At 38.4% G+C, this 144179-nt stretch overlaps 6 protein-coding genes across 8 annotated transcripts; 3 read left to right on the forward strand and 3 right to left on the reverse strand.

Moving 5' to 3' along the window:
• Positions 1–5889: 5889 nt before the first annotated feature.
• Positions 5890–17282, forward strand: LOC139717529 (transcription initiation factor TFIID subunit 13-like). Its single transcript, XM_071629032.1, has 4 exons — positions 5890–5975; positions 14392–14491; positions 16778–16875; positions 17089–17282. Exons 1-4 carry the CDS (start codon positions 5937–5939, stop codon positions 17251–17253), a joined length of 402 nt encoding a protein of 133 aa, XP_071485133.1. The 5' UTR covers positions 5890–5936; the 3' UTR covers positions 17254–17282.
• A 432-nt stretch (positions 17283–17714) lies between these two features.
• LOC139717530 (ribonuclease P protein subunit p21-like) lies at positions 17715–19380 on the forward strand. Its single transcript, XM_071629034.1, has one exon. The coding sequence runs from the start codon at positions 17728–17730 to the stop codon at positions 18115–18117; it is 390 nt and encodes a 129-aa protein (XP_071485135.1). The 5' UTR covers positions 17715–17727; the 3' UTR covers positions 18118–19380.
• Positions 19381–26083: 6703 nt separating this feature from the next.
• LOC139717531 (uncharacterized protein C6orf118-like) lies at positions 26084–34532 on the reverse strand. The gene is made up of 7 exons (XM_071629035.1): positions 34281–34532; positions 32927–33466; positions 31401–31532; positions 30709–30896; positions 28733–29045; positions 26809–26870; positions 26084–26294 (listed from the first exon to the last, which is right to left on the reverse strand). Exons 1-7 carry the CDS (start codon positions 34530–34532, stop codon positions 26237–26239), a joined length of 1545 nt encoding a protein of 514 aa, XP_071485136.1. The 3' UTR covers positions 26084–26236.
• Positions 34533–43574: 9042 nt separating this feature from the next.
• Positions 43575–61019, forward strand: LOC139717532 (uncharacterized). The gene is made up of 9 exons (XM_071629036.1): positions 43575–43745; positions 48096–48344; positions 49342–49373; positions 50009–50116; positions 50981–51100; positions 53715–54591; positions 59274–59497; positions 60003–60074; positions 60864–61019. Exons 1-9 carry the CDS (start codon positions 43709–43711, stop codon positions 60993–60995), a joined length of 1851 nt encoding a protein of 616 aa, XP_071485137.1. The 5' UTR covers positions 43575–43708; the 3' UTR covers positions 60996–61019.
• A 12370-nt stretch (positions 61020–73389) lies between these two features.
• On the reverse strand, positions 73390–95982 carry LOC139717533 (NADPH oxidase 1-like). Of its 3 annotated transcripts, none has more exons than XM_071629039.1 (14): positions 95863–95982; positions 88371–88466; positions 86000–86119; positions 85166–85387; positions 82734–82852; positions 81384–81464; positions 80292–80406; positions 78405–78497; positions 77633–77767; positions 76796–76914; positions 76129–76248; positions 75294–75486; positions 74555–74679; positions 73390–73516 (listed from the first exon to the last, which is right to left on the reverse strand). In XM_071629039.1, exons 1-14 carry the CDS (start codon positions 95899–95901, stop codon positions 73390–73392), a joined length of 1704 nt encoding a protein of 567 aa, XP_071485140.1. In that variant the 5' UTR covers positions 95902–95982. The 3 variants fall into 3 exon arrangements, with proteins under 3 accessions (XP_071485140.1, XP_071485139.1, XP_071485138.1); XM_071629038.1 differs by lacking the exon at positions 95863–95982 and adding an exon at positions 90474–90658; XM_071629037.1 differs by lacking the exon at positions 95863–95982 and having other exon boundaries at positions 88371–88730.
• A 22673-nt stretch (positions 95983–118655) lies between these two features.
• Positions 118656–122200, reverse strand: LOC139717534 (uncharacterized). The gene is made up of 2 exons (XM_071629040.1): positions 122030–122200; positions 118656–121284 (listed from the first exon to the last, which is right to left on the reverse strand). Exon 2 carries the CDS (start codon positions 121270–121272, stop codon positions 120361–120363), a length of 912 nt encoding a protein of 303 aa, XP_071485141.1. The 5' UTR covers positions 121273–121284; positions 122030–122200; the 3' UTR covers positions 118656–120360.
• Between the last annotated feature and the right edge of the window lie 21979 nt (positions 122201–144179).

The following is a 144179-nucleotide window of genomic DNA, read 5'->3' on the forward strand; positions in this document are numbered from 1 at the left end:
GGAAACAAGTGACAATCATATCATGAGGTGGTAACTTGCTTCCTTTTGCCAAAGTATTTCAGATTTTTAGCAAACATGAAAAATCTGGCAAAAGGAAACAAGTATGACAATCACATCATGAGAATGTTACTTGCTTCCTTTTGCCAATTTTTTTTTTCATGCAATGTTGTGCACTTGCTTCCTTTTACCACCCGAATATCGCAGAAATGGGCCAAAATTGTAACTTTTGGATTTTTCAGTTAAATAGAGCATGCCTCATATATGCCAAATCAATAAAAACGTCAATATCCATAAAAATATCACTTGCTTCATTTTGCCAAAGTAGGGCAGTATGCTCCATATTATTCATGACCATCGTTGTTATCATCATACCGTACTATACTCACACAAGGTCAAAGGGAACCCAGCAGAATATAGAATCGATACAATACACTTTTTTTTCCGAAGAGCACACATGATATTCCACTTCATCACAGGTAAAAATTAGGACGATCAGGACGTGGGACCCGTTACTACCTAGTTTCTTGAGATCCTATACGACACTCTCCCCTTGATGGGCATACTTCAGGATAGAATGATTGGCGTGTCAAGGTCACTCAGACCTGGCCAGACAAAGAATGGGTCATTTAAAACATCTTGTCTGGGATTAGAGCTCTTAATATAAAATAGAATAGAGCCAAACAAAAAACAAAACAAAACAAAACAGTGTCGGCTGACCGAGTACTTGACAAGACTCCTCACGCGACATATAGTGCAAGTTCGTTGCTCTTTTGTATCAAGGCCGGTGTTTGTTTGTTTGTTTGTTTAATTGCAATTTAACATCATGGCAGAAATGAATTATATTTCTGGCGAGCAGACTGGCTGGGTGAAAGTTTTTTTTTTTTGTTTTTTTTAATGAACTTACACGAGAAGATTATGATAATCTTGAGTTTGAAATAATTTTTCAACTAACAACTCTCTAAAAAAAATTGAGTGAAAATATTCACTCTTAAAAGAGTGAATAAAAAAAGAGTGAATTTCAAGTGAAATTGGAGTGAATTTTGAGTGAAAATGAGCATTTTCACTCAAAATTCCCTCCAATTTCACTCGAAATTCACTCTTTTTTGTATTCACTCTTTTTAGAGTGAAAATTTTCACTCGATTTTTTTTTAGAGAGAACGAAGTCTTGTTTCAAGAATGCACAACCGCATGGAAATTGATATTGAGATGAATTGTTGTTAGTACCATCATTTCACAATTTTCCCATCAGTAGAAAATGATAAAACTTGGGGGATTTTGTCAATACTCCAGCATCAACACCCTTCCCAATTCTCAAAGTTTCTAAGGAATAATAAATATATTGCTTCAAAAGGTACAGCTTTTTTCTTTTCATTTTGAATATAGTGAAGGTATATGTGTGTTGATCCGTCAGTGTGTCAGTGGGAGAGTGCATATTACTTGGTGTGTGCAACTATATTATGCTCTTATCCAATTAACATTTTATTTACTAGATTGTATTAAATTCTACTAAAATACTTCACTTCGCGAAAGATGTGTAAAAAAACTTTCCAACACCATAGGCTCTATACTGGCGTTTTTCACTTTCAGACCAATTCTGTTGAAGACTCTCATACAATTCCCTTGACAAGATGCTGTTGATCTGGTTGTAATTGCTGTTCTTGCTGCTGCTGCTGCTGCTATTGTTTTTATTGTTGTTCTTGTTGCTGTTCTTGTTGTTGTTGCTGCTGCTGCTGTTGTTGTTGTTGTTGTTTAAGCCGCTCACTTATAATTGCCTTGTATGGAGGTGATCCCACTAATCAGGGCGCCGCAGTATACCCCCATTCAAAATGAGTCTGCGCTGGTTCCTGTAAGCAATATGACGTAAATGTAGACTACACTAAACCCTTCGCTCTGTAGTAAGGAGATTAAACATCGGACTTTGAGGAAGTCACTCTGACAAAACTTTTGGCTCGCAAAATGTAACTCATCTCATATTGACAATTAACTGATAATGCTCAATCCATAGGAATGGTGAAATTTAGTAACGATTTTTGTATCAAGTCTATCTGTTTATGTTCGAAAATTGTTGTGGATGAAGAATATCCTGCCTTAAGTCACATTTTGCTTTCCCGCAATCCTATATAATCTTTAATTCTTAAATTCTTTATTCTTGATTTATTCAATATTGATTAAGTTGATTGATAGGGTTTGACTAGGGATAATGTGATCATGAGGTTGATGAGAAGGTATGGATTTTTTTGTGTAGATTATGATAGTTATCTTCTTCTTTTTTTGAAAGCATGTAGGCAAAACACAAAATTGTGATTACGATAATGACTGGATTTGAGGTGGAGGTTGTACCGAAGGTTTTGAATTAGTGTTGCTGATAATGTTTATTTGTTTTAAGATTAATAAAATATGTTGAAAAGTTGGAGGAGATTGAATTTGATCAGAGTAAGAGTATTTGTTTATATCATATTTCATTATCCGGTGAATACAGATGAATAATTTGCAGGATTTTGTATATTGTGCCCCCAAGACACGGAAATAAATCACCCATATTATTTTTTTTCTGTATTAATAGTTAAAGATAAAGATATAAAGATATATATTGATAGCTTGATTGTTTGAAAACTGATGTTATGTCTCTATTATGTCTTATATGTCATTTGAATGCTGTTAATGCAATTGTATGTTGTATATTTTTTGTTTTGTAAAAATCATGGGAACAAAACAAGCATCCAGGATATCAACAATACCAGACTGAAATGAAATGAATGAAATCAAATCAAATTTCAGTCTTTTACTCCGCCATACTCCCTCCCCCACCTCACTGCTTCCATCTCGCTTTCTCTCTCTCCCTCTCCCTCTCTCTCTCCCTCTCTCATGCACACACACATACATACACAATATGCATGATATGACGCACAACACACAATACATGCCGGTATATATACCTTGTATGGGTATAGTCAACGCTTTAAAACCATCATAAAAAAAAAAAAAAAAAAATCTGTGGGATATTTCGTATCACCACACGAATCCCATACAACAAACCACTCACAGGTGAGACGCGAAGTTAGCAGTCGCTATTTATAGTCAAAACTTGAGAGATTTATTCTTTTTTTTTTTGAAAAGGTATTGCATTAAAAGTCATGCACGGTACATTTTTAGTGCATCTACTCGGCGATATATACATGGATTTTAAAGAAAAACAAGATCGTTTCACTTTAAAAACAAAATGTATTAATATGCCAAATAATTTCACATTATTTCTTATCTAAGGTTATACAAATTGATTTTTGATATACACATTTTTTTCTCTATGTGTAAATAAGTTTTATACTTCAGCGTAAATATGTTTCATCATAATTATTACTGTGTAAATAAGTTTCAAACTGGATTAAGTGTAACTATGTGTGATAGTGTAAAAGTGTTTTTAAAAAATCTACATAAAAGTGTAAATATGTTTCATGTTAATATGTTGAAATTGCGTTCTCCAATACCCTAAAGGGGTGACAGAGAATAAATTACTACAGTACTGTCATTACTGTCAAATACGCGCAGCGTGAACTCCCAAGTTCATTGACCCTATCCAAAAAAAAAAAAAAGTCTTCAAAATTCACAACGATTCCGGGATCACTACAAAATTTGAATCCATGGGTGTATGCAAGGGGGGGTCGGAAGGGTCGTACGACCCCCCCCCCCCCCCCCCCCCCAAATTTTCAAAAGGTCCACTTTTTGTAAAAGACATTTTTGTTTTTCAAGGGCTTTTTACCCTATCTATATACAACAGGAAAAAAAAGTGACCAGGTGGTATTCCAGCAAATTGTCAAAAACCTCGTAAATTCCGTAACTTAGTTTTAATCTGCCATACCTTATATCTAAGGCTTAGGCCTAAGCCGCACTGCCATGTTTACCGATTTTCCTGTCTCCCATCAGCAACTCATCGAATTGGTTGACTAGACTACACACTTACAGCTGGCCTACTATTACACGCACCTTACCCTATGACAACCGCCGCGTCCTGACAGCCGGGCGGCACAGCAACGCGCGGTTGCTTGCGCTCACCTGCTCCTTACTTGCTTCTAGTTATAGGACACTGCAATTCAAAGAGGTTCTAGAATCCTTTCTTGCTACAGAGGCAAAGTTAGGCAGGATTGACTATCTCTGAAAATATTGTCAACTCTGGAATACTAGTATTGAATGGTCCGCAAAACTTTTTACTATATACTCAAGAAGGTGTAGCTAGTCAGCAACTTTTTAAAGGCCTAAATGCAGTTGTCAACTTACCGATTCACAAACTTGTAAGTGACCAACACAGGTTTTATCACCAATTTTAACATAAATGGGGTTTTTAAGTATGCCTAAAAAGTCACTTTTGTATGCACCAAATGGCCCCATTTTAAGATATAGAATTCAAAAACTCCCTACCGTGGGAGGGGGGACACCCCCCTCCCACACCCTCCCCCCGCTCGGCCGCTCCGCTCCCTCGGCCTAGGTCGCATCGCTCCCTCGGCCTAGGTCGCATCGCTCCCTCGCGAAGATAAAGGTCCAAAAATCGTGATTACGACCCCCCCAGAAAAAATCCTGGATACACCCCTGGAATCATCTGTCCTTGTGATTGTGTCATTATCAAGTTTGCCTGCAAATTTCATTTATATGCTTTAACTACTTTTTGAGTTATCAAAAACAGATTTGAACCAATGCCGATGATCGCTTCACCTTGTGGGAGGTACGTCTAAGGAAGCAGACCTCCGCCGAGCCGCTCGTTTACAGTGAATTCCACGTCAATAATCTTGTTCTCCACGCAAATGCATTTGCGTGGAGAGCAAGATTGGCGTGGAACGACACATTATGATCTCATGAGATCATAATGTGTCGCTCCATAATGCTGAAGTCGCCCAATTCTGTTACGTCATCAGCTTCCATCTACGCGGCGCGCTTCATCGCCCTTACAGAAGCTAGAGCACGCATGTTAGTGGGTATAATGCAAACCTAAAAAATGCGCAGCGTAAGCTTTTACATTTATTGGCTCTTTCCTGCCAAAATATCGAAAAACCTTCATAAACTTCGGATCTCTACCAAAGATCATAATAATGTTTATTGTGCCATTCTCAACCTTTTCTGTACATCCAAATCCGTTAACAACTTTTGGGGGTATTTTGCACCTAGACAGAGAAACAAATAAACGAACAAAAGTCGATGAAATCAAAATGAAACGAACAAAACAACAACAACAACAACAACACCCTACCAAAAACACCTGCCACAAAACACAACAAAACACTTAGTTTGTAGGCAATACCCGCGCTTGTAATTGGTAGCTCAGGCACCACTTGACAGGGCTGAGGGGGCCCGTTGCATAAAAATTACAGTTATGGTGACTTTGCCATCCAGTGAGGCCCGTTGCATAAAAGTTACAATTATGGTAACTTTGCATCCGATAGTAACTACCATGGCAACAATAATCAACAGCCAATCACAATCAAGAATTCCATGGAAGTTACCATTGGATGGCAAAGTTACCATAATAGCAACTTTTATGCAACGGACCCCAGTGGTAACTTCCATGAAATTCTTGATTTTTATTGGCTGTTGAGTATTGTTACCATGGTAGTTACCATTGGATGGTAAAGTTACCATAATTGTAATTTTTATGCATCGGGCCCCTCAGGAACGCATTGCCAAGGAAGGCAACAATACTTTACCAGTAAATAACTTCATCATTCATCGTACGCAGAGCGGGTTGCCCTCTGGGGACCGTTTCATGAAACTTTTTGTCAGTGATTTACACCGACAACTGTTTAAAGCTACTGAAATCCTTGCGTCTGATTGGCTGATAACAAATTTGTCGGTGAAAACCTCCGACGAACTCGTTGATGAAACGCCACCCTGATCGTACAATTGTACCACCCTCAACGTTCGTGGCAAAAACTTCTACACATACCGTAGAAATGGCAGAATACTCCGGATCTGCAGCCACAGCAACGGAGGTAAATGTGTCTCTTGACAGTTAAAGATCACTGTTTATACTTATTGCTTAATGTACAATTGCAAGCTAACTGAAATGTTATGGGATTATCGATGTACCACAGTAACGTTCACATGCAAACAGTCTTGAGGCCTAACAAGTATTGTAGTAGGTAAGCAACACTGTAGTCCCATAAGTTGTCTTTGATGTGGCATTTGCCTTGAGAGTTAAAACTCTGCCTGTATAATGAGGTGCGGGCACCTCGTCAGGGGCCCGAATACCGTCACCCCACTTAAAATTGTTTTGAGCGCACTAAACAAAAATGTATGCCCGGGACTGTGTCCTGTACGCTTGAAACTTGGCAGGGCTACCACTATCGAGCAAATTGTGGTGAAAACCGAACAGTTTTTCGCGAAAATCTGAAATTTTCATACTCATAGGGCTATAGGAATACGTCACTACGTGTTATAAGTCACCTGCACGCATCTTTTACGTGTATGTCTATGGGAACATCACTGTCACCCGCACACGTCTTTTACGTGCTAAGTCTATGGGAGAGCGGGTGACGAGTTGCAGGCCCCTTCCTTAACTTTTTCGCATCGTTCGCGTTCGACGACGATAGCTTCAAATTTTCAATATCAATCAGTGAACTTGTGATTCCATTGGAATTTTCAGCATTTTTCCTGTATGTGAGTTGGATTTCAAAGAATTTCAGTGGCGAAATGTGATTCAAATATGGGCAAACATTAACTATGACGAGGTGCGGGTCACTCAAGTATACTACATGTAACTCTGTCGCGGGGCGCTGTAACATGGTACGTATTGGGGACGCTGCTGCGGTTATGCCTGTACCTGCTGTGGCTGTGCTGTGGGTGTCTGGTTGTTACGCGTTAGACCTCTATAAGTTAGTGAGGTGCCCGCACCTCGCCAGGGGCCCGAATACCACCACCCTGCACACTTAGAACAAAAAAAAAAATATGTCCGGGACTGTGTTCAGTAAAGTTTAAATTCATCCCTGAAATATAAACATATAGACCTAACGTTAGTTTAAATGATAGAAGTTAGAACTTGGCAGCGTTACCACAAACAAGCAAACTATGATGAGAAACGAGCAGTTTTTTGCGAAAATTTGAAATCTAAATATTACATCTAGAAATATGTGTAGATCTGTAATAATAAATATCATCAGGCACGGTCACCTGCACGCATCTGTTATGCGCTTGTCTATGGGAGCATCCATCACAGTCACCCCCACCACACGTCTATTAGTATTACATGCTTTGTCTATTTCTGTATGGGAGTGCAGATGCATGAGATGGCAGCTGCAGGCCCCTTCCTTAATTTAGCTCACAATTATTCTATTCAGCATCGTTCATGTTGAAGGATGGTAGCTGCAAATTTCTGGTATCGTTAGAAGTTAGAATTAAAATATGTTGTGTCTTTTTGAGGTTTGTACAGTATATACCAAAATAAACTTTGCGTTAAATTTACGTGTAACGCAAGCGCCGATCGGTACTGCGTTAATCTTTCTGCGTTACAAAATTAACGATCACCGTGCGTGAATGATCGTTACAGATCGTTACAGATCGTTACTGTGCGTTACAGATCGTTACTGTGCGTTAATTTTTAGATCTTGCGTTAGCGGACTTGTCATGTGGACTGGCAAGAAATCTCGGAAATTGCGAGACTCGGAGATGCCTCGGTTAAGTAACTGTCGTTCGTAATATTTACTACGGACAATTTCCTGCCGGCGGAAGGCATTTAAATAGCGATATCAAATACCGAAAAGATTTTGTAGTTGAGCAGAACTCCCCTGGCCCTGGCAATGTCGTATTGTCATGGTCGTCAAATTTGTCCTCATGGGCGCAGTCAATGGAATCGGGCAAGCAAAAATTTCGAAGCCACATTTTTCCCCACAGCCAACATATTCCATCGAACATTGAACCCATGAAATCACGCATACGCAAGCCTAAAACTAACGCCGACTGTCTAACGTTAGCGATGTCACGATTTCAACAACGGTCAGACACTTACTCAATTCAGGAAGGTGCAAAAGTCCATTTATATTCCAATACACAACGTGTGTCTCGCCGAATAACTGGTGGTAGTGTGTGGTGACAACGCCGAGTATTTCGGCAGTAAAAGTAGCTGCAGCAGAAGAAAATGTCTACCACTTTCTGCTCGCATTATTACACTGCCAGCAGGTGAGTCAAGTGGTGACTTGATAGGCACGCTTCACATGAAAGTTTACCCAGAAACATGAAAAATCCCACGATGCCAAGGTGCCAGAGTGGGGAATGGGGAGGGGTGGAGAGAGAGAGATACCAATCAACAGAAGAAACCGCGCGTACTGGCGCATTCTCGGAGGTCATGAACAGTCTGGGGTCTTGGAGATGAACAGAGAAGGAATGTTTAATTAAAGATAGCTCAAGTCGAAGACCCAGGATTACAAACGTTGATTCTTTTTTTTTTTCTCCTTTCATTTATCATGCCTTCACGTTTAGAAATGGTTGCACTCCTTAAAAAAAAAAAAAAAAAAAAAAAAAACTCTCCTGCGATTTTTAAAACGTCAAACTTACCATGAAAGTGTTACTACGTGTAATACAATAGTTAATACTATACCTATTGCTTTAATCATACAATGTATCTGTATAACACAACATTAGTTGACTACCAATGACAATAAAAGATACTTGTATTTGTTTTGTGCGGAGATTTTTTTGTCTTTATCCTGACTAGTTCCTATGAAATTTCTAATGTTTTTACGGCAGCATCAACAGCCTAAAATAAATTACTGAGAGATTTATAGATTATGAAATTTTTGGCAACCATCCATTTGAACGTCAGGCATGAAAAGCTCCTGATATTCAGCAAAAACAACTCAACAGATCAGAGACAAAGTTCCTTCAAATTTTTGAGAAGTAGCACGCAGATTTGCTGGGCGTGGCGAGGGTCCATGCTTTGAGATCGTCACAATCGTGTTGTCACCAGGGAGGTGGAGTGTCTCTCTTCCACCTCCCTGTTGTCACGGAGTATCGGGAAGTTCTCACAAACTCCAGGATCACCCCTCCCTGCCAACTCCATGTTGCTCCCAGGGAGGCGGGAAGAGTCTCTTCCCACCTCCCTGTTGCTCCCCAACGTGCATTGTGAATGCGTGGCGTTTCTTGTCACCGTCAGTACCCGAGGCTGCTTTGTATTTGTCTTGGAATATTGATTCTTCTTGTCATAACATGAGTGTAGTAATCGTTTTGCATGGCTATGTAAAAAATTGTGATACAACGTGTACTCAACTCGTCTTTGTGATTTTTTTTTCTTCAGTCCAAAAGGAAGACAAAATAGTATCATGACGTTTGCAATTGTTCGAAAGGTCTGCTTTTGATAACTCACAGACTACTCAGTAATCACCCTTGTTTTCCCGCTCCCAGGCCCTCCAATTTTATTGAGCAATCCACACGCGCGCGCAAATTCCTTTGCCATGTGGTTTTGCCAGCCAGCTGTCGGAATGTGCTTTGAAGTTACATTTCAGCCTGGCCTGGCTGGCATGAATGGGTGTCGAGTTTCAATCAATACCTACCGTTGTTTTATTCTTGTATTTGAACATGTCGTTTCACCTGACAACACACGGAGATCGGGAAGGTGTAGGGCCAGGGAAGAGGTTTTTGTTGTGTGTTGCAACCTAATCCGGGCAATTAACCCCAGAGGGTAATACCCCCCCCCCCCCCCCCTCCCCCGCTAAATACTGGTTAATGGTAAGGTTAGAGTAAAGATTAGGGTTAGGTTTAGGGTGAGGAGTTTGGGTTATGGTTAGGATTAGGGCCAGGGGAAGGGTCCGGGGTAATTGCCCAGGAAGAAAAGAGGGACGCGCTTTTGTTCTTGGTCAAATCGATTTCCTAGGTGATGCTGTGGAGCTAGAAAGGAACAAAAAAAGCAATTATGATGTCTGGCGTACTTCCGGGACGTCTTATTTTTCTTGCACTCTGAAATTTCCTAATGTTTGGCGTTATCAATGTCGTTAATTGTTATATAGTTACCCTCTTTCGCATTATAAACTTAAAGTCCATAGAACATTCATACGCATTAAGATCACACTCGAAAAGCTATACTGGTGTATAGTTTGAACACAGCAAAATGAAATAACGAATATCCCGCAGATTTACCAAAATTATGCGTCATGTGGGTCCATTCATTTTCTTTTCTTTTTTTTTTCATTTGTCTTCTTGTCGATGTGGGGGGTATAGATTCAAGATATACTTTTCCTTTTCCCCTTTCGGCCCGGTGCGATTACTCCTGGTGCTGACATTCTTTCTGCTCGTCTTCCGATTATACTGTTGTTGTAAATACATGTAAATGCGCATGGAGCCCCAGCTGTATCGCAAAAAAAAAAAAAAAAAAAAAAAAAAGTCTATCTAAAGTTGACCTTCAAGTACATGTACTTAAGTAAAATCTGAATCAATTAGCCATGGTACGGGTTTGCGGTTTCAATCCCCTCGAAGCCCGATATTTGCCTTTAAGCAAGACACTTTATCCACAAAAGGCCAGGGCTCCACACTAACTTTTATTTCGGTGGCCCGATCGTGCCACCAAAATGATTGATTTTTATTCTTTGGTGGCCCGAAAAGAAAAACAAACAAGCAAAACTATTGGTCCTACTAAACATAGAAAAATAAATATCAAGTATTACTGAAGTGATACAGGTACCCACGTCTAAAATAAGGAGAAAATTTAATCATCTTATACCGTTATTCTGAGTTCTAAGATTTCGCAAATAGGCTTATAGATTATTATAAAAGTTGATGCCTATTAAATTGGTCAAAATTTACGTTTGAAATGAGAAAGTGGGAGCATTTGCAGACATTGTAAACATCTGACATTTGTTTTAGCATCGTAAAGAGCCAAAAAAATTACCGTTATTTATTTCTGGTGGAAATTCAAGCAATCATTCAACATTTACAAGTATTTTAACACCTTCCGGAATGTAAAACCAAGCAACCGACATTCATTCTATCATCTTACGGACCTGAATATCATCCTTATTCATTTCCGAACGTGAAAGCAAACATCCGCTCTTTATTTTATCATCTAACTGAGCCGATTGATACCGTTTATAATTTCCAAATGTACAAGCAACAATCTGTTACTTATTTTAGCATCGTACGGAGCAGAATATTACCGTTATTCATCTCCAAATTCAAAAGCAAACACCCGACATTTACTTTATGATCGAAGGAGCCGAATGTTACTCGTACTGCTGTCCACTTCCAAAAGTGAAATGAATCATCTGACATATTTCAGCATCGTACGGAGCCGAATGTTATACTGTTTTTCACATTCAAACGTCATCCGACATTACATTTACCATCAAACGCAACTGAATGTTATTGTTATTCATTTCGAAATGTTAAATTTATAGCAAATGTCTGATATTTATTTTAGCATCTTAATTATGGAGCAGAATGTTACTGCTTGTCACTTCCGAACGTTCAAGCAATCATCTGACATTTATTTTGGCATCTTCCGAAGCCGAATGTTATTGAGCACTATTTACTTTCGAACGTAAAAGCGAACATTCGGCATTTCATCGTCGTACGGAGCTGAATATCACTGTTATTCATTTCCGAACGTCAAAGGGATCATTCGACATATATTTTAGTATCTTCCGGAGCTGAATGTTATTGCCATTTACTTTTGAACGTAAAAGCGAAGATCCAGCAATTATTTCATCATCGTACCGAGTTGAATACTATTGTTATTCATTTCCGAACGCCAAAGCAAACATTCAACATTTATTTTAGCATCTTCCGGAGCTGATTGTTATTGCTATTTACTTTCGAACATAAAAGTAAACATCAGACATTTATTTATCATCGGACGGAGTTGAATACTATTGTTATTCATTTCCGAACGTCAAAGCAAACATTAACTTCACCATCAAACGCATTTAAATGTTACTGTTATTCATTTCGAAATTTAAAAGCAAACATCCGACAGTTACTTAGCATCGTATGGAGCAAAATATTACTGTTATTCACTTCCGAACGTAAAAACAATCATCTGACATTTATTTCAGCATCTTCTGGAGCCGAATGTTATTGCTATTCACTTTCGAAAGTAAATGCAAACATCCAACATTTATCTCGTCGTTGTACGAAGTTTATTATCATTGTTATTCATTTCCGAACGCCAAAGGGATAATTCGACATTTACTTTAGCATATTCCAGAGCTAAATATTATTATTATTTACTTTCGAACGTAAAAGTAAACTTCCGGCATTTATTTTATCATCGTATACGGAGTTGAAATTCATTATCATTTATATCCGACCGTCAAAGCAAACATTCGACATTTATTTCAGCATCTTCCGGAGCCGTATTTTATCCCTATTCATTTCCGAACGCAAAATCAAATATCTGACATTAATTTCAGCACCGTACGGAGCTGAATCTTACCATTATTCATTTCCAAAAGTATGAGCAAACATCCGACATTTATTTTTGTATAATACGGAGTCGAATATTACCGTTATTCATTTCCAAAATTAAGAGCAAACATCTGACATTTAATCTAGCAGCTTTACAGGCCTCGAAATAGGATTTTGGAGGGGCAAGGCCATTTAGAAAAGGGCACTTTTTCCAAGAGGCCAGGGCACTTAAGTCAGTCAGAGGGGCACCAAGGCCACATTGGAAAGGGCATGTTTGGTGTTTATGAAAAAAGAAAGAAGAAAAACAAACCGAGAAAAACACACACACACACACACACACACACAAAGTGCAACACACAACAAAAACCTCTTCCCTACAGCTGTAACACATTCCCGATCTCCGCGTTTCTATCAGGTGAAACAATATTTTTTAAAACAGGAATAAAACAACAGTAGGTATTGATTGAAACTCGACACCCTTTCAGGCCAGCCAGGCCAGGCTGCCATGAAACTTCAAAGCACATTCCGACAGCTGGCTGGCAAAACCACAAGGCAAAGGAATTTGCGTGCGCGTGTAGATTGCTATGATTAGTCTGTGACAGACAGTTCATGACCTCCAAGAATGCGCCAGTACGCGCGGTTTCTTCTGTTGATTGGTCTCTCTCTCTCTCTCTCTCCACCCCTGCCCTCCCCATTCCCCAGTCTGGCACCCCTTGGCATCGTGGGATTTTTCTTTTTTCTTGGTGAACTTGGAGTTCACTCTACTCTATCTGAATATGCGCTGCTATGCCTAGCTAGTACAGTACATACTCGCGGCCGCTGCGCTGCGGAGGCAGTCGGGACGGTAAAAGCCGGTCGGGCGTACATGTACGTACACGTCGTCTCGTATCTCGGAAAGATACTTTGAGTTTGAATCAGATACATCGGGACGCGAGTGAACTGAAGGTATGATATTTGAGATCAGGAAAGTTGTTCAAGCTTATTAAAGAGACTTTGAGAAAGGGCATATCATACGTCATAAATAATAACTTTCATTCTAAAAGGGCACCACGGTCCCAAGAAAAAGGGCACATTTTTTTTTTTGGCCGTAACTTTGATTAAAAAACAAAAGGCATTGCGGCCAACGAGAGGGGCACCGACGGCCATGGCCGTCGGTGGCCGTCGGTTAATTCGAGGCCTGAGCTTACGAAGCCGATAGTTACCGCTGTTCATTTTCAAAACTGAAGGCAAACATCCGGCTTTTTTTGGTGGCCCGGCGTGCGTTTTTGGTGACGCCGGTCGCAAATAAACCATTCGCGAAATCGTGATTCGATTCGCGAAAAGACTCCGCTAAATCGCTACACTCGGCAGGGGCTACGTCGTCCTTTCATCAGGTCTCGTTACAAAACCAAAATCTCGTGCGAGTTCTTGCGTTACCTATCGTTAATTTTAACGAAACATCGTTAATTTGCGTGAGGGATCGTTACTCATCGTTACTCATCGTTACTCATCGTTACTACAAACGTTAATTTTCCCGATCGTTACTTTGCGTTACTAACGATTCAGGTGAAACCGCTTGCGTTAATGAAACGTTAATGTTGATTAACGCAAAGTTTCTTTTGGTATATATTGTAAGTACAATAGATCCCCAAAATCTATTTTGAATGGAAAATTGTAACAAAAAAAAAGGAGGGGGGTGGGATGAATGAGATGAGAAAGTAGCTGTGAGCCTGTGCTACGTGACATAACATTACGTAACATTGATGCGATGTTGTGGAGGGATTCTACCTGGATACAAAAGCTCCAGATTTTGATTTACAAGTGTTGGTAGCTTTGGCACCATTTCAGAGGTGCCCATATGCTTTATATTTTTTCAGTACTATGATGTATATGTGTACATATGCATCTAGACAGTTCCTGTTTTGTCAATTCATTGTTCAGTGTAGTATTGGTGGTATTAAGTTATGAATTTTAAGTTTACTCACACTATGGTACCTTATCTATTTCGTGACGTCATCATTATGTCTCCCATGGAAACAGGATTCTGAAGAACCACAAGACTTTGACCCCTCGGAGGCGGATCAGGATGTACATGTGACTGAGAGTACTGACAAGAAGAAAAGGCTCTTCACCAAAGAGTGTGAGTCAGATATCTGATGTGTTTCTTCTTTGGCAGAATGCATTCATATTTAGGAATTGTGAGATGACCTGTGATCAAAATACTCTCATTTAAATCAATTATTTCTTGAAACTGAATGGAAACCCACTCTAAGTATCAATCACAATGAGTTCTCCATAAATGTATCTCTTCTTCCGCCCCCCATAGAAAAACAAACCGAAACAAAACAGCAATGTGCAAATTAACATTTCAGCTAGGTGTGAAGTACAGTTTAGAAATTTTCACTTAAAACAATCAAACTCAAAGGCAAATAACATGCGATTGAAATGCAAACAATGTGGCAATGTCTCAGCTTTTAGTAGTTAGTTGGCGTTCAATTAATTTTCCCACAGATGTGGCTTTAATGATAGTCACACACCCTTATCTGGATGAAACAATGCAATAATCTTGTTGATACATTGTGAAATATTAGGGATGAAAAGAATCAGTAAATCTTTTTTTTTCTTTTTTCTTTTTCATGGAGAGTTCCAGGACACCCTTGTGGAGCTATGAACAAAGTAACCTTAAAGGGATTGTATAGTTTTGGTTGAGACCTAATTTCAGGTTTCTAACATTTTTGTCCCTGCCGAACGAGTTCGAGCAGGGGACTATGAAACGGGCTCCGTACGTGTGTGTGTCTGTGCGTCCGTCCGTGCGTCCGTCCGTGCGTCCGTCCGTGTGTGCGTCCGTGTGATCAAAATGTTCAATTTGCTACTTCTCTGTCATTTATGAGCCAATTTTGATTCTGTTTGCTTTATATGATAGCACTACATGGGAGCTTTAAAACTTCTACACAGAATTTCAGTTGTGACCTTTGACCTTGACCTTTGACCTATATTGTACATTTTGCAACAAAATGCTACTCCTTCGCCATTTCTAACCCGATTTCGATTCCGTTTGCTTTATGTGATGGCACTAGGTGAGGGCTTCAAAACTTCTACACAGAATTTTGACCTTTGACTTCTTTGACCTTTGACCTTGATTTTTGACCTATATTGTACATTTTGCTACAAAATGCTACTCCTTCGCCATTTCTAACCCGATTTCGATTCTGTTTGCTTTATATGATGGCACTAGTTGAGGGCTTCAAAACTTCTACACAGAATTTCGACCTTAGACTTCTTTGACCTTTGACCTTGATTTTTGACCTATATTGTACATTTTGCTACAAAATGCTACTCCTTCGCCATTTCTAACCCGATTTCGATTCCGTTTGCTTTATGTGATAGCACTAGGTGAGGGCTTCAAAACTTTTTCACAGAATTTTTACCTTTGTCTTCTTCGACCTTTGACCTTGATTTTTGACCTATATTGTACATTTTGCTACAAAATGCTACTCCTTCGCCATTTCTAACCCGATTTCGATTCCGTTTGCTTTATATGATGGCACTAGTTGAGGGCTTCAAAACTTCTACACAGAATTTTGACCTTAGACTTCTTTGACCTTTGACCTTGATTTTTGACCTATATTGTACATTTTGCTACAAAATGCTACTCCTTCGCCATTTCTAACCCGATTTCGATTCCGTTTGCTTTATGTGATAGCACTAGGTGAGGGCTTCAAAACTTTTTCACAGAATTTTTACCTTTGTCTTCTTCGACCTTTGACCTTGATTTTTGACCTATATTGTACATTGGCTACAAAATGCTACTCCTTCGCCATTTCTAACCCAATTTCGATTCCATTTGCTTTATGTGATGGCACTAGGTGAGGGCTTCAAAACTTCTACACAGAATTTTGACCTTTGACTTCTTTGACCTTTGACCTTGATTTTTTACCTATATTGCACATTTTGCTACAAAATGCTACTTCCGGCGGGGACATATATTACGCACCGCGTAATTTCTACTTTTCCTTGTTTGGTGAGAAAATGAGAAACCTCTTATGAAATATGACAGAGCATTTAATTCCACGAGGAACTCAACATTTATTTGATGAAAATTGGTTTTGAAATGGCTGAGATATCCAAAACAGAGCGATTCTAATAAAGTGTGGGACCCATCTTTATTACGATCGCTTTGTTTTACTTTATTTTTGGATGTTTCAGTCATTCCAAACCCGATTTTCATCAAATCAAGTTTGAATTCCTCTTAAAATGGTATGCTCTGTACTATTTCATAAGTGTTTTCTTGGTATCTCACAAAAAGTTAGAAGCCTAATTCTCATCTCCACCAACACTGTACCATCCCTTTAAGGATGCAGCAATCAGCATCTATATGAAAAAGACTATTTTACATTAAATGTCTCTTTCTTCCTTCCCTTGACAGTAAGGTGTATGATGTATGGCTTCGGAGACGACCAGAATCCATATGCTGAAACAGTTGACTTACTGGAGGATCTGGTGCTGGAGTTTATCACTGAAATGGTAAGTGCAGAAAAAACAGCTTCTTGGTAATTAATTCGAATAGTTGGAAGGAGAGAGAATCTACTGTGCTAATGTTGTTATTGTCTAGAATGACAAAAGAAAAATAAGACTGTTTGATAGACTGCATGTACTTTATATTAACAGGTTTGACAGTAAGCTGGTTTATAGCTGTAACTCTCTCCTGAATATCTCCGTTTCCCTCCTTCTCCACAGACCTTGAAGGCAACGGAGGTTGGCAGACAGGGCAGGGTTCAAGTTGAGGATATCATCTTCCTGATCAGGAAGGACCCCCGAAAGTACTCCCGCATCAAGCAGCTCCTCCTCATGAATGAGGAGTTGAAGAAGGCAAGGAAAGCCTTTGACGAAGCCAACTACTAGCCCCCCAGGAGTGGGAGCAGGAGCCCTCTCTTGACTGGTAGGCAGGGTTCCTTGACCGGTGGGGACATTTGGCAGGAACCTGTGATTCTGACGACAAAGAGGAGTGGAGAGACAACAAACGGACATAATCCCTGTTTGGACCTTTTTCCAAATGATAAACTCACTATTCACTCTCAAGTTTGCAACACGTGTTAAGTTTTGTGGAATTCTGAAATAAGTTTTGGATGTTCATTTTATGTGAAAGAGCTTCAAGTTATTCTGGTCTTCATGAGCAAGGACTCTGAAATTGCTGCACTGGTCGCTATCATTGTACAAGGTTGATGGAAGTTTTGGAGCACAATTTAATTTGTGTGTTTGGAGAGGAAAGAAAACAGTTTACTGAAGGGTAGAGCACTCATCTGACTCAAGGAGTTGGGGCTCAACTGAAAGTGCTGCATTGGTGATTGTTAACCTTTCGACCTCCAAACGATCACCATGGGAGTTGGGAGGAAAGGAAAAACCCTCAGTGAAGGGCACCAGAGAATGAACTATCTGTACCAGGCCGCACACTGCGTGCTGACACAGAACCCCGAGAACTCGCAACTGGCGCGGTTCTACATTGAAACCATGAGGAGGGTGTCCGCCAAACTCGTCATGCGCCTGCAGCCAGACATCAAGCGTACCGTGTGCAAAAAGTGCAGCGCCCTCCTAGTACCAGGTGTCACGGCCACGGTGAGGGTCAGAGGTCGCAGGCAGAGGCATGTGGTCGTACGCTGCCTGGATTGTGGAACGATCAAGCGGTTCAATTCCAATGACAAGCATGTGTTATGGGTAGAGAAACCCGAGGCTGCTGTCCAAGAAGGGAAACAAAGCACTTCGTCATAGTGTTTACCCTTAGGCTGCGTTCACATAGAAGTATACTATTCGGGTATTCGGGCTCGTTTTTCGAGGGCACGCGAATAGCTTGAATCGAACAATAGGATTTCCTCACACCGGTTCACATAAGAGGGCACTATTCGAAAGTACCGAATACCTGCGAAAAGTATAGCAATGTGGGAATCGAGCTTGTTCGATTTTCTTGCAGCGTATACCGTCTCTCGTTTATGAAATAATGACAATTTTGGTCTGAATTTGCCCGTTAGCAAAAATAAGCATGTAGACTGACATTCTGATGCAGTTTAGAAATTGTTAATAAGATTTGCTGCGATGTAGGAGGAAGAAATCCTCACTACATGGGATGGTGAGTTGACGGTGCGGGTGATGGTGTATTTGGTGCTCGAATAGCAAATAGCGAATAGCGAATACCGAATACATCTATGTGAACGCAGCCTTAGAGCATTGTTTTTAGGTGCTGTATAATTTTCTAGGAAACATTTGTAGGAATTTGAATGTACTACAGTTGTAGTTTATATCTAGAGTTGTTTTCAGAGAGCAATACAATTTGATTCCAAGTTGTAGTTTATGTCAAGTATTTTGCCATCATTGCCTCGTTTTTGTTTTGTACATCACTGTGTTAATTTTTTTGTTCCAAAAGGTGCTAAATCCACAAAATCCAAAGAAATTTTCACTCTCTAGAAATCAGTGTAGACACATAGATTTTTCTGAGGCGCATTTTCTTTATTCCATCTTGGGACAAAAAGATATTGCATGAAAATACTTAAAAGCAAGTGAAATTAAAATCCACGAGTGTTTTTTTTTCCCCTCACACTACCATCAAAGTGGATTTAGCACCTTTGGGAAAAGAACTCTTCAATTGAATACCATAGTTTTATACAGAGCCAATGTTGGCAGTACTTGATCATTTGGATTGTGCCAGACTAGTACCAGTGTGTATAAATATCGGATAAACCCGATGTACTGTCTTTGCAGGAAGGTGGTCCCTGGTCTTAGGAGCCAACGCTTGTGATTTTTCAACTTTTGACATCTGTAGGATCTCTATCCATTTCTATTCATTTGTCAGAGACAGTTTGTTGTGGTTTTTTGTTTTGTTTTGTGTTTTTCTCTTGAGGTGACTGTCCAATCAGCTAGTAATAATTGTCCCTTACGTGAAATGACCAGGGAATTACACGCATGTGCTTATCTACTTGTTACATCAATTTATCATACCCTAACTAGGACGGGCTATTATATTAGGTAGATAATAGAGCCGGGGGGGGGGGGGGGGCTATCGCAACGAAAATTGGCAGACACACTGCCTATGATGTAATCTAAAGTACCACGAAGTTAGATTTTAAAAAAATTATCATTTATGCTAAATTATGCTAATTTGTGCATCATGATGCATGAAATCAGACAATTTGGTATAAATCACTAAATAAAGCTTAAAATGGGCACATTTTTTGTGTAAATATTCTTTTTAGTGTCTTGAGCAAATATAAGGACAAAAAATTGTGCCATCAGAAAAAAATTCTTAAGTATTTTATTGTTTTTTGAATTTCTCATGTATTTCTTTGTTTTTCGACTTTGTGTTTTCCATTGTTTTTTCGGTGAAACTTGTCTGCGACATTGTTCCAAACAAGAAAATATGTTATTAATTGATTTCAATCAATAAAACCCCAAAATAATCATGCTTTTATGAAATTTGCATGTAAGCACAGTTTGCATTGAAATTGTACACAAATTCACGTTTAAGAGCAATTTTTGATCTGATATGCACGTACATATTTATGCGCAACTTCTGAACCGCGCGCCCGGGCATCGCAAATTTTGTGTCAAAAGATGCGGGAGACTTGAAAGAAAAAAGTCATGAAACGTCGCGGCGATAGCTTTTCGCGTTAGCGATATATCGCGCGGAACCTGGGGGGGGGCCTTGGAGCCCCCCCCCCCCCCCCCCCCCCCCCGGTTTCTCTGTTACACAGTGGAACAGTCAGGTTGGATATATAACAAGAAACCTAATATAATGAGGCAATCCTGCCGAGCTCATTTCTTTTAGATTCTTGGGTTTTATCCCTGATATACATGTAACAGTATACCCAAAGGATGAAAAAAAATGTAATTGGTCCTAAACTGGATGTTGTCATAACGTTCCAGTGTACACTGTATCACATTATCAGTTGTAAGTGTATATTTATAGGCAAGAGTCTCTTCTGACTGACAATTCAATGTAATGGCATTTCTTGAAGTCATATGACTACGCAAAAGCGTGTGCAGTTTCCCACCAAAATTGGAAAGGTACTAAGTGAATTATTTTGCTGTTACTTCTGCAATGAACCGCCACTACTGTACATAATAAACTCTGCATGGAGTAAATACCATGGAAGCGTAGCCATAAATGATCATTCTTAAAGGAAAGTTATGCAATTACATTGTTTCATATGCTTTTGCAAGAAAGTGATACAACCTTGTATTGGTTACAACCATAATTTCTACAATGTGAATTAGGCATGGTGATAATGTTATTGCCTCACAATTTTTTTGTTGTTGTCATCATTGTGCACATAAAAGAAAGTGTACATACAAGTATCATGTTTAACTTTGTAGTAAGATCTTTGCATCAACATTTATAAGCCATTGTAAATCATACATTTAACATAATATGATGGAAAGAGTACATATGTAATCTTTTCTTTTGTATGTCATCTTAAAAAGGGGAATGTAGCAATTATTTGTCTGCAGGTTAATGGAAGACATGTGGTTCAATGACACCATCACATCATTTTATTTGCATATTTGCAATGTATGTAATATCAACAGTATCAGTTTAGTGAAAATGCATGGAACTTCCAATTTCTTCTTAAACCGCTTTGTCTTTCGTGTCGAATTTCAATGAATGCCAAGCTTTCTGTTCAGTTGTACTCTACAAAACTGTAGTAACTCATCGAAATTTCTATGTGTTCAACCATTTAAAATGTTTGACGCTTTTGTGCTTTTTCGAACCATTTCATGGGATGCTGTTACAATGACAACAGATTGTCATTGTCACTGTCTTTAATGCACCTTAACTGGCTTGTGTCTCAAGCAAAGTTGCCATTAGTCATAATCATTTTGTACGCACTTGACATTTTGTCAAGGAATATGAGTTTTTAAGGGTTTGAAATTGTATGTATGTACGTATGTATGTGCATACATACTGGGTTCAAATTGGGCCCATGATATGATATTGCAGCGAAGGTCACTTGGCGTCAAATGTGTAATGTTGTCAATGGGTGTCACAGCATTGTCGCCCGCTCTGCACTTTCTTGATGTCGTTCAAATAAAAACGGTGTGATGTTATTTTCTGGTTATTTCTCCTTTTGAACATTGTGTCCGTTTTATGTGTAGAGTGCTTAAAGGAAAGTTTAAGAGTTGATATCCATAAGAGTACCATTCATCTGTTAACCTATTGCATACTGGAAATGGGTAAGCCCTGTACAAATTCTATGGAGATCTCAGAGTCTTGTAGGGAACAAGTTAAACCAACCAACATTTTGGTGCAGGGTGAATTTTGGGGAGTGATTGAGAACCCTGTGTGGTGTTTCTGAATGACTTGGTGGGTTACAAATTACTGTAAAGTGGAAATTTTCGCAGTGTAGAAATTTTTGTGCATTTCGCGCAACCATAAACTCGCACAAAAATAAAAGCACGCAAATAATTTTGCATGCCTAATGTCCCAGTAGCTTATGTCCTGATTCTGCAGAATTAAAAACAGGCTAAATTCATCTTACCTGGCTGAGTGCAAAAATAACTTGCACAAAAATATCCACTTTAATAGTACATCCATTCATTATGTTCTTGTCTTGACCTTAAATATGACCTGCATCAATGACATTATATGAAGTTTAGAGGGTACACACCGAGTAATGTCTGCAATTGAAGATCAATCAAACACATATTGGCAATGATATGATATTACAAGTTCACACATCATTATTTGTTCTGTAGCATGTACATAATAATAATAATTGTCCCATGAAGTAAATTTCCAATTGTACTTGCAATCATTGGGAATGTTTTTCAATACAACCCCTGCATTGCGCCCCCCCCAAAAAAAAAAATACATATACATGTACTGTGAAAGTGGATATTTTTGTGTGACTAATTTTTCGCGCACGGCCGGTTAAGAATAGTTTTGCATGTTTGTAATTCTGTGGAATCAAGACATCAACTACTGGAACATACAGCAAGCAAAGATATTTGCATGTTTTTATTTTCGCGATAGTTTCTCCTTGAGTGAAATGCGCAAAAGTTTCAACACAGCAAAAATTTCCACTTCTACAGTATTCCATCGTCAATAAGAAAGAAAAAAAAAAAGCATTTTGTTCTCTTTTTTTTTTGCTCAGGGCAAATGGAAGGTGAGCGCACACACTACAAACAAAGAGTTGCTAATTTGTGCTTGATTGATCACTACAGTGCACTCCCGTTACAACGAACATGGTTATATTTCATTATAACGAAGTAAAACTTCTGGTCCCAAGATTATCGCCATTAAAGTCTATGGTACAAAATTCACTTATAACAAACACGGTTATAGCGAAATTTTCGTTATAACGAAGTCTTTTCCGAGCACCACTGACAAAGAAAAACAAAAGAAATATGCTCCGTTATAACGAAATGCGAATCTCTTTCGAAAATAAGTAGCAGAACAAGGTATTTACAGCGTTTCTGCATGGGCGAACTCGTCACATCACTGTGTGTTCGCTTGGTGTGTCACGCACAGTTTCCAAGGGGAACTTCCGTTATTGTAATACAATAATCTGAAATTGATTAACTATTTGTTTCATTGTTCACATAGCTTTCCAGTGTATGACGAGTATTCAACAAACAGAATATCATATATGCGTGGCTTCCTTGTTTTTGTTATATATTGCATTTGTTCGATTATAACGAAATTTCGTTATAATGAAAGAAAACTGCCGGTCCCGAGCATTTCGTTATAACGGGAGTGCACTGTACTTCATCAGTTTTCATCAGAATTTGCACATCTGAATTACTTCCTCTCATTTCTCGGCTTCTACTCATACAAACTAATCTTCAACGTTGACTTCCCCAGCATGTGTTTTGCCGAATCAGGGACACAAAAACAAAACAATATGTGTGCAAGGAATGCATGATACATCAAGCATATCAGATTTTGATTGCAGTAGTGACTGCACTACAGACAGGGAGATGTAATGCATGATACATCAGCCATATCAGATTTTGATTGCAGTAGTGACTGTACTACAGACAGGGAGATGTTTGTAAGGCGTGCATGATACATCGACCATGTAAGATTTTGATTGCAGCAGTGACTGCATGTACTACAGACAGGGAGATGTATTTAAAGGAATGCATGATACATCAATCATCTCAGATTTTGATTGCAGTATATATAGTGACTGTACTACAGACAGGGAGATGTATTTAAGGAATGCATGATACATCAACGATATCAGATTTTGATTGCAGTAGTGACTGTACTACAGACAGGGAGATGTTTGTAAGGCGTGCATGATACATCGACCATGTAAGATTTTGATTGCAGTAGTGACTGTACTACAGACAGGGAGATGTATTTAAGGAATGCATGATACATCAACCATATCAGATTTTGATTGCAGTAGTGACTGTACTACAGACAGGGAGATGTATTTAAGGAATGCATGATACATCAACCATATCAGATTTTGATTGCAGCAGTGACTGCATGTACAACGTACTACAGACAGGGAGATGAAGATGACAGGCACACTGTGGTGGATAAAGATAAAGGCTGCTTTTATTGATATACACAGAATAAACAGGGCTTTATACAACATGTACACTGTACAATAATCGTCTGTTCTCTTGTTTAATTGGCCTCTTTTATTCAGAAAGCACATTTTCTGAATTGTTACTTTTGTATGCCACTGCCTTTTTAGTACTGATGTACCAAGAGATAAGCTAAGATTGCAAAGGAAAAATAACCAAAAGAAAAATTATAAGGTAATATCTGTGGCAAATATTCTGTTAATTTTTCAGCTGATGTGTTGGCCCACAATGAATATTTCCACACTGGAAGTGTGACAGGTACTCATCTGTATTTAGTTTGTATTTTGGCAGTGCATTTATAATACTGATACAGTACATATGAGAATTCTTGTAGTTAGAAGGTCCTAACTGGCCACATTGTTACCTAATCTTCTTGGTCAAAATAACTGACTTGCCACAAATTTATGGGAAAAGATTAATACAGTAATACGTGTATGTAATTTGACCAAAATTGGCATGGTTGAATTTTTGTTTTGTTTTTTCCTCAGTTTACAGCCTAATTAGCAAATTCAGGCCGCCCGGTTATACATGTACCAAAGTCGTTGCGACTGGCACTTTTCTTTCGTTGTAAAAAAAAAATTCTGTCATATCCAAAGAAATAAAGTGTATAAATATGGTTATACAAATAATTTAGGGACCTGAAGTTTTCGCTTTATTGTAACAAATTTTTGTTATAACAGTATTTGTTATAACAGGAGTGCACTGAAGCCATTTTTCACCTGTGTTTATCTTGCACTATTCATACTAAAATAATAAAAGCCAATATAAACATGTAAAAAATAAGGTGTATGGCATTTATGTACAAGTTACATGTCACATGAAGTTGGAGTGCACTGGACGGTAATTATGCTGTGGTGGAAGCAAACCTGACAGCAAAGAATACAGTATGGTGATACAAAGCTGAATCTGACTCTGAATCTGACGATATGGATTTAAATCCTTCAGGCAAAGGTCTTGAATCAACTTATTACTTTTAAACACACTGACACTGAAGACTGCGCATAAATTTACCAGAATGGGAAAATACAGCATTCTCGTCCAAGTCCTATCCAACAGGACATGAAAAAATATTTTTACTTTCCTGAATTGTAATTTAAACAATAAATAGAACATAAAAAACATGTTTATATCCATCAAGGATAAACTTTTTCTTCAACTTAGCAAATGTTTTGACTTGTACGAGGTGGACTTGCAATCTTGACAAGCTGCAACTGATGTAACAAAGGTGAAGTTATGTCATCCTAGATAACTACTGTATACGCTATATATTTCGTGGGGGTTTTATTTTCGCGAATTTCGCGAGTCGGGAGCTATTCGCGAAATTAACAACACGCGAAAATATTACCTTCCAAAATGAATTCCTTGCCTTGATGATACGAACATTTCAGTACTAGAATACCATGTCACGGCTTACCGAACAGACCATACTGGCTAAGCTTGTTTATGCACGTCCACGTCTACTATACAAATACTGTAGAGAGCCAATCCATTATCGCAAGGGGACCACTCGTCAGAAATCTAGCGCGATGGACTTAACCGCTTCAAAAATGTTGAATTCTAACTTACTAGTTCGCAGAGTTTGGCAAGTCTTTTTCATGCAGTGTATAACTAGTATCATTCTTATATGCTAGTAAGTTGAAAATTCACACTTTCTTTACCACTTCATATTTTCTCTGGTCCCCCAATCGCGAATTTAACCACTCGCGAAAATGTGTGACAGCAGCAATTCGCGAAAATTTATGTACGCGAAAATTATAGCGTATACAGTATACAGTGATACCTCACTTGCTACACACAAGCTGGGGGTAAAGCTGTGTGGTTTCTCCACAGACCTGCAGGCATGGTTTCTACACGGGATAACCATCAGCAACAGCTCGCACAGAAATGAATACTGCATATCTTTGGTGTGCTCTTGGTACAGCATGGTTAGATTTGTGTAAAGAAGATGTGGGTTCTTCTCAGTACCCCACCGGTACCCTGAGGGTTAGTAGTGTGAACAACGTCACTGCCTCAGAATTGTACTGAGGAAAGAGAATAGGAAAATGATGGAGCAAATATTAGATGCTTCACTGGGGTTAGCACATGCATTTCTTCTTGCATCTGTGACTTCATATCTCACTAAATATATCTCAAGACGCAACAATCTTCAGTGCAAGCAAACTGTACTATCCACAGCCTTCCTCCTATCACATCCTCCAGCTTCTGACGTCTTCTTGTATCCGTAGCCAACTCTTGGATGCAGGCGATACCCACTTTGGGATTGTGATGGCCATGCCAGCCTGAGGCAATGCACACTTTAATCCATGCCAGGGAAAGACACAGCACTCAGGGTGTTGATGCTTTTCCAAATGGCTCTGTCATGCACAGGAGAACATAGAGAGAAAGAAATCTTATACATTCTCCATAGACTTGCCGGGTATACCCGGTATCAGACATTCTAAAAACAAATTTCATTGCTAGTCGAAGTCCCTTTTATGGTGTTTAGATATCGGACATTTGATTAACGGAACTGGCTCAATTCTGCTTAAATTGGCTGGTTATTGAAGTCAGTCTAATTACTCGACAGAGATAAGTTGACATATTAACTAATTATAAATCAACAACATAGAGCAGTGGGCACCAAGGTTCATTTACAACAAACAAGGCTACTCTTGAATTCAGATCTTGTGATAGGTGGAGAGTGCACCACAGATAAGTATTGTGTGAGAATTCACAAATGACTTCTAACTCTACACAGTCATGTACTGCATTTTAAAAATTACTGAGACATGTGTCATGCACATATGTGAAGAACATACCCATATGGACGAATTGCCAACTTCATACACATGGAAGAGAGTAGTTTAAAGAAATTGTCCCCAGTCTTACCTGATGTCGGTCTCTGGTGCATCATATTTCTCCAGAAGCTTGTCGACGTCTGCTTCTAAGCCCTGTTCAACAACGCACAAAACAAACATACACAATGATAATGATGATGTATGGTACCATGATTACCCCTTAAAATAGCAATGGACTGTTAATTCATGTTCTACACATTCCTGCATAATAGGGTGTTAGTTTGATTGACTTGACACAGCTGTTGCACAGATCTTTTTTTTTTCTTTTTCCACTGAGCAGTGCCTAGGGGGATTCATTTTTGTGCTAATAAGCACATATCAGAAGATTATAACATCAAGTTTGTTTGAAAGTCTGAATCCTCTCACACATTGCCTGATGCAACTCATGAGAATTCAAAGTGCACGACAACATGATGGTCATTCAAATTTATGAAGTTCTTCCGTCGAGATGTTTTCATTGCAACTGATTGACAAATTGCCCTACATCGACGTAAATAAGCACTGAATTGATCAGTGTTTTAGTAGTAGCCATGATAAAAAATCATGGGCGTACATACTCGAGCAGGATTCGAACCCACGACCTCCTGATCACCGGACAGGCGTCATCTCCACTAGACCACCGAGCTTTCGCCCGACAGCAAGTGTTGGTTCTAATCCTTATAGCATGCAGCGGGTACTGCTTTGTTATTCAAATTTATGAAGTTCTTCCGTCGAGATGTTTTCATTGCAACTGATTGACAAATTGCCCTACAACTTCATAAATTTGAATAACAAAGCAGTACCCGCTGCATGCTATAAGGATTAGAACCAACACTTGCTGTCGGGCGAAAGCTCGGTGGTCTAGTGGAGATGACGCCTGTCCGGTGATCAGGAGGTCGTAGGTTCGAATCCTGCTCGAGTATGTACGCCCATGATTTTTTATCATGGCTACTACTAAAACACTGATCAATTCAGTGCTTATTTACGTCGATGTAGGGCAATTTGTCAATCAGTTGCAACATGATGGTCATCTACAGTCACCACAAAGTTTTGCAAGTTTGGTGAGCAGAGCCTATGAGTACAACACTGGCACAAATCTCAACTCTGCAGTGTACAAATAGCTGGTGTCCAAAAATAGTGTACATCTCCTTGCTTTGATATAAGAGCCATCAAACTTCAGTTGAGACACATTCACTTGCTGCTTTGATCACTTTTAACAATGGCAATTTTTTTTTTTTTTTTGCCCCAAATCGACTACCTCAGAATTATCCTTATCATTGTCTCCCCTTCCCCTCTTTTTTTTCTTCTTTTTTTTTTTTTTTTTTTGGGGGGGGGGGGGGGGGTACAACAGTATCAGCAACATAACTTGGCCAGTCAAGCCACAGCTATGTGAACTGGAACATAAAGGATTCATCCTTTATGAAAGCACCTAAAGGTTTCTTACAACCTCAACTTCTACTCACTGGATGAGGCAGTGAACTTTATATTTTTGCATTATTTTCCAGTAATTTTGAGTCCATACTGAGAGTGTCATTTGAGGAGATTAACTTACAAAGTAGGATGACATACGGATAATACTGCTAACTAGCCAAGGAAAGAAACAGATTTTCACACACCATATCACTCACAAGAAAAAAAAAACAAAAACAACACACACATGTATGGGTAGCCATGTTGCTTTTAAGTTCAATGATTTACAAAAGGGGTTGCAGTTTTTAGAATGAAGGATTTTTTTTTTTTTTTGAAAGTGTAGACAAAGAAGTAATTTTCTTTTTCTTTTGTTGTTCTTCTTCATGAATAAGATCATATTTTTGATCTGCATTATCATGAACACGCTGAGAAAAAGAAAAGAAATAGACTGGGATTTGTAATTCAGGATGCGGTTGGTTATACGGGGCTGAAGGGTTAAAAAGACCTTCTAGTCCACAAATGGAGGAACTGGAGGGCTGTCTGCCTACTGGTCTACTGATACCCACCTGTATGGTCTTCTCCAGGTATTCGTTAGTAGAGAGCAGTTTCAGGACCTCTGCCTCCGTGTCCCTCAAGCAGCCCTCCATGTGCTCACAGATGGACTTTGGTACATGGTGGGCGTGGAGCTCCTCTGTCAGCTCCTCGATGGTCCGCTGCAGGTCCAGGATCTTGTTGTGCAGTTCCAGGACCTGATCGCCATGGCCCAGAACCAGCTCTTCCTCCTTGGCCTTGCGCTGTGTCGGGACCGGGTCAGGAATCTCCACCTGGGGAGGGAGAGCAGCCACTGCTACCTGCTCCTTGCGTAGCCGCTCTCTCAACCTTTAAGAGGCAAGAGGATGAAGGACAGATTCAAGGCTAAACCTTTTCTGTGCAGGAGCCTTTTGACAGTATGTACACCACTATGTGGTTTTTTCTGTGCCAATTGACACCCAAAGCACTTAAAGGGTTATAGAAAGCCACCATTACTTCTTGTATCAAACAAAAGGTACTCTCTTTAATTGTATCCCCTGAACAGAGTTCGGACGATACTATGGATTTGACCTTGTTGCGCCGTGTCCGCTGCATCCGCCGCAGAGATTTTCTTATGAGCACTCTACTGGCTGCAGTTCTTCTTCGATCATCTTCAAATTTGGCATGAAGGTGTATTATGGTGAGACGAAGAAGCCTATTGCTTTTGGTGATGGTGCCCTCACTTGTTTCGTCTTTATACATGAAAAGGTAAATGTAACAGGGTCTGCTTGTGTGTGCGACGCTGGCCTTGTTTCTTGACCGATTTTTTTCAAATTTGGTATGTAATTGTATCATAGTCAAATCTATACACCTATACCTATTGATAATGCTGCCCTCATATCACTGTTCCACCTTTTACAGGGTCAAAGGTCACCCATATCATGTCAAAATTTGCAAAAATACATGCTTATTTAGGCAATAACTTGATTGTTACTGGATTTTACTCAGACTTGCTAAAGAGGTGTATGGGTGGTCATTCTACATGAAGGACACAACAGTTGGTGGTGACGGTGTCCTCAGTGTTCCGACTTGGAGGCCTGTCATGTTTCTTGTATATGCTGTATAAGCCACATTTCTTGTCGGATTTTATTAAAACTTGCTATGGAGGTTTATGGGGAGTTATTCTAGGTAACAAAAGTTTTCATTGTCAGCGCTCTCATTGTTCAAACTTTTATACAAGTAGGATGACATGTCATATTCCTTGTATGTGCTACATGTATATATACAAGCCTCATGTGTCGTCAGATTTTATTGTATCCTGCGACAGTTGCCATATTATACAACATTCTGGCCTAAAAAGTAATCCAGATGAGGAATGAGAGACGGGTTCAGGGGATACATGTGCTCCATTGCGAGTGCTCTAGTTTGAGATGGTTCAGTCTACAGAAGAACATGTATACAAATTATCACATGCACGCACACTCTATCATGGTATACAACGTAAAACATGCCATAGTACATGTGCATGTTCACATTTCTACACAATCATGCATCCAATGACATATTTACATCCACTGCATTCTTTGCAAACACTTTGAACTGCTGAATCATGCTTTACAGTTTTAAAGAATGCCAAAGGATTTTTTTTTTTAACCTGGTTATGGCTTACTACAGGTTTAAAGCAATTGAGTATAAAATTATTATTAGATGGACGGCAGATAGCATAAGAATGACAAAATGAATTGCCAATTGTGAAGGAATAAATCAAGTGATTGAATATAATGTATGTATGTGATTTACAAAAAAAAAAAAAAAAATAGAAAGTCATGGTTTATACCCGATGAATGCAATAAAAGATGAAGTTCAAATCTGCTACGTACAGGAATCAATACTGATATAAGAAATGAAACAGAAAGTGAACTTATATTCTACTCCTATAGGGGTTTCTAAAACATAGAAATATGAATTTGAACCAATGTGGACAAAGTGTGTTCCACATCTTCACTTCCGAAACAAAATAACGAAGGTTCACCTGTCATTTTCTTCGAGGACGTTCTTGGTGTCTTGCTCCATTCTCTTGACCACGTCTTGACCAATGGCCAGCTCACCCGGCAGCACCACGCCACTTGCGGTCAGCCCCCTGACCTGCTGGCTCAGCACTTCACTCTGTCTGTGTGGCTGGGAGTCCAGCAGTGACCCCATGTACAGGTCAAACTCATTCTTTGCAGAGGAATGGGGATGAGACAAGAAAATAATTCTTTCGCTCGACACAAAGATAAAATATTCATTAAGAGGTATTTACAGGATAAATGTTGTTGATCGAACCACTATTGTTACTGCTGGTCTTTAGGATCAATAAATTTTCTCAGGGAAAGAGACTGTCAAGAAAACTGAATGCTGATACTCCTGGTATTGATAATAAGAAAATGAAAAGTAAACAGCAAACTAATGTCACAATGCTAAGTAATTAACTCAGTTTAGAGCAAATTGTGTTTCCTGCGTCTTCATGGCATCATTGTATTTATGGCACTTCTTCTACTACCTGCCGTATTGCAGAATAGCAATCTACAGAAGGTATACACTCTGAGCATCTTCATTGTGTATATTCTACACAAAACGACATTAATCTTGTTTATGTTTTGTTATGCTTGGGTTGTGTTATGTACAATACAACTCACTGACTTCAGAGGCATAAAAGAGAATTCCAACACATGCGGAACTTACCTTGATCTTTTTAAGAATAGTTGAGAAGGTCGGCGTCTCTTCGATGAGCTCGTCCCAAATGTCACTGTAGATCTGTAACCTGTGGAAGTTTGGTGCACTGAATCTGGTCTCCACACTCAGGTCTTGTAGTTTCTGTTGCAAAATCAGAAAGATTTTCAAGCATTTTCAAGCTACAAGCTTCAGTATAGCACTGTCAATCCAATGATTCTTTTCTTTCACCAACATACATGAGAAATCATTATTAATTCATTTTCCATCTCCCACAATTATACAATTTGTTTACAGAAGATAGTTGATGTGCATATATCACCATTACAAAATACAATCATACAGCAAGCAGCCACAAATAGCCTAGACCATATGATTACCATCTCATAGGGCAAATACTGTATACGCTATATTTCGCGGGGGTTTTATTTTCGCGAATTTCGCGAGTCGGGAGCTATTCGCGAAATTAACAACACGCGAAAATATTACCTTCCAAAATGAATCCCTTGCCTTGATGATACCAACATTTCAGTACTAGAATACCATGTCACGGCTTACCGAACAGACCATACTGGCTAAGCTTGTTTACGCACGTCCACGTCTACTTACGAATACTGAAGAGAGCCAATCCATTATCGCAAGGGGACCACTCGTCAGAAATCTAGCGCGATGGACTTTACCACTTCAAAATTGTTGAATTCTAACTTACTAGTTCGCAGAGTTTGGCAAGTCTTTTTCATGCAGTGTCATTCTTATGCTAGTAAGTTGAAAGTTCACACTTTCTTTGCCACTTCATATTTTCTCTGGTCCCCCAATCGCGAATTTAACCACTCGCGAAAATGTGTGACATCGGTAATTCGCGAAAATTTATGTACGCGAAAATTATAGCGTATACAGTATATTGACAATAATTTCACAATGTGTGAAAAATACACAATCTTACAAGTGCAACACACTCATGTCCCTGTTACAGCATTTTAATTGCTTTGTGTTAGTTGCACTTGCCTAATTCTGCTTCAGTTTTGTTGGAACAATTGGTCTATAAACAGAGTTCATAGTACTACAGAAGGCTGAAAATTCAATCATTACACTTTCAGTTGCTACACGACATGTAAACTCACAGAAATGTGTTGATGGTTTTTACAAAACATAACAATGATATAACCTTTCATTCATCATCATCACACTCTTAAAGTTTGATGAATTACATATTCATGCAGTTTTGAGGGTCATGAGAAGAACAATTGATAATTCTGAATCAACTTTAAATTCAATTTCCACAGGATTTTCTCTAAATCAGTGACACGCTTTTCAGAAGTAATCTCTGCACTGAATATGATAAGGTATGGATGACTCTATAGCATGAACAGGAAAAAAAAATCAGAGAAAAAAAAAACAAATTACGAAGACAAGTGATCCAATCACAACGTGTATCTCCATCTGTCTAATCAAGGAAGGAAAAAAAATCAGAAGTTTGCTCAACTCTTTTTCACCGACATCTCTGCTTTTGACACAACATCCCCTGGTGGTGATCTCACCTCATAGAGCTTTCGTTCTAAATGCTCCACGGCTTTCCGTCCAGTGAGCACTCCCTTCTCGTACATCTCGTCCCTCCGGAGCACGTGCCTCTGAAAGTCCAGGAATCGATTGAACTGATCCCGCTTGGTGATGCCCGCCAGGTGGCTCTGAACAAAGAGCTGCTTGTTTAAGTCTCCGCTGATGGAGCTCCTGTCCACCCGACCCTCAAATGGAGGAAGCCGGTGCGGGGGCGACTGCGTCCGTGCCAATCCCCGTGTCGTCTTCTGACGGGACACGGGAAGCATGAGTTCTGGCAGCGATAGCTCCTCCACGAGCACGCCGTCGTCTATGTACGATTTCGGAGAGTCCAGCCTTGAGGTGGTCTTTGGGGAAACATTCCTCGGAGGGAAAGGTGCACCCACCCGGTTCTGGCTGCTCCCGAGGCCAGCGGCCTTCCTTCCATGTGGGTCTGGCCCCAGTTCAGGGGTGGGGTGGGGCATGCTGCCTGCTGTTCCTGTGCTGAAGTGATACAGGGCCTGAACCATTTCCTCTTCCTTTTTCTATTCAAATAATAAAATAAAAAAAACACAGACAGAAGAAGTGCAGAGATAATTGCATTGAAAAAGGAAAATAAATCCACCAAGGAACAAGGAATAAAAACAAGTATGTTATGTATGCTCGTCCAAGAGATAAAGGTAATGTAGTCATTTTGTATATTCAGTATTCATCAAGACTTTAAGTCACTATACTGAAGTATTTTGAAAACCAGACGGGGCACAACTGCTACATTGTTACTCTTCTTTCATCAAGTCTCAGGTGACCCATCTGGTTGCCTGCATATATTTAAATGTTCTTTTTGAGATACAAATGCTTACTGCTTAAATCATGAATGCATACAGTGCTATCTCAATACCTCCTGCAAATTTCCATGACCACTGTTTTGTAGCTAAAATGCTTCAGAATTGCAAAACTGCACCAGTATTCTTTTGATATAAAAGAATAGAGCAAGATTAAAATGGAAATATCAGTGATATAATATAATCGTCATACTCCAAGTGCCATGTCAGACAAAGCCTCTCTAATAATAAAATCTGAAATACGCTGAATGCATAGTCAATAGCTGACTGAGGGCGTGCAATAAACATCTAAAGTACTGAACAAGCTTTGCTCTGCACAGAAATACATGTACATGTATGCAAACTTCAGTAACTTTGGCACCTGAAAAAACAAAAAATCCTCTAAGCAGTCTCAAGACAGCCAAGTGTGATTATTTTAATGACAAGAACTTGGATGGCACATAATGAAAGGCTCTGAGCAATCTTTATCACCATTCAAGAGTAAGAATTGATGTTCTCTTATAGAATGCTTTCTTACATGAGGTTGTCTTGGTGATGGAATCTTGGTGGGCTCATGCATGAGAGGAACTTCCTTCCCTGAGCTCTCCCACGGTTTGTGGGTGGCCAACTCAGGAGGTTTCATAAGCCGATTGTGGTTCAAGTGCCCCTTGGTGCGGAGGAGAATGTCGTGTTTGTGCTCCTCCGAAAGCCCGTTGATGATACTCCGCAGAGGCCTCGAAGACAAGCCCCGGGGGATGGGCACCTCCCCCTGGGCTCTCTCTTCCGCCATGGGTTCAGGGAATGTTGCAGTGGACACTAAACCATTGGTAGTGATTCCTAATATCTCTGCCTTTTGATTAATGAATAATGGCTGAGAAGTCTGTCTCCTGCTTCTTTCTACTACCCAAGAATGAGCATCACAATTCCTGCAAGGAAGATAACAGTAAGTTAATGGAATAGTTATAATGCATACATACATGAAATTCAAGTACAGTTGAACCTCTATTATCCGGCCTCCCTTTATCCGGATCTCTCTATTATACGGACGCAATCTCGCCGTGATTTTTTTTAAATAATTACGGGAGGAAAGGGGGATTCTCAACTCCATGAGAACTCCTACACAAACACACATGAATTACATATTACTTCCGACATGATTAACATACATTACATCAAATTTCCCTCCAAATTGCTTACCTTCCGACATTTTAACATCCCCAAACATCCCCAAGTGTAACAATGAAAAGGTTGCAGTACTATGGTACTACAATGGGCTACATCAGTACATGTGTATGTATATATGTACATGTATAAAGCATTGAGTTTCCCGTATCCGGCCAAATCCCTTATCCGGATGAGCCCCGGTCCCGACTTGTCCGGATACGAGAGGTTCAACTGTACTGAATCACAATACTGCATCAATCTCAGCAGTGCCCGCATCAAATTTTGCTCCCACAAAAAAAAAAGTTCAACATTCATCACTAATGAAATTTCTGCATCAAAAAGTCTCAATATGAAACTGCTGAAAAAAAAATCAACAGTATCTTTGATTGGCTGCCGGGCATAGCCCATGTGATACACATCCTTGCCTGTCATTGCACTGCCAAGTTGATCGCCGACTGCGGCTAGACACGGAGCGAATGTTTTGCCTCACACCGTACTCTGGCTTCCCGCTATGATCAGCTGGGAGCCAACGCCTATTAAACTGTAGTCGTTCTATGCACTGTGTACGATGCCCAATACTATCTCAGGGCAGCAATTCATCTGCAGGAATGTATTGATCGCTTTTGGCCACACTGTCAGCCAAAATGGTTCCTTGTGTGACTCAGGGCTGAAGACTGCTCGTCAAGCAGAAAAAGGTTTGAAGATTTTTTTGAATATTAGTCTCTAAAAAGAGGGGATATGCTCAGCGTAACTCCATGCAACATAAAATCAAAGTCAGATGAAAGATGTTCTATAGAATCCCTCATCAAAAATTTCACAATGCCTGAAAAGAACCAGGAAATCAACTTTCATCAACCCAATTTTCCAAAGCCACAGACCCTTTAAACACGAGGTCCAGGTCCCTAAATATTGTATTATTAATGTTGTTTATTTTCTTACTTCTTTCATACATGCATATGCAGAATTAAACATTAGACCTGGCTACTTTACTGTGTCCTGGGTCTGGCCTGAGCCTAAACCCAGGCACTCCTTCACACAGTTAAATATACTATTGGGCTGGACTCAGTTGGGCTGGACGCAGTTAGCCTGAACCTGGCGGTGAGTCGGCTCATCGCTCAGTCGGTAGCGCGTCTGCCTTACGATCCCAAGGACCCAGGTTTGAACCCGAGTCTCAACTGAGCAATGTTGTGTGTAAACATACCGTCCCCTGGCCCACTAGCAAGATGCCAAACACTCTGTCCCTTGGATAGGGCATAAAAAAAAAAATGGAGGTCCCGTGTACAGTGTATTGTCAGTCTCATTAAGCCAGATGGAACTACCACAGAAACAGATGCGGAGAAAGCTCAGGTATTGCAAGACTTTTTCATAAGTGTTTTCACCCATGAAGACATGCAGAAAATGCCGGAACCTCTAGAAATTAACTATGAATCAGCACTGACAAACTTTGACATCTCACCAACAGATGTTTTTGAGCTGCTAAAGAAACTGAAGCCAAACAAGTCTCAAGGACCAGATGGACTACATCCACGTTTACTGCAGAAGTTAGCAGGCGTCCTTGATGTACCACTTGCGCTCCTGTTCAAGATGAGTCTAGAAAAGGGTGAATTGCCTCTTGATTGGAAGTCAGCTAGAAATGTTACCCCAATCTTCAAAAAGGGGAACAAACAGGAGAGCAAGAACTATAGACCAGTGAGCCTAACATGCGTTGTATGCAAGATTTTTGAGTGCATGGTGAGAAAACAAATAATGGAACATCTGTTAACAAATGAGATGCTGTCTGTACATCAACATGGATTTATTGCTGGTCGTTCCTGCACCACTTAGTTGTTGGAAGTACTTAATGACTGGACACATGTACTGGAAGATGGAGGTAATATTGATGCCATTTATATGGACTTTATGAAAGCATTTGACTCTGTACCGCATCTCCGACTACTGCAGAAAGTTGAATCCTTTGGTATCCATGAACAGGCCCTGCGGTGGATCAGAGCATTCCTAGTTGGAAGAAGACAACGAGTAGTAGTAAATGGTCAGCAGTCGGAATGGTCATCAGTACACAGTGGGATTCCACAGGGAAGCGTACTCGGGCCACTGTTGTTCCTGATGTATATTAATGACCTTCCCAATACTATTGAGTCTGGAATCAAGCTTTTTGCAGACGACACTAAACTTTATGCTCGAAGTGACACCTTGGAAGATTCTCAGAAATTGCAACTTGATTTGAATAAGATGCAGAAATAGGCAGAGGAATGGCAGCTTAGATTCCATCCCGACAAGTGCACGGTGTTGAAGATAGGCAGGTCACCCTCAAGTCATGAATATTGCATGAAAAGTGGCAGTGAAACAGTAACCCTGAAAGAATCGGAAGTGGAAAGAGACCTCGGAGTGCTTGTAGATTCTAAGCTCTCCTTCAAAGATCACATCTCCCAGGCTGTGTCCAACAACGGCGTAGCCAGGATTTCATCTTAGGGGGGGCGGTTAGTCTGCGAGGGAGCGAAGCGACCGAGCCCGAGCGAGCGGAGCGAGCGAGGGGGGGATGGTGTGGGAGGGGGGTGTCCCCCCTCCCACGGTAAGAACTTTTTGCATTTTGATGTTGTAAATGGTGCAATTTGATGCATGTTTTTGCGCGTTTTATCGACATGAAACAGTCCCACTTGTTTAAGGTAGCAGTTTATTTTGATGTCGATTATTATTGAACAATTTGCCTGTAAAATTGTATAATTTAAATACACTTCTTGTATCAATTCTTTTCACTGAATCATGAACGCGGCTGAACCCGAGCGAGCGGAGCGAGCGAGGGGGAGGGGAGGGTGTGGGAGGGGGGTGTCCCCCCTCCCACGGTGAGAACTTTTTGCATTTTGATGTTGCAAATAGTGCAATTTGATGCTTGTTTTTGCGCGTTTTATCGACGTGAAACAGTCCCACTTGTTTAAGGTAGCAGTATATTTTAGTGTAGATTATTATTGACCAATTTGCCTATAAAATGGTATCATTTAAATACGCTTCTAGTATCAATTCTTTTCACTGAATATCATGAACGCGACTGAACGCGAGCGAACGGAGCGAGCGAAGGGGGAGGGGAGGGTGTGGGAGGGGGTGTCCCCCCTCCCACGGTAAGAACTTTTTGCATTTTGATGTTGTAAATGGTTCAATTTGATGCATGTTTTTGCATGTTTTAACGAGTTGAAACAGTCCCACTTGTTTAAGGTTGCAGTATATCTTGATGTAGATTATCATTGAACAATTTGCCTGTAATATGGCATGATTTAAATACACTTCTTGTATTAATTTTTTCATGAATATCATGAACGCGACTGAACCCGAGCGAGCGGAGCGAGCGAGGGGGAGGGGAGGGTGTAGGAGGGGGGTGTCCCCCCTCCCACGGTAAGAACTTTTTGCATTTTGATGTTGTAAATGGTGCAATTTGATGCATGTTTTTGCGCGTTTTATCGACGTGAAACAGTCCCACTTGTTTAAGGTAGCAGTTTATTTTGATGTCGATCATTATTGAACAATTTGCCTGTAAAATTGTATAATTTAAATACACTTCTTGTATCAATTCTTTTCACTGAATCATGAACGCGGCTGAACCCGAGCTAGCGGAGCGAGCGAGGGGGAGGGGAGGGTGTGGGAGGGGGGTGTCCCCCCTCCCACGGTGAGAACTTTTTGCATTTTGATGTTGCAAATAGTGCAATTTGATGCTTGTTTTTGCGCGTTTTATCGACGTGAAACAGTCCCACTTGTTTAAGGTAGCAGTATATTTTAGTGTAGATTATTATTGACCAATTTGCCTATAAAATGGTATCATTTAAATACACTTCTAGTATCAATTCTTTTCACTGAATATCATGAACGCGACTGAACGCGAGCGAACGGAGCGAACGAAGGGGGAGGGGAGGGTGTGGGAGGGGGGTGTCCCCCCTCCCACGGTGAGAACTTTTTGCATTTTGATGTTGCAAATAGTGCAATTTGATGCTTGTTTTTGCGCGTTTTATCGACGTGAAACAGTCCCACTTGTTTAAGGTAGCAGTATATTTTAGTGTAGATTATTATTGAACAATTTGCCTATAAAATGGTATCATTCAAATACACTTCTAGTATCAATTCTTTTCACTGAATATCATGAACGCGACTGAACGCGAGCGAACGGAGCGAACGAAGGGGGAGGGGAGGGTGTGGGAGGGGGGTGTCCCCCCTCCCACGGTAAGAACTTTTTGCATTTTGATGTTGTAAATGGTTCAATTTGATGCATGTTTTTGCATGTTTTAACGAGTTGAAACAGTCCCACTTGTTTAAGGTTGCCGTATATCTTGATGTAGATTATCATTGAACAATTTGCCTGTAATATGGCATGATTTAGATACACTTCTTGTATTAATTTTTTCACTGAATATCATGAACGCGACTGAACCCGAGCGAACGGAGCGAGCGCGGGGGAGGGTGTGGGAGGGGGGTGTCCCCCTTCCCACGGTAAGAACTTTTTGCATTTTGATGTTGCAAATGGTGCAGTTTGATGCATGTTTTTGCGCGTTTTATCGACGTGAAACAGTCCCACTTGTTTAAGGTAGCAGTATATTTTGGTGTAGATTATTATTGAACAATTTGCCTATAAAATGGTATTCTTTAAATACACTTCTAGTATTAATTCTTTTCACTGAATATCATGAACGCGACTGAACCCGAGCGAGCGGAGCGAGCGAAGGGGGAGGGGAGGGTGTGGGAGGGGGTGTCCCCCCTCCCACGGTAAGAACTTTTTGCATTTTGATGTTGCAAATGGTGCAATTTGATGCATGTTTTTGCGTGTTTTAACGAGTTGAAACAGTCCCACTTGTTTAAGGTTGCAGTATATCTTGATGTAGATTATCATTGAACAATTAGCCTGTAATATGGAATGATTTAAATACACTTCTTGTATTAATTTTTTTCTCTGAATATCATGAACGCGACTGAACCCGAACGAGCGGAGCGAGCGAGGGGGGAGGGGAAGGTGTGGGAGAACTTTTTGCATTTTGATGTTGCAAATGGTGCAATTTGATGCATGTTTTTGCGTGTTTTAACGAGTTGAAACAGTCCCACTTGTTGAAGGTTGCAGTATATTTTAGTGTAGATTATTATTGAACAATATGCCTATAAAATGGTATCATTTAAATAATCTTCTTGTATTAATTCTTACACTGAATATCATGAACGCTGTCTGTTCAGCAATCAAACAGAAAAAACATGCACACGAGGGTGTAGATGATAGGGGCATATCCCCTCCCACACGAACGTGACTTTGCGTTTTCAGACCTGAAATTCAGCGATCTGGTGCAAATTTTTGGTGCAATACTTTGTCATCGAAGTGTTAAAATCACGGAATTTAGCTCTTATTCCGAATGTGCACCATCTGTGTGTATGTATAAAGTCTAGTGAGGTAGAGCTTAGGGGAAGGGGGATTTCCCCTCCCGCTCGCGGAGCTTTTGCGTTTTTAGAATTGAAATAAAGCGATCTGGGTATAGCCACAGTCTACTTCTATGCATGGCGGAAGGGGGGGGGGGGGTGGAGGGGCGGGCGAGCAGGGAGAAGGCGTGGGCGAGTGTTATCTCCACCCTTCCCTTCCGATGGAGCTTTTGCCTTTTTGAGGTTGAAATTGAGATATCTCGTATACGCATATTTGATGGAATCAACATTTGGGAAATCACAAAAAAAAAAAACCAACTGATGGGGAGGGGGAGGGGGGACTGAGGGAGGAAAGGGTCGATTAAAAGGGGAAACTCCCCTTATACATGAGGGAACCTTAAGTTTTCGGAATATAAGTGATAAGTCTTGTGCACTCAGAATTATTCATAATTTTTGTGCAAATCTAAAAAGTGTACTAAGCTAGGGAAAGAGGCACAGAGGGGGAGGGTTTGGGAGGGGGTTTCCCCCTCCCAAGCACGAGAGATTTTGCATATTTTGAATTGAAATTCAACGATCTGGTGCACAATTTGAGTGAAATATTCAAAAAAATATCTTATTTGATGAAAGGTTGCAAAGGAGACCCGCTTCATGTGCATGCATACAGTATACACGCATTTTTTTTCCGCCTCCCAAATCCCCGGTCCAAATCTTAGGGGGGGCGACCGCCCCCATCGCCCCCCCCTGGCTACGCCAGTGGTGTCCAAGTCCAACAAACTACTAGGGGTAATACGAAGAGCTTTCACAAACATTGATGAGGACACCTTCAAACTTCTGTACAGAGGACTTGTGAGGCCCGTCTTAGAGTATGGACAAGCAGCATGGTCACCGTACAGGATTGGTGAACAGAGGAGACTTGAAAATGTCCAGCGTAGGGCCACAAAGATGGTACCAAGCTTGAAGGACATACCCTACAAAAGCCGGCTAAGACGCCTCAAATTACCAACGCTTATCCATCGCAGAAGGAGAGGTGATATGATTGATGTCTACAAATATGTCCATGGCTTATATAACACTGACACTGACACTGACCTGCTACATCTCAATAATGAAGACAGAACACGTGGTCACACTCTGAAGCTGAAGAAGACATTCGCTCACCTTGATGTTAGAAAGTTCTTCTTCTCAAATAGAGTGGTGGAATCATGGAATAAGCTACCAGAAGATGTAGTCAGTGCCCCATCTGTGAACTCCTTCAAAAACAGACTAGACAACTACTGGAAAGAATTGCCATCTGTTTATGACCCTGAAGGATACTAACAGATGTCCTGAATCCTCCCTCTCCACACACACACCTTGCCATAGAACCACTCGTAATTGAAAGATTGATTCAAATGACTACCAATCGATCGATGAACAGGCCCGGACCTACTAGCATCGATGGATTAAAGTAAAGTAAAGTAAGTAAAGTAAGTATGTTGCATACAAGAGAGTCACAGCTCATGCACGTAAAAGATCCCACTTCATTCATTCATTGCAAAAAGCAGGGTGTTTAACCCGGTGAAGTGGTCAGTCCCATCTCACATCCAACTGGACCCCATGGAAGACCAGCTTAGCATAGAACTCTAGCTGAATATATAGAGTCTATATCATGGGCTATCCAGGGCCAGGTCCAGCCATCTTCTCAAATGGAAATAAACAAACAAACAAACAAACACTATCTAATTTGTTAGTTTGTACTTAACCAGCTAACTCAGCTCAGCTCAGGCAAAAAATAACCATAACCGCGGATAGGCCTACCAACGTTCACCTCCGTCAGAATAAATTATTTTAGTAGTTATACTAGAGTAAAATATCCCGTTTGCGGCAGTTTAAGCATTGTTAAGGGTTTTTCCAACTTGTAAACAAATCAGGCAAATTATTTTCAACCATTTCATATATCATAGACAAGATTATTCATTAACGCAATTGTTTTCATGAAAGAAATTTACCATTGACCAACGCAGTTTTCATGATTTACCATGGCAAAACCCGGCACAATTTCCGCCGATAAGGGCGATATGCGACGTAGTATTTCTGCTTGCGGCACGATGTACAATCCCTATGCAATACGCGCGTGCTCCGCGATCTTTAGCTGAACGCCTTCACATGTCTCGCGAACATTGCGTAAGCGCCAATTCCCATTGCGAAAGCACGTGAAAATAGCGTGCGCACATGCATTGGCCGCAAACAAGATCGCAATTCTGGCGGTGTTGTTGATGTCTTTCTCGTGTTTTTCTCATTTTTTTTCGATGGTAACATCCACTTTCCGAAAAAAATGGCGGCCCACATTGGCTCGCGAAAATTCTATTTTACGTGAGGATATGTTTTCAAAATCCATGAACATCGAGAAAACGACAAAAAATCCAGTTTCTTGGACCATTGTTTCTTAACTGTTATGTTAAGAAGTACCGAAAATTTCATTTTGGATGCGATATGTTGTCATTTAGGTGAGAAAATTTCACTTTCATCAGAAATCGTGCCCATTTTATCGGTTGGTTTTTGTTGATTGCTAGTGTGTTAGTATATGTGTAGTGTGCATGTAACAGTGCAATGCTGTGTTTAGCTGTATATTACCGTTGTATGTTGTACCTGCCGCGAACGGCTGCACGGCCGCTTACTGACGCAGTTACTCTATAGCACTTGACTTGTAAGTTTACTGTAGCACTGGCTTCTGAACAAAAATAACCTCTAACGTTAACGTTAGCAAAGTAAATAGAGTCTATATCTATATCATTTAGATATATGGCATCTAGATTCTAGATCTAGATAATTTAGATTCTAGACTGAGTGAAGAGAGTATTGAAACTCTCTCTATCATGGCAGACACCACAACACTACACTATAGAATAAGTCTAGACAGCAAATATAAACACGTGTGGGACTAATAGAAAACCCCTTGGTCTTTCCTCAGTTGTTTTGTCTCAAGTTAGCACACACACACCGGTTTCGAAATTGATAAAGAGTTTCCTAACCACAAAGAAAATTGGATGTATCATTTAGGGTAGATTTTTCACGAAATATAACCTCACTACTTACCAAATCAGACGATCACTGAAAGATTGCTAAGTAAATACGCGATACGTGCAGAGTTTAGTGTTTACAGGGCATAGAGGGTAGTAGCGAAGTTGCCATGCAAGTAATCGTAATGCATCAACAGCTGGCGCTCTTTCACGCAAGTTTGACAAAAACTGGCGCATAGTTATTCTATATGTGCATGTGGCTTCGCATGAATTTTGCACGCGAACGAACGCGAACGGTAACGTGTATTGCTCCGAACGAAGATAGTGTCATGGTGTGGAGCTTTATCTCTGCTAAGCAAGGCTTGTAAAACAGTACAAAAAACATCATCAAGAATCTAAATTGATACCGGAGGAACGCTGTGAAATGTCTGCTGCTGATAGATCAGTCCGGTCTGTCTTCGGTGAGCTCAAAGAAAGGGCTGGTCGCCTGGTTGCTGTGTTTAATTTACACTGTACTTCTAAATTGAAATGATTTCGTTGTCACTGACACAAGTTTGATGAGGAACCATGCAGTACGCAAATTAAATAAGCGTGCCATTGTCATGGAGTTCATGTATGGAGCCACTGAAATCATATTCATAAAATAAATGTTAACGTTACAGGGCCTTATAATATACCTACAGCCTGTAGTTAAACTTACCTGGTTGTGGGCATTATACAGAACTTATTTGCCCCTCTGCTGCTCCAACATCTGGATGCCGTGACTATTAAAAACTTTTGTTTTCTGTGCTGTGCGGTCTAATGAGAACATGGGCATAAAAATTGTTGTTCGGGGTTGTGTTTGTCCTTTTTTGACTTCCATGCTTTCTCCAAGTTGGATTTGAAAGAGTTGAGTAATGTGCTGTTTACTACATAATCCGGGAGATTATTCCATTCCGTGATAATGCACTGTAAGAAGACATTTGATCGCTTTTGGAGTTTTGCATCAGTTCTTCCTCACCTTGTATACTTAAATCATACATTGTCTTATGCTGTCTTATGCTGAAAGATTAGAGAAATTGAAACTGCCTACTCTTGCCTACAGAAGACTCAGAGGTGACATAATCCAAGTCTTCAAAATCATGAATGGCTTCGCTGACACCAACAGTTCTAAGCTCCTCAAGACAAAGGAAGAGAAAGTTTCCCTTCGGGGCCATAATTCAAAGATCCAGAAACAGCATGCACGTCTGAACATCAGGAAAAATAATTTTACTCACAGGGTAGTAACTCATTGGAACATGCTGCCAATTTCAGCCGTAGAAGCAACTACAGTCAACAGATTCAAGTCAGAAATAGATGCCTTCCTATCCAAGAAGTACAATAAGTTCTCATACTCAGACGAATAATTACATGGATTAGTAGCATTCATTACTGCAATATAGACGAAGCATCAGGTTGACATACAGTGGAAACTTGTTGAAAGTGGGAGGGCATTACAAGACTTCTGTCTTTCCAGAAGCCCGACAAGACAGGTGAATACAGGTGAATACATGTATGTCCTCTAGCCTGTTGTCAGTTCTCAAGTTCAACTTAGTCTAATGTCTTCCAGCCCATTCATAATCTTGAACGTTTGAATAAGATCTGCTCTGTGTCTGCAGTAACTCAATGAAGGTGATTTCAGTTCTGCTAGTCTCTCCGGATATGTGAGATTCCTGAGTTTATTGTAGATATTGACTTGGTTGCTCGTCTTTGGACTTTCTCTATCTTCTGTGTATCCCTTTTCAAGCAAGGGTGCCATATATGATCTGGGAGCAGTACTCAAGTGATGGGCGTACTACAGATTTGTAGAGTTGAGTGAATGATCGTTGATCTAGTGAAGAAAATAATCGTTTGATGATTCCCATCTTATGATTTGAACTTGCTGTGCTGTTGTCTACATGAGTTGAGAATTTCAGCTAGTTGTCAAACCTGACACCTAAATCCTTCTCAGTGGTAGAAGATGAGATGAAGGGACCTTGAGATGTAAGACTGTCATGTCGAAGCATAGGTTATTCCTCCCATAATGAACCACATTGCATTAGTCTGTATTGAAAGGTACTAGGTGTTTCAAAAAACATTTCCCACATTTGATTCTTAATAATTCAAAAAATATGTATCAGATAACACTGTCATTGATATGAGTGATAGCTGAATAGTGTGCAATTTGGTTGAAGGTGGTTTAGATATGAAAGCATAAATCAATTTCATGAAATCCATGATTAATTTCACAGTTAGGTTCCAGACTTTGCTCTATTTTCAACCCTCTGTACAAAATTTCACTTTACACAGGGGTCAATGGGTGTGTATGGGAGTGTGTGGTTCACACCCTGACAATGGTCCTGAACAATGGCCAGGGTTTGAATGCTTCATTATTTATTCATGAGAAATTCCACTATCACAACTAGTCTTTATTCAGCCTCTGGCAGTATCTGTGTAAAGTCAAACGCCTGTCGATACTGTCGTTGAGTCGCGAAATTACAATGAATACCTTCTGTTCTATCGTAAACGTGGTGACAGGAAGCAAAGAAAATCAATTAGAGTATATATACACTTGTGTATATGGAGCCTTAAATAAATCTACTGTGAAACAAATCGCCCCAATGATAAATGCTGCTGAACTCTTTACCAAAAATGATCTCTTTTTATCGAAAAAGCGAAAAATTTGTCAGACTATCTAATTACTAGACAGTTGTATTAAAATGAGGAACTGAAGATCATTTATGCTTATTTATATCCCAAATTTAGTAATATGTGAAGCAAAGTTTGAAAATGAGTGCCAGCTCGAATGAAATGCGGTGTTTGCAACCACTTTACCGTGCATGAATTCAGACTAGCAGCGCCCAGGGCAATCCACATGAATTATTGATTAAGCATTCATGTGCCAGGGAGCGCGAGACTGACGTCTAGTCAACAGCTGGTTCAGGCATGTCCATTGTTCAGGGCCATTGTCAGCACACACTCACATACACATCATTGGTTCCTGTGAGAAGTTCAATTTTTGTACAGAGGGTTAAAATTTGACCAAAATCTGAAACCTTACTTCAAAATCAATCTTAGATTTAATGTAACTGTTTTATGCTTTCACGTCCAAATTACCTTCAACCAAATTGTACACTATCCAGCTATTACTCATATCAATGACAGTTTCATTGGATGAATAGTTTTTGAACTATTAATGATCAAAAGTGGGAAATGTTTTTTGAAACACCTAGTAGCTTCCATGTGTCTGCCCATTTGTTCAGGTTTTCAAGATCTCTTTGCAGGGCTGTGTGGTCACTGCTGTTGTTTACTACAGAGTAGAGTTTGGTGTCGTCGGCAAAGAGTTCAATGAGTAGATTCACCTACTTTTTAGACGTAGGTCCAAGCATGCCAAGTAAGCATTGGTATTAAAGGCAGGATTGGATAGTGTACACTTGGTGTGCATTCACGTCCATACTATGTAATACACAAATGGAGATCAGTGGAATACAAATGTACAATATTTTGTATGTCCTCTCCAGTTTATGTCGTCCATCAAAGGCACAGCGTACTTTGAGTAATACTCTGGAACCAACTGTCGATGGTTTACTGATTGTGTGGACATTTTACCTCTTTCTGCCTCTGTCGAGATTGTTCAACATGCATCTTTGTAGATAGAAAGATCTGTCTGTCCGGAAGAGTCTTTTATTTTATTTTATTTTTTACGTTATTGCTCTCTTGATGTTATAGCTCTCCTCCAGAGACAGACGGAAGGTTGTACTATACATCGCTGTAGGGAAGCTCTAAAATCACTGTCTCTATGATAATTGGGTGAGGTACAGTGTACCTCACCCTTCTCGATTGCATCTAATTCACAGCCCTAGATTGGCAAATTTAAACCTGTATAGCAAAATCTACATTTCAAGAAAACATTGCACTCACCAGATTAATGAATTATCCAACATTTTGGTAGAATTTTCGTGACAAAAAGATGCAACTACATGTATCAGCCCGTCGGTACAGTTGCAACAGCTCTTCAACATATGAATCTGTTAGCCAATCACATGCAAGGTAGATTTACGTGTTTTATTAAAACACGTACCTCGCATGTGATTGGCTAACGGACTAAAAATGACGACTTACAGCTAGTGAACTGCAATGTTGAGATATGGATGTAATACAAATTTCTGCGATCTAACCTAGTTCCTATGAGTATTTCGGTTGCACAATGGGAGAAAGTTACCCCAAATAACGCTGCATAATGTGTCATGTCATGTTAAACTTGTTTAAATGTAAAAAAGCTGTATGAAATTGGATATATCGTAGTGGTTGATCTGTGCGCGACTGCTGGCAGAGCATCCCTACAAGAGCCAGTGTGATAGCCTGCGGTCTGTATACACTGTACATGTACAAGTTGTAGGTATTAGGAGGGGATCTGTGAAGCCAGAAGCAGTCTGGAAAATACCCCCAATGACCAGATACAGACTGATCTTTCGTTCAAGCTTCTTTGTCTTTCTTGTGCACATTTTCATCCCATGAAAATTTACCGGGTAGGCATTTTTTAGGGAGGAGTTGGTTGGTCCATGTACATAGGCCTATACTTCAATTCTTGTAATGCAGGCCAGAAGTGTCTTGTCTTGAGTATCCCAGTGGTTCAATTGACTCCTTGATGTTTGCACTGGCCATGCACATGTGATGTCTTTTCATCGCAGTGAAAGAAACAATACAAAACAAGAACTGCAACAGTTTATGAAATTTTATGTCATCTTTGAATAATACCTAATAGAAGAAAAAAAAAACTGTTTCTCTAATCATCCTTCTTTTATATACTGCAGTGGGGAATATTCCCTATGAGATTACAGAGGAAAAGCTGAAGGACATCTTCTCAGAGGTGGGCCCCGTGATTAGCTTCCGTCTGGTGTACGACCGCGACTCGGGTAAGCCGAAGGGCTATGGCTTCTGTGAGTACCAGGACCAGGAGACGGCCCTCTCGGCCATGCGCAACCTGAACGGGTACGAGCTGAGCGGGAGATCCCTGCGAGTGGACAACGCCACCAGCGAGAAGAACAGGGAGGAACTGAAGAGTGAGTGTGTCGTAGGTTGTGGACAGATGATTGAGAGAGAAAATCAGGTGACCTGATACAGTAGGAGTATCAGGTGATCCGAGAGCAGTATCAGGTGTCAAGGGTGCAAGACTGCTATCAAAACTCCCAAATTGATGGCTTGGTTTATGTAATACAAATGTATGATCCTAACTCATCAGTTATGATCATGACAGGTCAAGCATTTATTGGTCATTACTCTTTCTCTGTAATCTATCATTGGCATTTATACGCTGTACTCTGAAAAATCCATTTTGCAAAATTGTACATTGTGTATTGCAGCTTGTTACCCACTTGTTACTTGTAGACCAAGACAACAACAAAATGAATAAATACATGTAAGTAATAATAATAATAATAAGTTTATTGTCTTAACATTTTAAAAAAAGGAAGATAAGGTTGTTTTGTTTTTTTTTTCTATTTCCAAAATAACAGTTTTGCCCTGAAGACGACAAACCCTAACCAAGTCGTTTTTAAAGGACAGTACTGTACGAATTGTATGTACATCGTAGACAGTGCATGTGCGAGTTTCAGCAGCTAAAAATAGCAAAAATCAAACAACATGATGTCTTTTTATCATTTTTAAAGAAAAGTATATTTCTTTTATACAACAGCAAAGAACAATGCAGGTGAGGGCTAGAAACTTCTTTTTTTTATTATTATTACTTGGCCTTACCATGTCCTTTATGTCACAATTTTTTTTAAATAGTGCGTCATGATTTGTCTCAATGTCTATGCTTGCACAAGTGGAAATTGAAGACTTTTCCAAAGTGTATTTGGTATGATTCACATTTGCGGCCTGATGCCTTTGTTTACAGTTTTAAGCCAGAGAATATAATGTAGGATAATGTTCAAAACAGGACTTCACTGTCAAACTGTCGCAACACAAGAGTTGAGAACCATCTAGATAAATGCACTTCCATTTATAGAGGCTTGTTGAATTTTTGACCAACGTGTTCTCTCCCATTTCTCGCTACAGCCGCTCTGCAGCAAAGCCAGCCACCACCTGAAGTAAGTAATCGTTCTTGAAAAGCAAGGGGTTGCAGATTCCTTTGAATTGATATGTACCCTACAAATCATATTGCAAATGGGCTACTCCAGTTTTTGCAAGTGCTACAACTTTAAACAAGTCCCCTGTTTGGGTGTCGGTTTTGGCGTCAGAACAAGCTGTATCCTTCCCAGGGTGGTCCAGTACCCACAATCATCCTACCATTTTTATTTTGTGACTTGGAAACGTTAGTCTTGATATTGTAAACTAATATCAAGCACACATCAAAAGTACAAAGTGTTTCGGAGCTGGTATTGAGGACCCCACTCAAGGACCTGTGAAGGTATTGGGTTTTAGGTACTCTGTAGTGCTTGCCTAACCATACTTTTCAAGATTTAAATGCAGTGAATGAGCTGGAGATAATCCAAAGACAGATATCTTTCTTGGAAAAGAGAACTTTTAGAAGTTTGTCATTCTACAGTATTCAGCTCATGTGCAAGTTTCTTTTTCAAGCATGTCATTGCTTTATGACATTGCACCAATAGAATGTTGAATGCATGTTGGGATGTAATGCAAAAATCTGTGATAAAATTGATCATGAGGATGCGGACCTCAAAATTGACATTGCTCTCCCCTGCTGAACCCCGATTTTATGTAGTCTCCGTACGGTGAGCCAGTACCACCCCAGGAAGCCCCCGAAGCCATCTCCCGGGCCGTGGCGAGTCTGCCGCCCGAACAGATGTATGAGGTCATGAAGCAGATGAAGGTAGGTCGTGTGCTATGTTCACGTGACAGGTCGCTTTGGAGAAATGTTACGCAGAGATTTCATGCTCATTTCTGCCTTGAAGAACTGCTTGGCAAAAAAACAACAACATCAAGACATGAAAGACAGAGTCTCAATATAAACTAGATGCATTTCTCTAGGATGGTTACTTTTGCGAATCAAAACTGTCAGTGAGGTGGTAAGAGACTAAGAGAAAAAGATTGATAATTTTTTGTTGTTGTTGCAAATCTGGATGTAAAAAAAAAAAGGAGTTTGACAAAGTGTTTTAATGTCGGTTGTTAGCATGTCAGACGAGCGTTATAGAAGCGTAACTGCTAGAACCTTCATTGGAGATTTGCAAATGGACCTCAGTTAAACCAGCAGAAAAGAAGAACAGTGAATTATGTTATTTGTTTGCAGTAAAAGTTTTATGTTTTAACTTTGATGTAATTGATGATCAGAAAACGCAGAATGAAAGTGTCTTGGAAATTGGAATCAGAATAAAAATTCAGCAGAACTATCACACTTTGTTAAAAGTCAACTAAAAGTCCTCGTATCCCCAAGTACATGCTCTCTTAGAAAATATAGCCATTCATCCAATTAAATCTAGTTCAAGGAAAGTGAACACTCAACACATTATAACATGTCATTTTGATATTTTGCCGATTAGATGAAACTGTCATCACACATTGTCAAGAGGTACTGTAGACCTATTAGGAGAATTATACATTATGGCGGAGGCATACCAGTCACCATAGCAACATTTCTAGTTTGACATGTTATGGTAATTGATGCTCAAAATATGATGTTGATTGTTTGGCCACTTTGCTTGCATGCTTGAACAATCGACCTCTGTTGCTGTTGCAGATTGTCATTCAGAACAACCCAGTTGAGGCCCGCAACATGTTGCTGCAGAACCCACAACTCGCCTACGCCTTGCTGCAAGCACAGGTTGTCATGCGGATTGTGGATCCCAGCGTGGCAATGGTGAGTGGAGAGTGCTGCTCCTTGACTGAAAGTCATGAGTGGTACAGTCAACCTTGCCTAAGTTGAATCTAATAGGACTGAAGAAATAGCTTCGACTTAAAGGACAAGTCCACCTTCATATACATAAGGATTGAGAGAATGCAGCAATATTAGTAGAACTCATCAGTGAAAGTTTGAGGAAAATTGGACAATCCGTTCAAAAGTTACGAATATTTTAAGTATCTGCGCAGTCACTGCTGGAAGTGAAGACTACTACAGTGTATGATGTCACATGCGTACAACTATATAAGGAAAATAAAAAGAGAATTTCACAAAACTTTACTTTTTGAATAAAGTGCACATTTCTTCGACTTGCTACTGACTACATGTTAAGGGTAATATTATTCCCCCTCCTTCAAGAGAAATTTTGACTTATGAGGGATTAAAATCGATACAATATAAAGAGATGGGGACTTGAATAGACCTTCAACTTGGGCGATAGTTGGACCTATACGAGGTCAACTTAAGCAAGGTTGACTGTACATGACTGTATGGAGTGTTGGGTGCAGATAATGAAGTAATGTCTGTGGATTCAGTTTTAAGTTACTATAGCAATAAAGTACACCATAGGCTCTGCAGTCATTGGCTAACGTGTGACTGCAGCTTGTGTGGTGAGCAAGGACATGATGAAAGTGTTGTTACTTAACCCTAACTAGGCCGGGCTATTTAGGTAGTTGATAGAGCCGGGGGGGGGGGGGGGGGGGCCCTCCCAGGCCCCCCCTCCAGATCTCAGCCGTCGACCGCGCGATCGCGACGAAAATTGGCACAAACATTGCCTATGATGTAATCTAAAATACCATAAAGTTAATTTTTCAAAAATCATCATTTACGCTAAATTATGCTAATTTATGCATGATGATGCATAAAATCAGACTATTTGGTATAAATCACAAAAATAAGCTCAAAACAGACACATTTTTTGTGTAAATATTCTTTTTAGTGTCCTTAGCAGATGTGATAAAAAAAAATTGTGATATCAGAAAAAATTCTTAAGTATTTTATTGTTTTTTTGAATTTCTTATGTATTTCTCTGTTTTTTCGACTTTATGTTTTTCATTGTTTTTTCGATGAAATTTGTCCGCGACATCGCTCCGAACAAGAAAATATGTTATTCATTGATTTTAATCAATAAAACAGCCAAATAATCATGCTTTTATGAAATTTGCCAGTAAGCACAGTTTGCATTGAAATTGTACACGAATTAACGTTTTTGAGCAATTTTTGGTCTGACATGCATGTACATATTTATGCGTAACTTCGGAACCACGCGCCCGGGCGTCGCAAATTTGGTGTCAAAAGATGCGGGAGACTCGAAAGAAAAAAGTCATGAAACGTCGCGGCGATAGCTTTTTGCGATTGCGATACATCGCGCGGAACGTCGAGGGGGGGGGGGCCTCAGAGGCCCCCCCCCCCCCCCCCCCCCCGGCCTAGTTAGGGTTAAAGAAGAAAAATGACCAATCAAACAGTCTTTCCTCAAGTGAGAAAAGGATGTACTGTATACATGTTGAATTACGGAGCAAGGCTAGGAAAATCTAAGTAGTCAAATGATACATGGGCACATACCATTATGCATGTGATAGCATTTTAAAGTCGTTGAAAATGATGTCATGGAAAACAATTATTTTCAGCCTAATTTTTGCAAAGAAGTTTATATGCTGCTGTCAGAGTAGAGATAGTCTTTGCTCATTCTGAGGACAGCAAATATTGCTGAGGATTAATTATGTTTTTTTCATTCAGAACATGCCTGCTTACTGTAGTGTATGTTCCTTAATGTGTATATGTGACCATGCACCTCAAAACAAACAAAAAATCGCCAGACATGAATTTTTAGTTAAGACCATATTCTGAAAGAGCAGACTTTAAGCTTTAAAATGATGTATAACTCAAATCACATGGACTCTCCTAACCTATCTAAATATTGGAAAGAAAGCGCAAACTCAGGAAAAGAATGAACTGAGAAAAGAGGCTCTGAAGTACAGTGTCTATTCAAGCACTTAATCTTTACCAAACCGTGCTGGCTGTGCGATGAATGGGACAAAAAAACAGGAAGTAAACCACCAAAGTTACAACAATGAAGGAATTATCAGATTAAACTGAAATTAAGCATGCCTCATTAACACCTTCTGCCCATAACTAATGCCAACTTTCAAAGCAGTAACATTATCTCTTAAAAAGTTATTTGAGTTGAAAGTGAAGAGTGTGGACAAGGTTTTTCAGAAATGAAAAAGGGATTCTAAAGACACACCTAATCAAACTATTCTACCAAAAATGTTCGAGATAAACTGCTGAAAAAAACACTTTCCTGCCCGTTTTATGATACCAAATTTTAGCATAATGTAAAAGAAGACCCGCTCTTTCAGAAAATATGAAAAAGTCAAGTTCGGCTAGGTTGACCCATTTCATTTATTTTCAGTCCTCATGCAAAATCAGTGTGTGCGGCTTTATGTTCGTTTTGAGGTGCAAGGTCACATATAATGTTGAAATTCACATTGCATTTCTGAGCTGTGAGGGTTCTCTGCACTTTAAGTTCAATATTACATAATTCTATTGATGGATCCCTTTTTGTTCTCTCCAGACTCTCCTTCACAGGCAGACGGAGGCTCCACAGACTCTGGTACCTCCCGAGAGCATGAACAAGGGTCCTGGACCTCATCAGGGACCCGGGCCAGGTCCCCAGAATAACCAGCCCATGATGGGAGGGAACCAAGGAATGAGCATGGGTATGGGAGGTCCAAGGCCTGATCACCAGATGGGACCAGGCGGGCCCAGACCAGAGCACCAGATGGGTCCAGGGGGCCCTGGGGGAATGAACACCAGAGGAAGGAACCCAAATATGGGACCTGGAATGAATCAGGGTCCCATGAACCAAGGGCCAATGAATCAGGGTCCCATGAACCAAGGGCCCATGAATCAGGGTCCCATGAACCAAGGGCCCATGAATCAGGGTCCTATGAGTCAGGGGCCCATGAATCAGGGACCAATGGGTCCAAGAGGGATGGGACCACAGGATATGGGGCATGGAGGAATGGGGCCACAAGATATGAACATGCACGGTGGGATGCCCCGTGGAATGGGCCCCCAGGGTGGGATGGGTCCCCAGAGTGGGATGGGTCCCCAGAGTGGGATGGGTCCCCAGGGTGGGATGGGTCCCCAAGGTGGGATGGGTCCCCAGGGTGGGATGGGCCCCCAGGGTGGGATGGTCCAAGGACCAGGGGACATGGGCCGTGGCATGAACCAAGGCATGGGGATGAACCGGGGCATGACTCCACAGGGAGGCATGGGCCCGGGACCAATGAACCAGGGCGTTGGCATGAACTCCCCAGACATCAACCAGGGCATGGGACCAGGACCAGGCCGGCAGGTTAGGATGCATGGTGGCATGGACCAGGGGCGAATGAATATGGGCCCTGGAGGGGGAAGCAGCAGCAGTGGGCCTGGAATGATGAATCAAGGTAAATATGCCACAATCCCCAGTGTACCGGACATAAAAAGAGCTCTTCGAGATTAATTGGTTTATTTTGCCATATATGATGCTGTTCTACAATCACTTCATGAGACTGCAATTTTTCTTTAAAGAAATAAATCTTTCTTTGTTTTATCTGCAATTAAGCTGTGATTGTTGATTTGTCATAGGAATATTACATGTATGTGACAGACAAACAACTTCTTTTTTTTGCCTTCACCCAGATAGGATGGAAATACAGTCAACCTCGCCTAAGTCGACCTCGCATAAGTCGAAAACTCGGCCAAGTCGAAGCTCCAGAAAAGTCCTTATTTTCTCTTTACTTATTTCTTGAAAATAATCTTGCACAAGTCGAAGTTTTACAAGTCGAATTTCGCCTAAGTCAAAGATAATTTGGAGTCCAGATTTGTGTAAATACATGTAATTTTCATCGCACAAGTCGAAGTTTTTTTTTTCCCGTAGTCATTCAAACATGGAAGTGAAGCATTCTTTCATTCTTCGATAAATAAACGAAGGAAAAAAACACTACTTTTGTAATAAAATACTCCCAAGGGTCGAATACAAGTTAACCCTGATATCCCTTGTATCCTTGATGTCCAGCTGAGAAGAACATAAATCACATGTACTAGGGTAGAGGCGAGCCATGTGCGGGCAGCGCAGCAGGGTTTGGGGAGAAAAAGGAAGAAGAAAAGGTCCTCACAATCCGGTACAAGCCACCAATCTCTGTTTGCAAGCGTCTTTGGGACAACAAAAACCGCTTCCGACAATACAAACAGTATGTGAGTTTGACTGCAAGTTATTGTCTACGAATTTGATTGCAACTGTTGAAGAATTTTGAAATTCCCTAGTAGGTGTCTATTCGCCACGCTCGCAAACATCTGCAACTCAGTGAGACTTTGCGGAGCACGCGAACAATTTGCGAAGGACGCAAAGGGCAAAATCAAACATTCGGAAGTTTTTATCCGAATGTGTTTCGAAGATGAAGCAAAAAACAAAACAAAACAAAAACACGCATTCTTGCGCAGTTTATGCCAAGTTCCCATGATGTAGGCTTATGTGTAAATGTCGCGTGTATACTTTTGCTAAAATACAGCCAGTTATGTAAACGAAAAACATGCAACGGAAATGCAAACACGCAAATTTTTCATTATTCATTGGAGAATTTTTTCAAGGAGATTGATAACTGTCTTGAGTTTAGGATTTTCTCTTTCCTGTATTTTAACCTTTCTTTCCCTTTCATTTCTCTGTTGCGTATGTGTGTGCAGACCGTGAGTGCTACCCCACAATTCACACGCATCTTTTTTTCCCCCCTAGGTTCCCCCACACATTATCTTAAGTTTCAAACATAATTTCCACGTGCATTGGGAGTTATCTAAAGTGTATTTTGGGACTTTTTTTATTTAAATAAATAATGCGTTTTCAAACAGGCATATACAGTGTATATACAGGGCTCGACACTAACGGTGGCCCGGGGCCACCAAAATTTCAGAAATGAAGATTTTGGTGGCCCGCGAAAAAAGTTGGATGTTTGCCATTACTTTTGGAAATGAACAGCGGTAACAATCAGCTCCGTAAGATGCTAAAATAAATGTCAGATGTTTGCTTTTAATTTTGGAAATGAATAACGGTAATATTCGACTCCGTATGATACTAAAATGAATGTCGGATCTTTGCTCATACTTTTGGAAATGAATAACGGTAAGATTAAGCTCCGTACGGTGCTGAAATTAATGTCAGATATTTGATTTTGCGTTTGGAAATGAATAAGGATAACAATCGGCTCCGGAAGATGCTGAAATGAATGTCGAATGTTTGCTTTGACGTTCGGAAATGAATAATAATAATATTCAAGTCCGTACGATGATAAAATTAATGCCGGATGTTTGCTTTTAGGTTCAAAAATAAATAGCAATAACATTCAGCTCCGGAAGATGCTAAAATAAATGTCGAATGGTCACTTATACATCCGGAGATGAATAACAATAATATTCAACACCGTATTTGTACCATGATTAAATAGAATAGATGTCGGATGCTTGTTTTTACTTTCGAAAGTAAACAGCAATTACATTCGGCTCTGGAAGATGCTGAAATAAATGTCAGATGATTGTTTTTACGTTCGGAAGTGAATAACAGTAATATTCTGCTCCATACGATGCTAAAATAACTGTCGGAAGTTTGCTTTTAAATTTCGAAATGATGCGTTCGATGGTGCAGCAGAAATTACCGTTTGATGTTTGCTTTGACGTTCGGAAATGAATAACAATAGTATTCAACTCCGTACGATGATAAAATAAATGCCGGATGTTTGCTTTTAGGTTCGAAAATAAATAGCAATAACATTCAGCTCCGGAAGATGCTAAAATAAATGTCGAATGGTCACTTATACGTCCGGAGATGAATAACAATAATATTCAACACCATATTTGTACCATGATTAAATAGAATAGATGTCGGATGCTTGTTTTTACTTTCGAAAGTAAACAGCAATTACATTCAGCTCCGGAAGATGCTAAAATAAATGTTGAATGATCCCTTAGACGTACATGAAGCGCATTTCGATTATTACAGTCCAATAACTAAGTTTCTCGATTTTTAAAAACTCAAAACAAAACAAAAAACACTAAATACTATACGTATTGCTAACGTCTACTGTATTTCAACTGCCAATAAAGACATAAAAGACACTGCATTATAAATATTTATCGGAGAATATCGCGAAACATGCGCGAGACATTCTCCGAAGAAGCTTCAGGGTCTGTTCCAGGTTTCACGAAGATTTTGCGAACATCGCGCACGTCTGGCGAAGGTCAAGCGCTATGTCAAGACAGTAAAGACAGTTTCAAAAACAAATCACGACCAGATCATGACGCATTGTGCGGAAAAGTTCATTAAAAAAAAAAAAAAAAAAAAATATATATATATATATATATATATATAAGTAACAAAGCTGCAACAAAGTTCATGCTGTATTCACCAACGGTTTATTTCTTCACACAAATTTTCGGGCGTCTCGCCGCCCTTTCTCAAGTGTTGATCAACACTTGAGAAAGGGCGGCGAGACGCCCGAAAATTTGTGTGAAGAAATAAACCGTTGGTGAATACAGCATGAACTTTGTTGCAGCTTTGTTACTTATCTTTTTATCTTGCCAACACGTGGACTACCTTATCAACATATATATATATATATATATATATATGTGACCCGCTACAACAAAATGGTCCTAAAGTCGCGCACGGTCGAAGCCGTGAAAATCGAGTTTGAAGTCAGAGCATCAAAATTGGTCAAAACTTATGATTTTCTGAATTTGACATATTATTAGAGTCTGACATGTCTTCTATCATCTGTCGAAATTTTGAAGCAAAATGATGGAAGGAAAGACTAAAAAATAGATTTTTTCTGGGCCATGTTTTTTTGACATTTCAACGAAGCAGAAACTGGTTCGAACAGTTGGATTGAGCGCCACACATAGGCTCCGCCCCTAACAACGACCAGAGTGATCTCATTGGTCAGTTTGCTGCTTGCCGCTAACCGAAGCGTGAAGCTCGCACACTGCCCAGTCGACTGCTGCGTGCTGGCGGGGTGCGCTATGCCCAGCCACTTCTCCTGGCCTCCTGGTCACTGATTGGTCAGTGAGGAGACCGTCGACGCTGTGTTTGAACATTTCGTGGGTTGCTAGGGCTTACCTTCTATTGTCCGGAGGTGAATACTGACTTGCGTGTCCCTTGATCATGATTGCGTCGCAAGGAGAACTTTTAGGGCGCTTTTCTCGAAACAGTGATTTCCCAGACGTCTCGACATGCTCTTTTTTAAACATCGATATCTCCGCAGCCGATTATTTTTATAAGATGTGTTATACATCAATTTAAAGCAGAAAGATTAGGGAATTGTGTCATGCAATTTTCAAATAATCGACCTCGCCCGACTTTAGGATCATTTTGTTGTAGCGGGTCACATATATATCTAATTCAAATTCCTACCGTAGTAAAAACATCCCCAAACAAATAACGGCGCCCCGAACTCCCGCGTTCGTTTCGCGATCTTTTGCAGAAATTACGTGCAGTGCATTTCGTTTATCACAGTCCAATAATTGAGCTCCAGGATTCTTTTTTAAAACGTAAACAAAACAAAAATACTAATTAAAACATAATACTACCATCTACTGTAATTTCACGGCCACTAAAAACATAATAAGACACTGCATTATGAAAATTTGTCTGGAAATACAAGTCGAAGAAAAATTCGACTTCCGCGGAAGTCGAATTTCGCGTAAGTCGAAGTGTTTTCGCCGGTCCCAATAGATTCGACTTTAATAGGCGAGGTTGACTGTATAATAATAGTGTTCATCAATTTTGAATCAATTTGACAGATTGCTTGGACATGTTTTCTACAAACTCTGCACAGACAAATGAAAATCATATAGCTGTTACTAAAACAGACACTTCCTGCATGTGAAATGCATAGCTTATATAAAGAAATATCAATAAAAGTTGCTTTACCCATTGTTTGTCAGAAACATACCAGTTTACAATGTAATATCAGATGCCTGTGTTGTGATGTGTTTAAATATCAATATTTGAGTCTGTCCTGTATTAATCACCAGTTTTAGGCTTGTTTACTGTCAGTTGTTGATATTGACCTGAAGGACTTCACTCTATGTCTTCTCTCAGAAATGCCAATGAATCGTGGAGGTGGGATGCCCTCAGGACCAAGGGGTGTTGGGGCGGATTCTGTGTCCCATGACCCCCGTCGGGGGGACCCCAGGTCCTCAAGCTACGACCGTGGGGAGCCCCATGGAATGGGGTCCATGGGAGGGAGGCCCTCAGGTGGAACCAGCGATCCAAGGATGGCCGACCCAAGAAACCAGGAGCGGAATGTTCCTTCTGTACCATCAGTGAGTCTGTCTCCCCCTCTCCCTCACTCCCTCTCTCTCTTTCTATCTTGTTTTGTGTGGTCAGTTTCAGGAAGTCTTGCTGAACTCGTGTAAAATGGAAATTTTCGAATTGTGGAAATTTTCATGCATTGCACATCTTTTGAAACTATCATGAAAGTAAAAGTGGGGGGATTATTTTTGTTTGTTACGTGAATTGTTATTTCATATTTTGATTCAGGAAATGAGTGCAAGTCAAGTACTTTAATATCCTACGTGAGCTGCCGATTTACAAGTTGGTTATAGATTTTAGCAAGGAGGAAGCATATTGCAGTCTTAACAATTTTGTTTGAACAACAGAATGCTCCAAACAAAGATAATTTGTGTATTCTGCCATGTGAAATGCCAAGAATGCATATTCAGTTCATAATAAACAATGCAGGCTCAAACCACAGGAATGCAGTGACTGAAACTGGGTTGAATTAGTCTCTCTTTAATTTCTTACCCTACCTTTTCCATATCTCTCCAGAACCTGTCGCAGCTTGCTCAGAACATCAACATGTCACAGTCTACTCAACCAACCCAACAGGACCAAGAAAAGGTGAATTATACTTTTTGTGTAGGCAGATAGAGAGATGAAGGAACTGAATAGCAGCACACTCAGAGATATCTAGACAGCCAGATTGTTGTGTTTGAACACAGAAATAGAAAATAGAAAGACATTGATAAAAAGAAATAAAGAAAGGAAATAGACATATAGCTAGCTAGATAGATAGATAGATAGATAGATAGATAGATAGATAGATTGATACATAGATAAGCAGGCAGATGGCTGGATAGGTAGATACAGTGCACTTCTGTTGAACACGGTTATAATGAAATTCCAAATACAGCAAAGTAAAATTCAGGGCCCAACATTGTCATCTAGATATTCTTTATACACTTTAAGGGTTTGGATGTAACAAAACGATAGATATACCGATGGATAGACTGATGGGTAGATCAATGGATATGTAGATATAGCTAAAACAGTTAGACAGATGGATGGATTGATAGACAAACCAAGAGATAGGTAGATTTGTAGATAAGAGGATACTGGTAGATATGTACACAACTTGAAGGCATTGAGTGATTTAAAGACAAGTGGCAGACTGACTCTAAAAGTGGCATCAAAATATATTGAATAAAACTAATGAAATAGATAGAAGAGGAATACATGTAGCACTTGTAAAATTACTAGTCAATATTGGTAATATTTTACTGTGAAGTTAAAAAGTAACGATATCATGGACACTATTTACTTTGCTTTCAATGAAGGACCCATATTTTCCTTCAAGTGAATTCGATTAAATGATGATTATGTTTCTATTATGTTTTCTCTTCCATCCAGGCTGCACTCATTATGCAGGTCTTGCAGCTGTCTCCGGAGCAGATCAACCTCCTTCCACCGGAGCAGCGGGCTAGCATCATGGTGTTAAAGGAGCAGATATCTCGCAGTCAAGGGGGAGGGCTACCCATCTAGGCCTCGCCTGTCACCAGCCATCAATTTCCCCCTCCCCTTCCCCTTCCCCTCCCCCCCCCCCCCCAAAAAAAAATAAATAAAATCTACACCCCTATCCCTGTGCAGCTGCTTACGTCTTGCTCAGATTCCATCTTCTTTGTCACTCTGTCTACATCAACCAGTCTTGTCACCAGTGTATCAAACGACACCAAGCATCTCTCGATCTCCAATTAGCAACATGGAGCCTTCACTTAGCAACAGAGTCTCCTCCTAGTAGCTCTTAGTCTAGTCTATGCTGAGCAACATGCAGTCCCCACCTAGCGACATGCAGTCCCCGCCTAGCATCATGTGTTCTACACCCAGCAGCATATGGTCTTAAAGGACAAGTTCACCTTCATAAACATAAGGATTGAGAGAATGTAGCAATATTAGTAGAACACATCATTGAAAGTTTGAGGAAAATCAGACAATCCGTTCAAAAGTTATGAATTTTTGAAGTTTTTGTGCAGTACCCGCTGGATGAGAAGACTACTGCAGTGTATGAATAACTCAGATGTCACATGCGTACAACAATATAAGGAAAATATAAAGAGAATTTCACAAAATTCCATCTTTTGAAAAAAGTACACATTCCCCTGACTCGTTACCGATAAATGTTATGGGTAATATTATTCCCCCTGCCTTTAGAAAGAGGCAAGTCAATTGCTCTTTTATTATGCGAAAAAAGTGAAAATATGTTGAATTTGCTTTTATATTTTCTTTATACTGTTGTACGCATATGACTCACAAGCTGTAGTAGTCTCCTCATCCAGCGGTTCCAACACAAAAATTTTAAAAATTCATAACTTTTGCATCGATTGTCCAATTTTCCTCAAACTTTCACTGATGTGTTCTACTAATATTGTTGCATTTTCTCAATCCTTATGTTTATAAAGGTGAACGTGTCCTTTAAACTAGCGATGTACAGTCTCCATCCAGTAACTCCTAGTTGAAACTTAGAGGGACCTTTGATTTACGGTGTTTTTGGATATGATTTCAGCCCTTTCAAAAACGATTTTCATCAAGTAAAATTTAAATTCCTCTAAGAATCAAATTTTCTAAAACCATACCATTCCTTTAGATACCACTCACTTTCATCTGCTTCCCAACTAATGCTTGAGTTTTCATTCATCAATTATAAAAGATGACTATAGCTATACATACAATGTATGTGGCATACCCCATGGTAGTATTATTTGGAAAGAGATTTGGTATGACGTGCAGTTTATGCTTCACAGCCCGAGATGTAACAGCTTATAATACTTTTGCCAACTGGGACAAAATTGAAAGAGAATTTTAAAAAAAATGTCAGGAATTACAAAAGTTAACCCATTGTCACCTTGCAAGGTATTTTGATTTTCTGTATTCCAACAAAAGAAAAGTGGTGGTTTTTAGTTTGTTTATTTTGTTTTTTGCTTCTTTTGGTTATGTTTCACCAATATATGTACTTTATTTGCAACATGATGTATGATGGAATATGTTTTTTCCACTAGCAATGAGAAGAAAAGAGGGATTGTATGGGTATTGTGGTGTGGGCCATTTTTTCTTTGGCATTCATGCCAATTCCAGCTTTAGTGTAAACTGGAAATATTTTGTGATGAGGAAGGTTTTGCACATTTCATGTAAATATGATTTCATTTTGAAAATGAAAACATTGCGATATCGTGTTCCATGTACTTTCAGCATGTAAATTCATATTATATCTAGAAATGTGTTAACTAGTGGGTGTGTATAACTTGCTAACAAGTTAATACATAGAGCATATAAAATTCATTGTTCAACTGAATTGAGCATGGGGGAAAAATGCTGATGTTTACAGTAGTTCATTGAGGCTGCATGTTGTTGATTAAACCTTCATGAAATTTCAGAAAATTTGGGTACTTTATCCTTCTGTGTAAAACCAAGAACAATAAGCAAATAATCAATGTTGGTGAAGGTGATGGGACAAACTATCACTTGCGAGGCGATCTGGATGTAGCTATCTTTCCGAAGCGCAGCTGAGGAAAGATAACGTACACATTCAGATCGCCGATTATTTGTTAAAGTTGGTTATTTGCTTTATATTCCACATCTAGGGTCCTAGAAATTCCCATTTTATTCCACATCTGAAACCGTTTTAGCTGTCTTTAGGTATCCTTAGGGCTTAGGCTATGTGTGCGCGTAGATGACAAAACAATTAATTTGCTGCGCGCACCGCGCGGCACTGAAGTGAAAGTGCGTTGCACTGTGTACTATCAAGTGACGTAGTTAAATGATAGTCCACAGTGCAACGCACTTTTATTTCGCGCGTACTCATCTCGCGTTAAGACTGTATGGACTGCCAGAGATCAGCAAAACAAACAGCTGTCTTTATAGATGACAAAACAATGAATTTACTGCGCGCACCGCGCGACACTGAAGGGAAAGTGCGTTGCACTGTGTACTATCAAGTGACCTAGTTCTGCTCAGGTGATGTGATGGGCAAAACTACGCTTTATCACGTGATCAGCTCTTGACCAAACCTATAGCAAGATTCTTAGTATGTGGAATATAAAACTTGATATCCTCCAAAGTACACATGTAGTAAATTTATGCCTTTGATGTGCTGATATGGATTTCAACCCATCAGTATCTGAGAAGTCAAATACTTTAAGTTGAGACTATGTCCATCCCACTAATAATGTGTTTAAAAATAAAAAAGATTAAATGGCAAAAATTCAATATGCATTGGTTGTGATGTACAGTCGTCATTTGATATCATGCATTGCTCCTGAGCCATGGGTTTGCTCAAACAACACTTTTTGCATTGAGAACATTGACATATGTCATTCATTGTAATAAGTCTTACATGTATGCCTTGCCACTGAATTCATTTGACCTCCTTCATGGAAACAATATTTTGATTTGGGTGCTAGTCATGCCACTATATTGTCAGTAGTTTTGGCAAAGTTAGGCATTACAAAAATAACATTCAATTGTACTAGTACATAACAAATCATTGATTTGCATTCTCAAGTTGATTCTGGAATGATTTTTTTTTTCCCCCGACTAAATAGAAAAAAAAAATCTTGCATTCAAACACTCTTCAATTGTGTTCTTTGTACTGTTGATTTTTATGCAAGTTACATAAGACATCCATTTGTTACTTGTACATTGTGTATATTAAACAATGTGCCGTCAATAAAGAGGTGGCACATGGTACAATTTAAGTGAGAATTGAAATAAATCACTAGCTACCTTCCAGAAAACTATCTCTCTGTAAAGTTCCATTTGATTTTAGCTATTTGTTTTGTTGGATTCATTTGGAAATAAGTTTTATCCTGTATCACAATATGCAAATGAAGACACAAAATGTGACCGTGCACTTCAAAACGAACATAAAGTCGCACACACTGATTTTGCGTGAGGACTGAAAATAAATGAAATGGGTCAACCTAGCCGAACTTGAATTTTTCATATTTTCTGAAAGAGCGGGTCTTCTTTTACATTATGCTAAAATTTGGTATCATAAAACGGGCAGAAAAGCGTGGTTTTTTTAGCAGTTTATCTCGAACATTTTTGGTAGAATAGTGTGATTAGGTGTGTCTTTAGAATCCCTTTTTCATTTCTGAAAAACCTTGTCCACACTCTTCACTTTCAACTCTAATAACTTTTGAAAGGATAGTGGTACTGCTTTGAAAGTTGGCATTAATTATGGACAGAATGTGTTAATGAGGCATGCTTAATTTCAGTTTAATCTGATTATCCCTTCATTGTTGTTACTCTGGTGGTTTACTTTCTGTTTTTTGTCCCATTCATCACACAGCCAGCACGGTTTGGTAAAGATTAAGCGCTTGAATAGACACTACTTCAGAGCCTTTTTTCTCAGTTCACACTTTCCTGAGTTTGTGCTTTCTTTCCAATATTTAGATAGGTTAGGAGAGTCCATTTGATTTGAGTTGTACATCATTTTAAAGTCTGCTCTTTCAGAATATGGTCTTAACTAAAAATTCATGTCTGGCGACTTTTTGTTTGTTTTGGGGTGCAGGGTCACAAATAGTTCCACATGTTCATCCATTTATTAAACAAATTTGGATTTAAGTGCAGGATCAAGGCCTATGTATAAATGCAAATCTAATGAGATATTTAAAAGGTGGCTAAAAGATCAAGTTAATTGTGAAGTTTGTAAAACATTCTATGGCAAACATTGCACTATAAAACAAACTACATATTAAATTGTATTTAATTTTCTTTTTCCAATCAGATATCTGTTGCCTTCATAGCCAAGTTGTCCTACTTGAAAATGTTTTGATATAATATACTGAATTGTTCAAAAGCTGGAACCTCATAAGGACTTCTGGGGAGAAAAATCACTAAAATATTTGTCTCTGAATGTACATACAGTAATGTATGTGTGTGTGTGCATGTGTTTGTGTGTGTGTGTGTGCCTGTACTTGCGTTGCCCAGTGCTGTACTGTAATTTGGCTCATGTACTTGCAAAGTTATTTTACTCACAAAACTGTGCTGATTAGAAAGGTGAATACAGTGTATTTCCTCAAACACCAGATTCCAGGCCACTCCAGCTATAATGGTCCTTGAGACTTGCAGTGTCCTTTTGTTATACAATGTATGTACAGTATTGCAATTTTGTCATTTAACAGGAGCATCAAGTACTGAAACTTAATGCATTGAAAGGCTCCTTATACAGCCATATTTTTTGAAGCAGTTTAATAGATATCTGTTCTCTCCGAATTTGTGATAAGTCGGGTAGTAAAACCTTGTAGTGAAGAAAACCGCTTTTCTTGGCTTATTCCTTAGATAATCATTCATGGTACTGTCCTGTCCAAATCCGAGTTGTCTAAACCCAAAAGTGAAGCCACCACAGCCTATCAAAGGAGAGGCCATTCCAATTTGTTATAGAGCTTTGGTTTCATATTTTGCTTATCTTTTTTTCCTCTCTCTCTCTCTCTCTCTCCTGAACATTTGACATTTTCGAGATTCAAGGGTTTGTGCCCCAACAGCAATTACATGAAACAGTCGTCACTACAAGGAAACGGTACACTATGAAATGATGACACAAGACGAAATAATCAGCCAGTAATTTTCATATCACAGACAGTATGAACTGCGTATTATTGTTACGTATGAAAATAACTGATGCTCTTTTGCATCTAGACAAGAAAAAAAACACAGAAAAGACACAGAAGAGCAATAGACCAAATTTCTGATTCTTTCATCTCTTACTATCACAATGGCACCCATATCATCCCTGCACATCTGTCCTATGTAGATGTCTGACAAAACTTGCACATAATTATACAGACGCATGCATTGCGTTAGCCAACCAGCTGACTCAGTGGCAGCTAGGCCTCAAGTATTGACCTATGCTGACTGCAGGTTTCACGCCAACGTACACGTACATGCCAATATTTTGAAAGCTCACTGGCCAACACAAACAAATCCATAATGCTTGGTGGTCTTTTTGGTAACAAGGTACATTACAAAATAAAAATGTCACATTTTACACAAGGTACATTACAAAATGAAAATGTCACATTTTACACTACAGCTCGCATTTTAGTACCAATAACTAAACAAATTAATATAAAAACTAGAAATGTCGCTACGGCGACTGATGCCTCTGCCATAATGCATGATTCTCCCAATAGGTGTATAGTACAATGTCTTCACAATGTGTGATGACAGTTTCACATAACTGGCAAAATATCGAAATAACAGGTTTATCAGAAATATCTTGAATGTTCACTTTCCACGAACTGGGTTTGCTATAATTGTCTATTTAAGAGTACAGGTACACATATTTGGGGAATTGAAAATTTTTACTCGACTTCTGACCGACCTTATTATAAGTTTATGCATTGAGTATAATTTTCAAGGTATGAAGAAAGAGTGTAATTACAGTACAAAATATATCTTTTTTTTTCATTTAAACCTAACCTGTGACCATTAACCTTTGACCTTTGACCTTCTGGCTGGAAACTTCCAAGAGCATCTCCATTAAGTAATACATGTACATATATTAAATTTTAAAACTAATAATGCAATTATTGCATATATGAGGGAAATAGTAACATTTTGAGGAGTTGACCTTGACCTTTGACCCCTGACTATTGACCCATGACCCCTAAATTCCCTAGATAATCCCTGCCAGTCAGTACATGCATATGTACCAAGTTCCATGAAGATACATTGAACCATTTGTGAGAAATGTGATATTGCAACATTTTCACCTAACCTTTGACCTTTTGACCTTTGACCTTATGACATGAAACTCTCTCTGGAGAATCTTTATGCAGTAGTACATGTCTACACTAAGTTTCACGAAAATAACTGCGGGCATTGCATAGATATGGGGGAAATAGCAACATTTTTAGCATTTGACCTTGACCTTTTGACCTTTGACCTCTTGTAAATGTCACTAAAATCTACTCAACTAATTGTCCCATCATACATCATCCTTGGACCAAGTTTGGTGAAAGCTGCTTCATCCAGTTTTGAGTTATCGCGTAAACAGATAAATTTTAGGATTTGACCTTGATCTTTGACCTTTGAACTTTGTCCGATTTCAATGAAAAACTAATCAACTAATTGTCCCATCATACATCATCCTCCAAGAAAGTTTGGTGAAATTTGCTCCATACAGTCGAGTTATCGCATAAACGGATAAATTTCATGATTTGACCTTGACCTTTGACCTTTTGCCGATTTAACCTAAAATCTAATCAAATCATTGCCCCATCATACTTCATACTTGGACCAAGTTTGGTAAAATTCCAGTAAATATTACTCAAGTTATCGCGTAAACGAAAGCGGACGGACGTACGGACGGACGGACGGACAACCCGAAAACATAATGCCTCCGGCACCACTACGTGGCGGAGGCATAATGAAGAAAAATTTTCTCCTCCATATCAACAGCTATTATTGACTCATTCTTTGGATCTTGTCTTAAATTTCCATTCAAATGCATCTCAGACTACACTTTTATCAAAGACCCATTCAGGTGACATGGCTAATTGAGAATGGAGATGTCCAAACTCTTCATACGAAAATATCTGCTCTCTGAACGCTCCAGGGCTCGCTATATACACACATAATCTGTAAAGCTATTGTTCTGAATGATTTGCATAGGGCGATCCTACCATGGCAGTAGCGGATCTAGGGGGGCACCCCCTTTATTTTTTGTTAAAAGAAAAAAAGAAAAAGAAAAGCATGAAAGAGGGTGCATGCCCACCTTTATTCTTATTTTCCATTTTGCACCCTCCTTTCCGCAATTCTTGGATCCGCCCCTGTATGGACCAATGGCAAGGTACGTTTTGTCCACATGCCACCTAAAATATGCACGCTGAACATACAAACAAGACACATTACCGGTAAAGAGGTACGGTGTAACCAGAATTTATGTTTTTGTTGTTGTATCTCCACACGAGCATGCCCAGCTATATCAAGGCACCATGTATGTTCTCAAGCTACCATTATGCACTTAGGCACATTAAAACAATTTAATCAACAATGAGCGCTACTTCAGCAAGCCTCATCATGCTTCCACACATGCTTATCACAGATCCACTGATCATCTTCACTTTTTCATGCATTTTTGTCAACATAAACTTAAAAACGATGGCTTACACTCGGCAAAAAAGAAAACAAGATTAAAAAAATATTTAAACAAAAGACAGACATTATATTACATGATGACTACACATTAGATCAGTCCATATACATGTTGTAAATAGCTTCTAAAGACTATACTACGACGATCAATAGTAGACTCACTGATAACATTATTGTTTCTTTGCCTGATCAGCGATGGAATGGACAAGTAACTATTCCAGTACCATGGACTTCGGACACTGCATACAACACGACAGGGTTTTCTGTGTCAATCAGCACTGAAAACACGCACAGGATTAAGTATTTGTCGAGATTAAGGCCCAGCTATTTAGCTGGGATCTGCCCTGTTGCACACCGCTGATGCATTACAGACACAAGCTTTTAGCAAAATACAAAGAACTTTTAATATACTGATTCATATTAATCAGCATATATACAATAGACACACCCAAACAGAACTACGGTATTATCACTCGCATGATGCCTAGCATCAGATAACATAGAGCACATACATGTACATCACACAGAAAAACCTGCAATCACAAACATGTCACATTACAAACAGATATTTTGTAAACAGCACTCATCTCTTCAATTTGCTATATCTCTGACAGCTGCACTGAACATTGCAAAAGCCAAAAAGAAAAAAGAAACCCAGCTCAGTGGCTGACAACAAATAAACAATGTCTTGTGGTTAACTGAAGGCAAGAAACAACAAAAACCAAATCAATCAATCACTATGTCCATTCATTGTACGTATGCATTACTATAGCATCTTTGGAATCACAAATGGACAGGCCCTTTCATTTGAAAAACAAAAAACAAAACAAACAAACAAAGCAAACAAACAAATATGTTATGTGCTGCTCCAGATAAAATGTTCTCCTTAACAGCAGTATGAGTAGATATACTTAAAGGTCTATCAATAAAGGTCAATTCAAAATTGGATTTACATATATCATTCAGATATCATTTGTAAAGCTAAATCATAAATTGCCAAATAATAAATTCAACTGTATTTTTTTTTCTTTGCAGAGCACACAACTACCAGTTTGCAAATTTTTCTCAGACTTCAACTGCAGTTAAATTCAGTGCAGTTACTATCAACCTTGCTTTAGTCAACCTCACATAAGTTGAATAATTGCCGAAGTCGCAGGGCTTTTCAAGTCCTCTTCTCTTTGCATTCTTTTGATTTTAATCTCTCATAAGTCAAACTTTCTCTAAGTCGAAGCTATTTCTTCAGTCCATAGATTCAACTTAGGCAAGGTTGACTGTACTTTCATCATACTGGTATTTTCAGTACAAAAAATTACAATCACATGAAGAGTAATGGAAAGACTATACAATGGAGCATAATGGATGAATAATGCCATAAAGACTTGCATGCAATAAATAATCCAATGGTCATTATTATACTACTAAATTCGGTCCCTATGCAAATATTAATTCACATAATCTTTATTTTAAACTGTCCAATATTAGTCTATTATAATATATAATTGTATTAACAAATATTAGGTGGTATAAATATTATAAACAAACACATGACTAAAGGCATATGATGATGTTACAATGAGACATCACTGTGATGTAACAATGAGACTGCACTATGACTCAATGCTGGGACACGTAAAATTGTTAAGTTGCACATTGAAGTAGGAAGTCCATTCAAAACTGCTGTTTTGAACAATATTGCAAAAACACTGGCTTTGCACTAATTAAAGGTTTTGTCAGCAGAATGCAGGAAAAAATATATGAATTAGATACATGTTGATTATATTGATAAAGGTGATTCAGTAGCACATGCAGTAAACTACACAGACATTGTATAGAAGACTTATGACATAAAATGCAGAAATATTTTGAAGTTAAAGGTATTGTTTACCATTATGAGCAGTGATTTAAAAAGGTCAGTTGTATCACAAGACATCCTACCATATACACATTTTGCAATAAAGCCTACAATATGAGATATTACTACTTTTCTCAATAAACCATAACTGTAGATAATTTATTCTAGACACAACATTATTACACATACTGAAATAGCATTTTGTATATCTAACAGTACTTAACACTGATTATAATGATTAACATTTTTCACATTGGTTGCTTCTATCAGTAACTCACAGTTTGGAACTATTTTGAAGCACTAAAGCTGTGTTTTTGTTACATTTGCAAATGGTATATAATGCTTTCAATGTATGACACACCCTGACATTTGGTGTTAACTATCAATGGAAGAAATTCAGCATTAGCACAGGTCCAATAAATAAATCATACTCTTGATCACTTGATCAGTGATTACTTGACAAAGATGTCATCATTAATCAATGGCTCACCTTTCAGTGAACAAACATGATCCACTTGTAATTTCTCATAACAGTCACAGACCTGTTAAATCAGATCCATATATTGTCACTGGTCAGGAAAGACAGATTTTCTTGCGGTTTCATGCATAACAAAAGCATCTGGTTGTAATCTCATGCGGATTTCATCATGGAGGGATAATGCCCTTAAATTTTGTTCATATGTCTCTCAAAATTTCCACACAATTTCATTTCTCTTGCCAGAAGCTGCTGAAGGCAAACTTGTTAATAATTTCTAAGCATTTGTTTGAAGTTTACACTGCCATAAAATCTTATAATCTGATCCTACAAGTAAACATACTGATACAATGTATCGTTTGAGCCATGGAAAAATTGAAGCTAAAATTTATCATTATCAAAATCCTCAAGACAGCAAAATTTGGAAGTGACAGGACTTACTATATATATTTCCCCCAGAGGGACAGGTATTTGAATATCTAAATAAATAATTTTTGGAGGGATGTGCTAACAGTGACACAATTGGCAATTTCAAGACAAAAACCTACAAATATATAAATGAGCTACAAGGCACTTTAGAAGAGGAATGATGTCAATAGAATGTGGAAGCTACTCAGAAATTGTCTCCTCTTAAGTTTCTTAGATGCCTGAGTACATTGTAAAAAAAAATACAAACACAAAAACACAAAAAACAAAAACTCTATCTCTATCAGTATATCAATAATAATGAGTGACCCAAGAGTTACGTATCATTTACTGACAGACAAAACAACAACAGCAAAAAACATGTATCAAAAAATCACTGAAATCTGTCATAGAAATTTACATACATGCTTCAATTTCACATTCCTTCGTAATCCTGAAATGTTAGTACACAGACTGGTAGAAAAATATATTCCATATTGACACATAGTTCATACAAAAAGAGGAAAGAAGAACATTGAAAGTACTGAAGGAATAGATTTGATCAATTTGTTGTACATATTTGTATTTGAGCTTCAAAACTGCATACTTTGTGCCCAAAATATATTTGTGTGTAACACATCATACACCCTACACATGTACAAGTATATACCTATACAAGATCATACATTCATATGCTACCTCTACTCTTTTGATCTACTTTCAGACACAAGATAATTCTGGTCTCATACTCATCAACCACTAAAGCAAAGACAATACACACATGGTGTATTAAACCTAGAAAGAGACCTCATGTTCTCCACTAGGAGCTTTTGGTTTGTGTTGTAACTGTACAATGGCGAACAGGGGAAATTTCATTTTCAATATCTAGAAAGGGCTAACATGAAAGATTTAGCAGTTTGTGGAGAAGCCAGTTTCACGACTACAGTTTTAATCACATCGCTGTATGAATAAATAATAAATAAAATCATGCAAATGATAAACAGGAAATAGGCAAATGATAGATACAACAAAAACACTATTACAACAAATTACCTTTATATTGCACGTGTGTCTCTTGTGAGTGGGGAAATAATTAACATCGTGGTTAGAAGGGAAACCACTTTGTCTTTAATATGTAAATATATCACACTTCAACATTTATCTATAAAGATCTTTCCCCATTCATGGATTTGAAGAAATGCAAGGGTGCACTTTATAAATAAATTTAATAATAGAAAACTGGGCAATAAATGAAACTAATCCATCAGTATTCAAATCAATATTATGATTTTATAATTATTAAGATTCCTAGCACTGCAAAAATTAATTTAAAAAAATGCTGTGTATGCTCTACATTTTGTGATTTTCATGAGTCATCAGATATTTGCACAATTAACAACTTGCGAAAGTAGTGCCTCCTGTAACACACATGAACTGTATATCATCTCCAATGTGGAAAACACTCACTCTTCTTCTGAAAAAGAATGATAAGTTATGTTTCACTCCATTACTACATTTCTTAATCAAGAATTAGACAACTTGTGAAATGACATTACAAGTCTCAATTTGTGATATAAATTGCCTATACACTACACACACTTGACTGCAAAGACTACAAAAGAAGTATATCACTTTGTATATAAAGTAGTTAGAATATATACCCTATTACTCTTGTCCAGAATGTAAGTATTGCCTAAATTTATCTCTTTGGGTGTTCCATCTTTTTTCCCCCTCTCTCTCAGAGGAATTGATCACCGCTCTTCAAAATCTATAGCCACCAAAGTCTTAAATCTACAAAACAACTGTTCTAATAAACTGATGCACTGACTCTTTGAGGACGTGTTGATTTTGCTACAACACACATTTCTCATTGACACTTGCTCGAGTATATTCAGGATTTGTCTTCAACGGGTTAAAGTTTTTTTGTGTGTTTGTTTTCGTTTTGTTTTGTTTTGTTTTTTTGTTTTTTTGGGGGGGGGATTTTTTGGGGGGTGCACACTTGCACATAATTCTTTGTTTTTGGTAAACCTGGATAGAAGAGTTGCATGTGTCTAGAAGTTCTCCTTGTAGTATACAAAGCGAGTTCCGTCTTTTTCGTCAGCTGTGTACTTGTTGCAGCACTTGTGAAGGACTGTGGAGAGGCTTTGGGGTCCACAGAAAAACACTCCAATTTCGGCACTGGATGGGACAAATTCAAACTTGATTTGATTATTTTCACTTCAATGCATTGCATTCCATTAAATTTTGGTTATTTCACTGCATTTCATATCAGTTTATAACATTGTATGAGCTGTTATTTTTGCGAGAGCTTGATTTTTGCAAATTTCTCAAATCACAGTTGGATCAAAAGCTGTTGAGGACGGGCTGATTTTGCTATAACACGCATTTCCCATAGACACCTGCCTGAGTATCACTCGGGACTAGTCTTCAACGGGTTAACAACACATGAAAATGTTACCATGCCTGTGGCTAATATTGCATTTACGATAGCTTCAATGTCGATTCCCAAATACAACATCTCACGAAAATGTCTCTAAGCTCCTCACAAAAATAACTATATGCAAAAATAACAGCTTGAATATAGCATTTCACTTCATGTCATCTTGTTTTGATTCCAGTCCATTTCAATCAAATAGTTTGTAAGATCAGAGAATCAGAGGTAGTCATAGGGGGCCCTTTTGATGACCTGTTTGGTATCCACCTGGGGTCCTTTTCACGAAGTCATCACATAAAAGTCTACATAAATCTCAAAATGGCCAAAGTCCACAAGAAGCTACTAGAGACTTTCAAAGAGAAGTAAAATTCATTTCATGACGTCTCTCATAAGTGTGTCTTATGAGCGAAAAGTCTCTTTAATATAAGAGTTTCATGAGACGGACCCAAGGAAAAGTATGACATCTGTGTTACAGACTGTACACACTTGAACACTGATCTATGGGAAACACAAGGAGATGTATCCAGGCAACTACCCCAAGCTACATGCTAAATATTGGCTAGTGGTAGGGTTAGAGTAAAGATTAGGGTGAGCGCTAGGAATTTGGGTTAGGGTTAGGATTAGGTTCAGGATCAGGATTAGGATTAGGGCCAAGGGAAGGGTCCAGGGTAACTGCCCAGGGGGTAATTGCCGTACACCCCTAGGAGAGTATACTTGTATGTATTCACCTGGATGCAGTACTCATGTAATCTTTTACTGGAGTAGGATACAATGTAGCTTACCCTGGGTTTTCATCAGCAATGTAGGCAAAGTTGGAATCCCACATAGGTCTTCCATAGTGAGTCTTTTGTCTCAGACCCGTCACCGCATCAATCTCTCGATCCTCCTGCATGTAGATGTTCTTGGCCTGATGAGCATCGGTCACCATAGCGAGAAGCAGACAATAGTGAAATAAAAGAGGGGATGTATAGTAGAGTCATAAACTTATTCAGGGCACTAAACACAACCCTTGCTTGATGTGAGGAGAGTTAACATATGAAAACATATATCTGCATAATGCATAAGTACAACCCAAAGTTAAACCTTGGTTCAGCTACATTTTGTATGAGCTAGATCTAGCTGGATGGCTTGAGAGCGTAGGTGTATATTTAGTGAACATCACAGTTTTAAATGTATAGTATAAAATCCTAGGTATGATAGCAGTGGTAACTTCTGTTGTAAGACAAAGAAACAGCCATCAAATCAAAGTTGATTACCAAAAGTCACGGCATTAGTTTTTTTTACATTTTGTTTTTTTGCTAACACTTAGAGACATTTAATGTGATGATGCGCTACATAAGTAGTGTGAATTATCATTATGAAATCAATTTTGGCCTTGATACCCCATAACTGGACCTGATGCTTCCTCTGAAAAATTGAGAGTCACAGCCAAACTGGTGATAGCCCAAACTAAACGGAATTCTAGGCCTGATGTAGTAGCTTTAGTAGCTGATCCCCAGGCCTCGCCCCAAGAACGCTCACCTGTGTATAGTCCCAGCCTCGAGTGAGGTAGATGGAGTACTGGAGGAGACCCTCGCGACCGATCTCACTCAGCAGGAGCTCGAGGGAGGAGAGGAGGTCAACGAACCACTCAAAGGACTGGGTGTCTCTGCAGATCCAGTAGAAGTACATCTTCTTCATGTGAAGTGATGTGTCTCCTGATTGCAGTCTGTAGCTGAGTGGTCAGATACGGTTGGAATTTTAAAAAAAAGACAATGATATGAAATATATTTATTCACATACCATATTGCGAACAAGTGAAATTACAGCAAACTGTGAATTTGCATATGATTATAGATGTGGATGGACTTTAGTGCTTGTAAAATGTGGACCCCCTACAGAATATAGACAAATATACCATCCAAACAGAGTTTAACAGTTTGGAGAGAAAAAGTACACTGCTAATGAAAACGGTATCTCTATATAAAACAATGTAGGCCATATAGAATATGACAAGTGCAGCAGGTGATCCATGCAAAGCCTTTGGAATGCTATTGACAAATTTGTAGCACTCTAGAAACAGCATTTCATACACTAAGGTTAAAACATGCCATATATTCTTGGCAACAATAGCCACCATCTGTTTAAATATATTGCTGTAAAAGTGGAAATTTTTGTTCATTTTGATTGACATGAAACTGACAAGAAAATAAAAGCATGCAAATTTATTGCTTGCTATATGAAATACTACTACATTTTGATTCAACTGAGTAAATAACATGCAAAACTCATCTTATCAGGTCCTGATACATTGTACCTCGGTCCCAACAATTGTATACAATTTTTTCATTTTTCCCCCCTTTTTATTGTGGCTCACCAGATTGACTTCAGTGTAGATGCATAGGGTGTGACCCCAATGCCTGCCCCAACACACATGACAACATCATAGTAGAAGAGGTCTGTACAGGAGGTGCCAAATGGACCATCCACTTGTACCCTGCAGGAAAGGCATGAACAGACTTTTCATCAGCTATGAAGACTATATTTTTCTCAAATATGACAGGATTCACTGAAAATTTATTTGCAAATACAAAAGCCCAGCCAACATCATTTAGACCATTTGTGTTTTAATTCCATTCTTTTTTTAAATTCTTAATATCTCTTCCCCTCTCACATTCCACACTGTTCTCTGACTTTCATATCTTTACATCTATGAACATCTTTGCTTATATCTACTGAAACACAATGGCTCATGTATGACTTCAGGTGTATTGGAATGTATAATTGATATTCAATCCTGGCTATATATGGATTCAAAACAGGCTGACATATGTAATGTACAACCACAATAAAGTCAGAAACCTACTTTCCTTCATAAGTTGGCGTTTCAAAAACATTTATTACGTTTACTGCCGGCACCCACCTGCTGAAATGCAATGATAAGCTGACCTTTGAAGAAAGAGAACATTCACAACTGGTATTAAATCAAACTTCTTCAATTAACTTGCTAATCTCGACAATCAAACTGGAGTAAGTTCTGTTACCTTGGCAACTTGGTGATAGGAAGTGGCTCTGATTGGTCAGCTCCCATCTTGATGGCCAGCTCGTCTGTCCAATCACCGACTCTCCGGATGTGCAGAGAAAAGAAATCTTCTTCCGGAGCCTGGCAAATTTCAAAAAGCAAAATAACATTAATGTCTGTCTGGTATTTACACACATTCATATACACTGTACAAAGCACAGAGAGCATACAAAACAACTACTCAGGTACAATTACAACTTTGGAAGATTGCTTGTTCTACAGTTACATGTAGTTAACACTACCAACACTAAAAGACACTGTATGCCTTGAACACATGAATTCCTGGTGTACTCCCACACAAATTCTTCTCTGTACGCAATGCCTACATACCTACTTTGCATAATAGATATGAAGCCAGATCAGAAAATGTTTGGGTGAACATGCTTCCCACATGAGCTGTGCTTCAAATGTTTCCATTTGGAATTCTTGTTCCACTCAAAGCGTTTTACTTCTTTCAAAATCTTTCTGCTTCAAAAATGGATGAATGACACATAAGACTATCACTCATTATGAAAATACAAAACATAAAATAAGTTGGAGAATGGACTGCAGAAAATGAAGGAGACAATTAATTTGTAATGGCTCTATTCCCAAAGCTCCTCTCAATTAAAACTTAGCTAGTAACTTGCAGAGGAAGAGTCATTTTGAACTTATACAGCCATATGTATTACTCAGTCCTATATATGTATGGAAATCCATGTACCTTGCAAGCTTGTACCTAAAAAAAAAAAAACTCCTCATCCTAATTCTTATGCAGTGATAACAGGATTAATATGCAGCACAAGTAAAGCAGACTCACAGAGGTGAGGGTGAATGGATGCCACTGGACCTTGGAGATTGGAGAGCACTTGAGGAAGATGTACTGACCCGGGAGCATCTTGAATCCTTGCTTCTTCATCCTTAATTCCAGCACTTTAGACTGATGCTGAATAACCTGGATGTTGGGAGAGAGGATAATTTCCATGGTAACAACAGTTTTATTCCTGAGGCAAGAGTATACTTTGCAGAATGATTATGCCAGACATAATTGGTATGAGTGCAAAGAAACAACATTGAAGCTATTGTTTCAAGGCAGAAATAATTGTCCTCTATACTAGTAAATTTGTCATATGATGAGTAGTTATATCTTTATTCTTGTTTGTTCTTTTTTACTAAAGTTTTCCACCAGAATTATTTTTGAGTTGCTATATTCTAAAATTTGCTGACAGATATTCATATAATACATGAATTCCCCAATATCTTAGTATGATACTGCAGTATTTTGGTACGTGTATATAACACTTTGTAAATACACTACTATCAATGTCTGTAGCCTCATAGAAAAATAAAACAAAACAAAACAAAAAAAATTTCTTGATTTTAAATCACTTAAGCATGACACAAAATCTACTAAAAGTAGCTCTGAGTCATTAAAATAAAAATCATTACGAATTAAACAATCCATACCACATGAAGCATGAACTGTGCCTATGGCACATGTTCAGCTGTAGATGGACAAATGCGAGTGTTTGGTAAACATTTCATTGTCATAATCATCATCAACCCAGCTGCCATGCAATACTCATGCTGACCTGTACAATGGTGACATCGGGCCAAGTTCTTGCGATTCTCAGGATCCTCTCCAGGAAATAGACACACAACGGGGCTACACACCATTTCCAGCTCTGACAGAGTGAGAATAACAAACACAAAGGCATACAGTGCACTCCCATTATAACCAACACAGTTATAACAAAATTTCAGTTACAACGAAATAAGAATTAAGGCTGTAACATAACCTAAACTATGTACACTGTATTTTATTGTTTATTTGTTCGGTTGTAATGAAATTTCACCATAACAAAAGAAAACTGCCGGTTCCGAGGACTTCCGTTATAACGGGAGTCCATTGTACATAATATGTGACTGTACATCACATAACCAACAAAAAGTTGCCAGATATGGATATTTTATTCAGAGCAGATTCTGAAAGAGGAGACTTTTATCTTTGAAGTAAATGTATAACTCAATTCAAACAGACTCTCCTAAGCTATCTAAATAGTGAAATGAAAGTACAAACTCTGGAAAAGTGTGTACTGAGAAAAGAGGCTCTGATGTATAGCATCAGATCTATTCAGGCATGTTAATCTTTACCAAGCTGTGCTAGCTGTGCAATGAATTAGTCAAGAAATGGGATATATAACGCCACCACAGTATCAATAATGAAGGGATTATCACATTACTACAGTAATTCAAAATTAAGCATGATCTACTAGCATATATCATTCTATCCATGATTAACACCAGGGTTCAAAGCAGTAGCATCAACCTTTCGAAAGTTATTAGAGTAGAAAGTGAAGAGGGTGCAAAAGAATTTTACAAAATGAAAAGGGGCCTCTACAGTGTATAGTATACCTAATCACATTATTCTACACAAGAACTGTTCTAGAAAATCTGCTAAGAACACCCTTCCCATTCATTTAATGATCCCAAACTTTACAAACGATGTAGAAGAATAGCTCTTTCAGAAAATATTACAAACTTAATATTAGCTAGGCTGACCTACATGTATTTCGCTTGTTTTGAGTCATCCTGTATAATCAAGTGGCATGACTTTCTGTTGGTTTTGTAATGCATGGTCACACATATGGGCACCCGAGCACGAAGAGTGACGTACAAAGTCAACCACTCGTGCACCCACACAATTCACTGTAACTTGCCAAGCCCTTTTATTTGCACTGTGGTTGATGTGTGTTTAAGGTTGGCAGACTGCACAGATGTAAATATGCCACTGTCCCACATGAAGGCCAGCGTGATTCAATAGGGATTAAATGCTGATTACACGATTCCTGTTTTTGGACAGAAAGCTTCACAACATCTGTGCCAATGGAAAAGGAAGCATGCCAAGGAATGTGCCAACTGGCAAATAAATCACAGGAAAGAACAGAAGAACAAATGTCTGCCTTCTTTCCATTTAATGATGTGAAATGATTATTCAGTTGTCAGTTTCAGCTCATCAACTTATCACACCATGTGATCTTTTTTTCTTGGCAATCTCACACAAATGAAACAGACAAAAACAAAACAAATATCAAAAAGCTTTAATAGTAAGTAGTGGGACTGGATTTGCCAGAAAAAAAAAAAAAACAATAATGATCACTTTTCAGTTTTGTTTTATATATCTACTCAATGCTTGAGGCATCTGTTATCCCTCCATCAAGGACATATACATACAATTGTGGAAAACCTACAAAGAGTATATTTATTATATTGCATTAATTGGTTTTCCATTTCATGACCACGAAGAGGACACTTAATGAATTGTAAAAGACAAAACAAAAGTGCAAACTGTAACTACAACTAATAGAGATATTAAAAAAGAATAATACAAAAAGCAAAGCAAAAAGACTACAGCTGTATGAGAATGAATGAACTGTACTGGTTAAAATAAAACAATGTGGCATTTTTTAATCACTTACTGCACCAGGTGTTCCTGTAAATTCGGGTGGCTCACAGGCATCGAATGTGGCTTGGTCCACCATACACTCAGCAGGGTTGTGGACGTCAGTATTAGACTGGTATTTCACCACTCCTCTGGCAGACGAAATAGAAATTGCAGTGATCAAAGGACTAAAATATGGTACCATGCCATTCCACACTCACTCTCTGTTATAATACCACATACTCTGCACGTGGAAATAAACGTGCTACTGCATAGTGTAGTAAACAGAATGCTTTCTGGTGCAGAAAATTGTGTATATTTGCACTCAAATGAACTTTTTCAAATGCAGTAAAACATAACTTTATTGGAAGATATCAAACTTTGTACAAAATACACTCATCCCGAAATTTATAGGTATGCATAAACACTAAAATTGGACCATTGTAAAGAATTCATTGCAGGAGAAATTCCACTTTCACAGTATTCCCAGCAGAACTTCATAGTAACAGTAAGTTGTTCATAGATATGTATTATTTACAATTTCTTAATGTCTACGTGAAATTTATTGCTACATAGTTGCTAATGCGTGGTTTCAAAGGACAAAGTAAAAATTCATCTGCATGTATTATAATCCGTTACAGGTTCAGGAGCAGTGTGACTCGATTTGCAATACAAACACATTCAATATGGATGATTGTTCAAGAATGCAGTGAGTTTTATAGGAATATATGCATGTTAGTGTGTCACAATGGGTTTGTATGTACAGTGCACTCCTGTTAGAATGAACATGATTATAACAAAATTCCGCTTACAACAAAGTTAAATTCATACCCTACGATCATCTGCTTTATGCTTTGAAATGATTATTTGTTTGTTTTTTTATATAATGAAAGAAAACTGCCGGTCCACTGTCTATCGTATTGCAAAATTCATGTAAGCACAGAGTATACTCTGGAGCTATTGGACAATGATAGATATGAGTGTACTAAATCAATGTGCAGAGAGGATCAGTGCATGATGGCTAAAATTGCAAGACAATATTTTCAACTGGATAACCCTAAAATATGAAGAGTTTTCTGGTTTCAACTGTAACCTTCCAACACCGTGAACCAACTACCTCAGTACTCACCCCATGCCGTGTGACAGCAGCATAGCGTAGTAGACAACAAACAGGTGATGGGTTAACCAGAAGGTCTCAAAGTATGACCTCCTATTTGTAGAGCAAGAGGAAAAATGTACAACAGGTCAATCACTGTCAATTCACACTGGATCATCTTGAGTAGCAATGAGAGAACTGTATCTTGGCAAAAAAGACTTACGGGTACCAGCTATCATTTCATTCTATACCAAACAGAAATTACACAGTATTTACACAAACATATTCTCTTTTAATCAAGAAAAAGATTAATTCTGAATAGATTTTGAAAAAAAAAAACAAATGTAACAGTATGACGGTTAAAACAAACACAATAATGATTTAAATCTATTAGAATAATTTTTAATAATGACAATTATATTAAAAATAAGATGCTCTTGCTATTATCTGTACTATTATCAGGATCACTATCACTTTAACAATATCATCAATTTCAGTATCATGCTGATAATACTACTGCAAAACCCAAAATTTTAGTGTGCAGGAAAGCTTTGCAAATTTCGTGAGGAGCCAAGATTTGCGAACCTAGAATGCAAGCAAAAGTTCTTGTCGACATTATATGCATTGAATGCCAGCGGCAATTTGAGAAAATTCTATGCTGCAAGAAAAAAGGGCCACTGGCTCCAATAAATTTAATGCCATGAATATTTCTGGTTTTGCAGTAGACATGATAAAAATCTAAAGAAAAACAGCCTTTGATTCTGTCCATGCTCGCAAGAACTCAATAAACACAGTCACCACGATCTAGTCTACTTCTATTGTAACACAATGGCACTGCAGAACTGTCACTCCGGCATGGCCGCAGAAAGTGATCCAGGCTCATGGCCCAAAACTCGTATAGTAGGTGTCCAACACATCGACACTGTACATTGAAACCGACACCCCTCCATTTATAGCATTGTGCGTAAAGAACAAACTTTCATGCATGAGACTACGTGTAGTGGTTTTGCATTTTCACTGGGGATTTGATGATGTCAAAATATTACTGAAAAAAAAAACGATAATAAAGAAGATGAACAGCAAGACAATGATACTATAGATCATAAATGGCACATAGGGAAAGCATTTCACACGTATTTTCAATGGAGTGTTGGGGTGTTGGTTTCAAAACTACGGCGCAACTGAGTGCGTCAAAATAACAACTCACGTGTTCGAAGCAGTTATCTTGGAGCATGTACCACAAATTGCATTTTCAATGCGCGCTTGTGAATTTAAAGTATTTTCTTCACATGAGAGTAGAATTTCAGGCAATTTGTGAGATATTTTAAGTATCTATTGATCGAAAAACATTAGGGTGTCGAGGTGTTCGACACCCAACCATACCTCATGAATTCAGTGGAAGAAGACAGCATGACGATAAAGGCAATGGTCAGAATGGCCCCAGTCCACCCCGGCAGCAAGGCCAGTCCCTGACCAATGATAGCAAGTCCTGTGGCATCACTCTTGTGTGCATAAAGGTACAAAGTAATGTATTTAAGAGATTAGAGACTGTGGTAAGGAAAGTAATTCCTACATGGGTAAAACATAGATGTTTATAATCTATAAATAAGGTAGCTATCCACTTATCAGAAAGTTATCTTGGATTTACTTGAAGGTCTGTGGAGTACTTTACATTTTCATGTGTAACAAAAAAAAAAATGTAAGGATATCAACAATGACTTATTTTCATTATGCACTCTAATATCAGGAAGGATTTTAGTGAAATCATGGTTCAAATCAGATCAACTTCATATTATCTGAAGACAAATTGATATTCTGAGAGACAAGATTTTGGTCAAAACATGCAGAAATAATTTTTCAGGTTTTTGTCAGGGGACCAACTGTCTCGATGAAGCTCAGGATTCATCATTATCAGTCATTCAAACAATTAAATGCTGGTTTATCGGGTTAACTATGAGGGAAATCCAAAGACTACAGTAGTAGTTTTGCTGCAACCGGCACACTTTTCAATTGTTGGGTAGTTTAGTTCTTTACCTGTTTGATCTTTAATAACCAATTGAGGACGGGCTGATTTTGCTACAACATGCATTTCCCATAGACACTTGCCTATAAACAGGCATGAGACAGAGAAAAGTTGAAAAAAGAGGAGAAGAGTTTGCGAGGGAGCGAAGCGACCAAGCTGCGAGGGAGCGTAGCGACCGAGTGGGGGGAGGGTGTGGGAGGGGGGTGTCCCCCCTCCCGCGGTGAGGACTTTTTGAAATTCAAGGTACGAAAAAACTCATTTTAATGCATTTTACAACTGAAATTTACTATTGTTATGAGGTACATTTTACAGAGAAACATTGTGATAATTGAACTCATAAATGACACTTGCAAAATCTAAAGGAAGGAATAGTATGCTTAACTGTTGAATACCTAGGACCTACTCAAATGTGAGGCCATAATAAATCACAGTAATGTACACCCAGGTGACGTCTTGCTGGATTCAGTTCATACGGGTACAAAAAAAAAAAATCACAGCTTAGCATTGCCATTGTTGGCTGTCTTTACCTCAGTCCATTAACAGTTTACAGTGCGCAGACCAGGCAAAGTATTGCTGATCTTGTACTTGGTCCATGTAGTCTAGTAGAGAATCATGTACCATGGTATGTAAGAGAGCTGAAAATAAATCATACATGCAGCTCAGCACTGTTGACCGTCTCTACGTCCATGCAACAGCTAACTTAGACTGCCTATAATACCTTACAGGAGGTACAAAAATTTGTAGACCCGGTTAAGTCCATAAACATTTTCTCATTGAAGAAAGAAATATTCTCACCGGTCCACAAAATCACGATGACAAATGTAACGTTAGGTCACGCCAACGTAATCAGCGGGATACAAAAGCAGCGCATCGCGTTGACCGAAAGATCGGTCTGTATCTGTCCGTCGGGGAATGTTCCGCGGAGACTGCGTCTGGCTTCACGGATCCCTACGGAGGTCTACGCATCGCGTAGACAGAAAGATCCGTCTGTCCGGAGGACTCTTTTATATTTTGCCATAACGCTGTCCTCCGTATACGGAGATCCGTGAAGCCAGACGCGCGCAGTCTCCGCGGAACATTCCCCGCCCGACGGACAGATACAGACCGATCTTTCGGTCAATGCATCGCGCTGAATGCTGCGGCAGCATGCATGCCGAAGCTCCTTGATAGTAATGATACACGTAATACGCAGTTACAGCCTCACGTGTGCCCGTGCATCATATCACACCACACTGCAAGCTACACTAGTATAGTAGCTACAAGTTGATCGACACGCACGTTTCACATCCATTTCACGCATGAAACATGCAACATCACACAGCTGCCCGCTGACAAAATGCACTCATCACCATTCACACACGGCGAGATATGGTGGCTGAAAAAAAAGAAAAAAAGAAAAAGAGGAAAATCACGGAAATTTTCCCGACTGTGTATTTTCTAACCAGAATTTCAAAATCCGCGGAAATCCGCGGATCCGCGGAGAAATCTCATGCCTGCTATAAAGTATACTCGGGACTCATCCTCAACAAGTGAAAGGATGTAAACTGAAAAGTAAAGTTTCCAGCTGTGAATTTCAAAAATGCAGAAATGTCTTAAAATGTAGTGCATAGCATTCACCTATCTCTGAGACTGAACATGAACATCCTGTATACCAAGACTACATCCCACAAGCTGTTTAACTCATTGCATAATTTACTGAGGATTGGCACAGAAAACCCCATAGCATTATACACACTCTCCAAAGACCCTGGCACAGAAAGTGTTAATGGCAAAGGACATAAGGCTACCTTACATTTCTAATGCTCTGGAATGGGTTGAGATTGAAAGAAGGTTTGGTGAGGACCACGCCCAACCAGTCCTCTTCGCTGGTTGCTTTCCGAGCATTGTACAGGTGCTGGAAGTTGAAGCAGTGAGCCACGCAGTGCATGATGACGAAGAAGGCAATGCTGTATGCCACCAACTTGTGAAACGTGATGTTCTTATCCAGTTGACGCCTCAGAGTTCTGCGGTATACCTGGCGAGACATCATGAAATAACTACTTTAAACATAACATTTCAGGTTCTACTCTTCTCCTTTTTTTTTTATTCACAGAAAATAATGAAGATTCTTTTTGTTTCTAATTCATTCAAAGATAGATTACTGTTGTATTGTGAGTCACAGACAATTGTAATAAAAAGCTTGTATTCAAAATCAGGTTGAATATCTTTTACAATTCTTTAAAAAGATTTCTTTTTAAAAATTCTTTAAAAAGAACAACAAAAAACAACATAACCTGTTCTCTTCTTGCTTGATAAAATGAATCATGATCTGCTGTGTTGTTATTGTCGTCTGCACAGCATAAAGTTTGACTCTAAATTCTCTGTCAGTTAATAGGACATGATACTGCGACTCAAATCATTTGTGTTTTGACTTTGACTTTAAACCTTTTTAGTAATCAAACTATTTTAGCATTCCACTCTATCACTGCACATACAAACTGCAGTTCAGTGATGATGCAGAAGGGAATGTCATACTTATGTACATAAACAGGAAAGCATACAATCCGCATGACATTTCAAATCTTATTGACACCTTAACAAGACAATCTGCAAAGGATCACTGGATTCTAAGGAGAAGTCGACCCACCTCCCTGGATTCGCAGGATCCCCGGAGGTACGAGATGAGGTTGCGGCAGACAGGAAAGAGAATCAGCATGCTGTTGAAGTTTAGGCATGCTGCAGCAGCTCTTGCTGTGGGGAGGCTGTTCTGCTCAAAGCAATAGGAAGGTTGGAATATGATATCCTAAATACATTCTTTCTTTCAACCCCACAAGTCATGGGAGACTTTACCGCAGAAATTGTTCTCTCTTCTTCACTAAATTGGCAACTCAAAATTTTACTGCCCTAGCAACACTAAACGTGGGAGTAAGACTTAACCCTAACTTACCTGGGGAGACGAATTCCGCGACCATTCCGGCGCGCAAATTTTTTTGACCACTCCGCTCGCTGACTTTTTACTTTTAAGTCTCGTGTAACTTTTGAGACAAATTTGTCGCGCCTGGGCATACCATTCCTAAGCCACACCCCTTCAAAAAATTTTCGTCAACACCAAAATTGCTCAAAAACCTGATTTTGTGTACAATGTCAATACAAATTGTGTTTTTTCAATTAATTCATATAAAGATTCATATTTTTAATTCTAATGGCTGAAATCAATTTATTTTGGTATAATTATGCTTCAAAAAAAGTGTATGACAAATTCTGCTGGAAAAACAACAAAAACAAAAGTTCGAAAAAACAGAGAAATACATAAAAAATTGATAAAAGAATACAAAACATAAGAAATTAATTTCGATACTGAATTTTTTTTACGCACAAATGTTTGGAATGTCACTAGGAATATTTACACTAAAAAATCAGCATTCCATAAGCTTTAATAAGCCAATTACAGATGAAAATGAGGTTTTTGCATATATTTGCATAATCAATTAATTCAAAATAGAAAATGCCAATTTTTTGCAAATTTAACTCAACAGTCTTGTAGATTACATCCGGCTTTATGTTCATGCACAATTTTGTGGCGATCGCGCGATCAACGGCCGAGGTCTGAAGGGGGGCCATAACGCCCCCCCCCCCCCCCCCCCCCCAGGAATTCAAGCTCGCTAAATAGCCCAGGTAAGTTAGGGTTAAATGGAACTGGTGAAGTTACATAAAATTGCACAAAATCTGGATGATAAAATCACAACAATTTCAAAATATGAGAGAGAAATACCAACTTTTATCTTTTGAAATGTGTTGCCAATTTTCAGATAATTTACTAAGTACTACAGGCTTTCTATAAATCTGTCACTATGACAAATAATGGTACATATCTTATATGATCAAATAGGGCTCAAATAAAAGATACAATTATTCAATCAGATACTAAAAGGAAAAGTAAAAACTTTACTGGAGAGATATAATGAAAAAGCAAAAAAAAACCAGTGATTTCTGTGACTTAATGGCTGAAGAACCTTTTCTAACAAAGCATGAAGCTTGTAAAGTAGATCAGCATTGACTAAATCAAAATTGATTTCTAAAAACTGGTATGAGAGGATTCCATATCAAAGGGGACTCTAAATACTTTCATTTTTATCCTACTACAACCATAAAGTCATTTTCAGCTGAATTTCAACACAATACAACCTGGGACAGGATTACACAAGAGGTACATAATTACTTTTTACATTGTACATCAAAAATAAGATACTTTTTCATACAAGCATTACAATCTTGACTTTGATTATTCTATGCATGCTGTATGAACTAGTGGTGTTTCTAGTAAATTCTGATCACCAGGTGAGGATGAATTTTGCCCAACTACTGCTGTTAAATGCCTATTAAAGTGCACTTGTTAATCAAAAAATATTATACCAATTTAGATATAAACTGACAAGACACAGTAATTAGTGATCAATTACAAGATGATCCACAACTTTCTAATAGAACTTTATCACATTGCAATGACAAAACAAACAAAAAAAATCTCCGCATTGTGCAAGTGCTGTACTTGTATGTGTGTGGAGCAAGCAATCCTCTTAACCAGTTGAAGACAAGTCCAGAGAATACTTGGGCAGGTGTCTATGGGAAATGTGTGTTATAGCAAAATCAACTCGTCAGCCACAGCCCAGATATCTTTGGAGATTTTAGTGCTTGACATTCTCTTCAGTGCTTTCTAATCCTTTTTTTTTAACACCTGACAACAGTGAAAGATCTGTAATCCATAGGTATCTGTAGCCAGTAGAAGAGATTTTTTGTTGTTTGTTTTTTTTACAGAAGTTTACAGACACATTTCTTTATTATCAAAGTTTTTCTTGGCTTTAATACTTAAGGGACTCTTAAATACGGGTAAACTTGGCAATCACTCATAGTCTCCTATAGCATCATCATGAAAGAAAAGGACAAATGTTCAATATTTCATACTTTTTAAAATGATCATTTGTAGCTACTTTTCTTGGGTTGTTAGTGTTCCCACTTACTTTCATGAGATACTTTGTGTATGTGTATTGTGCATTATCCTGGTACTTAAAGTATGTGACGAGCCATATGATCAGGTTAGCTGCCAGCCATGCTGCCTGTGTAGGATTAAACAAACAAACAAATAAAAAGGAAAAAAAAAAACCGTACATCATGATACTGCAGATAGGTGAAAAGTGAAAGCTATTGTAGTTCCCCAATGCGGTATGATGTACAAGAGAAACATAAACTGAGCATATATCTTTGGCTTTAAACATGTGCATTGCGTTTGAAATGTACTCAACATACAATGAATGTACTATTCTCAGGGATGGAACAATACAAATGATGCACAGGACAGCGTGGATTGGTGAGAATTGGATGTGTGAGTTTAATTTTGGAATTAAAGAACCCACAAGCGCAGCTTGTGGGTTTCAGACTGTTTCCAAAGTTAAATGAGAGCATCCAATTTTCACTGATCCATGAAATAGCCCTGTGCATCATTTGTTTTATAAAAATTAATGGGCCTGTACGTATTCATGAAATTCAACCTTTTTCCCCATCATGTGTCCAGTACACCTACAAATTGTACATTACTATAAAAGGCTTGAGCCATGCATTCAGACCTTACTAGACACATTCACATTTAACAAGATGCATGGCTCAGTGTGAATCTGAAAAAAAAAATCAATTCATGACATTTGGCCAATCAGATTGCAGAGATTTCAAAGCCCATTTTATAATAGATTCTTCCACATACACACCTGCCATGGCATTCCGCAAGTACAACGTTGTATGGTGCAGTGATTACATATCAAATTCTGAGGTTAATGTCATAAAGAAGGTGACGGCTCTTTGAGTGAAGAGAGAAAGAATGAAAGAGAAATGGAGAGATGAACAGACAGAAAGACAAACATAAGAAAAAATGAATGACAGAATATGAACTGCATACATTCTGTAATATGGACATGTTTGTATACTATAAAGCAAGTGTGTGTATTTGTGCATGTGTAGTGAACACACATGTGCACTACTGTCATTTTTTTTTTTTTTTTTTGATACCGGTAGTTGAAGAGAGTATGAAGTCCAGTATACATTGTAATCCAGATCCATTACCGTATTAATCTCATTCCAGGCTGGTTGATCCAGAAGTCTTGCTCATTTTATTGCCTGCATCAATAGAAACCAACCCTATCAAACATATCAACACTCACACAATGCACACACAGGCATTCAACAAATCAAGCAAGCAATTTTGAAAAGATTCTAGCAAAAAGAAGATCATAATATATGGGAGCATTAAAGATGAAATCAACTCACAAAGATTAGTACATGTACATAGATTTTGCCATCATGCCACACATCTGAGCATGTACATCACACTTAGAGGTCCACTCAATATGCATAGATAGTACCACAACCAGGATCAATTTCCCATCATTCATACTCGATAGAATTTAGGTAAATAGTAGGCATAACACACCAGATTGGCAATGGCAATGCCGAATGCATTCCATGTGAATGTAGACAAACACATTTCCTGCCCTTGTGGCCTTGAGATAATCCCACCCTACCCCCCCCCCCCACCCCCCACCCCAACACACACACACACATACACACACGCTTTCTTTCTTTCTCCTTCTTCTTTTCAATGCGTCAATGTCAAATGGTGTTACCATGATCACCAAAATGACCATGGTCGACACATTCCAATGTCCACCCACAAGGGCACTGCACTTCAGTGGTCACACTTCAATTAGTACACCCCACTGCACCACTGTCCACCCACTCCGTACTACACTACTAGCTAACGTTAGAGAGAATCTCGCGCAGAGAACCATTTTTTATTGTAAAATAAAATCAAATAATAGTGGTCTGCAAATTAAGGAAAAAAAAAAAAACATTGCGCTGTGGACGAAGTCAAACTCAACCTGTCAGCTCATTGAAATGAACTTTGCAGAAAACAGAAATATAAAGTAGGACCACATTGTGTCCCTCTTTCGAGCAGACCTATGCATTTTAAAAGATAGAACATATTTCAATGACCGTCATGTTTGTTGAGCTAACAGTTAGCAGCACACATATCATCACGTATGGGACCACGGAGGGGAGTTGAACAAACTTACCAGCACTCCCCATCGCACGAAATCGTTGACACGCCTTCCACCCCAGTTAGGCATGTTGTCATGGATGGTAAATGCGCTGTAACAATCTTTAAATGTCAAATTCACTTATCACACACTGAGCCGATTTGTAAATGTGATCTATATGAGAGACACTGTCTTCGGTTGCGGTTGTAAACACAAACCACTTCGGTCACAAACCTCGCCGTCATATACGGCTAGCCAGCTCAACTGTACTCAAATGCGCGCTGCGGATCCGGCCGGATATCGGAACTTGGCCGTGGGCATGGCTCGCTCGCGAAGACTGCACTGTTTATGTGGTGGCGAGCGTTTACTTCCGGTATTCGAAGCACCCCTCGTTTATGACACGCGCATGTGGTTGTATTGTTTCAATTAATAGAGAGCGGTTTAACGTTTGTTTAGTATTTTTGTTTTCATGTACATAGACTTATTAAATGTGGCAGGCTTTCAATTTCAACTAAATCAAAACATTTGTAGGCCCTACCATGGACTCTTGTCATTCTGGGAACAGAATGGCGAGAGTAATAATTTTGTTATATCGCACTTTTGAAACAAATGGGTTTTCAGAAACATAATTAAAACTACAGTATATTCTAGTAATGGAACTTCCTTATACAGGGCATATAAAAAAAAAATACACTTTAAAAAAAATTGTCTAAATTACATTTCAAAATATTTGGAAGATTTTTTTTTTCATATTTATGGATACCCAATAGTCTCATCTATCAAGTGCAGTCAACAAAACAAATTTTCGTTCACGCTTGGCTGAACACTGACGCTCTTTGTCCAGAGTGTGAAAAATGGCTTGCGCCAAATTGAAAGAAGATGGAAAATTCAGCCAGCAGTCCAAAGAAGTGTTTCCATTCAGACAAATTGCTCTTTTGCTCACAATTTAGAGTATGATATGCTGGTCTAGGAATTTTCTGGCGATTTTCTGTCACGTTTTATCACTCAGTCAAGAAGAAAAGTACAAAATTAATGCATCCTCAGATCATTCAATCGATACAATCAATCAATCAATCAATCAATTAATCATTCATTTAATCAATCGATCAATCAATCAATCAATTTATCATTCATTTAATCAATCAATCAATCAATAAATCAATCATTCATTTAATCAATCAATCAATCAATCAATCAATCAATCAATCAATCAATCAGTCACAATTGTATGCATGTTTAAAGTGACAGAATGTTACTTCCCCCCCCCCCCCCCCGTGGCTTAAAGGCTCGGTTTTTTGTTTTGTTTAGGTTTTTGGTATTTTGTTCATCCAAAATGGCATCTGCTCACTGCTCCCTTCCCTTGTTGTTTGGTATTGATGTGTCCGTGTATATTGTGAAAACTGTGCTTTACAGATCTTCATGCAAGTAATTACACACTCCAATTCTCGCCAATTAATTTAGAAATGAAATCATTAAAATTACGATAAAGCTAACAAAAAATCTCAGACTATCATAACATAATCAAAGCTTTAAGCAAAAGAGCAATTTGTTTGAATGGGAACACTTATTTGGACTGCTGGCTGAATTTTCCATCTTCTTTCAATTTGGCGCAAGCCATTTTTCACACTCAGGACAAAGAGCGTCAGTGTTCAGCCAAGCGTGGACAATAATTTGTTTTGTTGACTGCACTTGATAGATGAGACTATTGGGCATCCATAAATATGAAAAAAATCTCCGAAACATTTTGAAATGTAATCATGAAAATTTTTTCAAAAGTTTAACTTTTTTATACGCTCTGCATAGGCATAATATCTCTATCTCTCTCTCTCACACACACATGTATATATATATATATATATATATATATATATATATATTTATATATATATACATGTATATATACATGTATATATATATATATATGTAGTTGCTTATACTTTTTTTGTTCAAAATGGATGAATATATATTTTCTTTAAAAACAAAATCCAGTGTTTGAAAAAAACTATAAGACAATACTATGGGAAGAATGCAGTACATTGTACCGATAAAAAGCAATTAAATTTGCAATTTTACAAATTAATACAATGTACAAACTTGTACCCAGTAGTAGGGGAACTCAGAAAGCTGTATAGGCACCTACACATCTCTAGTCAGTCTTGCTTATACTGTTCTCGAGTATAATCACTGATACAAAGAGTTGAACTTTAACTCAAAATGTAACTTGAATACTGCATGGCAGAAATGGTCGAACACAGAAAGGAACTTTACACACACTATAACATTGTCACAGTGGAGCTGCAAGCTAAACTTTCTATCTTGGATGTACGTTTTCTTGTACTGAAATTTTAGAAATGTTTGTCAAGAATATTAAAAAAAAAACTCTTTTAGGCAATAAAAGAAAGAAAGAAAGAAAGAAAGAAAGAAAGAAAGAAAGAAAGAAAGAAAGAAAAAGAATCTTGATCTCATCCAGTATCGGTGGATCTCTTCCTCTGTCTTAATTAATTTTCCCTCTCACCCCTAATCTTTGCTCTCCCTTCTCACTCTCTCCTCATGTGCAATGAGTGTATTGATGCAATTATATACAAGTGTGTGTAGGTCTGTCAGTATCATTGTAATTTTCTTCTTGAATTTCAACTGATACACAGAAATGAAACAAATGTTAACCACATAGGATAACAACAAATCAAGCATCATCACATGGGAAATAAGGTGACTACATTATAATTGTACAACTTCCAAGATAAATGTATTGCAAAACTGCAATGAAACCAGGAAACCAAGGCACTTCAGTATTGCACGTCTTGATAATGAAGGGTGTATAGACCAAAGGACAAAATATTTTTGGGTGTTATAGGCCTACACTTTATGACAAGGGGAAACGGGAAAAGAGATGCATGGGACTGTGGGCTCAGTATTGCAAGGGGGATGGGAAGAGGTCAGGTCATCATGAAGTGATGAACAGTACATGAGACATTTTGGTGACAGAGGAGAGTTGGGGGAAATCTCCATAATACAACTACTATGACAGAAAGAGAAAGGTATACACATAGTTCACTGGGACTGAGAGAAAGGGGGATATACAACATGATACATAATCATCAAATTGGAAGACCAATTCCCCTCCCCCCCCCCCCTCCCCATTTCATGTTTAACTTTGATATCTTTAACCCTAACTTACCTGGGGGGGGGGGGGGGCATAATGCCCCCCCCCCCCCCCCCCTCGACGAATTCCGCGACCATTCTGGCACGCAAATTTTTTTGACCGCGCCGCTCGCTGACTTTTTACTTTCAAGTCTCGCGCAACTTTTGAGACCAAATTTGTCGCGCCCGGGCATACCGTTTTGAAGCTATGCCCCTTCAAAAAAAATTTGTCAACCCCAAAATTGCTCAAAAACGTGATTTTGTGTACAAAGTCAATACAAATTGTGTTTTTTCAATCAATTCATATAAAGATTCATATTTCTAATTTCAATGGCTGAAATCAATTTATTTTAGTATAATTATGCTTCAAAATATGTGTATGACAAATTCTGCTGAAAAACAACAAAAACAAAAGTTCGAAAAAACAGAGAAGTACATAAAAAATTGAAAAAAACAATAAAAGACATAAGAAATTAATTTTGATACTGAATATTTTTTACGCACAAATATTCGGAATGTCACTAGGAATATTTACACCAAAAATCAGCTTTCCATAAGCTTTTATAGGCCAATTACAGACGAAAATAAGGTGTTTTGCATATATTTGAATAATTAATTAATTCAAAATTGAAAATGCAAATTTTTTGAAAAATTAACAGTCTTGTAGATTACATCCAGCTTTATGTTCATGCAAAATTTTGCGGCGATCGCGTGATCAACGGCCGAGATCCAAAGGGGGGGGGGGGGGGGCCATAATGCCCCCCCCCCCCCAGGAATTCAAGCTCGCTAAATAGCCCAGGCAAGTTAGGGTTAAGAAAAAGAATCAAATAAGAATAAAGAATTAAATAGCTTTCATAACATATTTGTTATGGTGGAAGATCAAAGTTATGTTGGTTTAGTTTCACTTGTTTATAAGAAATGATATTTGGAGTCAAAAGAGGGGCCTGAGCTTTTGATCCTAGCAGCTAGAATCTCCGTCACAGGCAAAAAGACCAAATAATAAAATATTTGGTCAATCACGATATGTGATAACCTCACAAATCTCCAACTGGCCTACACTATAAGATTTACACTGCATTTTTTTTTTTTTAAAGGAAGTCTGATACACATTAATCACAACGAGTTGAACTCAGTTCTGAGACAATTTTGACAATTTTCTTTAGCTCTGTATAAAGTAGGGTCCATTTGGACATCGAGATGTGGCTTAAGAAGGGAGAATAGGAGCTGAAAGGGAAGAAGGTCAATATACAGAATGAGGAGAATTAGAGGGGATTGAAAGTGGGAAGAATTGTAAGTACAAATGTATATATCAAGGTGTTATGAGAAGGAGTGTGGATGAGATATTTGTTAAATATAATGATATTCCAGATAAAGGGATAGGGAGAAAATATAGTCATGTTACTTAATCCTCTCAGAATGACAACCCTTCAAGCCTACAAACATTCTTACACATATAAATTCCCCATGGGACTTAAAGAGTTAATCAAAGAGAATAATTAAGGGGGAGCTGTAAGGGTATTATAATCTATTATGTACATGTACATCTAGCTATAGTTGTGATTACACTTGAAAGGGGAAAGAGGCAGTTGAGTGATTGTGAGATAAGATAGGGAAGGACAAAGGGACATGGATACATAATGTGAAGATTGAAGGGGGCAAAGAGTCACCACTTCATCATAGCAAGTGTGGACAATATGAGGAAGTTGAATACTCATATCTTACAGATACTGAGTGGCAGACTCGGTCGCCACGTCTGCACTCAAGCATTGCCGCGCCGCCGCGCCTGGCGACACTCACGCCAGTAATCGCTCGCATTTCAGCATTCGCATGGGTCGTTTGACATCGCATTTAAATCCATGATTTTAGATATGATGCCTCAAACCGATTTTGCTCAAATTTCGTGAGTAACTAGGAAACTTGTGAAGCTTTATGGACATAATCAAGCGAATTGCCGCAGTCCTTTCATTTTCGCGTTGCATTGCAAAAAAGCGTGGAGACTCCTTATAAGGGGTGCCCCGGGGGTTACTTATAAGGGGGACGGGGTTACTTATAAGGGGGACGGGTTACTTATAAGGAGGGGCCCCCCTTGTGAGTGGGTTTCCCGAACTGATGTAAATTACTTACTACTCCTAGCTAACCATACACAGCCCAGTCGCTGTAAGTAGCACAGCGTACTAACAGAATCTGACTACTCCTAGCCTGCGCCTGCTATGTACGAACTACAACATTCGTTTTCTTGAGATAAATTTGCATGTAGTAGTTTGTTTCTAAATTGTGTACTCACATGGATCGCAATCAGAATGACCACAGGCACACCTTTCATAAACTATTGTATTGACGAGACGGGACTGTCACGGTGTCGATGATAACATTGACATTAGTGACTATACCAGCCAGACTTGAGAAAGCACCACAACATATTCCCCAACGTTCATGCGGAGCCCTTTATTAATAAAATGTATATATCAGTGCATGTATCTGAATCTTGAACTGAGTTCAGATACACTGCACTGTACACGCACGTATTGAGATGGGGAATAAGATTAGTGTACTGTACGTACTACGTGGATGACTAGTGCAACGTAACAGAGTGAGGGAAATTCCCGGACAAGTTCACCCGTAGAGGGCAGTATTAACTGTTGTCCTTTACGAAAGACAAACAGCCGATGGCATCCTTCGTGTGTAAGAGTGCGGCGGCAAGGCTGGAGCAATTTCACAACAAACAAACGAAAATAAACCATTCTTAATTAACTAATTCAAAATCAGGGGCAGATCCAGGAATTCCGTAAAGAGGGGGTGCCTTTGTACAATTAAAGGGGGCGCACGAGGCTCCCCTTTCCATTTTTTCTGTTTATTTCTTTTGTTTTAACAAAAAATAAATAAAGACAGAGGGGCGTGCGCCCGGTGCGTCCCCCTCTGGATCCGCTACCCAGAATAGATAGATAGAGAATTAGGATAAAGAACACAGACGAAGTATTTCGTTAAAGCTCGACAAAATAAATGTCTGCATTCTAATTACTGTCATTTTGGCATGCCTGCCATCATTTTTGCTTTTTGCATAGACAACCTAACTTTAGTACAACTTACACGCTCCATGGGACAGTAACCCGTACAGGACTTGCAAGTAACTAATTCCAGGACATGATACCTTTAAGTTATGATAAATGAAGGAAAAGAAAGTGCGGTGGATTACAAAGTCTACGGCAAACCTGTTTTGATGATAGAATTAAACTTAATAAAACACATTTCACAACAATATTATTCAAAAAGAGGTTTATTTAACGATGAGAGCCTCACACCTCTTAGACAGGCAACGGCATCTAGTTGAATTATATAGCCATCTTTGAACATGTGATAAAGGCCTATACAAGAATCCAGTATCAATAATTTGTGATAAATACGATGTTGGTCCATGTATTCTGCTAATCAAATATCTTTATCAAGTTATATCACCAATAGTACCGGTAACTCAACACGTAATATAGATTCGTGCTAATGCATTATGACGTCACAAAATTGACCCTCTCTTCAGCTATTTTTTTTTCTCCTTGAAGTGAATTCATGTTATAGACGTCTTTGATAAGTTTGATTACTTTTTTAAGGCTATTGAATGATATTTGAGTGTTGCAATATCAATTCTCTTTCTGCCAAGCTACAATTGAAGCTTGCATCCAGATTTTACGAAATATGACAAGTTGATCTAAACTTATAATAGTTTAATCAAACATGGTTTCAGAGAAACATCTTCAAGTCTCTAAGGCAACAACTGGATATGAAACTTTTCTTTGGGGGAAATGAAAAGGATTACTTTTTCATTTTATTTTGAACCACAAGGGCAAGGATTACTAATCTACTTTGCTTTATTTACAAGAATTTGTCTTGGTTATTTTTAATGAAAACCCATATAATCACTCAAAATATAACAACATACCAGTAGCTTTTTTTTACTGATAAGAAATGCTGAACTTGTTTTCGTTATAACTGACCATTGCACGGATTTTCCACAGCCTACATTTTGTAACTATGTTTCCATCAGTCTATACCTTCACCACTTTTACACACTTCTCTCTGGTCTTGGAGTTCAAAATTCGAGGTAGTTCCTTTCACTTTTCATATTCAATATCTTTATGTGAAAATTGAAAAAAAAAATGTTAAAAATTAAATGCAGTGTATTCCTAAGATGCAATAAAGGAGACAAATAGAGTTGTGACAGGTTTTTATATCAATGAAAAGCAAAATGTGCCATTTTTTATGAATAAATAAGTGAACTAAGAAACATATACATGTACATCTCTTTTGAGTTATGTTCACAGTTAATTATCATTGGGTATAAATCACTTCTACGAAGAGCTGTACCCGAACTCAGAAGGTAACTTATGTCAAATATGGAAGGATTCTTTCTTCTTTCTTATCATTGTCACGAAAGAATTATGGTAGGTATAATGTACACTTTGTATGTAAATTTTCTTGTGCACAATTTTTTGGAATAAAAGTGCAGGATTTAAAAAACAACAACAAAAACCAAAATAATAATGATGCATTTGAGCCAATGTAAGTTTAAAAAGAAAGAAACAATAATAATCTTAATTTATTATCCGTGCGACTCTTCCTCTTTCTCAATTTTTTTTTCTTTCACAATTACTCTTTTCTCCCCTTCTCTCCCTTACTCCCTCCCTTTCTTTCTCTCTGTCTGCCTCTCTCCCTCTCTCTCTCTCTCTCTCTCTCCATGAGCAATGAATGCATCAAGACAATCGAATATACACTGTGTGTATCTGTCAGTTTCACTGTCATTTTCTTCTTGTATTTCAACAAAATGACGTACAAATATGAACAAAAAGATAATGAGAGCACATAAAGCTCCCAACAAAACATGGAAATCAGAAAATTAGAGCACATTGTACAATTCCACACCTTGAAAATGAAAGGGCATATACCAAATAAAGAGGGGGAACATGGTTTTGGATTCATTATGAATAGAGAGAGGGGGTATAAAGAGATGAGACTGGGCTCCTTATATTTCATTACAAGGAATGTTACTCTTACATGAACATCTTTGGGAAACAATGTATATATTTGGGAACGGGAACGGGCTTGAGAATGCGGACAAAGGGGGAGTGCAAAATACCTGTAATATGAGGTCTAGGATGATACTTACTATGAAAAATAAAAGACACTCCATGTTGACGACTTGGCGTTGACTTTTCCAAAAAGAGTCGCTTCAAATGAACACAGAAGAGCTTTCATGAAAAATCTGACATGAGAGTTTAAATTTATCACATGCATGTTTAAGAAAAAAAATGACAGTTGTCAGTTACAATGTCATCATCGTGCAAATATTATCCAATTGACTGACACTACGTTCATGTATTAGAGGAATGTCTGTTTCTGAAAGAAGGTCTTAAGGAATGTCATGCAAGTTGAATTCAGCTTTTTGCCAATTTTGTCAGTTTGACTGTAGCTGTGTAAGTAAGGTCGACTTGAAAACAATATAGCTTCTCTCTTTGAGGGGAAAAAAGATATAGACAGGATGAAGATCAATTTGTATTTTGTAATGATGGGGGGGGGGTGACAAGGGGAAGGATTCACAAGTAATTCACAGAGTTACTACTAGTATTAGGAGTGGGAACAAGATGTTTGTTATATAATGACATTCCAGAGTAAGGGAAAGGGAGAAAGAATAGTCATAATAAATACAGGATGACCATCCTACAATCTTACCAACATTCTTTACACATTATTTTATCCCCCATAGGACTTAAAGAGTTAATGAATGAGAATAATGGAGGAGGAGGTCTGAGAGTACATAATAATCATATCATAATAAGTACATCTAGCCATAGTTGTGAATTACGCTTGAAGGGGGAAAGAGGTTGTAGGTGCAGATGAGTGATTGTGAGATAGCTAGTTAAGGAGAAAAGGACATTGATACATAATGCGAAGACTGAAGGGGGCAAAAAGTTACCACTTTGTCATGGAGAGTTCAATTCAGACACTCAGATTTTATGCACAATGGAGATAGGAAAGAGATTGGAACTCACAGGCACATTGCGGAGATAGGAGGATGAGGAAGAGTCAAGGTTTAACAACTACACTATGGAGATACATTGCAATTGATATTAATTTGGTAATGGGTTGCACTTCAATGGCATTATGAAGACAGAAAAGTACAAAAATAAACAGAGAAATAGATAGACCCAATTATAGATTGATAAATATATTGACAGATAAATTGAAAAGATTATCTACATATAAAAAAATAAAAAAGATGATTTGAGAGGACTTGAGGTACTGTATATTGATAAATTTGTAAATTACATGAATGCATGATACAGTATGTATTATTATGAGTACATGTATGTGTGTATTATTGTTAATATTTTACAACACAATCCAACATACTTAAGAATATATGCATAAGAATCCAGATTTTATTTTCTATAATACCTATACCTTGAATTATATAACTTGAGGTAGATGTAGTGTAAACGGATACACCATAGAATCATTCTGTACAGTTTAAAGTAGCTTCTATAAATGTCATAAGGTGATGGATACACTGAACATGTTACATATAAAATGTAAAAATAGAAATGAGTTTTCATTATTTGGGGCTAGTGATCATATTCTGAAAATAAGTCATTTTTTGTATACAATTACATTTGTACAATGACATTTTTCTTTCCTCTTTATAGGCCACTAGACTTGGAGTCTCAAGAAGTATACCCAGTACCATTCTAGCTTCATTCTTACAGTATAGACCGATTCTGTGACGCGCTATGTGTATTTTTCGCATGGGCAGCGCCATTAACGAGGTGTCTCAGCCGACCCCCCCTCCCCTCTCCCCACCCCCTTCCGCGCGCGGAATGAAAAACTGATGCATGGTCGTTTTAGCCAATAGGCGTGTCGTACTAAGTGCGCGAATGCTTGCTTAGTGCGCGAACCTTTGTTACAAGCGCGCGATAAACATGTTGCCCGGGGGGTGGGGGAGAGCAGGGGGGGGGGGTCGGCTGAGACACCTCATGGCTCAGTGCCATAAAATGTCTGCTGCCCTCAACGAACCCGAATCGGTCTATATCATCATCACTATTACAGTAGTGACACTGACAACAACAACCGATCATTCCCCCTTTATACTTATGGATTTCCACTGGTAGTAAACCCTCGTAGTTAAAAAATGGGCTTTAGAATCTCTGCAATCTGATTGGTCGATTGTCATGCATTGATTTTTATTGATCCACACTGAGCCATGTGTCCGGTAAAATCCAAATGCTAGGCTCAAGGCTTGTAAAGTGTTGTAGGTGTACCGGATGCATGATGGGGAAACTGGGCCCCATTTCATAAAAGATGTTAGAATGACAACTCTTGCTGGAATGACAACTTCCTACAGCAAACAGCCAATCAGGAAGCTGTATTCTTGTTGTTACCATGACAATTGTCATTCCAGCAAAGAACTGTCATCAAATCAACTCTTTATGACATGGGGCCCTGGTTGTACTTCATGAGTTTACAGGCTCATTTTATAACACAAATGATGCATAGGCCTATTTCATGGATCGGTGAGAAGCGGATGCTCTCGTTTAACTTTGGAACAGTCTAAAACCCATGAGCGCAGCAAGTGGATTTAAACAGTTCCAAAGTTAAATTTGCACATCCAATGACTCACCAATCCAATCTGTCCTGTGCATCATTTGTATAATCAAAAAAGGGGAAAACAGATACAAAGATAATGAAATAGCCAAACATCATGAAAGTCTGGCTCTCTTAACTTTAAGAAGTTATCTCTCTATGCTTTAAAAGTACAGTATCTGTTTTATTTGGATGAGAGAAAATATGTTTGTATCAATATGAAAATGCATTTATGAACATCACATACTCGTGTAGATGAAAATTTTACCATCAGAATAGATGACAACTTTTTCTGATAATGACATGGCAATAAAAGGCATAAAATACCCTCTTCGTTTGAATTTGATAACTCCTTCAGATAGAACTGAGCCACCGGATGATATTACATCCACTGCACACACAGAATGCTGCCGATTGTCATACAAGACAAAAATAGAGTCAGACGAATGATCCACGGCAAAATTCAGAATATTCTTGTGGTGGAGGTGAGTTGTTGTCAAGACAGCACCTGTTCTATCCATAATGCATATTGCATCACCCTTCTTGCTTTTAGAATACACAGCTATATCTCCTGACTGTAACGCATGCATCTCACATATTATTCCCAAGTTTTTTGCAACATCAATGGATTGGATGAGCGTCCCACTGTCAGGCTCAATGACAGAAATTGTTGATCCATCTCTTGACGTTGCCAAGATATGACCATCTCTGTCAACAGTGACCAGTGATGACTGGCGTGATGCAGTTTGAATTGTCTGCACGCATTTCCATCTTCCATCGTACAGCATCAGGCTGCCATTCTGGTTCCCGCACACAACCCTGGAATCTGGCAGAGGGGCGCAGCTGGTGATGTAGGGTTCGCAGGATGTCCTTTTGGCCACACGTGTAGTCTGGTCCTCAAGATTGATTGCATGAAGTGCCTCACACCTGTTTATCACTATTTCATGATCGCTTGTACACCCTTTAAAAGTTCCCGAGCGAACATAAGTCTTGAATTTCCTTCTAAGTACCCATCTTTTCTCACTTTGGAGAGGAAGAGGCATGTCACATTCTGCCATTCTGATGGTTCTTTGTGTATGTGCAAGCTTGCCCACCTTGTGTTACGGTTACCTGGGTGCCTGTAGTACTAACTCTAGCACTGCCGAACTTTGATGTTTCTTCCAGTAAGTCATCACACTCCACAAAAAGACTTCATCATGGGGAAAGAAGAATGCAAACATCCCTTACATGACACATCAATCCATGCTACCTGGAAATGGACACAAGAGAGAGAGAGAGAGAGAGAGAGAGAGAGAGAGAGAGAGAGGGAGAGAGAATATAATTGTAGCTGCCCTACAAAGCAAAAAAAAATGATGATAAATCATTGGCTAAGATAACTTGGTGTGCAAAGTCTTCTTCCACCACAGACTTTGAATTTGAGAACATGTTCAAAGGTTTTTCATATGCTCCACTTCAATATGGATGAGGGTACAGGGTATCCTGGGATTGCCTCAAAGCTTGAATTGGATTTGAACCTCTTCTTGGTTTCATGAGTCAACACAAAAGAAAGGTTTCCACCTTATTAGTATAATTTAAGATTAACATGTAGATAAGAGCACAGTCAATAATAACACAGTAAACTGCAGCAACTACCGGTATTCTTTTTTTCCAATAACCAAGACTCAATTTACAAGGACTAACAGAGCAATATTGAGCACTGGCCCCTTCCTCCTCATTTGGTTCCAGTTTCAACATTGAGGAGTATTTTGAAGGAAAAAAAAGGAAGAAAATGAGAGTACTATAAGTCTGAACAGCTGATCCTGTACATTGTAATTTGTAAATGCCTTTTGTTGTGCATCTCCCACTAATGTCTGACTTGAAGTGACAAGTTATCTCCAACCTCATGCAACATTACATTATTCCTGACTTTTTAGATTGCAAGCACACTCACAATATCAATACGTTGTATGCGTGACTGCTTGCACGTAAACGTGTAATTCTACATGGGCTCGTGTGCATTAATATGTACTAGGGTCTTCTATAATACACGCATTATGCATCGTGTAAAATGTAAGGCGAAGGTACACTCGTACCGGTATGCATGCGTCTGATATTCGCCTGCGCTTCGTTCCTCTTACACTACAGTTACAGTACTATGTGTACCGTGGCTGGAATGAGGTGTACATCACATGTACTCACAATCTGACGAATGACTTCGAACTTTTCACAAACGATCGCCACGATGAAACGATGAAAGGTGATCCGGTGTCACTGGTGTTCAGTCACTTCAATTCCACGTCAGTTACCTACTGCTGTTTATCAACAATAGCCAGTAATCCTAGCTGAGACTGTCGAGACTCCAACCTCGTTGATCCCCTGAAGTTGCTTGAATGATCATTGCAACACACGCCGAAATACTAAGTAAAACAAGGCCCCGAGCGAGCCGAGATCATCGTGGGAAATCCCCGATTGAAACAAAGAGAGGGTCACTCGTAGAGGGCAGCTGTCATTTATCTTGCTCCTCACAACATGGACTAATACTCAGTAGCCGTCACAAGATTGCATGGGCAGATTCTAATGAGAACACAACGACATAAAACTTTAGCCAAGCCAAAATAAATCAAATCAAATAGAAAGAGCCATAGTTAAAGGCAACAATACGCTGTGAATGTGTTCAGTTCTGGCTCCTTAAACGTCATTAATTTTACATTGTAACTTTGACAAGCCATGAAGCTCGCTATTGTTTGTTTTAATTTCTCTCTTTCTTTCTTTTTTAATTATCAATATTTTGAGGTAGCTAACAGACATATCAAGACAGTGTAGGGCCTACACCTCTGTAACACTTAAAGGATAAGTTCACCTCCAGAGACATGTGGGCTGAGAGAATGCAACAATATTAATAAAACACATCAACAATAGTTTGAGAAAAATCGGACCACCCATTCAAAAGTTATGAATTTTTGAAGTTTCTGCTTAGTCACTGCTGGATGAAAAGACTACTACACCTTGTGATGTCACATGTGTACAACGATATAAAGAAAGTACAAGAAAAAATTAAAAATATTTTCACTTTTCTCGCATAATAAAAGAACGCTTGACTTCCCTCTTTCATAAGGCATGGGGAATGATAATATCCCCAACATACGTCGGTGACAAGTCGAGGAAATGTGCACCTTCTTCAAAAAGTACAACTTTGTGAAATTCTCCTTATATTTTCCTTATATTGTTGTACGCATGTGACATCATACCTTCTAGTAGTCTTCTCATTCAGCAGTGACTGTGCAGATACTTAAAAAAAAATCTAAAATTTTGAACGGATTATCTGATTTTCCCCAAACTTTCGCTGATAAGCTCTACAAATATTGCTGCATTCACTCAATCCATATGAAGGTGGACTTGTCCTTTAACTTTCCAGGCCATGTTATATGAAGGCAAAGGAAATGTTTCGAATGATTAGTATTATAAAGCATATGATACACTTATTTCCATAAGAGAGTAAACTAAATGAAACACATCTCACGTTATCTTCGATAGAGAGAAGATTACAATATAGATATCATGACGACGAGGGAATCAGACTTACAAACAGACAAACAGATTTAAACTACACATTTCTTTACCTGACATACAAGTATGCGTGGAAGCACTCAGTCTATGTAATAACTGTGATGTTGGCCTAAATATGAACAATCTAAAAGCACGATATCTTCATCGAAATATATAGTACAAGATGCAAAAGTATTCGTCCTTGAGCATTTACTTCATTAAGCGGTTAACCCTGTCTATATACCCTTTTGTCTGATTTTAGGTTTGTGGGGATTTTTGTTTTCTTTTTCGCCTTGATAAACATTTTTGATTACCGTTCATGCTAAAGCCTCATAATATTTCCATGCATGGAAACTGCAATTCCTACAAGATTTAGCTCATCACATTCGTAGGCTTCCTTTCTCTGCTTCTTTCTCTTTCTCTCTCTCTCTCTCTCTCTCTCTCTCTGTCTGTCTCTGACCTGTCTGTCTCTCTCTTTGCACTTTTTTCTGTAACTCAGCAAAATAATACAGTTTACTGCATTTCTTAGTGCATGTTACGTTTGTCTTTCTTGTTATCACCACAAAAAAAAAATAATGTTGTGGTGGTTAGTTTTTAAGAAACATCTTAGCTGAAACGTTTAAGAGATAACGTAAAATGTCTTGACATCTTTTTTTTTTCTTTTTTTTTAAATTACATTAAGTGATATTTTCGTATTCAAGTATTAATTCTCTCTCTATCTCTCTCTCTCTCTCTCTGCAAAACTAAGAATTTTAGGTATGAGTTCACATTTTAACTTCGAAAGTTGTCGGAATGTCATCACATCAACCTGTTCAAATCCAGCTTAGTTTTTCGTTGAAAAAGACACAGTCATCGAGAAAGCACGGATGCGATGTTTTCTTTCTAACAGTGGTTTTTCTCCATGAAATACTGTAACTTATGTTTATTTCATGCAAATATTGAACAGAACTATACATAAGCATCACAGTGAGCAAGAAGCGGTTTAGGCATGCCTCGCACCTAAAAAGTGCCCTTTGTACTCTTTAATCAATTGTTCACGGTTCAAGCTACATGAGATCATGCAGCAGATCTGTGGACTAAGGTTAAAGGTGGGACTAGTATAACATCCACCTCTCGTTAGATAGCAGGAAAAACATGATATAAGAAACACTCTAATAGCAGTCGGGCAGGGTTTGTATAAAAGAAATACTTTGTAGTTTTGATATTATGATGTAAAAAGGGATATCCTTGATTTGTTACTTGTGGATGTTGACTTAGCTGTTATATTTTGTTATTCTGTCGCAGGACCCCCTATAATAACATTGTATAAACCACTGGCGGGGCTACCCTGGGTAATGAATTAAATGAATGAATAATAAATAAATAAGGAAAAAAATAAATGAATGAATGAATAAATGAATAAATAAATGAATAAGTAAATAAGTAAATAAATAAATAAATAAATAAATAATATATACATAAGAAATAATTTCAACTGTCACTCCAAGAAGTCTGTCCTCTTTCCGTTGCCATGCATGGAACGACATCAGGCATCTTCTTGTTGTGGAAAATTGTCTACGGTATGAAAGATTTACTTTTATTTTGTGGACCCCTTAGTATGTTTTATGTAAAAAGTTTGGTTAAAAACTGTGTGTGCAGTACATGCTTTCAATTCCTTAAGTACTTACCTCATGCAGTCAACTCTTGTATACTCAAGATCAAATTTTGTAATTGTTGTATATAGATAGACAAAACAAATGTTTTGCGGAAGAGAACAAAAGTAAGTAGAATTGAGCTGAATTGAATTGAATTGAATTGAATTGAATTGAATTGAATTGAATTGAATTGGGTAACACGTACGATGATCAAGAAGTGGATATTGAGAACAAAAGCATCAACAATAACAGCAACAACAAACAAAAAAAGCCTACATATTTATGTAACATTCATTTTGTGAAATGTGGAAAGGTTTACGAATAATACAATGATTTTTAGAAATTATCTTCTGTATACTTTGAGTCACTTTATACGCTTTCAACAGAACAAAAGCTAAATGTTTGGATTTGCTTGGATACTTAAATCATGCTTAATGTTGGACGAGCGTGACCCTACAGACAGGTGTTATTGTTTTGTTTTTTGTCCAGAATAAGATACTTAATATTTACTCAGCATGATGGCAATGTTGTGTTTTAAAGAAAAACCTACAATTGGTTCACGCAAAATAATGATGTCAATTTAATTCTTCTCTAGGTCATTGGTCAAGCTGCTCGCTTGAATACTTAAATCATGCTTAGAGGTGTTGGATGAACGTGACCCTATAGACACGTGTTATATTTTTGTCCAGAATCAGATACTTAATATTTACTCAGCATGAAGTTCGTAGCGATGGCAATGTTGTGTCTTTAAGAAAAGCCTACAATTGGTTCACGCAAATTATGTCAAGTTGATTCTTCTCTATTATAGGTCATTGGTCAAGCTGCTTGCTTGGATACTTAAATCATGCTTAATGTTGGACGAGCATGACCCCACAGACACGTGTTATTGTTTTGTCCAGAATCAGATACTTAATATCTACGCATCATGAAGTTCGTGACGATGGCAATATTGTGTCTTTAAGAAAAGCCAATTGGTTCACGCAAGTATGATGTCAAGTTAATTCTTCTGTATAACAGGTCATTGGTCAAGCTGCTTGCTTGAATAAAAACATGAATGAATGAATGAATGAATGAATGAATGAATCCTTAAATCATGTTAGAGGAGCGTGACCCCACAGACACGTGTTATTGTTTTTGTCCAGAATCAGATACTTAATATTTACGCAGCGTAAAGTTCGTGACGATCGTAACATTGTGTCTTTAATGATGTCAAGTTAATTCTTCTCTAGGCCATTGGTCAAGCTGCTTGCTTGGGTACTTAAATCATGCTTAGTGTTAGAGAAGTGTGACCCTACAGACACGTGTTATTGTTTTGTCCAGAATCAGATACTTATATTTACGCAGCATGAAGTTCGTGACGATGGCAACATTGTGTCTTTAAGAAAAGCCTACAATATTGGTTCACGCAAAATTGATGTCAAGTTAATTGTTCTTTAGGTCATTGGTCAAGCTGCTTGCTTGGATGCTTAAATCATGCTTAGTGCTGGAGGAGCGTGACCCCACAGACACGTGTTATTGTTTTTTCCAGAATCAGATACTTAATATTTACGCATCATGAAGTTCGTGACGATGGCAATAGCTCAAGGAAACCGTTTTATCTTTCCGAGCACAATACTTGGACTTTGGACGTGTTTTTTCTGTTTTCTTCGTGTTTCCCTACTCCTTGGCCATCAATCTTGCGGTTAGCTGAAGGATCAGTCAACAAATCACCATCAAGCTGACTAAATAATGGAGATGCTATATGCAGTAACTGAATCCTGCGACACTCGCTTCTTTTTTCCTTTTTTTAAAGTCAATCATAACGATTTGCCTGTAGTTATTTGCAGTACATGATGTACTTCCATGAATACATTTTGTTTGTAACGAAGAGTACCTAGCCAAACCTGGCAATATTGCATGTCGGATAGAACAGAATTTCTGGTATATAGTACATCTACATGCATTTATGCTTTTGGCAATGACCTAGCTAGGTACCCCTTTATTCATTCTTTTATTGATCTAATCATCTTAATCAATTCATCTGAAGCTGAAACTTTTTTTTTTGTTAGTGTTGTTTATATCAGTATTTGCTTCCTTTGGTATGTTCTACGATACGAAGGATGAAGGATCCGCATGTTGTGTAAATCAAAAGCGGTATTGCCGATAAGGCTTTGTACTGAGAAATGGGAGATCTCGAGTTCGAATCGAACAGTTTAGGGTGTATATACCAAAGTAGGCTTTATATGCAAACCATGTTCTACTCCGGAAACCAAAGATAGCTCGGTCACAGTAATGGTTCACATTTTAGTATAGTTTTTTTCTCTCTCTCTCTCTCTCTTATCACATAGGCATACCTCGCTTTTCTTATTTGGTACCATTAAATCGTCCGGTCTTATCCTCTATCCGTTCTCCGTTTCTTTTTCACAAACACTGATTACTCGGGGCTTACAGCCAAACAAGCTAGCCTTCATGTAGGTCCCGCCATATTATTTTTTTCTTTTTTTTTTTGTTCAACCCCATTTCGATTTTGACCAGTTATGATTACAGTTGCTGTGTTATCACCATTTATATTGTTTGTTTTCTGCACATTGTTTACAAGGTAAAAGAACCTGTATTATTATTTCTGTTGTAATATTCATAAATGATAAGTATGAAAATAAAATAAATTGAATTGAATTGAACTGAATCGCGTCTCGTGCGAATAGCTTTGGAAAACGTACTGCTAATGATGTCCCTCTTCTCTCAGGTGCAGAAATATTGATACAGTCCAAAACGTTAATGCTGTGGTTGCAATAATGGCTGGACCCTCTGGAATATCAGTGAAAATAAAAGATAATAATTAAGGTATAATATCACCATCTTGGTATAGAGCCCTTTCAGTTCACAGAGGACAAAATGCGATGTCGAAGTTGACAGAAGGGAAACACGTACATAATACCTATCTAGTCACACTTGTCTCGATCACATCAATGAGGTAGAAGAGACTGAGTCATAACTGTCTTACAATATTCACTTTGAACCAATATTGGATGCCGCCTCTCAAAAATAGTTGAAGTATATTCCAAACCGGATCCGTCCAACAGATAGAAAGACAGATAATTATGATTCATTATGTCTCATCACATTAGATATGATGTAAATTTATGATGGTAATTACTCTTTTTTTTTCAGTTTTGATATTAGTGGTACATCATGGAGATCGCTGAAATAAACTAAAATTCCAGATTACTCGATTGTACAATAATCTGACATATCCTACATTTATATAGAATTATAAAATGAAGTTTATTCCATATTAGTTTCATTTGTTGGCATTCTGATTTCATCTGAAAAGAGATAAAATTGACTTTCCAGGAGGGTAAGTTTCAAACACTTTCGCAACATACAATTGATTTTTCTCAACAGAACTGACCTTTGGTGTATATGCTTTATTATGTGGTTGAATCTCATACTATCTAAAAGCTAAACAAGCAAAATATGTCAGATATTTAATATGTAAAGTGATAAGGTTTAATATGATCCCCAGATTGCTAAAAAAAAATAGATATCGAAATCCCATCATCCAAGGCAAAATTAAGAGCACCTGAAGAATTCTTTTGTGCTTCCATTAAAAAACCTGACATCTTTGGGAATAACAATCGCGTGACAATAGCCAGTTGCATGGAACTCCATCTCTTGAACCTCCTTGATCAAATTCACTCGGTTGTAGAGCTCATCAATTTTGCTTAAAGTGATTTGGTAGATTATTCACATGGAGAAGTTATGGATAACAGTTCTCAGTTAAATCGGAGCAACGTCATGATCGTGTTATACCCACATTAATTTTGTAGGCCTACCATGTATTGGTAGGCCTGTTGGTGTCCAATGTAAGCTCTTTGACGTAGCTATCGGCAGTATACTAGTACTTGGTAAGCTATAGTTGGCGTTCACAATAGGTCCACTGGTGTCCTCAGTTAAAGAGCCACGCCTGGCATTTTATTCAATTATACGCCATTTAGAATATTAATCGACAGTGCGATGTATAGATTTTTGAAATTCAATTGTTATCTTGAGCAGATAAACCTATATACATGTACTCTGAAAATTTTAAAACAAATTACACTGAACAAGGAACATAGCACTGGAGGATCACTGTCATATTCCGTAATCAGCAATAAAGTTAGTATTATAATTTCATTGCAATACCACAGCTTTACACGTTCACCTATGCACAATTTTATGCATGCTTTCTTCTTTTGTTCTGCTTCCATGGGCACCCAATCGTGCATTCTTATGTGAAGTTTCTCTATTATCATCCTTGTTCATCGTGAATTTTGAAAACATTCTTATTTCTTATCCATAATAATATGAACATGAATATATGAATTCTGAAACTCTGTGCCCAGTACATGTGTAACCAATTAACAAATGTTCAAATGCAAAAGTCTAAAAATCAAATCTAGATCTCCTTTAATGCATGGAGTGTATCCTCAGTATATAGGCATAATTGCTGTCCACAGAAAGCCTGTCAGTTTCCTTAGGAAGTCAGTAAAACTGTTGATGTCCTTGCATGTGTGAGGAGCTCAGACTCAAATCAAACGTGCATGGAAGCTCGAAGGATTGCCTAGACAAGATAACCCATTTCGTGTGTAAAAAGTCGAAAATCCTTTTCAATGTCAATAAAATGTAATCACTAACAAATCCTAAATGACGCAATTTAGATCATGTTTACACCTCGTAACTCGTTCGGTCGACAACCTTTTTTGTTATTGATCAATGCACTGTGCTTCATTGTTTTTTCAACAGTTAGTGTAAGGCACCACATACATGTTCATGTATGTATATATGTATGTATGTATGTATGTATATATATATATATATATATATATATATATAGAGAGAGAGAGAGAGAGAGAGAGAGAGAGAGATTTGAAGTGAAAGCAATATTTCTTCGCCAAAGAGTATACGTCATTATCAAATTTGCACCTTGTGTGATTTTCCTTGAACAGAGAAATGCATCTGTTAAGAATATTATCGTCCTTGTGTGTATGCACAAAGACCAAAACAAAAACAAAAAAGCAAAAATGGAAGAGATCCAAACTTGATCGCTATTGGCGGTACATCACTCCAAGTATACTGTCTTTCAAGATGTTTTGATTGTTTGAATTATCTTGCATTACAGAAGTCAACAAACATTCACGTCGGAAGCCGATACATGTATAATAAGACTATAAGCCATGTGGTATGCGATGTTAACTATTCTACCTGTAGCCTCCAACTACAGGGCCTAATACTAACGCAAAGTAACAATACACCTGTAACCATAGTAACAGTATAAGGCCTATTGCGCTAGCATCACGTGATAAATTTACGGCACAACACCAACTTAGGGCAACAATTGTTGGCACATCAACTATAGATAAGTAGAAGCCACTTAAATCCAGGCCATTGACAAGGTGACTGATGGTCCTTCGAAAATTGGTCTCCAGCTAATCAAAGTTTAATCAGCGTCAATCATTAACTTCCTGAACACACAATGGCATGCGATCAGTATGTGTTTATCGACAAGGATGACGAGGTACATAGTAGGTACCTGGACTGATTGTACATTGGTCTAGAGATCAAAGTACGGTAGCAACAATGGGTCTCACGCTATCAGCACGTGAAATCTGTTTTCGAGTTGCAATTCAGACGAAATCTTCGATCGTCATCCGAGATGTGCGGCCAACGCATGATGCTTTAGATCTGCAGCGCGAACGCTAATTGCAACGCTATTTGCCTTAAGATGGTCTCTTGGACTGCACGATGAGCGAGGCAGCGTTCCTATTGTTCAACCCGGGGGGCTGCGTCGTCTTAGAGTTCGCGTCGCAGATTTAAAGGTCGCTTAAAAGTGGCCGAGGAACCTGGAGAGGGGCTATTGTTTCGGTGCTATCATAGCTGGATGAGAAGACGACAAGTCGTGACGTCATTGAGGAACAATGCTATAAAGAATATTATAAAGAAAGTTCCACAAAATTTATTTCTTATAACAGGAAAAGTACATATTTTTCCTCAAGAGTCTCCTGAATGGTACAGTTTCAGTTGAAATGGAGCTTTAGGTTTTTCACGTTTCTTGATGATGATTTTTTTTAGATAATACAAAAAAATCTTATGAAATAATAAGGGAGTGTATATTTCGAAGAGGAATTCAAAGTTGATTTGATGAAAATTGGTTTTGAAATGGCCGAAATATCAAAAAACAAAACAAAAACGTGATCCTAAGAAAAGGTGGGACCTATCTTCTATTAGGAATGTTTTATTTCATCTTGTTTTTGGATATCTCAGCCACTTCAAAACCAATTTCTATCTAATAAACTTTGAATTCCTCTTAGAATTGTATGCTCTTTAATATTTCATAAAGTTGTATCTAAGTATCTCTCAAAAAGCTAAAAGCTGAATACTACTTCAACCAATACTATACCATCATTCGAAGGGGAATATTTTCCTGCTTTCTGAAAGAGGAAAGTCAATTGCTCTTGAATTTATATAGAGTTCTCTCTACCATTTTTTTTTTCAATCGTGGTTAGTAGTCTTCCATCTCGGGATGGCAGCACCGAGATTTTAAAGGTTTATTAATCAGTTTATTCAATTAATGTAACATTCACTCAATCGGTAACACTACCCTTAAGTCTTAGGTAATTTCAGATAATTTCTTAGTATATAGGCAAGTATATGCACATAATGCAGGTTATGTTTTTCAAGCTGGAACTTTATTTACACAATATAGCATTAAAGAATGTTTACCAGGCTTTTCGTGCATGTGTGTGTGTTGGTTTCTTTTGTTTGTTTTTTTCATTATTTGAAATTCAGGAAGAACATAATACAGTGGAAGGAGGTCAAAATGTGTGAGCATGATGGCCTACTATATAGTATATACTGAGCGAAGAAGATTTTGTGTATGTGATTTGATGATAAATATGGGCTCTATAGATCCCGCTTATATTTCCGACCCCCCTCCCCCCTTGCAGTTGCATGGGCGATGTCTCTTCCCTCTTGCGTGTTGCTTCTACCGACGATGGTTTGGGTTGATTTGCCTTTTTTTTTTGTCTGTTTACCGAATGTACACAATGCGATAAAATAAATAACATATATTTCTAACGAACATACATTGACAACTATAGGGCTATAGACTTGTATGTGAAAGCCCACGACCAACATAGAAATCACATGAATCATTGGAATCCAAAGGAATATACAGCATGAAGATAAATGCAAGTCATCGATGACAATAAACATGATAAAGCACTTCTACATCAGAATTATCAAAATAATTTTCTTCAGTGCGTACCTGCACGTGCATGTAGGGAAGGAAGAATAATGCTCGTGGTTGGTTGGGTCAAGGGTCAATGCTCAATCCTTCCCAACCCCCCCCCCCCCCCAACACACACACACACACACACACACACACACACACACACACACACACACACACACACACACACACACACACACATATTAGAAGATTCGCGAGAAGTCACGAATTTTCTTGTGCGTTTTATATTCTACAAAAGTGTCTGTGTGTGGAAATGTGGAGGGGTGATGGAGGGAACTGCATGCACCAGCACCACCTCCTCCCCCCCCCCCCCCCCCTCCTCGTTCCACGGCTATTGGTACATTACTGCAGAACGACGGGTACCAAGTTTTACCAGATTTGATGCACAGAAGTTTGGGATGAAACGATTGCTGCTATTTAGCATGTAACTTCCATGATTTCTGCTGGAGAGAGCTTATTCAATTTGATAAAAACTCTTCTCCTTGTCCAAAAAAAAAGAAGGAAAACCCACAAAACAAAACAAAAAACAAGGCGATTTAATGGGAAAATAGAATGTAGGGCCTAGTGGTAAATAGAAGGGTGATTCTCTTTTGCTTTCTGATAGAAATTCAATTGAAAAAAAAAAGTAATCTGGTTTCTTTTATTGAATTTTGCACTTTATCACATCTATCTTGATTGTTAATGTGAGCTGGGGTAACAAAGAAACAAACCTGAACCGAAAATCATTGTTGGTTGCACAAAATCGGGTTAAAATGTCGCAACGCCCCGTTTACACCCGGAAATGACGCGACAGAATCTAACTTTTGCTGGCTCTAAAGTTCAAAAGATAAGAAACCTGTACGAAGTTCTATAAGTTCTCGTCGGTCTTTCATGATTAAGCAGAGTTATGACCCTTCAGCTGACCACATCTCAATTTTTGAATATGATTCATTACAATATGAAATTTGGTGAAACTTTGGAAGGCGAAGGCTTGATAAAATAAGGTGGATTACATATTCCTTCAGAAGATTAAAGGGATTGTATAGTTTTTGTTGAGACCTAATTTCAGGTTTCTAACATTTTTTGGTAAGATAATGAGAAAGCTGTTATGAAACATAAAAGAGCATGTAATTCCATAAGGAATTCAACGTTTATTCGATGAAACTTGGTTTTGAATTGGCTGAGATATCCAAAACAGAGCGATTCTATTGAAGTGTGGAACCCACATTTTATTACGACCGCTTTGTCTTACTTTGTTTTTGCATGTTTCAGTCATTCTACACCCGATTTTTATTAAATGAACTTTGAATTCCTCTTCAGAAATGGTATGCTCTGTACTATTTCATAATTGTTGTCTTGGTATTTCGCAAAAAGTTAAAAGCCTTATTCTCATCTCGATCCACCAATACTGTACCATCCCTTTAGCATGCAGAGATCATTATTCAGATGTAACAATGGAATGGCTCACGTATAGTGGGTCAAACCCCATGGTAATGGTCATATATAAAGAAATATTTTTAAAAGATATAATATAGATAAAATTGAACTGTCAAATATTGTTGTCATATTTCAGTTCAATATCATTTTATGATATGTACCATTTTATGATATGTATCATTTTATGATATGTATCATTTTATGATATGTATACTTTGTATTACGTTTTGATTTTCGTTGATTGGAAATAAACTATGATTGAACTGAACTAAATATTAGCTGTTAGCTGGCGCGGAACTTTGATATCTTTAAGTGTATGATATATCCGACTCCAATTTGAAGTTGTTAAACCATACACTCATAATTTATATGTGTAGGCCTATCTTATACTTATAAAAAATATTGCAAGAGCTGTACGCTGTAATATCTACTGTTTAAAGGGATCGTACTGTTGTGGTTTAGACCTAATTTCAGGTTTCAGACATTTTCTGGTGAGATAATGAGAAACCTCTTATGAAATATGAAAGAACATGTAATTCCATGAAGAATTCACGTTTATTTGTTGAAAATTGGTTTTGAATTGGCTGAGATATCCAAAACAGAGCAATTCTAATAAAGTATGGAACCCACATTTTATTACGATCGCTTTGTTTTACTTTGTTTTGGATGTTTCAGTCATTCTAAACCCGATTTTCATCAAATGAACTTTGAATTCCTGTTAATATGGTATGTTCTGTACTATTTCATAATTGTTGTCTTGGTATTTCGCAAACAGTTAAGAGCCCAATTCTCATCTCGATCCACCAATACTGTACCATCATGCAGCGATCGTTATTCAGATGCAATGGAATGGCTCGCGTATGGGTCAAACCGCAGTAATTATCGTATATAAAGAAATATTTCTATAAGATATTATATATAGATAAAGTATAAACGGTCAATATTGCTGTTAAATCAGCTGTTAGTGGGCACGGAACTTTGATATCTTCAATTTTATAACAAATCCGACTCACATTTGAAGTTGTTAAAACCATACACTCATAATTTATATGTGTAGTCCTATCTTACACGGACAGGAATTATTGCCAGAGCTGTACGCTGTGCTATTTACTGTTTAAATGTACTTGAACTATATTTGCGGGAGGAGCTGACCGCTGCGGGGCAAAGTATAACCAGCAGTGGGTACACATCTACTGAGCAATATTGTTTGCAAGGGATGAGATACGAATATAATCACTAGTAGAGTAAGCATATTGCGAAACATCCTGGGCAAAGTCAGTACTTACAGTGCTCTTGTCACTTTTGTAAAGTGTTCTTGTCACCGTGAGCACCAAAGAATACAATGTACACCGAAAGGGATATAGGAGCTTTGTACAATATCTTCTCACGCCTCATGGTGCTTCTGATTGTGCACGTCATTATAAATTTTAAGATGATTTGTTCCTAAAGAAATTTAGGCAAATGTTCCTTTATAACACATGTCAATGAAATAATTTGAATGCTTTACAAAGGTAGAAACGTGGCGTGTTGACATTTATAACTTATCTTTGAAGTCGAGACCGGTTAAGTCTCTGCCTGATCGAAAGATGAAGTATGTGACGTAAGTGTTCTTCTTTATACATGTACAAACAAAAAAATTAATGTGTCTGCGCAGGCTTGGAGGGCCAACTCAGCACTTACCATCCATTTAGAGCCTAAATATCAATAAGAAAAATCGATGTTCAGCTTTGCATGATTTGTCACTTATATATGATGTGCTTCCTTTTGTCAACGCTAGACATCGTCATTGGTCAATTAATAAGATATGTAGATATTCATATATTAATATATTATGTATATGTGTACACACACACACACACACACACACATACACACACATACGCTTCATAGTTGGTAATGTTCTTTAATTGATCTAGTGGACTATGGTGGCATGAATGTGTTAAAATGTTATTGAAATTAAGACATCATGATGCACATTTTCTTTTCGTTGATATTTAAAGCAATTTTGTTTTTGTTTTTTAAATTATCATGTGATATTCTGATCAGTAGGCCTGTATTAAGACATACCTTGATTCTACTTGTTTGTTCGTTCCATATTTGTATTACTCATACAGAAAAGAAAATCCCTTTGTTTAACAGTACAGTATATTATATCGTAGTATGGGAAACACAGCTTTTTCTTAAAGGACAAGTTCACCTTCACAAACATAAGGATTGAGAGAATGAAGCAATATTAGTAGAACATATCATTGAAAGTTTGAGGAAAATCAGACAATCCGTTCAAAAGTTATGAATTTTTGAAGTTTTTGTGCAGTACCCGCTGGATGAGAAGACTACTGCAGTGTATGAATAACTTAGATGTCACATGCGTACAACAATATAAGGAAAATATAAAGAGAATTTCACAAAATTCCATCTTTTGAAAAAAGTACACATTCCCCTGACTCCTTACCGACAAATGTTACGGGTAATATTATTCCCCCTGCCTTTAGAAAGAGGCAAGTCAAGTGCTCTTTTATTATGCGAAAAAAGTGAAAATATGTTGAATTTTCTTTTACATTTTCTTTATACTGTTGTACGCATATGACTCACAAGCTGTAGAAGTCTCCTCATCCAGCGGTTCCAACACAAAAATTAAAAAAATTCATAACTTTTGCATCGATTGTCCAATTTTCCTCAAACTTTCACTGATGTGTTCTACTAATATTGTTGCATTTTCTCAAGCCTTATGTTTATGAAGGTGAACTTGTCCTTTAATTGAATATAAGGTGAGCATCACGCAGCCACAGCATGCACAATCGTACATTCAAACGCACTTTGATTAAGCAAAAAACAGTCTTCAAAAACTTGTCTTCTGCAATGTCATGATTTATTTGCATACATCATATCAATTACCTGTACTTACTGTTTCTTGATCTTTTCACCGTTACTATGGCGACTATCGCTGTATCTATCACTTATATTCTATATCTAGTGATAAAGAATCTGTATCCATCACTTATATTCTATATGATCTATCACTTTATATATTGATCTATTTGGAAATGATACGTCAATAATGTAAAACCTAGGCTTAGGTGTTGTTTAACCTTTTATGCGCAAAAATATGACTCTTTCCATCATCTCATATTTGTCAGTGTTCTTTAATGAACAGATTTATCGCTGATGTCATAAGGCAGATACTAACAAATCTTTTGACAATTGAACGTGATGCATGATGTCTCAAAAAGATGTTTTAGAAGCATAGAGGAATATATGGTCTAAACATACGTTCATTATTGTTAGTAAATATGGCATGATATGTTACGAAACTATAAGAGGATAACCCATGTCTCGATATCAAGCTGTTGAAGTCAACCGTTATCAAGGTTATAAAATATATATTCAAGTAGCATGGTCATATAAAGTTAGGACGAAGATATCATGTGACCTATACAATATGTTTGAAAGAATGATATATATATATATATATATATTACACATAAATATAGGACATGGTTTTCATCAATACTCCTTGACGCCTTATAACTCTCACATTTTTTACATTTTGAGTAATTAGCGACCCGGTTTTTGGAATCAATAAATTACAGAATTAATATCCTTTTACATATTTTCACGCCACAATCTTCGAGGAAAAATGCACTACTAACCTGGGATTGCCCAATGTTATCTCAGCGAAAATGAGTATGATGGGAAGTATCTTATTCAGATGCGGGTTGAAAGAATACAGATTCAAATTTTCCCTCTATGCCAGAGGACGATATCAATGGATATATGCCATGTACAATCCATGTACTCTCTATCTATTTAAATTGGACCTGTTTTTAGAATGTCGCACATCCACCTAAATGTTATTTAGAGATTAATGCTTCCATCGTGTCCACATCATAAGTCCTCATCCTCACATGTTTTTTTTTCCCTTCCTTTTCTGGAAGACTTCATCATACCCATCAATCTGGAGCCCTCTCTTCGTATAACGTCTCTCTAATGCGTAGTTTAGAGAAATATATTTTGAGCTTTTATTTTGTAATATGTGCCTGTGCAAGGAGGTTCAAGAGACGGAGAAAAAATATCTCATTCCCTTTGAACCTAGGTTTAATGAAGCCACTCACAAATATTTGAAGTTTGTGCAAAACTAGATCTGCCTCAACAGGTTGGAATTAGACAGTTGATCCTCTTTTAAAGCATGACTACCTCCCACTATCGAAGGAAAATATGTCTTTATAAAATCACGACAATGGAAAGCACTATTTGCAATCCTTACTATGAGTTGTAAATAATACTCAAGACATGGGAAGCCAGAATAGAAATTGCACGATATAGATGAAAATAAAAGTCTAAATCACTCGATTGGTCTAACATATTAATGTATAAAGAAGTCATCTTCTTAAATATTTCACCATATTCAGTGATATTAGTTGTATTTGTCGGTAACATTGATACGAAAAAATGATATAAATCAGCTTTCCACGAATGTACAGTACCCAATATTTCACAACATACAACTCAAGTTGATACTTTCTCACCGATTTCTCGGCGGGATTGACTTTTGTTTTGTTATGCTATAACATTAGATTGAATTTCATTATAAATTAACAAGTAAAATATCCTCTGACATTATGTTGGCTTTCAAATATAATCTCCAGATTGCTCAGAAAGACGGCTACACTGAACCCGATCCTCAAAGGCACAACATGCATGTCCACTTGTGGAAGTCTTTTGTGCAAACGTAGAAAATTGACGGCCGTTTGAATAGCAAACTCGAACTCAATTTCTTGAAACTCCTTCGTCTCTGTTATGCGTGAGTTTGTTTGTGTGTTTTATTTACGTAAAGTGGGCACTTTATCCTACTTTATCCCGATACACAGGGTTGATTAGGAACATCACCCTTAGATATACATGTACGCTTGCCCACATAACTGACAAATATATACTATAGTAGGACATGTATCTCACTGGAGGAGACTTCGCCGCGACTGATCAGTCTCCACAAAGTTGCAGAAGCGTCTTGGAGACCTCGCGCATAACAAAGGAGACGTCTCCGAGACGTCTCCGAGACCAGCTGGATACTGGACAGAGTCTCCGAAAAATCGAACATGTTCGATTCTCTTGCAAATCCGCGGGGACACGGCTACCTTCAAAGAGAAGTGGCGGAGACTATATATAGATAGATTCGAGTTGCCATAAGGTCGCCCATTAATCTCAGGCCCAATGAGATACAATGTACCCACTTCAATCCGTTACATGTATAGTTCTCTGACAATGTCTTTTTCTCCATTATGTTTTCAGGATGCTTAATTCGTGAGCGTTATCAGACTTCAGGCAAAAGAGTAGCTGACGCGTCTTTTTTCTCAAAGACATACAGTTTGCCGTCGATACAGACGGCGAGCTTGCCTGACATTGCAACGGTGAATGATGGACATTGGTTGCTTTCCAGTGAGCGTTCGATGACCCTTTCTGTTGTTACTTCGTCGCCGAATGAAATCACATCGATGGCATACCAGGTCCTCTTAAGGTTGCTGTGCAGGACGTAGAGTGACTCATCTGTCTCGTGGGATGAGACGCTGAGGATTTCCCTGTCGTGAAGGTTGGTTAGTGCAAAGCCTGAATCACTTAAGATGCCAAGGTTATCGCCAGTTTTGCATCTGGTACGCAGAGCGATATCTCCAGATGGTAAGGAGAAGATCTGAAAAATGACGATGTCATCCGCGACATAAGTCGTCCGGACTCTCTTACCCTCGTCGGGGTCGTAGGCATGGATGGCGGAGCCACCCCAGCCGGCTGCCAAGATCAGACCGTCCTTGCTCACCGCCACGTGAGCCGATCCCGAGAAGGGCGTTTCGATGGTTCGGACGCAATTTCCCGTCTGGTCGTATATTTCGAGTTTGCTGTTGCACAGTCCAGTCACGATTCTGCCATCGGGAAGCGAGGCACAGCTGGTGATGTTGGAGGATTGGCCCCTGTTCACCACGCGGCTGGTCTTGTCTTCCAAGTTTGACACGTAGAGAGAAGAATCGAAGAGCTTCCTCATCGCTATCTCATGGAGGCTGACGCACCCTGCGATGCAGGTCTCTGATATCCCAGAGTCCCATTCATCACGCAGGACCCATGTCTCGGCAGGCTCCTTCCGTTGGACAGCCTCGCGGAAGGTGATGCGGGAGCGATTACTGCAGAGGTGTTCCTCGATGCTGACGCAGTGTTGGAGGGAGGGCCGTCTCGCCATGGTGATCAGTACCTGACGGTTTACAAGTAAAAGAAAATAGGAATGCTTATTGAGGCCGGCGTACAGTAATACAGACGAGATGTGTACTTTACTTAGGAAACAATCAAAGGAATGTAGATAGGCCAATTTTGACAATGAGATATGAAGGAAATTTGACTATGAAATCTGAAGAAATGTGAGTGCGAAACGTACGCAGGTTCACAACATTTTTCTCCTATTTTTATTTGTTCTTTTTAAGTCACTGATCCTATACAGGTCCCTACTGCCAAAGCTATGATTAAATTTTGGAATGGCGAGGCTCGAGACTCATATCGGAACTCTGTATGCTAACAAAAACATTTTTTAACAGCTTTAAGTGCGAACTATCGCATGTAAATAAAGACAGCACAAAATAAAAAAAAAAAAACATTTAGAGAATAACCATTTACTGCCGACTCAAATTACTAATCAGAAAAAGGAGGTTTATAAGACAGAATACTACAACTTGACTGTTCGAAATCTTGGTATGTACAAAGAATGATGGGGTCTTGTGTTGGCCTTAGAAATATTTAAGGCATGGAGGTGACTACTCCTAGAAGGTCGAGTTGCCTGTATATTTGATGTTCAGAAATAAAAAATCTAATGATCACTTCTGATAACAAGTTGTAAAAAAACTAACAAAGAAAAGATAACCGAAAACAGCACTCCCATCACTTTGCTGAGGGAACTTGAATGCACTGAAAGCACTGTATACCTACAGTCTTTAAACGAATGATACCTTTTTCGACGCGGTGTAAGCAAATCTGATGTCAATGAAGCCGCAATCCCAGGTGCTCTGATATCTTCGGAGACGTCGCAGCACAATATCTGTGTCACAGAGTGTGTTTCAGAAGCCCTCGAGCTCACGTGCATACGTCCGTCTTCGATCGAAGTCTGCGGACATAAACTCAAACGTTGTGTCATCACCAACCGTTTTTGTGGCCTGCCACTCGTACGCCGTCGGTGTATCAGTAGCGAGCACAAGATGGCGCACTAAGAAGTACTAGTATAACCTGGTCATTGATGGGAGAACCAAGGAGGTTTAAGAGTTGGAGTTCCAACTGGCTGTACTTATTCACAGTTGTCAGATTTCTATTGATGTATAACAAAAGGATTCCACAGGTACATTTGTGCCTTTGATGATCGATGTTCGACGTCGCCGTCTTGCTGAGCAATCTGAAGATATCATTTTGAACGTTAGCATAATGTTGATCATATTTTGCTTATCTATTTATCAAATGAGATGAAATTTCACTTAATGATAAAGCATGTAAATCAAAAGCCAATCCCGTCAAGAAATTTGTGAAAAAGTGTAAATCAGAGCTGTATCATGTGAAAATGTTTAAAACTGTGCCATCCTGGAAAGCCAGTTTTATCACTTTTTCACTTGATTTCCACAAATAAAACTAATATGGAATAATCTTTAAGTACAATATTATTCTTTATTGGTAGATATGTCAAATAATAAAAAAAATGCCAGGGTATGTCCAGTCGAGTAATTTTCATCTTTATTTCAGCATTTTCTGCCCAATTTCTATTCGCGCATCCTCGTGTACAACCTACCTTTTATAAAATGGGGAGCGAAGATCCTGTTTGGCACATCCTAATTCAAATAATTTTGAGTGGAGGCATCGAACATCAAGCAAAGGAAGTAAGACGGTTGTGACTCCATTCCCTTGAACCTCCTTGGTAGAACGCACTCATAACGGGTACGTGTATTTTGTTCTTTTGCTCCACGCCTGCTCTTCCGCTCATTTCGTTTAGTTTGTTATCATGTCGTGTCTTACGACATTATAGCAAATCAAATCTTTCTAAGCCACTTCATTCCACCAATTATCGAATCCCTTCCAGCCATCTTCATATTAAACCAAATTGTTCCAACTCATTTTATACCCTATAGTCATACCAATAGCGAAACGCGCTACTCCTATAAACACAAACGTAAAACTAATACTCACCAGTAATAAAACTATAATGAGCTTTTAGACTGTAAGCGTAATCATTCATCTTTTTGTCACTATGTGATATATTTCTTTTCGTTTCGTTTATTCATTCCAATAAAAGATCAATGCTTAAAAAGAAAATAGTCAAAATGAACTCAATCACATAATGCAACAGAAAAAATATATATCAAGCAGGGCATGGAAATAAAAGAAAAGAGAAATAGAGAAAATTTTTGAGACCTTGCACTAAATATATTCTCTAAGGTATGAATGAGGCACATTGAGTGTTTCACAATTTCAAACATTAATAACAACAAAACATAGAAATGTAGCAATCAAAATGTGCAGGCAAAAAATAAGGTTCAGTATTTAAAAAAAATAATAATTTTAAAATACTTTTAAAGAGATTTTTTGAACATCTTCAAATACTTATGTCACAGTATATCATTTGATAAAGAATTCCACACAATAGGAAGGTTAAGACGGACACTTTTTTAGCGAAAGTTGTGTTAACTTGAAACATATGAAAGAATTATTGTTACGCGTAACATAATGATGGGCACTGTTATCTACGAAAAAACCTTTGATATATATTGAAAGGGAACAAAGTCTGAAGAAAAAAATATTGCTGTATGATATAAAATAAATCACTTAAAAATTCGAAATATTCAACTTTTTAGATAAAGGAGCTGAATGAGGAAATACGACCAGTGCAAATACGTATATACAGCTTTCTTCTGCTGCAACTTTATCAATGTATCTACTACACTTCCCCCAAACATACACAATATGCATGTTAAAGTCATTCGTTCATCCAAGCATATGGCGCAATGTGCCTGGAAAATACCGTTTGCTGACTATTGCTAGTTACCTGAGGCAAACCACGAGGATTCGGCATCATTCGCCCGTTTTCTTGTGCAGAAGTTGGGTATAAAGCGGGGCCACTCCACCGGGTTGACACCCTGCTCTTTGCGATGAATGAATGAAGTGGAATCTTTTACATGCGCGAGTCATGGCTAATTCACACACGGGACCTCCATTTTCTGTCCTATCAATAGAGACAAAGTTATGTCTATTACTACAGAGACGGAATGCTTACACACACAACATTGCTCAGTGAGACTCGGGAATCGAACCTAGTACCCTTGAACCTCTGAATATACAAGAACTGAAAATATAGGAAATATTGGTGCAATACTTACTATAGAAATTAAAATGAAATCAATGTTCGATAATCACAACAATACAAGTTCATTAGTGTAAGAAACAAGAACGTGTAGCATATACAAGAGAGATATAATACAGTATACTAGATGGGGCATTTAGTTATGAATATTAGAAGGTAGAAAATATGGTTCAAATTCTAAGATCTCTGACTGACTGAGAGATAATTATTATTGTCAAAAGAAAATCCCATGAGCATGATGAGAGAACTACCCGCCGTGAACTGTGAATGAATGAATGAATGAATGAATGAATGAATGAATGAATGAATGAATGAATGATCATGTAAAAGTGGAATACACAGCATTGCTGAGATAGGTTGAACCGAGTTATCAAAAACAAGAAAACTTTTTTTTTTCCATGGCTATAGCAGCGGGCAAATACTGGAATGCTGAAAAAAAGGGAACTCTCAGCAACATTCACACACACACACACACACACACACACACACACACACATACATTTATATTATAGGTCTCGATACGTGTATAAGGTGCAAGTTAAAATTTCCGTGGATATGAGGACAATAACAAACTTATGGGGTATGAGTTTTCTTTAGCTTTTCTCCCTCTATACAAATGAAATTTGTATATGTAGTAATTTTACTACTGATCTTTCTTTCAAACAAATATGTTAAGAAAACCCATACCCCATCTTCACTCCTTTCTTGCTACAAAGTTGCTGTTTATACAATACGATGTATGGAAGGAGAACAAAACATAGAATCATTACATTTGAAGGCAGCTGAAAAAGTTACTGTTTATACAATGCAATATATGGAATGAGAACAAATATCAGGAAAATCATTGCGTATGAATACATTGATGTTGATGGGTGATAACAGGCTTAATACATTATTCCATAGCTGAATAGTTAATGATTTCTTCTATCCATACAAGGACAGCTATGGAAGTACTGAAGTGATAAAACAGAGAATGAATATTGACACTAGAAATACAATACATTGAAATGCAGGGCAATCTAAACATTAATCCTATAATCATGTAATACTTTAAGCAATATACAGTCTTTATTGTATTAAAGGTTATCATCTCTCAAATATAATCATGTGCCTATCATACCTCCACGAAAAGACGATTGCTAGAGTCACACATGGCCGGGTCACAAAACGGATTTAATCCGGGTGAAAATGAGCCGGATTAGTCTCGGAATGGAGGGCAATTTATGCTACAGTCACACACGGCCGGATTTCGAACCAGGTCCACAAGGAATTAAAACCGTATAGTCCCTGTTCCCACAGACCCGTATTGACCCGCATCGAACCGTATAATAATCCGCTCTAAAATCCTTAAACTGAATCCTTTTCGACCCCTATCGAACCGTGTCAACCCGCTTCGACCCGTTCCGACCCGGATGTAAACCTTGTCATCATCCCTTGCATGAAGGCAATGCGGTATATATACGGCAAGGGTCCATACGGTTTTACGCTGCGGGTTGCAGCGGGTCGATGCGAGTCAATGCGGATCGAACCGGGTCAATTCGGATATCAATACGGAATTGAAATCCGTGAGAAAATTTTGAACATGACCAAAAAATTTTCACCGCCGTATCGCAGCCTCCGGAATCCATCAGGAATTGACACGGGTTACAATGCGGGTCAATGCGAGTGTCTACAGCTCGAACCAGGTCGATACGGTTTTAATTCCTTATGGACCCGGTACGAAATCCGGCCGCGTGTGATTCTAGCATATGTCTGAATATAACAATCGGAAAGAAAACGAAATCATTGCGGGATTTCTACATAAATATAGGTTATTTAGTATGAAAGATAATACGTACTGAATAACATCTAAATGCTATACAATGTTGTTGGCCTACACTTCCAAAAGTACACCCTATACGGATAAATAGGGCTTACATGCAGTAAAAAAAAAAGGGGTAGTATACAGCTGTTGATTTTCAAAAGGGCGGAGAATGTAAAAAACAAACGACGTAATCTCATCCTGTGGACTCATCAATTCTCTCATAGTATTATATTCATACATACACACACGCGTGGACGTTGCTATGTATATATTATGATAAACGGTCAGAAAGAAAAATGTACTCATTCCTCCATCTCCCTTGACTTCATCTATCTGCAAACCTTTTTTAAGAACATTGTGAAAAGTTATAAGTGCCATTGAAGCAAGGATTTTTCTAAATTTTATACGAAAATTTTGATTTAAGAACAGTTGTTGGTGTGGTGCTTCCATCGAAGCTTCTTGGCTAATATTGTCCTTTTAGTCGTTATTACCTAATTGAGATCGTGTTATACAGAATTATTTAACACATGCATTACTATTAACTGAGTACAAAAATCGACAGTTTTGCAGGCACATAATCACAGAACCACACGTACGTTTTCTCTTACAAATTCAGAAAGGGGAGTTTGCACGCCAAATGGAGCTAGATTCTGGACTGAAATTATTACCTCATGTCAGTTACATAAACTATGTAACTTGCGCGATATCGCTCTTATAAGATAAAACTTCTGTAACTTCTTTTCTTGCCTGATGGTTCCAATGAAGTTTTCCTTGGTTTGATTCAAATAAAAAAGATATCTTAAACATGGAGTGCCAACGTATTTTACCGTCCCCGCACCTGCTTGGCAGTGACTGAACGTCAGGTAAGAGCTCAGTGAACACTGTAAGTGTTTTGTTGTCACAGTACACCAGTCGACGACAAACCTGCCTGCTTGCTCCTAACCCGTCAAATAACAGATAGAGACATTCGAAGCCACATCCTCTCTACTGCATTTCTGCGTCACGTTTGATTATCACTGGGTAAAATCTCACTTAGGGCGGACGTCCACTTGGGCGCGGACAAGCCCCGGAAGGGTTGCGGAAGCAAATTTTGTTATTTCGGCATCCTGTCCGCGACAGACGCGGAATAACTTTGTGAATCGGCTTGTCCGAGGACATTCCTAGGACTGACTGCGGACATTCCTAGGAATCACTCCGGAAGAGCGCGAAATACCTCGGAATATGCTAATCGTAGCCGGGCAGCGCGGAAACATCTAGGATTACACTAGGAATGAACGCGGACAATCAGGATGCCTTCCGGACAACACAAGTTAGGCATGCGGACAAACTGCGGACAATACCAGGAAAATGGAAAGGTATAAATTTGGCGCTGACTTTGACTTTGACTTTTCCTCATTTGACTGCTAGCCGTCATTGATGCTCCTTGTTGTGCTTCCGCAGTAGCGGCTGATATTATGTTAATATGATTGGTCAATATTATTTGATAAATGTGACCACCAAAAGTCAAAGAATAGGATTGTCTGCATGTCGACTGACGACTCATTTTTTTTTTTTTATTATTTGTCTCATCTGGGAGAACAATTTTTTCTCTGCCTACAGTCACATGGATGATATTCGCAAACTTTTTGTACCATATATATTATAAATATATTTTATAGTATACATAAAAATGTAAATGTATATACATATATATATATATATATATATATATGTATATTATTATAATCATGTTGATAAGGTAGTCCACGTGTGGGCAAGATAAAAAGATAAGTAACAAAACTGCAACAAAGTTCATGCTGTATTCACCAACGATTTATTTCTTCACAAGAAATAAACCGTTGGTGAATACAGCATGAACTTTGTTGCAGTTTTGTTACTTATCGAATATATATATATATATATATATATATATATATATATATTGATTATATATATATTTATATTCTTTATTCCTTTTTTTTAGACCTGTGCTTTATCCATCGTGAAGTATATACATTTTTGTCTGATACTTCTGTAGAGCATGCCAAAATGATCCTAATCATTAAATTTGTTTTTCTTTTTCTGATTTTTACCCTTGTGCATCTCTAACCCTCTCTTATTTTGATCACTTTTGAACATTTTCAAGTCCGAGAATTTTTTTTTTCATGCTTAGAGCTTACTAGCCTATTGTCAATGAAGTGTAAAAGTGGTGAAATATTTTTAACCTACTTTAATTTACTTGTTTTTTTTTTTTGGGGGGGGGTTCAGCTGGGCTGTCAAATTGGACAATCGAGTTTATTTGTAATTAAAACAAAAAGAGAAGAAACTAGAGAGGGGCCGTCAAAGGCGGCAGACCCACGCCTTGTACAAAGTCGGGGTAAACATACTGTGCATTCGGTCATCTACCAGAATTCGGTCACTTAATTGCCAGTGTCCTTTATCACCAGCCAGTGCGTTCTACCAAAGATCGTACACTGAAGTGTACGATCTTTGGTTCTACAGTCACATCACACGCAAATCACATCATTTCACATACGGTAACACTCATTCACCACAGGAAAGCCTTTAGTCTCCTCCAAAAATCCATCGAAAATCCCAAATTCCACCGTCAAAAGTGCAGATTCGGAACTTTTCCAAGCGCGCGCGAATTAAGTCCAGTTTTAAGAGTATTGTCTACGCGACGGGTCGCCGAAAAAGCGCTAAAAATCGAGAAATACGCCGTTTTCTTGCGGGATATTTTGCTTATAGCAAGCCGAGAGTGTGTTGATATCAAAGGTCGTATGAGTGTACGATCTTTGATGGTATCCACAAAAGCGCAAAAGAAAAACAAAATTTAGGCAATTACCCCTATGATTAGTGTCTACGGGAATTATTCAATGCAAGGGTTAAATGCAAATGTCTACTGCACCAGTATTCGGTCACCAACGAGCGCCGCAACGTCCCCGATGCTATTTTGCACCAACAGGGTAGAGCGCGATGCATTTTCAGCGGCCTTGCACACTATCTTCTTCTTTGCCTTCTGGGACCGGAAATTCCTTAGATTTACCTGTTCTTCATCACTAGACGAAAGGTGTGCCTTTGATGGGGATATTTGCATGGGGGCCTCGCCTCCCTTCTTACTCATTTTGCGTTTCATTAGCATGACGCTCGCGGAAAGTGTCGACATTTTCGTGTCTGGATCACAAAATTTCCGCGTCGGTTCCGGACACTTGCATATATAGATCCGCATCGGCTCCGCGCTGTCCTAAAACATTCCTGGTGTCTTCCGCTTTCATTCGGGAAGCTTCCCCACACCGCGGGATTCTTTCCGGAGCGTATGCGGAAGGAGCGGAAGGGTTCCGGACAAGCGGGACATCCTCAGGACATCGTCAGGACAAGTCGCCGAAGGTGTCAGGAAGTTCATTTCCGCGTCCAAATTTTGGTCTCGATCAAAATTTGGACGCGGAAATTTTTCTCTCTCCCGAAGGTGCGGAAACGCCCGGACATGATTAGGACAGTGAGCGGAAACGTTCAGGAACGTGCGGACAGGTTCCCGAAGGAGTGCGGAATACCAAATTTGCATTCCGGGGCTTGTCCGCGTCTTGTCCGCGCCCTAGTGGACGCCTGGTCTTACTTTCCACATACGAATGAACACGTGAACGTGGTACACTGACCTTGATAACATCTACAGATCAATCACTCACGTGATTCCTCAAGCTCTTTAAATTGGTAAAGTCATATACAAATAACAGATAACAAATTTAACATTTTTAATTCAAAACATATGATATCAAAGGTAAATAATCAAATCAAGATTAAAAACTTGATAAGTGACAAGTATTAAGTAATATAATGAGTAATCGCGGGTATCCATTTCAGAGCTATATAAACATGATAGATTTATTCTTTTATGGGGTTCTTGGTGTACAAACCTGGGGTTGATAGGGTTAAAACATGCATTTCATTTGAACTGTAATGATAAATGTCTTCTTCTACTTTTTTCATTTCGATTTGACAACAGTATACAACTGAAGCTGCATCGGGCCTACAATCGAGACTCAATGTACAGTTCTACCACGTGTATTTTCATATTCACTTGACATAAAGGTAAAACATCAAAATACAAATGACAAAATATATAGTTCATTATAACTACAAAGTATGTCTGTATACGAGATCTTGATAAAAAACTATTTTCAATAAGATGTGAAATACAAAGGAACAACAACAGTAGAGCTCATACCTGCGTGTTCCAGGGAACATAATAATCATAGCAATGAGAATACGTGTCGCGATGGAAATGAGACACAATAGTATTGCACTCTCAAAATGAGCCTCTGATATTTGAAACTAATTACCAAATGTATGTATATATATATATATATATATATATATATATATATATATACAATGAATATGGTAACCACATAACATCATCTTCAAGGTATCTATTAGGAAAAGCTTTGCATGAACATAACAACAGCAACAACAACAAAGTCAGTATCATTCAAGTAGCAGTCATTATGTTTAGATACATTCATCATCAGCTTCCCCATCGTTTGATAACACGATTAGGGTTAGCACTTCTGTCCATTCGTATCCTACTCTCATATAATGTATGAATTTCACCTTACAAATCCCAAGTAATTACTGACTCCCAAATTCATCAGACATTCGGGTCCGGACATAGTCTTTGGAATAATCTTTGGAATAATCTTCCCGACAATGTAAAGTCAGGTTCAAATTTTTTACTCTTTAAAGAGTTAAAAACTGTTAAAAGCTAAAAACTCGTAAGCGGCATGTGATGCAATCGTATACTGCCCACTCATAAAGTTAAGATAATACATTCTCCACCCACACCTGCAGCTAGGGTCTACGATGCATCTACCTGAACACTCCATTTCCCTAAGAGAGTTGTGTGACTGGATAGTCTTTTTGTGAGGCCCCATCCAGGTGGTCTCCTGCATTCAATTATCTCTGTTATTTACCGAAAAAATAACAGCTTTCATGTTTTGTGTTTGTTTACTGAATAATGCGATATCCTATGTTTGTCCAGTCGTGAAATGTTATAACAAAATTTTAAATCACTGCACCAATAGTCTTGTAACTCTTGTCTCTGTGATTTTTTTCATTTGCATTCACTTTGTATTTTGACTGAATGCATTGATAAATCGAATCGAACAAAGTACATGTTTATGCAGTGTTCGGGATTATGGCAATGAAAATGAAAATCATTACAAATAGCAAGATCGATGATTGAAATATTAAGACCTAATCACAAAGGTGCCAGTAAATGCCTGCACTTATCAATACCAGTAAAGCAAGCATTGAAAGTATGGATTACAAGAATTAAAAGACATCGGTGGTATAATAAATGAGAAATTCACTTCACTTTATTTTCTATAGTCATATATTGCAGTGCTAATGTATAGAAACTATCATGAGTCTTGAAACAGATGAAAGACAGTCAAAGACGTATACTGCATAGGTTTGAAGGCAACGATTGCAGATATTTATACTCTTAAAACAAATATAAAGGCTATTTTGGAAGTCCTCTTGAAGGAAATTGTTATTGAACGCAGTCATGTATTACAGACAATTCAGAGATCTTTTAAAAGCAACGGCGTAGCCAGGATTTCATCTTAGGGGGGGGGGGGCGGTTAGTCTGCGAGGGAGCGAAGCGACCGAGCCCGAGCGAGCGGAGCGAGCGAGGGGGGAGGGTGTGGGAGGGGGGTGTCCCCCTCCCACGGTAAGAACTTTTTGCATTTTGATGTTGTAAATGGTGCAATTTGATGCATGTTTTTGCGCGTTTTATCGACGTGAAACAGTCCCACTTGTTTATGGTAGCAGTTTATTTTGATGTAGATTATTATTGAACAATTTGCCTATAAAATGGTATAATCTAGATACACTTCTTGTATTGATTCTTTTCACTGAATATCATGAACGCGACTGAACCCGAGCCAGCGGAGCGAGCGAGGGGGTAGGGGAGGGTGTGGGAGGGGGGTGTCCCCCCTCCCACAGTAAGAACTTTTTGCATTTTGATGTTGTAAATGGTGCAATTTGATGCATGTTTTTGCGCGTTTTATCGACGTGAAACAGTCCCACTTGTTTATGGTAGCTGTTTATTTTCATGTAGATTATTATTGAACAATTGCCTATAAAATGGTATGATTTAGATACACTTCTTGTATTAATTCTTTTCACTGAATATCATGAACGCGACTGCACCCTAGCGAGCGGAGCGAGCGAGGGGGTAGGGGAGGGTGTGGGAAGGGGGTGTCCCCCCTCCCACAGTAAGAACTTTTTGCATTTTGACGTTGCAAATGGTGCAATTTGATGCATGTTTTTGCGCGTTTTATCGACGTGAAACAGTCCCACTTGTTTAAGGTAGCAGTATATTTCAGTGTAGATTATTATTGAACAATTTGCCTATAAAATGGTATGATTTAGATACACTTGTTGTATTAATTCTCTTCACTGAATATCATGAACGCGACTGAACCCGAGCGAGCGGAGCGAGCGAGGGGGGAGGGGAGGGTGTGGGAGGGGGGTGTCCCCTCTCCCACGGTAAGAACTTTTTGCATTTTGATGTTGCAAATGGTGCAATTTGATGCATGTTTTTGGCGCGTTTTATCGACGTGAAATATTCCCACTTGTTTAAGGTAGCAGTATATTTTAGTGTAGATTATTATTGAACAATTTGCCTATAAAATGGTATAATTTAGATACACTTCTTGTATTAATTCTTTTCACTGAATATCATGAACGCGACTGAACCCGAGCGAGCGGAGCGAGCGAGGGGGGAGGGGAGGGTGTGGGAGGGGGGTGTCCCCCCTCCCACAGTAAGAACTTTTTGCATTTTGATGTTGCAAATTGTGCAATTTGATGCATGTTTTTGCGCGTTTTATCGACGTGAAACAGTCCCACTTGTTTAAGGTAGCAGTATATTTTAGTGTAGATTATCATTGAACAATTTACCTATAAAATGGTATAATTCAAATACACTTCTTGTATTAATTCTTTTCACTGAATATTATGAACGCGACTGAACCCGAGCGAGCGGAGCGAGCGAGGGGGTTTGTCCCCCCTCCCACGGCGAGAACTTTTTGCATTTTGATGTTGCAAATGGTGCAATTTGATGCATGTTTTTGCGTGTTTCATCGACGTGAAACAGTCCCACTTGTTTAAGGTAGCAGTATATTTTAGTGTAGATTATTATTGAACAATTTGCCTATAAAATGGTATAATTTAAATACACTAGTCTTCTTGTATTAATTCTTACACTGAATATCATGAACGCTATCTGTTCAGCAATCAAACAGAAAAAGCATGCACACGAGGGTGTAGATATAGGGGCATATCCCCTCCCACACGAAGGTGATTTTGCGTTTTCAGACCTGAAATTCAGCGATCTGGTGCAAATTTTTGGTGCAATACTTTTTTCATCGAAGTGTTAAAATCACGGAATTTAGCTCTTATTCCGAATGTGCACCATCTGTGCGTATGTATAAAGTCTAGTGAGGTATAGAGCTTAAGGGAAGGGGGATTCCCCTTCCCGCTCGCGGAGCTTTTGCGTTTTTAGAATTGAAATAAAGCGATCTGGGTATAGCCACAGTCTACTTCTTTGCATGGCGGGGGGGGGGGGGGGGGCGAGCAGGGAGAAGGCGTGGGCGAGTGTTATCTCCACCCTTCCCTTCCGATGGAGCTTTTATCTTTTTAAGGTTGAAATTGAGATATCTTGTATACGCATATTTGATGGAATCAACATTTGATAAATCACCAAAAAAAAAAAAAAAACCTGATTTTTTTTTTGGGGGGGGGGGCTGAGGGAGGAAAGGGTCGATTAAAAGGGGAAATTCCCCTTAAGATACATGAGGGAACCTTCAGTTTTCGGAATATAAGTGATAAGTCTTGTGCACTCAGAATTATTCAGAATTTTTAAAAAATCTAAAAAGTGTACTTGGCTAGGGAAAGAGGCACAGAGGGGGAGGGTTTGGGAGGGGGATACCCCCTCCCAAGCACGAGAGATTTTGCATATTTTGAATTGAAATTCAACGATCTGGTGCACACTTTGAGTGAAATATTTAAAAAAAATATCTTATTTGATGAAAGGTTGCAAAGGAGACCCGCTTCATGTGCATGCATACAGTATACACGCATTTTTTTTTCCGCCTCCCAAATCCCCGGTCCAAATCTTAGGGGGGGGGGGGGGGGCGACCGCCCCCATCGCCCCCCCCCCTGGCTACGCCAGTGTTTAAAAGGGCAGTTACTCAGAAACTTATCAATTACAGGACGGTTAGTCCTATTAAGCTGTTCAAGAATGTCATCAAAATAAGAGTGTTTCAACATTAAAGAAGGTACGATTGATATTCAGCTGATTGCAACCAACACACTGAATACATCTTTACTGAATACACATACTAGAAGTTAACAACTACAAGATTGTCTGTTATAAGGTGACAACCGATAAAACATTTGTTTAAATTTGGGTAACTTTACACTGTCATTTACTGCCCCATCTTATTCTAAGAAAATTGCGCCTGTTTCCAATGCTAATAGGATGCCATACAATGTCCCTTTTCCTTTAAAATATTTAACTTCCGAATGATATTTTGACTATGGAACATGGAAACCTCATATCGTACATCAGAGCAAAATTCTGAAATTACCATTGCATGCTGAGTGTAATATATTATCCAGAGTGTGGTTATTATTTTTGTTATGTTCTGAATGTTTCATTCAAAAGACAGCAAATTGCAAACGCGTCATTAATTTCAGTAAAACACAAGCAATTTAGCTACGGTTGAAATAGATTGGTATCATGTATGGATATAGACACACACACACACACACACACACACACACACCACAAATGATGTATACATACAGTGCGTATCAAGAAATAAAAGGTAAAGGTAATAAGGTTTGAGTGTCACATGAAGGAACAATAAATATCTCAATGAATGGATGAGATCTGTACATGAAAATGGCCAAATAGGCTAGCCTGTACGAATGCAGGTTTCTGTTTAGGGTATGTGTGTAAGGGCGGACTCACACTGTGCGATTTTTACTGCAATACGCTGCGCTGCGACAACGTGCGATATCGCAGCCTGTTGCACTCTGTCGCAGGTGCTGCGATGTATACCGCACACTGTGCGATTTGTGGCCTACGATTTACACCGTGCGCATGCGTACATCGTACGTTATGGCACCTGTTCATCGTAGAACGGTCACGATGAATGAAGTCACTCGTGACTGTTTTTTTTTGGCGACGTTGGTTTGAAAAGTACATGTATGTTCAAGCTGGCTTTTTTTTAAATTCTAAAGTAACTACAGAAATTACTAGATATGAATCGAATAACACTGTATATTCTAAGAAATGAAGTTAATAATGAAGTATAGTTAAGTTAATGAAGTTATGGATTCAAAGTTTTCTCAATGGAAGAAGTCAGAGGGTCGTTTTGAATGGTATTAAATCTTCTTCAGTAGCGGTAGGATCTGGAGTGCCTCAGGGGTCGGTTCTTGGGCCTTGCCTCTTTCTACTTTACATCAATGACTTGCCTGATGGTCTCGCGTCAAAGGTTCGCCTTTTTGCCGATGATGCAATTTCTTACATGACCATCGACAATCAACATCATACGCAAAATCTTCAAGAGGACCTAAACAAAATTGGTGACTGGGCGAAAAAATGGATGATGGATTTGAACACAGATAAGTGTAAGGTTTTGACAATATCCAGGAAAAGAAGTAAGGTGCAACACGTGTATCATCTAAATAACGCCCCTCTTGAATCTGTTGAATCCGTGAAGTACTTGGGTGTAACCATAACTTCTGATTTGAAGTGGACCCAACACATCAACAATACTGTCAATAAAGCCAATAACGTGCTTGCATTTCTAAAACGCAATCTTCGCATAAAATCTTCTGATGTTAAAGCCACAGCTTACAAAACGTTGGTTCGACCAATTGTTGAGTATGCTTCCACAGTTTGGGACCCTTCTACCAAGAACCTAATCCACCAAGTGGAAATGGTCCAGAGAAGAGCTGCGCGATTCACTTTAAATCGCTACCATAACACCTCGAGTGTCACCAAAATGCTACAAGAACTTAATTGGACCACTCTGGAACAGCGCAGAGAAAATGACAGGCTAATTATGATGTACAAAATACACAATAATCTCACTCCTCTTTCAGCACAGGACTATATCATCAAACAGGCTACTCAGTTAACGAGAGCCTCGCAACCACACTCCTATCAGGTACCATATTCGAGAACTGAATCGCATCGCCATTCGTTCTTCCCAAGAACTGTAAGGAACTGGAATTCCCTGTCGTCAGAAATTGTTTCAGCGCCATCTGTGGGATCATTTCGAAACCGTCTAACGGTTGATCACAGTGGCTAGTATTTTCGTCAAATTTTCTATGTGCTTGTAAATATCTGTGAATAAATTGTATTATAATGTAAATAGCACCAGTCTGCAAGAATCTTCAGTCTATTGAAGGAGGCAGACTTAATCAGAAGAAGAAGAAGAATAATGATAGAAAAAAGAAATGCCATATTTTGGTATTAAATTGGATCACTGCCTGGATCAAAGTCCCGCTTTTTTTTTTTTTTTGGGGGGGGGGGGGGGGGTTACGTGGTTGTAGGGTTCTTGATCATTGGAAATAGTCATTTACAGCATATTACGCATATTTATGTAATTATTACAATCAGCAAGGGTGAAAAAGTACATGTACTGCTTGGTGGAGGTCTGTATTCTCTGAGTGCTTTTCTAAGGCTTTGATAGTGGAATTCTAACATTGTGGTTTCTCAAACACATAAAATATTGTGCTGACATATTTTTCTGGTTGGCCCTTGAAAAATTCACTCTTGTTTTGTGTATGTAATTACCATCCAGATGTAAGGGAATCACACTTATTTACAATATATATTGATTCACAAATAAAAACGTGACAAGAATAAAGATAATGATATATTCAAGTCATTAAATTAAATCTAAAATATAGACACATTGATCACAATTAAAGTCAATTCAATAGTTTATTTCCATCATCAAAAAAGAAAAAGATAAGATGGTACAAAGCGGTTCAAGTTGTTGATTTGTCTTTCTATATCATGACTACAGCTGTATGCTTCAATTAGTTCAATACACTTGTACTGTCAAAAAAAGGCAAAAAAAATGCAAAACTAGTAGGAAAAGCAATAATTGTGCTGTACAATTCATATATACATACTGGAGTATGGATGTCATAGTTCTTAAAAGTATCACACAAAGTGACAAAAACCATCAACTTCCATTTCTTTTCCACATAAACAATGAATAAATTCAGTCAACTTGAACATCTTCAAGAAGTTCAGCTCAACGAGTTACCATTACAATTTGCATGAGACAACTACCTATGCCACCACAATTTCCCAAATAATGTTGCAAAAACAAACAAACAAACAAACAAACAAACAAACCTCAGAGAGGAAATTGCTGCAATCTAACATACTCTACAAGCAATGTTTACAGTTAGAGTTTGTGTACAAAGGTACATATTAAAAACACTTACTGTAAACATACAGTGTATTTTGAAAAATGCCAAATTGAAATGATCATACCAGCATCCGAAGGGGTGCTTTGAGATGCACTAAATGTGCTACTGGTCCTAATCCAGATTAATCAGGCACTGCATACACTGCAAAATACTGTGGCAAAGCAGTCATTTGAATTGAAATTCCAACTGTGTGTGAACCTTGTCAATTGTATACCTTAATAATGTAACATCATTACAGGAGATCTCATCTTCAACATTGTCCATTTTCTGTCCATCCCAGATTATGTTGGTGCCTACCTTAGGCATTCTTTACAAGAAGATGTGCTGCTTAAAATGTGTGGAAGAAAAAAAAATAAAAGGTTCAAGGCTAGAGTACATGTAATTTTGGTTACACATTTTACTTTCCAGAATTGACTTATAAGCAAGAAATATACAATTATGTTACCAATAAATCAGGAAGATACAAATGAATGGACATTGAATTGCTTTGACTGATAAGGGTAAGTGGCAAATTGTAGCCTACAATGTAGCAAATACAACTATAACAATTTGCTGACTCAAACTCTCAGATGTTGAGTCGAGTAATAAATGTTATCCATCGATACAGATAGAGGTATGATAAAAAAAACAAGCAAACAAACAAACATAATTTTGTGCAGAGGGGGGAGATCAGCAGTTAAAATATGTATGATTAAAATACCATGCAGCACTTATACGGTAGCATATATATGACTGCATAGGAAAAAATAGCTATCTCAGAATGCTGACTGCTGCATTCACATTGCTCTCCATTCAGAATTGCACAGTAACATGATTTCTTGTTTGCAGCTATAGTACAACTTATTGCAATGATACATGTGCCATTCTCCATTTTTCTAGCTCAAACATTTCTGGCAATACATGTATCATTGTCAGACTCACATTTCAATACGCTTAGACAAGGGCGATGAAAACACACTGTGCAATTCCATCATTGTGCAATGATTATTAAAAGCCTTGTTGATGTAGACTGGCATTAGTAGGGTGATTAATACGTTTACAAAACTAAGTTGTTCAATGGTCAAGTTAAACTAATATTAGACAACTTGCAATAAGCTCTCACTTCCACAAAGGCCTAAGGTGTTTTTACTCTGTGCAGTCCTGTGAGTGACGAAGAAATATGATGTCATGTCACTATCACTTTTGCAACAGTGCAAGTCATATACAACAACTTCAAGGTAAAACATCTCTTGAACTTCTGAAGTTTTCCATCGATTCAAAGGAAGTTTGGCTTACATGTTCAGCTCACTGCAAAGTGTGTTGCCGTGGTAACAGCACTAATTGCCCTTAAAGTTATGTAACGGCTTTAAGAACAGCTTTCTTCCCCAGTTTTCGAGCCATTAAAACAATGTTTGGCCCACATGTTGAGTTTAATGTAAAGTTGCACAAAACATACATTTCTAAACAGTAGTGGAAAGAGTGTTGCTATTGTCTCTGAACATTGTAATGGCCCTCACAAATCAAACAAAAGCTTGTGGAATTTTTCCCTCTCCAGTTTTCCAGTGATACAAACAAAACATGGTACATTTGTTGTACATGATTTAAAGTTGCAGGATACATTTTAAAGAGAAAGGGAAAGTGCATTGTCGGAGTAACAGTGCATAATCGCCTTAAAATCATGACAAAACCTTGCACATTGAAATTCTTCAGCTGTTTGATGGTATTTCAGAAAAAAAAAAGACTCACGGTGATTGCACGTAAATTTGAGTTTTTCGAGAGTAGCTGTGTTTGTAGTTGGTGGGAAAACAGAAATCAAACCATTGTAAGTTAACATCAAATGCATGTAAAGTTCATGGAAACTTGCACTGGTCCAACATAAATGAAAGAAACAAGTCAATATGTCAGTTTCTTCAAGTTCCACCTTCACGACTGCCTGCTGTAGTAGCTACCACTTTCCTGCTTTGAAAAGTCACATTTTGTTTCCAGTAAGTCCCAGAGAGACAGCAATGTCATCCCACACCGATCTTGCAGTTACAGGTGTAAGTGTTGAGGTGAACTACATGACAAGGGCTAAACAAACACAAAAAAGAGAGCAAAAGGGAGAAAATAGGGGAAATATTAATTGTTACAAAAATGCATAAGGTTCCCTGTGAAGCAAATGTTTGTAGTTTAGGATGCCTCCAACTTTCCGCCCATTTGCTTACAGTGTTTACAGCACTTGAACTACACACATTAGCAACTGACAACCACAGTTATCGAGTTGAGTTTTTATGAAGTTCCTCGACCATGGAATTGACTGTGGAATTTTATTTTCTTGAAAAAGTAAAAGAACAATGTGGCATGTTTTTATTTTATACTTAGAGAACTTACGCCTGAATAATCCTTTCGACAGTGATCACAGATCTGAACGCCCTGACAAAAAGAAGTATCCCTGGATGATAATTCTTCGAATAAAGTCTACTCAACAATGTTCTTTGAAGTATGTAAATCAGATTTGGGATTTTCAGGTACACCCCAAATACATAAATATGTTGCACTTGTCTGTAGAGAAAAAACAACAACAACAAGCATGTTTTTGTTTTTCTTTCTTTCTCTATTTTAGAGGTAAAGCAAACATTTTCCATTAGTGCATCAGCAGGGTACCTACTACTGATAAAATTTTGGTTTCCTTTGCTTCTTGACTCCTCCTTATCTTCTTAGGTTTTGCTTTGACAGGTCCTGCTTCTCCTTCTCCTGCTCCTTATGTGTAGCATTTCAGCCTTTGACGCCTTGCTGGTAGAGTCTTTATCATCTTGTAATTCCTGGTAAATAGGAGAAAAAGAAAAAGAAAAAAAACACACACAAACATGATTACATATTGTATTGAATTAGAATGATGAAGAGGGATGCATTCCCCCTATGTCTTACAATGGATTCATTCTTTCAAAGAAATGATGTTTTCATTTATTTTTAGAAATTGCTTACAATGACTGTATTTGAAGTTCTATGAATAAAGCATTCATCACTTTTAGGGTAGCATGAATGAAATTTTTATTTTCTTCAAAATACTGTAAAAGACAATTAAATTACACTTTTTGAAATAATATCTTTCTTGCTCTCAACTTAATGTTTTTTCTTTAATTGTCAAGCCACCATGAAAAGAAAAAGAAACTGATGTATTCACACATGCAGTCACATAAACATTTTGGAAAGTATGAAAAAGTGTTTATTTTATCTTCTAACATATATACTGTACCTCAGTCTCCAAAATTGGTTAGGTATCCTCTTGGCATGTTTGTCCTCAGAAATTACAGGTAAGAGAGGGATTCATGTACTTCTGCAGGACAACCAGTTGCCAGCTGCTCCTTTTCTGCTCTTCCTTTTCAACATTGAGACAAGCCTCCAGTATGAATTCCTTAGAAATTTCATTTTTATTCTGACCTGTTTAGGGTGACACAAAGGGACAACTATTTTCAGGCATTTATGATAATTACAGTAGACTCTAAATTTACCATTTGGGTAAAAAGGACAACATTTGGGAATGAATCTAGAGTTAACAAACACATATAGTGATAAACAAATTTATTCAACTATTCACCATTGTTGATCATTGGATAGGCCTGTACATAAGTGCTTCATAAATTCATATATCATAATCATAATTATATCAGTCATTTACTAAGGTCTAAGGGCTCGAAAGCTTAACTAAATTACACTATGCATTACATTATAGTGTACGTTTAGTACAAGTATGTCAATATACATACATGTGTAACACATGACGCACACAGCATTGTTTCCTACAGTCTGCAATTTTGGATAATTCATGATTGCCCTTGAATGATGTTTTACATTCTGCAATCAAACTGCAAGTACAGTTTGTACACCCTACACAATGGGGCAGGGTCTTTGATGATTTAAATTCAGACTGAGAGTTCATTTTGATATACTTTGTTATGAAATTAAAGGGCAATTAAAGTTAACAGAGAGTATGACATGTACACCGGTACTGTACTGTATACTATATAGCCTTACCAAGTGCTGTGCACAGCACGTTTGTGACTTGCTGAGGCAGCAACGACAAGGCTGTGTTTATTATCGACACAGATTAACAAATGACGCACTGCCGAATAATCAAATACTTTGTAGCACTAGTTTGCAGACCTGAGCATGAACATGTTACAGCCTCATACAGTAACAACTTTCAGTTTGGAGTGCATGATCGATCATCACATAAAAACTCGGACAAACATGGATAAAATGTTAATCACCTAGTAACCTACATGTAGAGAGGGTCACTTCAATGCATTGCATTTGTTTTGTGTGTGTGTGTGTTTCTAGACTACAATTTCTGTACAAATCTCCAAGAACAACTGATCAATCTAAGTTACCTCAGCTCCACTTAGGCCTTATTGTTAAAAATCTAGAGTGCTATACTCCTGGCTTTTATAGTTAGGTAATTTCCATGAGACTAGACACTAAGTCTACTCTAAAAAAAAGTTTGGGAACAGTTTGTTTATTTTTTGTCTAGGATCTGGATTCATAGGGACCTACTGCTTGTAACTATAGCAATGGATCTCAATTACAGTGTAGGTCTAACTCCAACGGTTAGAGTTCTAATTCCTCTAACGTTTAATACAAAATAGGTCTAAGCCTACGGTTCTAGCGTTAGACCACAGCCAAGGGCAGGAAAGGCTAGCACAGCTACTGACAATCTAGATCCAGTAGGTGCCTAGGCCTAAGTAATAATCGACACTGTATTTCTGTAGCCATCACTAGCTTAACCAGAGTAGGCCTACCGTATGATTTTGAAATCCATGAGCACATTTTGCTGCCCCCCCCCAAAAAAAAAAATGTAGACCCATCTAACGTTAGTACCCTTAGTCTTACGTTAGATCACCGCAAGGGACTATAAACATTACTATCGTTTAATGTTGTAGAACGGGTCTAAAACTATTAAGCCTGCTGACTGCGAGTAGTGCTAACGTTACTCGTTAGTGCATGCTACGACTGCTAGTGCTAGACTAATTAACTGTTAGATCTAGTGCTTAGGGTCTAGACAGACTAGTTTAGTTAATCTATATAAGACTTAATAAGAAAATGTAGATTTCTAGAGATCTTATCACTAATAATGTCAGTTACATCTTGATGGGCTAGACTTTCAATTATCAATATCCTTTCCTATCAACGTGTAAAAAATATCTGGATCTGTTTCTGTTTCTGTTCCGGTTCCGTCGGTATAGAGGTGGTCTACTCAGAATTAATTGTACTCCACCAACGTTTTGTAACTGTGTGTGAGTATGGTCGTGTGTGCAGGGCAGGAAGAATGTTTTACATTTGAAGCCTCTAACAAGACTAGACTAGATCTATAACTGTTGGTTACTCTTTTTCAACGTTATGTCGTTAGACAGAAACCACGTCTAACGTTAGGCCCTAACGTTATGTGTTTACTGTTACTGTTAGTGTTCACGTCCACGTCAGTCGATCCAGTAGCAGTGCAATACTAAGCCATTATGGTCTAGACTTAGTTCTAGGGCCTGTCCAGACCAGGGGCCTAGCCCTAGTAGTTTATACAACGTGTATGTCGATTTAATTTATAAAATTCGACTGGAACACGTATGTTGTACATAGATCTAGGGCAGACTAGGCCTAGAACCATTTCTAGGCCCATACACGTATTTAGGCCTATATAGCTAGATATGGGTCTAGTTTATAGCATACTCAGTAGGGCCTAGGCTTAACGCTAGTATAATTTAAACATTAGATCTAACACTTAACAAGTTAGTCCAATTTAAGGCTATGCATACAGTACCGGTCCGGCGGTACGCAAACAAAATTTTAACCAACCCACAGACTGTTTAATCTGCCCTCGTTCAAACTCTATACATGGGACTACGTATGGACAAAACGGCTGCAATGGACGCGAGAAGCCCATATTCATGGTAGAATTACTCACGATTGCACTCTAAGTCGTTGTAAAACTCCCTCCCCATCTCATCTTCGTCATCATGTTGAGATAGATCAGTAAGCAATTGTGGAATAAAGGAAGCATATCCAGCCAAATCTTGATTAGTACTTCTTCTACCACCTTGCTTCACTGAAAGTTTTCGATCATCGTCGCAAGCGATTGTCGCAGAATTTTGAACATGTTCAAAGTTCTGCGATGGGGCTGCGATCCCTGCGATATCCCCAAATCGCCGGTTGTCGTATCGCAGACATCCTCACACTGTGCGATTTCTCGTCGTGCGACATCGCAAAGGGTAAATCGCAGTAAAAATCGCACAGTGTGAGTCCGCCCTAAGGTTTCTCCTAACATTATTTTTATGGTCAATGGCCTTTAACATTGCCGCCTGTCCGATATATTGGTCACTCCCACAAAGGCCAACCCACATGATATATTTATTCTGTTCATATTCAACACATAACTCGCAGCGACAAACCATGTCTATGATATGAAGAGAGAAAAATGGATAATGGGTTAGCTTTTAATAGTGGG

This window comes from Diadema antillarum, unplaced genomic scaffold, assembly GCF_040938485.1.
Source record: "Diadema antillarum isolate AM-2024a unplaced genomic scaffold, OU_Dant_1.0 scf00000076, whole genome shotgun sequence".
NCBI lineage: Eukaryota > Metazoa > Echinodermata > Echinoidea > Diadematoida > Diadematidae > Diadema > Diadema antillarum.

What these genes read in the sequence shown, in the direction of transcription:
- LOC139717529 (XM_071629032.1), top strand. Translation starts at nt 5,937, where the DNA reads ATGGCAGAATACTCCGGATCTGCAGCCACAGCAACGGAG. An exon ending in CTGCAGCCACAGCAACGGAG is followed by an intron (nt 5,976 to 14,391) that starts GTAAATGTGTCT and finishes CCATGGAAACAG; the next exon opens with GATTCTGAAGAACCACAAGA. An exon ending in AAGGCTCTTCACCAAAGAGT is followed by an intron (nt 14,492 to 16,777) that starts GTGAGTCAGATA and finishes TTCCCTTGACAG; the next exon opens with TAAGGTGTATGATGTATGGC.
- LOC139717534 (XM_071629040.1), bottom strand. Translation starts at nt 121,272, where the DNA reads ATGGCGAGACGGCCCTCCCTCCAACACTGCGTCAGCATCGAGGAACAC.
- LOC139717530 (XM_071629034.1), top strand. Translation starts at nt 17,728, where the DNA reads ATGGGAGTTGGGAGGAAAGGAAAAACCCTCAGTGAAGGGCACCAGAGA.
- LOC139717532 (XM_071629036.1), top strand. Translation starts at nt 43,709, where the DNA reads ATGTCTGCTGCTGATAGATCAGTCCGGTCTGTCTTCG. An exon ending in GAACAGGGAGGAACTGAAGA is followed by an intron (nt 48,345 to 49,341) that starts GTGAGTGTGTCG and finishes TTCTCGCTACAG; the next exon opens with CCGCTCTGCAGCAAAGCCAG. An exon ending in GCCTGGAATGATGAATCAAG is followed by an intron (nt 54,592 to 59,273) that starts GTAAATATGCCA and finishes GTCTTCTCTCAG; the next exon opens with AAATGCCAATGAATCGTGGA.
- LOC139717531 (XM_071629035.1), bottom strand. Translation starts at nt 34,532, where the DNA reads ATGGCGGAAGAGAGAGCCCAGGGGGAGGTGCCCATCCCCCGGGGCTTG. An exon ending in GTCCTCGAAGAAAATGACAG is followed by an intron (nt 29,046 to 30,708) that starts GTGAACCTTCGT and finishes TGCCTCTTAAAG; the next exon opens with GTTGAGAGAGCGGCTACGCA. An exon ending in GCACCAGAGACCGACATCAG is followed by an intron (nt 26,295 to 26,808) that starts GTAAGACTGGGG and finishes TGTGCATGACAG; the next exon opens with AGCCATTTGGAAAAGCATCA.
- LOC139717533 (XM_071629037.1), bottom strand. Translation starts at nt 88,631, where the DNA reads ATGCACATGTTTAAAGCCAAAGATATATGCTCAGTTTATGTTTCTCTT. An exon ending in ACACAAAGTATCTCATGAAA is followed by an intron (nt 86,120 to 88,370) that starts GTAAGTGGGAAC and finishes TGCTTTGAGCAG; the next exon opens with AACAGCCTCCCCACAGCAAG. An exon ending in CATTCCAGAGCATTAGAAAT is followed by an intron (nt 82,853 to 85,165) that starts GTAAGGTAGCCT and finishes TATGCACACAAG; the next exon opens with AGTGATGCCACAGGACTTGC.